The sequence below is a fragment of the Limanda limanda genome, chromosome 7 (assembly GCF_963576545.1).
Source record: "Limanda limanda chromosome 7, fLimLim1.1, whole genome shotgun sequence".
Lineage (NCBI taxonomy): Eukaryota > Metazoa > Chordata > Actinopteri > Pleuronectiformes > Pleuronectidae > Limanda > Limanda limanda.
Window position 1 is genome coordinate 15444675 of NC_083642.1, and position 122988 is coordinate 15567662.

The window sequence follows — 122988 nt, forward strand, 5'->3', positions numbered from 1 at the left end:
GCGAGTGTCAGTCGCAGCCCAGCATGCAGGAGAATGCAGACAGGAGGGGTGGAGTTCCCAGCTCTTACTTTTCCAGCGCTCCTCTGGCTGAAGAGCTCAGTCTTTGCCTGGGAAACAGCGGAGTTGGCGCTGATGCGTCCTGGCATGTGATCCCACCTCAGTCAAATCAGTCTCCTCCGCGCTGCAGCTTCCCCACATGTAACTTTCCATGCAGTTGTTGCCCGTCCAATGGACAGCACATAGGAGCTTCGCCTGGACCGTATCCGCTCCTGCTCGCCCGTGCGCCGCCCCGCTCCGAACCTCTCCACCTCCGGCTCTTCAGAGGGACTCGCCCGGGTCGGGGGTTGTTGTTGGCCCGGCTTCTCCCGCACACATGGAGGGGGACGTTATGGACAAAGTGGAGGCCACGGCGACGGTCCAGGACTTCGACTCCATCAGTGGGAGCATCCCGGCCACCAAAGTGGAGATCACCGTGTCCTGCAGGTGAGTGAGTCCAGTCTTCTGCTGCTGCGTCTGCGTCACGGTCCGGGGAGCTCCGCGCTCTTTGGATGCGGTTGGATGCATTGTAAGGAGCAGGCAAACGAGCAATTACATATTTATATCTAGAAAGAAAGGTTTAATATCTGTGTCTTAAAAAGATGATCTATTTTACAGATTTAAAACTTTAAAAAAAATAGTCGCAGATATTTCGTCTTTGGTACAAAGGACCAAGACAAGACCTCATTGTGATGTGTCAGAATCAGAATCAGAATCAGAAGGTATTTATTGCCAAGTAGTGTTACACCTAACTGAAATTTGCTCTGGTTATTGGTGCCTACAATGAACATAAAAACATAAAAACACAATAAATACAACACACATAAGACAAACAATAAAAAACAATATATCTCATTGTTTTAAATATTAAATTAACACAGTATCCAAATACGATTGCACTAATGTCTATATTATTAATTAATGTCTATATATTCCTCAATAAATCGCTTTAAATGTGAGCATCACTGAACTTTTGAGTCTTTTTGGTTTCACCCAGTTTATTTTTGCCATTTGCGGTTTTACTGTTTATTTAGATAAATCATCATCTGATCCACCGGTGAGTCTCGTGAGTGCGCCACTTTGCGTGCCACAGGAGATATCGACCGTGCGTGGAGTTTGTTGGTGCGTGCGTGCGAGGTCCCCCCCACCCCCCCACCCCCCTGCGGCTGCGTGTCACGCTAAGCGTTGCCACCGCTTTGCCAGCAGTTTGTTGCAGAAACACGAAACACATGATTTGCACCCTCCTCTGCTTGTGCATTGGCGTTTAACTGTATTCCCTCTGCGCCCCCCCCCCTCCCTCCCAAAAAGGGACATTACCTCTGATGTGACTTCAGCTGGATATGGGTGGGGCAGCTCTGGTTGCAGGTCACTGTGTTTGCTGCTGCATCCTATTCAGTGCAGCGGTTAGGTCGATTGGTTGGGTCAGTGTTAATAATGAAAGTTGATTCATGTCTTTTTCTTCCACTTGGCTCTAATCCACAGTGTTTAGCTGTTCTCACCTCCTGGCTACATCAGTCCTATATATGCATGTAAATAATGATAACGATGAAAAACGGATCCTGTAGCCATTTCACTAATGAATGTACACAAAACCACAGGCTGGAGATTAATCAAGCAAACAGTTGCTACATTCTTCTTCTAATCTCTCCTTCACTCGAGTCAATGATGCGGAGGGAGAATCTGTCTTGATTGTTCATTTAGTTTGTGAAAATCTGCTTCATCAGCCACTTTGAAATCTAGCGTCGCTGTTGCCACGTAGGCGACCTTATAATTCACCCTGGATATTGATTCATTATACAGAATATGCATTATGCACATTAATTATGCAGAATACAGAGTGGGCAGGTTGAGAGGACGGCGCAGCGGTGGGGGGTGTGGAGGCAGTTTGAAGAAGATGAACACCATTGTTCCCTCGGTCCACTGTATGAAAAAGGCAAAAGCAAGTGTGTGTGAGGCTGCATGAAGTCCAGGTTGTGTGTGTTTTATCTATTTCGGGGCGTTTGGTGTGAGTTGCAGCTGGACTCTTATTTCCCTCTTGGTACGCAGTGCTGTTATTGTTTTTCATACTTTAAGATGGAATCTCTGTTGATGCCTCCAGGCTTTGTGGATCTGCCGCTCCCTCGTCTGTCATTGACATCTCTCCAAATAAAGACCTGCTCCAGCACACGATTTGATAGCAGAAGAAAAGCTCATTGCGGCTTTCACTTAGCAGCTGTGGCTCAGGAGGTATGGGTGGGTTTTCCACTAACCAGAAGGTCGGTGGTTAGATCTCCAGCTCCCCCCACTCTGCGTGGTGAAGTGTCTTCAGGCAAGATACTGAGGCAAATTGCCTCCAACCGAAGTGTATGATCGATGTATGATAGAGAATGGGCTGCACATAGATGCACAAAATGAATGAGTGTAAATGGGTGAGAGGCAAAACTGTACTGTAAAGCTCTTTAACAGCTCATTAAGATTAGAAAAGCACCTTATCAACACAGACCATTTACCCTCACTTGGCCTTGAAGCATTGGTCTGTTTTACATGGAATGTCTTCAGGACCCGTCTCGTCTTCTTTGTGACTCGTGGGGATCGTTACAGTCGCTCAGTTTTGAGGACTGATTCAGAGATCAAGCCCTGGACAGCTCGAAGGATAAGCAAATATGAAATACACGTCCATGCATGCAGCGATTCCTCCCCCTTAACAGCAACTGTGTCAGTCCAATAGCAGCACATGGAAACAATGGGTGTCGCGGGTGAGCGGCACAGGCTCTACAACTCCGTAATTGATTCAGTGAGCCTGAAAGCCCAGAGACTGCAATGTGCACGAAACTGAATTGTGGCGTGCAGCCCTACAGGCATTGTCCGAACCCTCTGCCAATATGGCAGCACGCCCCATGAAAAACTGGAGGAACTGAGGCAGACAACCTCTTATCAAAACAAGTATGTATCGGCGGGATGGCACATTGTTCCACCGTCTATGGCTGTGATTGGTTTTACTCACAGGTCAGCCAGTGAGCCGAGCCCAGTGCATCTGCTCCTCTGCTGCAGGGGCTGCACTCCAGCTTCGCCATTTGACGGCTCTTCAAAAAATAACGGCCTCTGTTCCGACATCTGCGGAAACCGAACGCATGCCAGTAAATACAGTTCAGTGGGTTAGGGCCGGTGGTCCCCTGCTGATTAAACAGGCGTCGTCCCACCTTTGGTGTAGCAGTAATGAGGTTGTTCATTAGTTAATATTTTAGGAGCTCTGATGAATATTTCAGGAGATGTCTATGTAGTTTGCTACATCAGGCCTAATTTCTGAGCAGAGTAGTAAATATATAAATCCTGGTGGATTGTGGAATGTGCCCTTTCTATATCTCAGTTTACCAGACCGTCTCCGAGTTCCCATGTACAATGACTTCAGGGAAGCTGGGGCTTCAGCTCTGTGAAGCACAGTTTTAGTAATGAACGCTGGGAAAAATGTGCACACTGACAAAAACTCACAAAGCCCTTAAACGCTCGACACATGAGTTTTAATTTTTGGAAAATAATATCCCCCCCCTTTATATTTGATCATCACAGTTCAGACCCATGTCCTAGATTTTTTGGTATTGTACTTGCCTGTGTGACCAGAATCAAGGAGACAAAACTTGCTGATAAGCCTGACAACTCTGACAAAGGTTTACAACCTTTATCAGCAAAAAAGAGCGAAATCATTTCTTTCACCTGACAGATTACATGTTGCCATCTCTTATAGATAGTAACCGTTCAGAGGGGAGGGAGGGGAAAGAAAAGAGCAGGATGATTTGGGCACTGTATCATTTTCTCTTAACATCCCAAAATACCACCAGGGACGAGGATGCAGTTGGAATTTTAATCCTAATTTGAACAAATCAGTGAGGGCGTACTATAAAAAGTTATTGGTCCTTTGCAGCGCATTAAACAGACAACAGAAAAGTGGAATCAGCTGACAAAGCCACCCTCCCTTCCACCGGCTCGGCCTCCCACCTGACAGCTTTATCAACAAACTTTAGCAGCCTTGATTGCTCATTTCATCAGGATGAAGATGTTCGCTCCTTCCTCTGTCTCTGCCGTCGCTCCCGTGCTCACTCTAACCGTTCATTTGCTGTGATAGATTGGTTCGAGGAGCACTGCATCCAATCAATGCATTCCATAGCTCGCGGGTCTAACTCAGGCTGGCCGCTCTGCTCCCGAGGGATTCATTACCTGGCGAAACACACCAGAGGTCACGTGACTGCCACAAACCTGTGACAAACGCTCGCAGGAGAGCGTCCTGGCACACAAGGCCACTGATTGCTCTTCCCCCCGGGGGTCAGTCTGGAAACTCGGGGCATGCTTCTCCATCTAGATCCTCTCCAGGCAATCGTTGCAGCCGAGGAGGAAGTTTAATGAAATCATCAGGACGATTAGCGGCGCGTTGCATCGCTGCCCGATCTGTCAAAAACAATAGCTTGAGCAGCGCGATTGGGATGCAAGCTGCGTAACCAACCTATTGTTTATTCAAGTGTGTTGTTATGGCCTGTAACTCTGCTGCTGTTGTTGTGTTAATAGCTGTTGTTGCTGTTAGTCTCATTCAGTCGTGGCTACACATTCAATCAAAACCCTGTGACCTGGTTTATCTTGTTCAAACATCCTTTTGTTTTTCCCCGGCAGGAAATAGTTGGCATTGTGCAAGAGTTTAAAATATGAATAAAAGATCTCTGTCTGTGTCAGAGAGAATGTTAAAACGTGTTTTTGCTCTGCCGTTGTCTTCATATCGTGTTCTGGGTTAACACTGACCTGAGGCCACCTCGCAGCTCTTGTCTTGTAGGACGGCTCGAGTCTGTGGGTGATGTGTCACATCTGTTTTGGGGATCAAGGCTGAGAGACACTACGGTGCCAACAATTTCTTCTAATTTTGGGGATGTTCAGATTGCAGCGGGTGAGTCTCACAGGTCGATGAAGCGGATGATTATGCATGAACCTCCTGACACAGTGAAAATGAGTTTGGATCCCAGACACTTGGCTTGTGGTGGTGTCAGTGTTATTAATATATTCTCATTTGGGATGTATGACAGCAGAGGGGGGATCCCGCAGAAACACAGTTGTGGTGCCAGTGGTTTCTAACACCCTGCGTGTAGCCTGTGTCATCTGAAAGTGTTGATTAGAGTGACAGGAGAAGTCAAGACCGCGGCGTTGCTAAAATAAATCAAAACGGTCCCTCTTGGCTCGGAGGTATCAAACTGCTTTTGTCCCTATTTCCAGAGAACCTGAAGGGTCAGCGTGTGTGTGTGAGTGGATGTCGTGTCGAGGGATGTTTGACCCAAGATGACAGCGTCTCTGGGAAATATGAGAGCCGGTGGTGGATTTGTACAAAAGAAGACAGGTTGCTCGGTGAAGATTTCCCCACATTATGTTGCATATGCTCAGGATCTCTTACTTGTTGACAGTCTTAGCTTATGGGCTAAACAAGCTACTGATTGTCAGACCACTGTCATGTCTGTAGACCAACCTGAGGTAGGAATCCTTCCTGGCTACAGTCATTGTCGTGTTCATGCGGGTTTCTTCCTTGACCTGCCCAGGGTGTGACCCGCCTCTCACCCAACGTCAGCTGTGATTGGCTCCAGCTCTAACTGCAACCCTCACAGGATGACCGTTTTAGATAATGGATGGATTGTACAGTTTCAGCCTTTGTGGGAGAGAATGAGCGTTTGCCTATGCTCCGAAGCTGAAGAGCCGAACCATCAGATGTGTTTAAAAAAAAGATCCATTTTCGGTTTTGTGCCTTACAGTGTTAAATAGAAAAGTTGTGGAATAAAGCATCGCAAAGTTACAAAAAATCTTTATAAATCCGACAAAATCACATCTTGTAAATATGGAGCTTTCAGAGAATTACCATTTATGAAATCATGAATACCAGATCAGCGGCTTGTTCAACTCAGACGGTAGGAGAAAAAGTATTGTCCATGGCATCTACTCCACTTACTGCTGACTGTCTGACAATGTAAATGCTCCATTTTACTGGAGTGAACATTTACCAGACACTAGAGAGGAGACTTGATATGGAAATTGACAGTGTAAGCAAACCACTGAATCAAACAGACTTGAAAGTATTTGGATTTATTAGTTTGCATGGACAGTGAGAAAATGGACAGTTAGGGTGTGATGAAGTACCATGAAAGAGTGTCCACTCACCAGAAGGTCGGTGGTTCGAATCCCATGGTCCTCCATTCCGCATGTGTCCTTGGCCAAAATACTGATCCACAAAGTGCACCTGAAGGCTTTGTGAGTGAGTGGCCATCACTTAACAAGTGACGCCTCATACTCTTTATGATAGTTTTGCAAATATACCATGTGGCTTTAGAGCAACAATTGAACAATCATAAATATGCAAAATGGAAAATTAATTGGGATTGTTTCCCATAGCCAACTAGCCACCAAGCTACAGCAATGAAAAACAAAGTGTCATCGTCATTGTGCTGCAAAATTGTTAGTTGACTTTTTGTAAACACAAATAAAATCAGAGCCCTTCAAAATAATGGAGAAATACATCCTAAAACAAATGTTAAAAAAGTTTCTCACTAGAGCTCCTACCTCACCAAGGCCCAACAGTTCCCTTAATGTGTCTGAATTTCTTTTTCATCAAGAAAATGTTAAAAAACGTGCCACATCACGATGATAAAGAAAGTTGGTTTTAACGGTTGCTTCCATGATTCACATCAGTCCACCAACTTTTGTGATCCTTCCAGTTGTGTTCGCTTATTCTTGCTTTCAAACAAACAAAAGCATGTGAAAACACAAGCTCCTCGGTTGGGTAAAAAACATACAACACATAAAACATGTTGATAACACATGGACAACTGCAGGGCAATTAATCATCAGCGATTATCAGCAGCAGTGACCCACTAGATAAAGATCTAAAACTCCACTAGTGCAGATTCCATGTCGTGAAGTCAAATAAAGAGGCAGTCCTGTCTGATAATCTGATTATCAGGTCGTCTGTTGAGAGACTTCCTGGAGCATTTACTTACAGTCCAGTGTTTACACATCAAGTCTAGTGTGTGACACAAAGTGATCGACCTCTGACAACACACAGCGCTAGTCAGGGTTCGTCAGTTCGAGCTTCCTACCTGCGTCTGCTGTCACCTGTCAAGACTCATCGAGGCTTTTTATCCCATCAGGTCTGCTCGCAGTCATCTCATCCCTCACTAATCTCATTTAGTGTTACCCTCAGAGAGAATTCCTTCCGTGCTTTATTATCATTATCACTATTTGAAATTGACCCGGTCCCTCCACTCAACACTCCACTGAATCCATGGCTTTTTTTTACGTCTGTATTTAATGATCAGCTACTGTCATTTTAAAGCTAAGACGTCAGTAAGATTAGGTCTGCTTCACTGTGCCTGACTTGTTCCTGTGGTGTACTAGTGCTTTATGTGGCCTGTCTCAGGTACACTGGTTATGTTCCGCCTGCGAAAGCTATTTGCAGCCTGGGGTTTTTTCAGGTGGAACAGAGAGATGAAATTGGCATGAATTCATAGTGGGCTAAGTGCACCACGCACTCCGAGCTGTCACGGTGTGCAATTAGCGGTGATATTATTCCCAGGTCAGACGTTAGTCACACACCGAAAGTCACCGGGAAACAGGGAGTCACATCGTAGTCACATTCACATTTATTCCGCGAGTAGAAGAGCAGTTCTATGACTGAGATTCTGTCAGTACCTGTGAGAGGGCTGCAGGGATCCCAGGTTGGACAGAGACAGAATAATTAAACAGGTGGAGGAGGAGAAGAAGGCACCTGGTGGCATCCCAGTAAAGGTCAGCAGATGGGGTCTGTCACTGGATGTAATGGATTGGATTTCATCTTCTTTTTTTTTTATTTCAAGACACAAGTAACACAACATCATCATCTATCGCCATGAGGGGATTCACTTGTGCAATTCAGATACAGATAATTTCTACTAATGAAATGCGCAAGAGCTTCAGGTTTTTTATCAGTTCTTTATTTCGTTTGTTTTAATTTCAGCTTTTATCTGATGACTTCTCACGAAAAACTAATTGTAAAGTCAATTTTGTAAATTAAAAGGCCCCCCCATGGAAAGCTCCACATTACGGTTTCGATTAGAGAATTCCACCGGTTTCTATCAAAGGCTGGATGAAGCCCTGCAGCAGCGTATGCGTCCTCCTTTTTGTTCTCTGACCTTTTGACCCCTGAGACGCTGCTTAAGGTTGTATTAGTCAAGAAAATGGACCTCCTGACCCTGTGGTGTGTGAGTGGAAATACAAAGGTGTGTTTTCAGAGAAAGAATAGAGAGCCACAGGCAAGGGGGGGAAAGTGAAATGAGAGTGAAACCATTCTTCATTTTCCGCTCCTAGCCATCTCCTATTGTTTCTAACGTGACAAAGAGACTTTCTTTCCTCTAACCCACTCACGGACTCTCAAGGTTCCATTTGCCTTTAAGAGGCAATGAGGCAGCAGTTCATACAGGACCCAGCCGGCCATATTGGTGATTATTGAAAATTGCTTTCCACTGAATTAACTGCTTTTTTCTCCAAGGTGCCATTTATGATTTGACAACTCTTGGGAAAAGGGAGAATTAAAGGAGTGCTGACAATAAGGCACTCCGGGTGCAGGAATTAATTCCCCACATTTATTTAGTTTAATAATCAATCAGATGGAAGACGGAGCTGCTTAAATGTCTCCATGAATCTGATTAAGAGGGAGCACGTATTTCTCATATATCCTTTTAAATTAGATCTTGGTGCCCGGCTGCAATTCTGGAGGTCAAACCCTATTCACTCTTGGCTGGAGATGAAAATATTTCTCAATAGTTTCACCAAGCAAAACACTTGCTCACATTTATTCATCAGCCTGTATTTGATTGCAGAGCACATGCATCCATTTTCCTGGTCCTGGCTTTCTGATTTAATTAAGTATGCATAACCAACAACCTCATGCACAATGCACTCATTAATAAGCATTTTTGTGTTGTGGGTAATAGGGAAAAAAGCAATTAAACCTTAAGTGAAATCATTTTTTGTGTGCAGTGGTTATTAAAAGGTATAAGTAGAGCTGGGCAGTAAAGCAATATCAATAACTATCGCAATATGACTTTCATCAATAGCAGCGTAGGAAAAGTCCAATATAAGTCAATGCTTATGCCTTGTGTAAACACTGTGAGGAGGTATAACTCAGTGTTACATGTCAAAAGGTGTTTGTCATTCTCTGCTTAGAAGGAAGAGTTTATAATCACATCCTCCTTGAGGAGCGAAAATCACACTTAATATAATTAATAATTTGACATTTGTTGTGATTATTTTTAATATTGACTCATTTGAAAAACATAAGCTTGTTACTTGTTGGCCTTATGTGTAAATGTCGATGTAGCCCTAGAATTTCCCACATAATATAAAATATATATGTATGACAAAAGGAGATAATCACACATAGCGATTTAATGAAGGCTGGGACATCAAGAAGAATAAGAAAAGTGGTGTTAGCCAATTTTTTTTCGATTTCCGTGTTTTACTAATGGTCTAAAACCAGGTTGGTACATGAAATGTGAGGATGAAACGTAGCTGGGTCCTCATTACTTTTGTCCTACTTTTTAATGAACGTCATCCTCGTCAACCAACTTTTCTCAGCAGGAGCTTTCGGGATAATGATCTTCTTCTCTTATCCCACTGAGGTTTGTGGAGAGAAGTGGTTACTTTTTGAAACAGGCTGCAGCGTCACCCCTTTGAAAGCAGACAGATTATCTGAGATGTTAATTCTCATCCTGCTGTGGTCTCTGGCCATGTGCACGGTGAGATGGAGGATTAATTTATGTTGGTGAATTGATTTGAATTCTAATCACTTCTTGTCATTCCGGGCATGCGAACTTGAAGGCTTGTTTTCCACAGTAATCTCAGACAAAGTGAAATAGGATGTCATGTTTCCCTATTTTTTTCTATGCATGTGCACTCTCCTCCGAACTGAGCCACAGGATTAGGTGATGGACGAGCTAATTGTCTGAGGGTTCGGATGCCAGACACTAACAGGTGGATATAAAGAGGCAGTTAGTCACGGATGACGTTGTTATCTCCAGCGATAATTACGCTGATAATGTTCCAACTCTTGTCAGGTTAAGCTTAAGGCTAATACCTGCCGAAGCTGCATCTATTATCCCCCCCATTGTACCCCTGTGACAGAAGATTTCATGTCCACGATCGACGTGCACATGAATGATGTCCTGTTGCTTGGATTCGGTCCTGAAATCTAATCTATATTCATTGGAATCTTGGCTGTCCCCTAAAGGGATGAGGATTGTTCTGAACTGCAAGTTATTTATTGACACTGCTCAGCAACCAGAAAGGAGACTTATTTATACTCTTGGCTCTTGCAATACATTGACATGCTAATTGTGTTGTGGCCATCTGGAAAGTGTCATCTAAAATGTTGAATGAAGGTGACTGATGGTGGATTCGTCCTATATATCGAAGGTAATGTCTGTTTGATTAGATCTTCTGCAGTGAGAGGAGGGAAAGGTAAAATGAATGAGCAGAGTTGTTGGGGAAAAAATCGCTGAATTTCCTCCTAAAAAAATTATAAAATCCAGCCTGGAGGAGGCAAAAAAATAAAAATCGATTAAAATATGTTAATGCTGATTACATTTCTTATCTCGAATGAGATAATCAGTGAGAGTCTGGCGGCTTGAAAAGATGTTGGATGATGATTCAGTGTCGGTGAACCGGATATCTCCGCAGTGAGTGAAGTTTGTGCTTTGTTTGATGATGCTGGGGCTGTTGTAGGAATCCTGGCAGGCTGTAGTAGCCTGATTTGACTGTGTTTGTCGTCCAAACCGAGGGAGACGTAACAGGAACTGAATGAGCGTGACTAACATAACTCCACTAGAGCCGGATCCGAGGTGAGAAAACAGTGCGGCACCCGTGAGCACGCTCTGGCCTCCAGTGACTCAAGGACGCTGCAGTGAATATGAAATGAGCTTTTAATTTAGCCCAGGGATGCATAGTGTAGGGCGTGCTCGATGTATTGATAGTCCCATGTTGCGGTGAGCGGTGAAGTCCTCATACAGTATGTAGTGGTGTGCGTTTCTGGCTCGATGCTTTCTGGCCCGAGGTCAGAGCCACCAAAGCACAAACCAGCCCCACTCCTCACCTCTGTGCTGCAGTGATGCTGAGCTTGACATCACACTTCCCTCTGTGTTGTCGTCAGTGCTGATGGATAAACCTTATTTCTGTGAGCGCGATATGATAATGAATATATGAACCCTGCGAAAAAGGCGACCTTAAAAGTGATAAATAAAACAATAAAAAAAATGGAACAGCACCATGCATTTTTTATAGCACCTGAGAAAAACAAATCGGAAAAAAAGATATTCGGAATGTTCCATGGTGTCCTTTGTGGTTCCACTGCGAGCTCTCCTCTCTGACACTGGCATAATGCATTCCCTATCCCCCCATCAATACCAGCACAACCAAGCCATCAGCTAAATGCCTGGTGCGCCGAGATTACTTATAAAGTCAATGCAAACATTGATTAGACGTGAAATTTGCTTATATCGCGGTGCGCCACATGTCTCCAAGATTCAAGTTAAAATATTTCAACTCTGGTGACAGCTAGAGACAACACCCTCAGGCAACGACTGGAGCTTGAGGGAGATTTCAACCCTGGACAGCCTCAGGTAGCACTGGAAACAACATTCATCCAGACACAGGTCCTAGAGGAGCCGATAAAAGTCCCTGACCTGTGTGCTCTTCCGGATCGGCTAGTGGATCCAAACACAACAGCGCTGACTTCTCCGAACGCAGCAACTGTGTTCCTGTCAGACGGAGCAGGTGAATACTCATCTGTTGTGTTTATCCTGAATAAACCGTGCGGTGTGAGCACAGCATAACACTAAATACATCTTTTCCTGACCTTAACCCTCAAACAGGGTCAGAAAGTGAAGGCCGGCCAAAATGTCCTTACTCCGTATGGTCGAGGCTCAAAATGGTTTTCACAAAGATATCTGTACAAGTACACACACGTATGCAAATCACACAGACAGGCGATGATGGAGACCAGAGAGACCACTCCAGTTGACTCTGCTGTAGCTCTAAATGGTAGTAAAACCGTACTAAGTAAAAAGCCGATAATCTCACCACCTGTTCAACGAGCTTTAAACACATAGAGAAGTGATTTTAAACCTCCCCCAAACACCACTGTATATGTTTTACACAACCACAGAGAGGTTGTTAAAGTATGTTACGAATGAACTCAAAGGAAGGCTGTATGTAGACCTCTTGGTTAATGTGCCACATATCTGAAAATATGTGGCACATTTTTGTAAACTTCCAGCTACAAGCTGACAGCAGCCGCCCCCTCACACGCAGCTTCACCTGCAGGGGATGAGTCCACATCAGCACAGAGGAGGAGGAAGAGGAGGAGGAAGAGGAGGAGGAGGAGGGCAGAGGAGAGGATGATCCTGAATGATGTCTGTGTTTGTTCATGCAGCTTCGCTCAGTGTTTTCCTGTCGGGAACATCGTTTAGTTTATTGACATCCTACATTTTTTTTCCAGAGAGATACGATTTAGTTTTTCATTGTGCTTTAAAAAAACGATAACAATCAAAAACCAATAGGAGTAACAATAAAAAAACAGATAAGGTGTGTACTGTATTGGTAAAAAATGAATTTACCCTGATGAGAGAACCCCCCCACTGCATGATAGCTGCAGCCTACATGAGCCCATGCACTCACTCAGCATGCAAACCCCTGACTTATTATGTGTAGCCCCGGAGGATCGGGCCACACATTCACACCATTTGACTAATCACATGAAGCCCGATGCCGCTAGCCGTCAGCTACTGGCTGAGGAAGCGTAGCAATTGAGTTTGCAGGCTTCAATATTTGTTTATCTTATCGTCATTGTAACGTTTAACAATGTTATCGCACATAACATATTTTCCCCATATGGTGCAGGGTTAGTTGTCATGGATGTATGACGAGAAATGTATATTGCGTTCCAAGATAGAGCAAAAGTTATTTTGGTGGATGCTCATGTTTTTTCTTTATCCGTGTCACAATCATTTTCATTATCAAATAATCTAGAATACATTTTCTTGATTTTTCAATACATTTCAGAACCAACGTTCAAAATGCAAATATATGTGGTTTACTATCATAAAATACAAAGAAAAGCAAACAATTCTTATATTTCTCATGAAATATTTTTATTTCGATAAATGATTTATCGCTTTTGTTGCAGCCAAAATATTTTTTTTTATACAAACCTGTTTAATTCATCGTATTTCTGTGCTCAATTCTGTCTGTGTCTAGAAAATCCCGGCACAATCCTGCATCATCTTATACAGTCTTGTTATAATGTGGCCCTGAACCATGTGCATATCATGATTTACCATATTCTCTGTGTGTTTTCTATCAATGCAACTGAAAAACATGTTCCCTCATTATAAAGAGTTGGACTGCGCAGCCTGTGTGTCCTCGGCAGTGTTGGGGAGTAACGGAATACATGTAACGGCGTTACGTATTTAGAATACAAATTATGAGTAACTGTATTCCGTTACAGTTACAAATTAAATAGATGGTATTCAGAATACAGTTACATTGTTGAAATCAGTGGATTACATGACGGTACTTCTCTGTTTCACGAGTTTAATCACTGTCTCGTAAATCCACCGGAGGCAAAGCCCCCAGGAAGCAGCTGGAGACCAGGGCTGCCGTAAGAGCGCCCGGACCCCGGCGGCGTGAAGAAGCCTCACCGCTACCCGCTCGGGACCGTTACAGGCCCCGGGACCTTGGCTCTGAGAGAGTTCCGTCACTACCAGAAATCTACGGAGCTGCTGATCCGCAAGCTGCCCTTCCAGCGCCTGGTGAGAGAAGACCGACCTGCGCTCCCAGAGCTCCGCTGTCATGGCTCTGCAGGAGACCAGCGAGGCACGCAGGGTTCACACCGGACGCTGAAGCGACGCTAAAATAATATCACCCGTTGACCCAGTAGTATAAAAGCATATGGTCACTTGTTGCTCCAACATTAACTGCAACAGCGTCCCAATTTAATGTCATCCATCTTCAAGAACTTCTCCGCTGTTTGCTCCGTTCAATGTCGGGTGTCGAGGGTAAATTACGTATTCTCCGCCCCCCCCCCCCCCCTCTCTTTATTTAAAACTCCAGGACAACATAAGGGGAATACAAACTATGGGATGCATGCTTTATCATTTATATCATATAAAATATGTCATCAATATCGTTTAAAATCCTTTTTCAGTGTGTTTCCTGGAGCGATATGCTCGCGTCAAGCGCAAAAAATAGACCCGACGCCGAAACGATCGCTGCACGGCGCGAGGCAGCCTTGGCGCAGGGGGGGGGGTTCAGCCTCCGGTGAGACCCGCACAGAGGTGGGAGTGGATGGGAGCCGGACATCCAGCGGGCCCGCAGCATCGGTGGAGAGAGAGTTTAAACTGCTGCTGCTCCACTGACTATAACAACGCCGCAATCATACACTTAAAAAATGCAATACGAACCGGAAGTATTCCAAGTATTCAGAATACGTTACTCAAATTAGTTAATGTAATGGAATACGTTACAGATTACATTTTTGTGCATGTATTCTGTATTCTGTAACGGAATACGTTTTGAAAGTATCCTTCCCAACACTGGTCCTCGGTGTCCTTTCCCTGAGCTGCTCGTTGTTCTGCTCTCAAATGAAAACTCAAGGACAGTAAGATTCTAATATGTACTTGTTTCCTCCTCCCACAGGAACCTCTTGGACCGAGACACTTTCACCAAGTCCGACCCATGTAAGTTTTTCGAAGATGATAATTGCAGCTTAGCTCCTAGCTCAGTTTCTTTGACACCGCATCTCCTTTCAGCACAGCTTGACTTTTTTTTTTTTTTTAACCTTTGCTGAGCTTAACTTTGATTAATTTTCAAAGTATTCCTTCAAGATCTGCATATTGTCTGCACAGTAATGTGACAACCTTTGCTCACTCAGAGCTACAGAAAGTGCCTTTATGCTCGCAGGGTATAAACGCCAGCCTTTGAATACAAATGGGTATCTTTTGCTGAGACGCACAGGGGGGGGACCGCCATAAAGGAATTTTCTTAGATCCTTCCTGCATGATAGAGAACGATGGGGCCATTTAACATAATAAGGGGAGAAGGCTCAAGGCCTTTGTATAAACAGGCTACTGTGGAAATATCACACTTGCCCTGTTTTGTATTCATCTGAAGATGAACCTTGGGATATATGATGGGTCACGCAGCCTTAGCGGTGCAAAATCAAATAGGAATCAGGAGAATCCAAGCGTTGGGGCTGTGTTTTGATTGCTGGCCTTAGGGCTTTGTTCTTTGCATGTGGACATCACACTCAGAATATAATGCAGCGCGGCACCATCAAGCTCGGCACTTCATTTATGCTGTCGGGGCGTGGCAGGATGATAAATGACGAATGTCAGTAAAGGAGGGATATAGCAAACAGTGTTTGAATAAGTGGGATATTGATTGAAATTGTTTGGTGACAATATATTTCCCCTGCTCATCCTCTTCTTTTTCTATTTTCCTCCTCCTCCTCCTCCTCCTCCTCCTCCTCCTCCTCCTCCTCCTCCTCCTCCTCCTCCTCCTCCTCCTCCTCCTCCTCTCAGTGGTTGTGTTGTACACCCAGGGCGTGGAGACCAAGCAGTGGAGAGAGGTAAGAGATCACATCGCTTCTGTCAACACAGCTCAATCAGTCTGTCTCCTCACCATGACTGCCTGCTCCCTGTTTACAGACCCTGGCAGCTTCCTCTGAGGGTAAATGCTGTGAGTGCCAATCATTTTCAATTGATTGACCCTGTGAATACCCATGTGCTGGTCAGCACTGTGTTAGCTGTGACTGATTGGACCGATTAAGGTGACAGCTACACGTATCGATAAAGATTTGCCTCTGCGCCTGACTTCCCCCATCGGCCACTGGCAGCTGGGATTAAATTAGATGCAGGTGAAGTGGAGGGAGGAAGAAATTTCTGCGAGACACATGGTTCTACTGGGATTACTATTTGTCCCCATAATCTCAATGGATGGGCGTACAAAGAAATTCCAAATTAAATTACTTCTCAGTGGGAAATCCTCTCTTTTTGTTCAAAGGCAGCCCAATCATACTTTTAACACGAAACACATTAAAAAAACGATATCCAGCAGAGTCAGAAATATGCAACACAGTTAATACCGTGTGTACGTGCCGACAAAGACTTTGTAAGATCAAAATGTTTTGCTTCTGCTTTAAAGCTCAAAATGTTGTTTTGATCGAAAAGGATGTTTTTTTGGACTCCACAAAGACCTCGGTGTCACGCTGCTGCACAAAGTGTCACAACAGATTTCCTCAATTCAAAGTGAAGAATTTTCAGTTCTCACCATTGCGTGGGTTCTTAGAAATAGAGGAAGGTTTTAACATGTTTGAGTGGTGAGACATTTTGTAACCTCAATAGGGCCAAGCATCACACGAATGTTTGACCTGCTGTACATGTGGGGACCATCACTGACATAGTGCAGTGCCTAAACATGAACCACAACATAATATAGGTTCAATGACAATGAAGAGGGGAAACAGCACCTTTAAAACCCACTCATAAACTCAACCTTTTGTTTTATTGTTCTATATTGTCTGTTTGATCCATACGTTAAAACTGACGTGTAGAAAGGTCAAGTCACAGTTTGGCCAGAAGCAATAACATCCAGGATCCAGTTATCTGGTCCACAGTCCTCCAGAGTTGTCTCACTGTTCTCATCTTATCCTCAGCAAGACAGTGGATAAGTGCATTTTCCAAAATGTCAAACTATTGCTTTAACCCTCCAATAATCCTCCTGAATGAGTGAAGAGGGGCTGAGATGTCAAGCAAGTGCGTCTCACAAAGAGAGAGGCGCAACAGCACAGTCAGAACAAGCGCTTCACATACAGACTGAAGTCATGGACGGTTTCACAGCTCAGTGTTGTTAACGTTTACGTCTTCATCTTGACAATCAGTGTCCACTTACTCATTTCTATGGCTACATCCACACTACTACTATTCAGAGTTTTAGAGCCGCCAAACGGGAGATATTTGGAAAAGCTACTGGCCCTGTTTTAGTTTGAAAAGTCCGGCTGAGTGTTTTAGTCTGTAGAGGTAGAAACTAAGAAGTTTGGAAACGATGACGTCACAACGTAGCCTTCCCTGATTCGTCCGGCTCCTGTCACATGACTTCCTTCTGGAAGAAAAACAACCGGCATTATCCTCGGCTACCGGTTTAGAAGGCAACATGGATAATCGATTACAAGCATTGCTGACCCTGCACATCTACTTACATGTGAAGGGGATGAGCTATTATTCAAGCAATTACTGTGTACACTGGCATGTGCATGCCTAGTGCATGTGAGTGGTCATGTGATATGTGTTTTTAGGCGTGTTAGTATGGACAAGGATTCAAACTGATGCCCAGCTAATGGATGGGTATGGATGTAGCCTCAGTTATATTTCATTATAATGTCTATGTCGTAGTTGTGTATTTGTGTTATCTATCTTGGCTCTTGTGTGTAATTAGTCTTTGTCTGTTGTTTCTAACCTCACTGCATTATAAACATCCCAGCAGGGACAATTAAAAACACTGATTGATAATTGATACACTGGTTGATAGTGTGATTGATTGTAACACAGTGCAACACAGTGTTATTCTTCTCCGGCCGGGCGGTACCTTCTGTGATTAACATACAAATGTACTGAAGCATGGTGCATTGCAGTGTTGAGAGGCTCCTACAGCCGTCCCCCCCCCCCCCTCACTGGCCCACCTCGAGCTTCCGGGCCGTTGGTGCAGCCTCAAAGCGTCTCTCTGAAGGAGATAAAGGCCGGTGTTGTTGGAACAGACGACAGACGAGAGCTTTGACAGCACTCCACCCCTGGCGTATTGATAAAGCTAAGCGCCTCTTTTGCGCTGCCATCGTGTAATTTGTTTTTGTCCTCCTGAGAGTAGATATGGTCAGGGCAGCTTTCACTGTGCCACCAAGCGTCTGTTATCCAGTTACAAACCTCCATCGTCCGCTAGTCGCTCACATTCTTCCATTAGGAGAAGAATAGGAAGACAAATCTTATGGATCTATTGGATTTTGATTCTCTGGGGATGTCATCATCTGTTCCCTCTAAGGACCCATGTCCCAGTGAATAATTTGAGTCAGCATCCATGGTCGAATGAATAAAACTGTAGGTGTAACCCATTACTCTGTTACCACATGACACCAAAGTCTTAATCCTCAACTCTCTCATTTGTTATTACTCCTGGAGCGTGACAGGTCCCTCCCCCCCGTGGACCACTTTCACTCAGCTGGGCAGTGGACGCAATATAACCTCCCTGAATTCAAGCAGGTCCTTCCACTTTCTGTCAAAGTCACGGACGTTAATCTTTCACCGAGATGAATTTTCTGACACTCCAGCTCACAATTCATTCTAGTTAGGATTATTGGAGGTGAAGAAGTGCATACTGCCAGTGCATAGCTCTCCACTCACCCCATTTTTTAAAAGTTGACAGTTAATTGCAGTTATTTCGCGACTCTGGCTTTTAAGACAGACTGTGTACTTGCCAAAGTAGGAGTAAAATGTGAAGTGGGAGATCTTTTATTTCTTCGGGTGGCTGTTCTTTGTTCTGGTGCTGATTCATCTTCCTTTGTTAAGTTTGGCCTGTGACCAAAGTGAATATCCCATCCGTCCCCCTGCCGCCACATTCATCTCCTGTCAATGAAATAGGTTCTTGTCGGCTCGGTGGAGATTTCACGTCCTTTGCATCTGCTGGAACGACACTTTCTGACAGGAGGAGTGAGAGAAGAGGCAGCGCCACACAGTCGTTAAACTTTTATAGGCTTAGACACACTTTTATGTTCGTTGGCAGGTCACACTTCAACAAATCCACCCTCACAACCAAGCCTGACTGTCCATCTATTGTACTGGTGTAATGTTTCTCCTGTTGTCTCGTGCTGTGTCACTATTTGCATTCTTCCATCGTCACTTTGTATTTTGTGTGTGTTCAAACTGTCATAGGGAAATACACAGTATGCATATACATTGATATGCACCTATTGGTCAAAAAGTTGAATGTAAAACACCGGCCTTCTCGCTCACTCTCAACCGTCGCCATCAATGTTATCACTCCTTACCGCTGGTTGAAGAAGCCCTCATACATTTTCCATACATTTTATGGAAAGTAAAAGGAAATAAATAGACGTTAAAATACCGCATCAACATTTCTAAGTGCTCAATTTTAAATGCATTAAAAGTGAAAGTACTTGCAGAGTGTAGCCTATTCCCTAATGCTGCCACATCATTAACCAAAGCTACTGTATATTCTCTTTGATCAAAGAAAAGTACAGACTGACATATTCATGAAGAAATATATTAGGTTATTAATTACCAGCTGAGTGTCAGCGTCGACCCCCTCGGAATTCAGTGGTTCTTCTTCAGCAGTGATGCTGCCGCAGCAGGAGGCGGAGTCTAATGTTACCTTCCCGCTCTGATTGGATCAATGGATCGATTCCACTCTAACTATTGATAACATTTAAATAATGTGAACATGTAAGGCAGTGCATTATAAAATCGTGTTGGAGTAAAAAGTATGATATTAGCTGATTGCGGAATAAAAGTGAAAAGTACCTGAAAATAAATGCACTTAAGTAAAGATACATGAAAATAAATGGGTACAGTACTGAAGTAAATGTACTTTGCTACATCCCACCACTGCATAGCTTACACTAGAGAGTATACTGCATGTGAACTGACTGCAGTATCCTATTTGAGACAACCCCCCCCCCCCCCCCCATGGTTTCACCTCCACTGGATGTAATCACGAAGGTGTTAGTCTGTAATCCTGCTGTTTCAACTGTTGATTAAGCCCAGACCAGCGCGATTATACATCCACTGTGTCAGTTTCTGGTAACACTCACTTCTGGGGATATGTTATTTATGCAGGTCCGACTTTGAATTATTCATCCTGGATGGTGTGCTCGTGCGGGGGGGGAAGGGGGTGACACTCTCTGTGTCTGTTGATTTGTTTATCAGCACATCCCCTCATCAGAGAGGATCTGTAACACTGACAAATCCTTTACACCGGTCGCTTGCGCCTGCAGGTTACAATTTCCATCCGGACACCACAGAGCAGGAGACGGTTTTCCATCCTCCCCCCATGTGAGAAGTGTGAAAATGACAGTTTTACTTTGCCTAGTTCCCTTCTCCCTCTGTTCTGAAGTGGATGTGACAGTTGCGTGAATGTGGTGTTAATTAAACGAGCGTAATTAGACTCGTGCTTTCCTCGATCATCCACCAGCACAATGAGAAGAGGGAGGAGCTGTAGAGATCAGTGACTTGTGTTAATCAAATCTGATCTGTGATTTTCACATGGACGTCATGGGTGGGGTGACGTAATAAAGCGATACATGTCACGTCTCTGATTCGATGCATGATGTGTTGTGTGATCTGTGCTGTTGCATCTTCCTCGGCTATATTATTCACCCCCTCCTCTCTCCTGGTTCTCATCTAGTTTGGCAGAACGGAGGTGATAGACAACACCCTCAACCCGGACTTTGTCAGGAAGTACATCCTGGACTACTTCTTTGAGGAGAAGCAGAACCTGCGCTTTGACGTGTAAGTAATATCCTCTGATCTGCTCCTCTGAGGAAACCCCCCCAGATGTGCCGCCCTTTTTCTCACCCAGTCCTCCAGTTCCTCCTTTTGCTTCCACCTCATCCTCTTCCTCACTCTTCCATATCTCATTCCACTCTGCCTCTCATTTTCTCTCCCCCTCTCTCTAAGTCCTTTTTTCAGCTTGGCTCTCTCCTGAGGAATTATTCATCGGTACAGTGTCTCAATAGGCGCTCGTTGAAGGCAGATTGGTATAAGGGTAATAAATATTTCATACAAAGTTTTATCCTTAATCTCCCTGCTGCTCAGAAAAGGGAGCGTCTCAAAACCAAGTCCTGTGAAACTCACCGAGACCCCTTGTCTTTTCCCTCTTTCACATCGAGCCACCTTTTCCCTCTTGAGAAGGTCAGACGAGTGAGAGGGTCAGGAAGGTGCGCTTTCATTTTGAGGATCCCTCAGAACAGACTCAGCGTCATTTCCTCCTCACCCCTCCTCAAGAAAAAGAGATATGCTTTAAAAAAAAAAATTCATCCCTTCAAGCATGAAACCCCCGGTGGACCTGCCGTACGTATCACACTGGGGGTCTCTGAGGATTTTAAGACACTTAATGAATTAATTTAGCGTGTTATCATGGTGCGACCATGGAACAGCAAAGGAGGGAGAGCATCCCCATACAATTAGTGTTACTCATTTACATCTCGCCTTTATCGCAGAGGTGGGAGCCAGTGCATACTGAGGCTTAATTACTTTTACATTAAGTTTGACTGTCAGATGCACAAAACTTTTTTATGCATCGGAAGATTGTTTCAATTCGAATCTCCCTGGCATAGAGCGGAAATTAAATGCATAAACTATACAATGACTTCCCTTAATTAACTGTCACATTATTGCTTGCTTTTGTCCCCCTCGGTTGCTCCATTTTGCTTTCACCCAGTGACCCAGGTGTGTGATTGACAGCCAGACATTGTCCAGGCTGCAGCCAGTGTGTCTCCTGTTTGAGCCGGTCGTCATTCTTGAGCTCCTGTAGTTTTGCCTGATGTGATTCGTTGCCCCTTTTTGATTTCAGGTACGATGTTGACTCTAAAAGTCCAGATCTGGCAAAGCATGTAAGTGAAGATCTTTATTTTCTTTGTGGCCCAGGATTCTTATTTAATATTCTACCTTTGCATCTGTTTGATTCGTGCATGTCTTTAATATTTAGGTTCTGTGCAAACCAACGTTTGTAATGAGAGAATTATGCTTCAACTGCCAAAGAAAATGTTTACTTTTCTTTACCTCCCATCTGCCTCATTTTTGAAAATGAGGTGTTTTATTTCTCCAGAGCAATAACAATCAAACTTTCATTGGCAACCAGCACATACTCATTATCTTTTATTAAATTAGAAATGAAGCATTGCACATTATCAAAGCTTTTCGACACATTTCCCTGCGTGCTCCGTGGTGTGGTTTGCAATTTAGATTTTCATTTCCAAGACAGCATGCAGTCACTTGAATCAATAAACATATATTCTGAAAATTGAAGTCTGAGAGGGGAGAGTGCTTTGTTAATGAACATACATTCAGGTAAACAGCCCATTTAAGGTGAATGTATGTTATTGTCATAAATCATGCTAAAAGCTTTGATAGATAAACTCCTACACATGTTAAACAGACACCTAATGAATGTGTTTACAGCCCTTGGTTTCCACACAACCAAATTCTTTTATCATTAACTCTGCTTCCATCACTGTGATGCTCGTTTGTGATGCTTTCCCATTGTGGTCCATGTGCTGGAGACAAACAGTTTCTACCTTTTTGCTGTTTTCTTTCCCCCTGGTGCTAATTTTCTCTTTCTCTGAGATGCCGTGACTCTTCCTCTCCACTGTGCCTGCTCTGCCTCTCTGCTACTCCACACATCCACTTTTGCTCTTCTTTCGTGCACGTGCTTGATGACAGTCTGGTATTTGAGTGGTGTGCCTTCTGTTCCATGATATGCTCTGTTGTGTCACTTCTTGCTGCTTGGTCTCTCTCTCCTCCTCCCCCTCCTCCTCCTCCTCCTCCTCCTCCTCCTCCTCCTCCTCCTCCTCCTCCTCCTCCTCCTCCTCCTTCTCCACCCTGGAAGCCGACCGACTCTAACGTACGTGTCTTCCTCAGACGTCCCTAATTTACAACCGTACATTGTCTGTAAACAATGCTTAACTCCTCACCGACTCTCCTTGTTATCCTCCCGCGATCCATCTGAATGCCCCCATCCTTTTCCCCCAACCTGTGTCTCTCTTCATCCCATTTTATGTTCTCCCTCCATGGTAGGACTTCCTGGGACAGGTGCACTGTACACTGGGAGAGATTGTGGGCTCACCTGCCAGTCGCCTGGAGAAGCCTCTGGGGTGAGTCTATGTTCTTGTCTGTGTTGGTTTGTTAGTTTTCAACATTACACAGAAACCACTCCACTAATTTCCATAAAATCTCCTGGAGAAGTGATGCACGACCCGTGAAATAACCCATTTAATTTAGTTGTGTGTCTGGATCAGGGGGCGGATGCAGGATTTTTACACACTTTAACATTGTGACATTGTTGAAATAAATCCGACATGTGCTAATTTGGGGCAGATCCATGTTAAAATCAGGATCTAGGGCTATTAATTGTGGTTTCATAAGAAAATTATTTGGCCTATGTGCTCTCTGAGGGCCATCCTAGTTTTATAATTCGCTCAGCACTACTCAACTTGTCCTCTCGACGAGACATGTTTTAACTTTGCAGTTTTCAGACATCATCACGTGATGAAAACTCAGTGGCACCTCTCAGCCCATTCAACTGTGGTGGAGCTCCCCTGCAGTATTTCACACGATCCAGCTAAATTGAGGCAGTGATGAATATGTCTGTCTTCCAGAGCCATCGGTGTCATACATTACACTGCAAGATTAGAACCATGTGCTTGGGCTGAATGGGAACCGGGTAATTGAACACGACTGGGAGCTACCTCAGCGCAATTACTGTCATTAGGTAGGAGATCTACGACGGAGAGAGTGGATCGAAGGCAGCACCCATGGACCCGCCTGTGTAGCTCTTTGAACAACGTCTGTCTGTTTTCAGTGAGAAGGAGGTTTTGACTCTACAGATGTCGTGCTTGTGTGTGAGGATGTGAAGTGCGGTGTGTGCAGGCATCTATGTGAAGTGAGGGGCAGTGCTGGCCCCGGGAGCCGGAGGGTTGGTGTGAACAGCAGGGCTTTGGTGTCGACCATGAACTCTGCCAGGGACTGGTGGCGGTGGATAACAGAGCTCGGTGCCCTTCAGCGCTGAATAAGAGGATGAGCAGGATCAAGAGACAGTGTTCACCAGTGTGCTGTAAACAGGGCTTCACACCGCACATCAGAAACAGGCAGGCGGCTCAGGAGCCCCAGGCAGACATGATGCACAAACGTATTGATCGTGAATCTTCAGCAGGGCACCTTGGTAACCGCAGAGACTCTGCAATCTGCTCTGCTGCAATGGCTAATTTATCTGCAGCTGAGGATAATGGTGATAAAATAGTACTTGTTAGCAGGTAATGCAGATACACAAGAATAAAGCTAAATATTGCTTTAGTTAAATGTTCTCTTCCTAATGACTTCCAGGCACAGTTTTATTCAGCCCCATCCTTTTGGAATAGTTTATCCACGGTGTTGGGCTAATGGAGTTCCCCTCCCCTCCTGTCATAGACGATAGCTCAAAAGTTGTTTAATGGCTCCGTGCTCCATTTCCTTGTCATGCATCCTGATGTGACAGAGCCTCTCTGGACTGCAGCTTTGAGGAACAGCTCCTGCAGAGACCGGGGGGAATCTGTTAGCCATGCTTAAACAAGCCCTCCCAAGGCACACTGCATCCAATGACCTGCTTAAGAAGCACATCAGCACCCCTTTCCCTATTTTCCACACTTCATCTCTCATTTATTCTCTCTCTCCAGCAGATTTCTTTTTTTTTCAAGCTTGACCCATTTCTCCGCATTGTGTTCTCTATTACTTTTTGTTTCCCAAAACCCTCTGTTCTCTTGCTGTCTCCCCCCCCCCCCCAACAAACACAATACAATGAGAACATCTTACTGACTTATCTTAGTTAACATTAACCATCACTGCTGACTGCCTCCCGAACCCCCCAAATACCATACATCACACACACAAAAGAAAGTGAAAAAAGGCCCTTGGTTGTTTTGTATATCATTAGTGGGACCATACGTTTGTCCCTACATTGATAGTGAGTCACTACATGTCAAAAAATTGTCTTTGATGGGAATGAAATTTTGGAATCAATTTAAAGATAAAATATTACAGAATGTGATTGAAACAATAGATTATTAAATCTAATATAATAATATAAAATATGAAGTCTATTGTGTGTTATAACCTATAAAGTTTTTACAGAGTAATGCAGGACCAGTGCCTAAAGAAACCTGACATGAGAAGGAATTAAGCTAAGGAATTAAAAGTAGTAATTAATTTGGGATATTGTATAGGATATTGAAATATTGAAATTTGACATGTTGGAGTATATGTGCACAAAGCATTCACCATTTTCTTTGTACTTTTCCCGTCATATTAGCATAAACTTGAAACTCACACTGAATGATATACCACACTCAATCATTTCTATATTTGTACAAGCATTGCACATGAGGACAGTCGTAATCTTCTGGTGTTTGCTCTTGAGCCGGTTTCCACTCGCTTATTTGTTTTGGGGATAATAACGGGGAAAGATGTAATGTATGGCATTTCCCACGTGACTGCATTAAGATGCGAACGTGTGAACACTGGTACAAATCAGTTCTGTTTATAATGTGGTTTTAATGAGAGCCATGTATCAGAGTTCTCTGTCGCTGAGAAAATGCAAAGCAAAATGATTGAGTGATGCAGGTAAATGGCATCTTTTACTGAAAACACGTCGGCTGTCACGCCACTCTCGTGGTCGCGTTCATTTGATAGCCTGTGGGCAGGAATCATAATATGGCCGTACACGTAACATGATAATAAAGTTCATTTTACAAATAACAGCAACCTTTTCTGTTGGTGTGGTGAATTATGCCACACACTAGAGCATGCGAATGCAGCACAACATTAGCATATTAAACCCATTAGCTGTGAATGTGCCGTCCGCCCTACAATAGAAGCAGGAAATGAACTGTAATCAAAACCACAGTGACTGTCGTGGGTGTGCTGGCGTGGGAGCCAAGGGAGCCAAGGGAGGAAAGGTAAATGTAGAAAATAATAGCAATGTACAGTATGTGACTTCATGATGTCATTGAGCTTGTCTCTTTGCCTATCTCCACTTGCAGTTGTGGGAATAGATGTAAAAAATAAAAAGAAAGCGTTACATAACGTGCGAATATACCCTGGATGTCGAGATAACATGGCAGTTTAATGTAATATTGATTTTATGTCCTCGGGTCTGTTATCAGTGGGACATGTATGATTCAGTATTTTTTTTTCAAGCCTCCATCACAAACTGAAACGGGTCTTTACTCTGTGTTCTTCTTTAATGTCCAAGGCCAAAACAGAAATTTGCTTTAACTGAACCCAGGGATGGATTCAAACCTTTTAAGATGGAAACAGAAATGATGAAAGTGAACTAAAACTAATAGATTTTTTCTTGAATTCTTGATTTGTTTTGATAAAACGTATTAAAACATGACAGATTTGATAACAGCGGAGGAGGTTTGATGTCAATTATTTATTTCTCTGGTGTGAGAAGCCGAGGATTAATATGTGCACTGACCAGTTTGTCGTGCTAGAGTCAACCTGCTTTCTAATTCCATTAATTACTCTAAATCACTTCTGTAAAGAAATATATTTCCTCATATTTTGCTTCTTTATTCCTGTTAAAATCACGTCTAGCTTTTCTGAAGTACTTTCTTTAATTGTGTTTGTCACGCTCTATATAAGCAATGAAAACAATTTTACAGTGAAAGCTTATCTGTCAAAGCCTTCTGCAAGACTCCTTCATGGCGATACACAGTGGGGCCGACTTAGAACAAAAAGAACAGTGCGCATAAGGACCAAAATACTGAATATAGTATAGATTAAAACAATTACAAAATAAATGTAACATACAAAATGGAAAACCTAATTTGCCTAAGTGAACTAAAGATTGGAAGTGCGCCTTCATATAAATCAAATTACATTACAATGAGAACATTTATTAAAAATGGGTAACACAGTTGTTAGGTTCCCAATCCAACATTACCTTCTTTTCAATCACTTGTCTCCTTGCAGTCTGATAGAAAAAGGGATTATTTCCATCCTATACAGTATAAATCTTAAATAAAGTCAATCCATTCAATTCAGTCGCGCTAAGAATCTGAAACAAATTTCCTGCTCTGAAGCCAGGGCGTCCATGTTCACAGTCTCCACTTCCAATGGAATCTCCTCTTGAAACACTTTTTGCAAAACTTTCTGAACTTCATGCCGGAAAGATATCATTAAAGGACGCGAGACCCGAATGTGTGATAGTGATTTGCCTCTGAGGACCCGCACTGTCTTCAGCAGTTATAATATGTGGTATAATGTCTCTTTGTACCAGAGTAATACAGAACTTGATGAGGTTTTTTTCAAACCCTCTAAATATAGAAGTTTCACGTGGCAGCTTGCTAAAATATTCCCAGTCAAACAAGCAATTATAATTAAAGCAGCAGAGTCTGGGGAGAAAAGTCCATAAAAGTCCATCTCACACTGTTGGTGGAGACCTGAGCTTCAAATGGCTCCATAGTGAGTCTCTGTCATATCCGTTTGCGTGACAGAGACTCAGGGAACAAAGTGAGAGCAATCAACAGGGACCTATTAAGATCTCACTTTGATGGCTGGTACCAATGTTAAGTAATGACTGCTCACACCAGTGCAGATGTTGATACACATGTTGAATGATGACTGCTCACACCAGTGCAGATGTTGAATGACAAACAGAGGCCGGCGATGAATGCTAATGTTTTTTTAGAATTAAGTCGTGATAAACATTGAAGCTGCTCTCATGAAATCATTCACGCTCGACTCAACTGAATCATCTCTCTAAAAAAACAAATAGGACATTCTGTAAGACATCTGAAAACCTGTTTGAAGTTCTGAAAAACAAGGTTGCATGAAATGACATCAATCTTGGTATCATCATACAGATGTGAAATATTTTATTACTCTCCCAAAAGACTCTCATCCTTGTGTCTGCACGGTGAACTACTCCTCATTTCAACATTGTATCTGCTCTTATTTATTTCTACAGATCATTTCTAGCACATTTTAGGTTTGCTTGATACAACAATTGCAAAACAAGAAATCTATTATTATTGTGTCATATTATACAAAACAAGCATATTGTATTGCAATACTTTAAATACAGTATATGGCATATATTGTATTTTTATTCAATGTGTTCGCTATATTAAATAATGAAATTCAAAACAACTAAAGCACCATGTTGTTAGCTGACAATGCTGCTTTTGGTAAACTTAAGATTTTTTCCAGCTGACTCACTGACGTGAAATGCATTTGGAAGATAATTCAGTTCAACTTGACGTCCTGACAAGCTGTGAAAACACCAGACAACACAAACAAATGATCAAATTCATAATTTAATATAAATAAATTAACACATTTCAATCAATAAGTTGCATGATAAGATGAACAAGAGTTAAGGTTGTTTGAAATCAGCAGATATTTGATTTAACAAAAGGCGGTTGCAAACAGGAGAGTCCTCTGCATCGACCTGAAGGAATCTCTGGAAGTTTTTTTTCCAGATTTGTGGAGCATAACATTTGAACTGCTTTGCTTCTCTCATGTCTACTTTTGATTCACAGCAGACCCTTCGGTGTGTGGATGGTTCAAAGGGATCAGTAGACCAGAAATGTGTCTTGCCCCTTAACCAGTGTTTTATATACCAACAGCGGTATTTGATGTCAGTTACTTGACAGTTAGGGAGTCAGTGTAAAGATCTGAGAACTGTAAAGATATGATCCACCTTCTTGGGTTAAGTGAGGACTCGAGCAGCAGTGCTTTTAAATCAGCTGCAGCGTCTGATCAATCCTTTTCAGAGAGACTTGTAGATGAGGCATTAGTTATTTAGTTCTTGGTATTTTCTTAAGGTGGCAATAAGTGCAATTGTAATTGGGTTAATGTGGCCAGAGAAATGAATGTCTGGTTTTGTTTGTAGTGGGAGCTGAGCCAATGACTTTTTACCCTGTCTCCAAAACATCTTCAGTTTTATTTCTGTTTAATAAAAAAGAAAAGAGTGTAATAGAATCATCTTCACAAGATGTCAAACTGGGTGTGTCGAGTAGCACGGCTGCGTGACTCCGTACAAGTTCACTCAGGAGAAGCGGAGGGCATCGGTTCACTCATCTCGACTTCAGAGACTTCTTTTAAAGTTGATGGTTAATGCAGTTAGCTCGCGGACTGACTGACGGGAGGCTTCAAAGCAGCCGTTCTTTTGGATTGAACATCTGTGCTCCACATTTAAATGAGTGGAAGAGAGGGAAACTCATCAAACTGATCCAAGTAGCACTGTGAGTAGAGAGACAGACGCAGCGATAGCGTTTATTTGCCCGATTAGCCGCGTGTTTGTCAATAATGCTTAACTGGGAGTCGAGGTGTTTCGAACTGCTTACAGCGATCAGCGTCCTCTGCTTCGGGACATCACACACAATTAGGAGATTCTGCTGGCTCGCTAAATGCCAATTTGGCCTCCGAGACGGAGCATCAACAAGGGCCCCTCTCTCTGTGCGTATTCCTGCTGTCCTGATTGTACAAGAGCCCCTTTTGTCCGATGAAACAAGAACTTAATAGAAACCATTTGGGTTCTACAAGAGGCAAAAACAGAAACACTTGTAGCAAACTGCTTTATTTTTTTTCACCCGGCCTTCACACTGTGAATTGATCTGTTTATGACTCCTCAGGGACAACATCTAAAAATCTCACCTTTTTTCTTCCATGAAAAGAGGCAGTTCATTTAACCACTTGGTAAAGGTCGTCTTTTTTTTTTCTTCAAAGATTTGTACATAATAAGGCAATGGATTTTTAGCTTCACACTATTAATAGAGGCCTCAGGTGCGAGTGCATACAAGGGCAGGTGAGGTTTTTACACAGTAGATAAGCTTAACTAATTTGTTTTTCACTCTGAGCAGAATGCGTTCATTCCTTTCATGGCCATGTGCCGTCTGGAAAGGTGGGAGAGAGCATCCTTGAGGAGTCTGAGCGAGGGCTTCGCTGCCCCACGTTTAACACTACGAGTTGTTAATCTATTTAGCAGCTGAAAAACAATCTGTCGGCACAGAGTTGGCAATCTATAGTCTCAGCAGTAACTACCACAGAGAAGGTCAGGGCGACCAGCGTAACACGATTTGGATTCCATTATTCGCTTCCCGCCACGCCAGGGGGAGGGGGGGGCCAAAGGTGCTGTGGCCTCATGACCCGACAGGTATAAACAGAAAATTGGCTTTGATTCAGTATCATTCACCTGCAGTGGGGAAACGGGATCAAATGCAACTTGCATCATTTGTGTTATAACAAAGAGAAGTGGGCTCTTCTTCTGGCCTCACCGAGAGAGGGATGTTCTGTTCCTGCCGGAGCGGGGGGGGAAATGGGCTCGTCACGTCCTCCAGAGAGAGGTTTTCTCATTGGCAGGAGAAAACACAAGGATGAAAGTACACGGTGGAATTAAAAACAGAGAACATTTCTCGATTGATTGAAAATCTAATCCTCTCTATTATGTCCAAAAAAACAAATTTGTCAATTTATTTTTTTTACTTGAAGGTGGTTGATGAACATCTCATCGATTTGGACTCCACAACAAATCAAACGTTGTCCTACTGATTGAAGCCCCGGCCGTAATTTGTGTAGTAAAAATGTCAACAACGACCTCATTACATCACTACACACTCATAAAAATGGAATACAATCAAAATGTAGCTGTATTTCATATTTATTCTTTGTGTAAGAGCAAAGCTGAATTCACACAACGCATAACAAGACAAGTTTTCTTCCATTGAGGTTGTGATAATGGTCGTCATGCAACAGTGAGAGAATATGTATCCAAACAAGACAAAACTATAGATAACACAACACGACATGAGGGACATAAAAGGATGATATCCAGTGATGAAATGCTCTCCCGACGTTTCCGCTGGAGATAAAGAAGCAAACAAACTCGTTTCCTCTGAACATTTCTCTGCACTGTTTATTGGCTTTGTGCTGTTTCCTAACAAAGCATCAAAGACTCCACTCAGGTTGCCCTTAGCTATACCTGCTTTAAACACAATACTGCAGCACCAGCAGGAAGCAGTTCTCTTTTCCTCGCTGAGAAATACAGTTATGTGCTCTGGTGTCCTTCGGAATCAGACACTACACTTTTAACACTCTACTTTTTTTCCCGAGTCAATGAAGTGTGAACTGTGTATGAAGATCAGTGGGATTAAGGTTATAATCCCATTAATCCCATATAGAGTTTTGGCAGCCTTGTGCTATTCTGTTGAACTATGATCTGCCGACCACCTCTCATGTTTACTGTGGCACAATGCCACGTTATCTGTCTGCCCTCCATCTCTGCTGGTCCGTCACTCAACTGGTTTGGTTCAGTTACTCCAATCAATTACACCAGATCCAATAAAATACACGTGTGTGTGTGTGTATGTCCATATAAGTAACTCAAATACGCCTGCATGTGCTTAGATTTGTTCTGCTTGTGGTGAAACTATATGTACTTACACTCAGGACAGATTTCCTGTGCTCCAGCTTCAGTTTTACTTAAACCCAGTTAAAGTAACTAGTGTTAAGAAGTAACAAACCCACAACCAGGGCAGAACAAATTAAACATGTCAACAATACACCTGGCCTTCTTGGTTTGGGATTTTTGAACGGACTATAGACAGACAAAAAAATCCAATCACAGAGGGGGAAAAAATGAAGGCTTTATTTATATTGCACTTATCTCAACCAGGTTACGAAATGCTGCTTACAAAATCTGTGGCAAAAAATTAATAAATAACAATACAAGGTATTCAATTCAGTTCAATTTTAGCTCAAAATCATAAGAAATGAAGGTCGAGACTTTAACATTTGTAGAGAAACCCAACAGTAACCACAACAAGCGAGCACTTGCAGTATTTGAGTGTGAGAGCTGGGATTTGAGTAAAAACATTACAAAATCGGAACGTGAAAGCAATGAGTCCCGCTCTCAAACTGAAAGATCACACTGTTGAATAAAGATAGAAAATTAACCCCATTCATAACTGTATCCAGGTTTCTTATGACTGCAGGTGTTTCTTCATTTCTTACTATCTCAGCCACTCTGAGATGGTTCAGAAACCCGGATAATCAGTTTAGATGGCACAGTGTCACGGTTTCTACCACTCTGCAAAATAACAGTTTTCTTTAGCACGGTAACACTGCATGCATTTCATCTCATTTGCCCACCCTGCGCTTTTCCCTTTGCTTGAGCTCTCATTCATTTTGCCGAGCAGATAACCTCCCCCCACTTTCATATGCGTGACACGTTGCAGCGTTGTTAAATATCAAGACCATTCCTCATCCTAATGACCTAATGTGAATGGCATCAACAATTGCTTCCTTCCCCCTCTTCGGACTTTAATCTTAAAAGCCTCCGCCCACCTCTGCAGGGAAAGGTAATGAAGAACGTAGACCGTTGTGAATCACCATTTTGCAACAGCTACCGTCCCTAGATAGGAAATTATAGAGCCTATACATTGAGCCTGCATATCTATAATATAATATGTCATGCACAACGACCTTTGATGCTTCTTTTGTGCAGGAATAAACAACTGGCCTCTCCTCTGTTGGGTATTCTCATCGGTTTTCTGCAGAACAGCAATATCTGAAACTTTGGCCCAGCAATTGTAGTGATGCTTAAATATTCTGCTTGATCTCTTTCCATTGACCTGATCAAACAGGAGGATCTGTCAAGACGGCCGTGGCTAACTCTGCTTCAGTGTGAGCTAAAAGGATTGCTTCCTCTCATCCCTGTCGTGGGGAAGGATGACACGGTGCCACAAGGCTATGCTTCAGTTCTGTCTCCACTAAGGGAGCCTCAGTGACAAGATAGTTATCTGACTGTAAATATCGAGGCCTGCAGAGGTTTTCACAGACACATTAGAGCACATCAGAGCGAGGCATCGGATCGGCTACGACCATACGGCACAGTCGAATGCCAAGGGAAGGCTGTAGGTGACTGTATGAATTACTGAGTGTGGTGTAAAGCACATAGCTACTTGGCATGTGGCTCGTGAAGCCACTACTCACCTGGATTGCTGTGATGCTGGATTGCTTTATTATATCACATTAATCATTCACTCTAAGCACAGAAATCTTGTACGACGACAGGAAGTCATCAGTCTCTTCAGAGCAAGACCACCTCATCAAAACTCAATGTCTGCATTTACCTCAGAATTTACACGACATTACTGCTTCTGCAAAATGATCTGCTCTTCGCGACTGTTTCTCTCAACTATAGATTACATTTAATCTTGTAGAAATGAAATAACAGAATAACATAGATCATCCTTTCTTTCTTCAGATACACTCAAGGTTGTGACTGTGCTTATTTAGCCAGTACCACTTCATTTTCCTGCCACAGTGCGGGTCACTTGTTTATTCAAACTTTATTAATATTGTCCCAATCGCACCAAATCCATACTGCACATCCATGGGCCTTTAATAATACATAACTGTGAAACCGATAAGACCAACGGTTCTTGAGATATGCCTTCAACAGACAGATTGACAGAATGGCTGATTTTTGTAATTAATAGATTGATGAAATATGAATACCAATAATGATACAGTTTAGGGTATGATTTGAATAATGCTTGTTATTGATGTGAAACTCATTAGTTGATTATTACTTGACTCGTCCACCTAGAGGTCAGAAGATACAATGATATACACATACAGGACAAAAATAATGAAAAGCACAATACTGAAAAGGGAGAGTTTGTGTTTGTACTGTTGTTGATGTAACATGAAACATTGAAGCTGTCACATGTTGACATGAGTCATTCAGCTGGGGTCTGCCCGAGTGTGAAACATCGCAATATACCCTGTTGTGGTTTGAACGTAGTCATTTGAAGATCCAAGCGTTGGAGCTGCAGCAGGATCAGTGGAGACAAATATGGAACAAATGTTCTCGAGCAGCTGATTAAAGCCAGTCAGTTTCTCGCAGCAGTCAGACTGAAGGCCCTCGCTCACTGCTGATAGCGCGGGAAGGAGGACCCCAGCACCGCATTTCACATGGTTTCATCATCAAAGCCTTTTGCCCCACTGAGGAACTGGCAGCGAATGAGTGCTGAGCGAATGAGGCCTCTTGATGCGGGACATTTCATCCCCAACAGTCACACATCAGTACAGAAGCTGATGGATCGAGCAAGGAAAAAAAAAATAAAAAAATGCAAGCCTGGGCAATAAAAAGAAGCTTGAGCTACAGATAAACGACGAGTGTATTTATCCGTGCAGTGCTTGCTCTTCAAGTTAAGTTAAGTCATTGTCAGAGGAAATGTCGTGCTGAGTTACGCACGCTTCATTTAAAATGCCGTTGCCCTTTTGGTACCTGCTCTGGTCTCCGCAGCAGATAAGAGCCGAGCGGTGCAGCTAATGCATCTGGGAGCTGATTTTTAACCAATCACATGGTATCGTTTCCCAGTTTGAAAGGCGATTTGGTCGTTATTTTGACTTGAGGGAGACCTGTGGGGCGTGCTGGGTTCACTGGCCTCGTCAATGAGAGGTTTACGGCTCTTTGAGGCACCATCAGTCTGCATGGTGTGCAACTCAGACTGAAACATCAATAATTCAAGGACAGTTAATTCACCTTGAGATTGGTCTCCACGGAGCCTGAACATGGAGCCTGAGAAAGAAATGTGTGTGCCCTCTTCATTTAAAATCTGGTCTCATCGAAGACTGTGATAATTCTCTTGCACATGCAGCCGCTGTGGTTGGAGGCTTTGCGCAGAGGATTTATATTAACGCATCGATCGAAATTGATTCATCAGTGGACAGTTGCTTTTATGATGCATTACACTCTGTGTCTTATTGGATTGGAAAACCCAAGAGTGACCAGTAAAGGTTAATGGAAAACATCCCGTGCCATTTATCTTAAAAATGCTGCACAAGGAGATAATAAAGAAAGGAAACAGACTCTGTATCTTATAGAGCTGCTCTCAGACATGCACGGAACTCCTGATATTGTCCTGAAGTTTTCCATAGGAGCTGTATGTGAGAATGTCAGTGGCCCTTACATTCTCCTGAGGTTTCCCTGCCAGCTCCCCAGTAATTGTCCAAATGAGTCCCTGTGAGGATACAGCAGGATATTGTGCGGCGGATTCACTGCTGGCGAGTGGGTGACGTTTATAACATGCAAGAGATGCAAAACAAAAAAGATAAAAACAAACAAAAATAATGGTGTCATATTCGTGGAAGATGAAGATGTAAACTTGGAAAAATTATGGGATTTGAGAGCTTACGTGATGATGACCGACGCTGGTGTTGATGTGCTCTCAACAAAAACGTGATTTTCTCACAGCAATTTCCGCAGCACCAGCCCTCACCCGAACCCGAGAATCTCTTGCTGCATTCTTGATATGTGAAAATCCTTTAACTCTCTGCTAACAGCTGAGGTTTCCTTGTATATCCATTACTGCATGTTCAGCCAGGTAGCAGGTTTGAGCTTTAAATTGTAAATAATGCAAGCATCTGCTCCTCTAGTCAGACGACCTCCAATTAACCGGTATGGAATCCAGTATTACTGCCCGTCAGATATTCTGTCACAGCTTGATGAGGATCAACAGCGAGTCTGACCTTCTCCCGATTGGTCTCCTGCTCAGGCCGCAGCAGGACTCCCGTGTTATTTCCTTCTTTATCGAGAGGGATGACAGCAGTGTCAGCAGCTGGAGCGCTGCTGCACAACCACAAAGGAGACATGTTGTTCTGTGTTGGGTGGAATGGGCTCGCTGCCTCTCAAGGCCTCAGAGGATGCAGAGAGTTGTCGAGATTGAAAATTACAGCCAAATAAAGTTTAGGACTAACTCTGTCGAGACGCAATGTTTTTGTGTTGATGAGAAGCGAGTGAAGAGGTAATGTGCAGAAAAGCAGGGATGTATAAACTCTCTTGATCATCTGCTGCAGCAGGAATCAGCGTAAAGCAGACTTTACGTTCTCTGTGTGGTTTTGGAAAACAGGGATCAGACGAGTTCTGTGTCTCAGCTGTTATGTCGCACATTTGGCTGAAAAAAACATTGGGCAGGATTTATAACTTTTTTATGGTTTTGTTACAAAGGAGAAACAAAATAATGTGCTCATTAGGACTGTAAACGTGTCAGTTACATTCTGTATTGCATTAATGGATTTTTATAGAAAATTCACCTGTACTGTCGGCCTGAAAAGAAAAATTTGGAAAGTAGAAACATTCTTATGACCATTAATCTTTGTCAGTATAATTAATCGCAAGCAGACATTACAATCCTAAGCTACAGAATGATGAAGGGGAAATGTTCCAGGTTGTGATGTGAACGTCTTTTGTTGAAAGAGTGAATCATATCTTTTTTGTTTTCACAGTGGCATACCTGGGAAGAAATGTGGGACCATTGTCTTGTCGGCCGAGGAGCTGGGAAACTGCAGAGTAAGTCCAAAAAACGTTTTGACAAGTATAGAGTATATCTGAGTTCTCGTTCTGTGATGGCCTCAGGGACATTTGACACAACTTTCCATATACAAACTGGTAAATTGGAAAAACATGAATGAAAAATGAAATTTTGGCAAATTGAATTAAATTTACCAATTTTTCATTTGTCATCTAGAAATGCAACAAATAAGCATTACACAGACCGCTTCATAATACATGTTGTCCAATGTTCACTCATCTAATTTGAAATGGGCCCTGCAACAATGGTGCATTAGTCTTTAATTGAGCATATCCGCTATAGGTGATAGATTATAGCATGTCACTGTGAAATTGTATGTGACACACTTGGGGAATTGTGCACTTTGTGTGAGCTCCATAATGCATGTTGAGCAATCTTCTTCACCAGCCTGCTGAAGTGAAGTGGGTTGTTTAATAGCCTTGACTTCAGTTATATCTCTCGTATCATAGCTGTCCCCATTAAACCAGCAGGATACGCCATGTCTCTGTGCTGCAGAGTTTGTCATTTGGAAATTGTGTACATAGTGAATATGCTCTGAGTTTGAATGGCTATTTAATGAGCCCACATTCATTCCAATTACTAAAGCGGGCATTTTCCCCCGGCGTGCGGTGTGTTAATCCCTGAGTCCTCGCTAATAACCTGTGTCCACTAATGTCCATTGGCTTTCTATCTGCCCTGCTAAATGAAGATAGTAAATAACCACAGTACACTGCAGTGCTGCCAGTGGAGCATGAGGAAGTACCAAGACTTATTGGTCGGAACAACTGGCCTCCCTCAGAGGCTGTAAAGCAAATCACTGGGCTACAATGACTGATTCAATATTTTACGACGCTCTTATACATTAATACACGTAATTATCTAAGGTTTCTGAGCTTAGTAATATCCTGTCCTACATGTGGAGTAAAATCCACCTGGTTTATCTTGAAAAAACTTGACTTTGATGCATCAAAGTTTCTCTTACAGCATCATTTTGTGTCCTGACAAAAAAAAAAACAGTCGCCTGACAGAAAAGGCGTGCTGGTAATAAATCTGCAGTGATGGCCGTTACTTGTTCTGTCCTGCAGTATCGAAGCGTCAGTGCTCAGAGTCGTTGAGGGGCTGCTGGGAGTCATCAGGTGCATTGGATCCACGATGATAAGAGTTAGCATTGTCCCCTGAAAGCACCACTTCAAGAGGCGATTTTGTAATATAAATGCAAATGATCATCGCTGGTTCAAATGACCATCTCCTCTCTCCCAGACTCAATTAGAGAGACCCAGACTTGACATGTCACTCCACACCTGCCCTGTTTACAGAGTTTAACCCTGACTGGGAAAAAACTCCGGCTTGAGTAGAGAACAGGATGAAGACATGAAAGAAAAGAGAGATCACTGTCGGTGCCGTTCTCACACTTGTGAATTATAGTGTTTTGGATTTGGTGCCATTCATCCGGATGCTGTTTATCATATAATACATCTGTTGCCAATAAATGAAGGAAGCAGAGGTACTGCATCACCTGAGGCAAACACTGTAACTCATGTTTGGAGGAAACTGTAACCAGCAGAGGGGAAGTTCTGCAGGGAGCGTTATCTGAGAGGCAGGTTGGCCCTCACCTCATGGTGGTGGATTTGCCAGGTATCATTAGACTGAGCCTCTGCATGGATAAAAGTCTGCCTCTTGGCTGCTGTTATCTCTGGCACATGAGACATGCTGAGCAGCGGCTGGCTCCCTCTCTCATCCTCCCCACTCTCTAGCACAATTCTTACTGATTTAAATCTACGTTAACACCATACGTTTAACAGCAGTGAACCACAGAGAGGTTTATTCCTTCTTGTTTATGTATTAGGATGAGTGAAAGTCTTGTTCAGGATATATGAAAATATACATAATCAACTACATGTTATTTATATAATCCAAAATCACAAATGCTCTTCAAACTCAGCTTCTAAATCTGTTGATAGACTGTGTATAAAGATAAAGGACAGGACGGCTGCCCAGAAGTGAAGCGAACGCGTCTTGATCGCCACCTGGTGGCTGGTTGAAGTATAAATTACGCGATGGCAGCATTTGTATCCGTTTATGGATTGTGAGAGGAAATGGAGACATGTCGTCCATTTTTATTGCCCATGGTCAATATATATCGGCCTCTATTCCTTGACTCTTAAAATATAAAATATTTTGTTGCCTCTGCAGAATATGTACAGTATACACACTCACCAGCTTACTATCAGCTTACACTAAGTCCAATTACCACTTATGTATTGGCTTGTATGTTGTGTTTTCCTTGAACATGTATCCTTCATTTTATCGCTGCATTCAGAAAAGGAAGTTGAGCTTATTACAGTTCCCATTATTATGTTTTGTTATATATCTAAAACTGTTATTAGACGGACACAAAATTCCTGCACCTGAGGCTTACAGTCATTACAGACGACTGAATGGAACAAAGCTTGATCCATCCAAAAGGATTGTGTACATTTCTGATTCCAATAATCCTCTTGCTCGCCCCTCGTTTGGTGATTCACTATGTGATCTCAAGGTTGTTATAAGCTCCTGTAACATGGATTCTGTCCCACGTTCTGAAAGGAGTGCATTGCTCTGCCACGTACCCCATGCGGGGATATCTTGCTGGAGCAGAGAGACGGACGGGAGCATGCAGTCTGCTCTCAGTATTCCCCCTCTGCTCCTGAACCTCAGTGGCTGAAATGAATGTTCTGCCTTTTTCCCCACTTAATGAGAGAACACTGCTGGGCACCGAGGCGGGTGTGTGTTATCGGTGTCTAATGAAGGCTTGAGGCGCTGTGTTACCATGATAGTGTAATTGCAGAGGCTGTGTCAGGGCTAAGCAGGACAGTTATAGGGGGGTGCTATTTTAAAAGACGTTGATAAGTGACCTATGCAAACTTCACTTCAATAAAAGCTTACCTTTTCTTAAATCCACAAAACAAGCCCTGCTGGGCAAATGAGATGTTCCGGTGAAAGATATCAAGGGAGAGATTCAGGTACAGAATACAGAGCTGTTTCCTCTATAACGTGGCTGGTACATATCCAACTGCACAAACTGGGGAAAACAATTATCCATTAAAATGCTCCCTTCTTCCTGTACGCTGGTTGGAAACACAGAAAATAACAGTAGGAGATGAAATTAGATATGCAGCAGCAAATGGAGCCTCAAATGACAGTTTAATCAGCCCGTTACTTTGCTTCTGTTCCAATATTTTCACAGTATTAGTTGGCAACAAAGCACAATTACAGACAGCACATAATCAAATTAGCTCAATTTTCAGCAGAATGTGAATAGAATTAATTGATGAGTATAATCACTGTGTATCTGTGCAGCTTCATCCAATCCTCTCTTGTGGCGATTGCCTCAGAAATAGAGGCTGGTCTGTGTCCTAGGCATAAAGTGATATGATGGGGGGTTAGTGCGCGTTAGGTCGGAGGCGGTGCGCACCACACTGATGTGGGTCAAAGCAGTCGATAAAGGCCCTGCCCGGCACCATGCTGATTCCCATCTAATGGCTGCACTTCAATCCCTGAAAGCCCGAGAGCTGTGAATGTCTTCTGATATCACATCTCAGGCTTTAGCATTTGATGATTAACACACTTGACTTGCAGATGCAGCATGTTCCCAGGGGCGACACTTTCTAAAATATCCTGTAATGGCTTCCAGTGACACTTTGCAGAATTTCTCCTGCTTCGTACCTGTCCACTCTGTGGCCACTGTACAGCCTCCCCAATTGATACAGATGCAGAATATTAACTTGACCACAGGGAGTCTATCTGGAACCAAAGGCATTACATGGCATGGCCATTGTCCTTGTAATGGAAGCACACATTGAAATGCTGCCTAAATGAGTATAATTATGCTAATACTAGCCTTTCTAATGTATCATTAGCTGCACTCACACCCTCTACATCCTTTTCGCTAACACACCCCACTTTCTCCCTGTGCAGGGTTTTATAATCCATTACTTTGCCCCTGCACGCTCCCTCATACTATTATTATGATTACATGCAGCACAACAAGGTGTTTTCAATTTGATTTTCCTTATCCCATCCGCTGCTGTTGTGCAGCAGTTGCATAATAAAGAAATGGTAATGAGTGCATTTGTGGGGTTTTGGAAACATAGGGGCCACTGGCTGGATTCGCTCTGCTCTCATCAGGATTTGGTCAGCACTCTGCTTTGATTTGGTGCTCCGGTGCTTTTATATCTTGGCACACAGCCTGTATAAATAAACAACGTCGGCAGGAGCATGGATTTACAATGTCATTTGCGTTTCATTTTTGAGAATTTCTTCCCGCCCTTTGTCTGTAGGATTACTCCACCATGCAATTCTGTGCCAACAAACTGGATAAAAAGGACTTCTTTGGAAAATCGGACCCCTTCATGGTCTTCTACAGAAGCAACGAGGACGGCACGTGAGTTTGCATCTCTTTTCTCCTCCTAAGTGGGTTTTTTATTTTGACTTATCAAAGCCAGGTAGGGGGGTTTTGTGGATTTCAAAGGAGCAGCAACCATGAGAGAGTTAGATTGAGCTCCCTTGAACTCGGCTGCATACAGATATAGATTTATGCAGATGTGCATCCAAAGCAGGCGGCAGTGGGAAGATCTTTATCGCTGGGTATTTTCTTAGAGCTGTGTGTGTTAGGATTTCAAAATTCCTGATGACCTTGAGTCTCCAGGTTCACCATCTGCCACAAGACCGAGGTGATGAAGAACACGCTGAACCCTGTGTGGCAGCCCTTCTCCATCCCCGTCAGAGCGCTCTGCAATGGAGACTACAACAGGTAGGATGAGAGATGATGCACAAGAAAATGTTCTGCTCGCACACACTGGCATGCGGCTTGATTTTTTTTCCAGTGGAAGTTTCAATATGTATGGTACTTACTTCAAAGTGGGAAGGCTGCGTCAAATGTAGACAGTATTGATTTTCTACTTTTATTTTATCTTCTGCTGAAATACAGAATTATTAAAGGCCTAACTCTGTGTACACGCTGCCTGGCCTGGTTGTTCATTGATTTGCCTTCAAGTGGCAAGAGGCGTTGAGAGCGTTTCAAGCTCCTGATGGCATCTCCTATCATATATGAATCTGTTCAGAGCAAAGGAGCCTCGTGGGACACCTGAGGAGCAGAGAGAGCTTTGGCAGGGAAATAAAAAATGAGACGAATGGAAGAAGGATTTTCTGTACTTGTGTGGTTCTATAGATGTTGACAGGTGACTGGGATGGCAGAGTATTTGTGTGGGTGTGTGTTTATGTGTGTGTGTGTGTATGTGTGCGTGTGCGCTGACCCAGGCAGCCATGAGTCTGTGCAACTTATCAAACAACACCTCAAATCTCACCCTCTCACCACGCTCGGTGTCAACCAGAGGTTCTTCGCTTGGATCCCGTCTCTGCTCACCTGCCCGCAGAAGCTAATTGGCTCAGACAGATGGTGCGGAGGCATGAAAGATGCTTGATTCCCTTTGAGAATTTTGATGGCAAGAGAAATCTATAGCAATTTATTGTCTCCCCCGATTTTACAGTTGATATGAGTTGCTGCAAGTTCTAGCTCACTAATTCGCAGCAAATACAAATTCATGAAATCAAAAAGTACAACTGCTTTGGGATAATTAAAACCGCATTGGTTCTGACCCACAGTTGACTCAGGCATTTTGTCAAACGCTCAGCCTTCTCCAGTTTAAAGATAATGCAGATTTCCCCAAATCATCAGTTTAATTTATAAAGTCTAAAATCACCCCCTCACTGGCCTCTATCCTACTTCCATTGAATAAAAGTTCACGTAAGTGGAAAAAAATGTGAAGAATGTGGATCCATCAATGACACAGGCTCTGTTCATGCATCTTGGGTGAGCCGGTCGCAGTTTGACAGCTCTAAGTACGTCAGTTCACACATGGCCTCAGACGGTGTCTCCTCAGGCGTCTCTAATGGACACTTGTGATCCGATTTCACTTCCCTGCTGTAAAGGAAATAAACCGGTACATCATTACTTTTTGCAAAGACAAAATGTGTTATTGTTTGTAGCCAGACCGACTTTGACTGATGAGTCCATTGTCAATGTGTGTATGTGTGTGTGTGTGTGTGTGTATGTGTGTGTGTTTGTTTGTGTTAGAGGGAGACGAAGGAACAGGGTAAGGAGATGCTGAGTGAATCAATTCGCCGTGCTCAGCTTTACAATGAAAAAAAGCTTCCATCCATTTGAAATAGTAACAAAAAATTGAAAATCAATAAGTGGCGCTGAATGTTGATATTTGGGTGGGCTGCCTCAAATAAATCAATATTTGGAAAACAGTGCGAAGAATGAAAATATATGTCTGGCTCATTCTGAAACTTAAGTCTGAGGAGGGGTTTCTTCAGGGTGGCCCAGGAACCACTTACGTTCACAATGAAAAGGAATGTGGCCGGAGAGGTCGGATCTGCATTTTGCTTATTAGTTCTTAGTACTTTGAGTTGCCCAGTAGTGATCATGTGAGACAGAAGTTAATACCAGGTCAGAACGGAGTTAGGATGAGTCTCTGGGAGGATGAAGAACTAGATCCAAGATGTCCAAGGTACAGAAGGAAGGAGATCACAAGATGGCCGGTGCTCCAGCGCAGAAAAGCCTCATGTTATGTGCTTCACATCTCTTTTCCTTGGTATGGTTATCGCTCCTCTACCACAGCTCTGCCTCATGTGAATCAGTCTAATCTCTTGTCAGGGAGAGAAATCGCTCATATTTCCACTGCGAGTTAAGCAAAATTAAATTGATCTGGGGACAAATCTGTTGTATCTTCTGCAGTAGATTGGATCATGTCTTGGTGCGGCATCTAAGATCATTAGCCGTAAAGAAATTACATCAGAGAAGTAGACTGTGACTATCAAATCACCCCAAAAAACATCTGACACAATAGCCCCAAGTGTTGGTCAGTAGTCGGAGGAGGCTTTGATCATTTTCTGTCACTGACTCTGAACATCTGTCTGATTTTTGTTTTGTTGTCAGTTTTATGAAGCACAGAGTGTTTTTAGCACAGATTCACGGTACAGTTCTTGTCTCATCTCTCTCTGCTCGATATTGATCGCACACACGTGTGTTACGTGGGGGAAATAAGTTGAGTGCAGACAGAATGAGTTCAGCTCACAATAACAGGGCAGCCCTCCATCACCCGGCGTCCTCCCGGAGCCATCGACATATGATTGACAGCAGCCCATAGGGAGGGAGAGGGTGGAGTTGGGGGACAAGATACTGATCTTTCCGTCAGATCAGGCAGAAGAGAGAGAGAGAGAGAGAGAGAGAGAAAAAGAGAGAGAGAGAGAGAGAGAGAGAGAGAGAGAGAGAGAGAGAGAGAGAGAGAGAGAGAGAGAGAGAGAGAGAGAGAAGCTCTTTATTCCTTCTCAGTGAATTCTCCCAGGCGTTCCTATTTGATATCCCGCCTTCCAACTTATTTCAGGAACTTGTTAAATAAGCTCCCTCCCTTGAGGTTAGTTCTCTATCTTTGGCTTTGTGCGCAAAAGTTAGCAACACTATCAACCTGCTTGCTCCGCTGTGACAAACACAAAGTCAACAATTCATTAAAATCATTGATGCCAGTTTACCCAGTCTCTTTAAAAAGTTAAACCTTCCTTGATTTTCCTCTTTGATGCCTGACTGACTGAGACAAAAACTGCAGAAGTTCGCAACACAGTCTAGCTTCAAAGATGTAAGAAACTGTCAGCCCCATTATATCATCAGAACCATTATATTATTACTTCTTTGCGCGAGACGGAGCAGACTCGCTTCGTTTGATTTGATTCAACCTTCACCAACAATGAGCTTCATAACCGTGTTTTTGAGACTTGGTCATTTCAGAAGTGTTTTCTGTAAAGTTTACCCTCAAGGACTTCAGGTACCGGCTGTCAAATGTGTTCATTGTCAAAGGTGGTCACACAAACCTTGTCCTCTGTTTGATTTGTTTCACAGGACGATCAAAGTGGAAGTGTATGACTGGGACAGAGACGGGAGGTAACGCACTCACACAAACTTTTATAGTTAAAAAGCCATTTGTGGTGTTTTTCTCATGTTGGTGAGTTTCTCCGTTAACTGGGATTTTCATTGAATTTTTTTAGAAACGATAAAAACCCTGCCCACAATCACGATATTTACTTTTTTAATTGCTGTTAGTTTTCATTCAAACTGATCATTACAGCACTTCAGTGGTTGTGGTGTTTCTCTTGTCAGTATTGTATTTTATTGGACAGTATTGTGACTGTTTCTGAATGAGCAGCATGTGAGGCAGTTTCTTTTCCTCCCCTTCCTGCAGCCACGACTTCATCGGGGAGTTAACCACCAGCTACAAAGACCTGTGCCGAGGTCAGAGCCAGTTAAATGTCTATGAGGTGAGTGAAGAGAAACAACAGTCTCTCAGTTTTCTCTCAGAACCTATGAAATGTGAAACAGTGATTGATGTTGCACGTTTCGTTTTTGCTGTTGTTTGTTGTTTTTATGTATCTGTGCCAGCGACAACCGGTGGCTGGAGGCAATTTGTTCTCTCTGCCCGTACATCCCATTCTCGTAAAGGGAATATCTTAAGAATGCCTAGAGGGAATTTCTTCAAAATTGGTACAAATATTCACCTCGACTCAAGGATGAACTGATTAGATTTTGGTGGTCATAGGTCAAAGGTCCAAATTCACAGTGGCCTCACAAAGCCATTTTTTTTGCCGTGTGAACACTATATCTCTGGAATGCCATCAAGGAATCCTTTCACATTTGGCACAAACATTCACTTGGACTTGGATTTGGTTTTAGAAGCCAAAGGTCAAAGTAAAGGTCACAGTGGCCTCAGAAAGTATTTTTTTCAGGACTGCTTATAGGATATTGTATTACATGTCCACTTGGACTCACTGATGAACTGATTACATTCAGTGCTCAAAGGTCACTCTAGCTTTATTTGAATTTAGGAAAAAATGTATGTCGATGGAAACTGCACTGGTTTGGTGCTCACATATCTTGAGAACCATTCATCTTATCAGCTTCACACTTGGAATGCATATTGTTTAAGAAGAAAGGGCAGGGTCAAGTTTGGTGCGATCTGGACAAGCGAGTTGTCCGATATTAGACAACTGGCACTCTGTAGTAGTAGCAGCTAGGACTCATCAACATAAGTGACGTTGATCACAACAACTGCAATGACAATTTATTCTGCAGTTCAGGGTTCTGAATACTGAGTCAAGCTTCACTGAATAAACAGTTGAACAGCTCTTTGTGCAGCAGCGGTTGCGCGTCCTCAAGATTCTTCTGTCCTGCAGCCGGTTTTTACTTGACTCATCTCAATTACTGCATATCTCTTACACAGTTTCAGAAAGAAAGCAGCAACCAGCACTACAGGCCAAGAAAACAGGTTTAAGAAAACGGGCACTGCATTTTTTAATGAACCAACTTGCACCTTTGGAACAAGTTCTGCAAGGGCACAAAACCACCTGAAGCTCAACTTTCCGTGTGCCAGTGTGAGAAAACTACTTCCACTTTAGACCAAATCAGTTTGCCCTTTGGCTCGGCAAGGTCTTGTTACCCAAAGTTTAATGATGGGAAACTCTCCGGGCCTTGGTCATTTGAGCCTCGTTGTGCCTATTTGAAATTAGCAGCGAGCCTCTTCTGTCTCTCCTTGTCCTACCCGACATTAAGCGTTAAGTGTCGCAGTACACCAGATGAGGAAGGATGTGTTGCCGTGGTGAGAATACAAATGGGAATGCAACAGAACTGTACTGCTGATTAGAGTTTTTTGGGATGGTCCTTCCAGGGTCATATTGGGGATTACTGTTAAGCGCTGGGAGGCTGATGTCGCTCCCTGCTCATTAAAACACTTGCCATGTTACATTAGCCTCTGAATTAGTCATGGCGCTGGCTTGAGAAAAGGGCAGTGAATAGAGTGAGTTGGGGAAAAGATGGTGGGTACAGAGGGACAGACGGAGAGGAAGGCGGAATGACTGAGTGCCCCGCTAGGAGGTCAGAAGAAGGTGCATCCATTACCCTTCAACAGGCCTGTCTGTATTTTAATCAGAAAATGAAACACAGCCGTTTCTCCGTGCACTCTGAGCCAGGTCTTTGGCCTCGAAGCAGTTTCCGGATGTGGCCTACGACTACATGAAGCCACCTTTTCACAGCTGACAAATAAAGACTTTGAATAGGTCACAGGCCGTGATGTTCGCCTCTCTGCAGATCCCTGTGTACCCAGCCTGACATGCACGAGCCCTGCAAACATTAGCTATGTGAGTCGATACGACAAGGGACTAATGCTTACCGAGGCTGGTTTAATTTGGGGTGATGCCTGTGTGACATTATGCAAACCTGGTTGTGACTGAGCGGCGGCCGCGGTGCTGAGAGCCATCATCACAGAGGCAGAGTGGGGGGGTAGAGCCTGCAGATAGGAGGATTTTACACTGTTTCTATATTATATATTACACTTTCCTTCCGACTTGTGTGCAGACCCACAGAATGAATGAGGAGTAGAGATATTTGACCCTGATAGCTAACTGTCACATCATTAAGTCAAATTGCAGATGGCGCTTTTATCAGCTCATCTTATATTCGTGCATGTTTCTGCACCGTTACACTTTATTGCACACCTGTGAATTTGCACATTTACACCTAAAATTCAGTCTGTGTGCGTTTGTCATTTTGTTCATGACAAATAAATGGTTTGGGGAAAGATATGGGACATTTGATCCACCACCTCCAAGCTTGATAATATGCATGTAAAAATGTACAGCTCAATACAGGTGCTTATAATAATAACCTCCCAGAAAAATCTGCTGCTGGCCATGATCAATGCTATCTCATTCTCACCCGGTGCAGTTATTGGATTCAGTCCATATGCTCCATTACCCTCACAGACGTGGAGTAAGAGGACAAAGATTATTTTATTACTTGCCCAAGGGCGGATGAAAAGAATTGTGCTGCAAGTTTACATTCCCCTTAACCTTTTTTGTTTTTGTTCATTCTTCCTTCACGCCAGGTGATGAATGCCAAGAAGAAAATAAAGAAAAAGAGATACATCAACTCTGGGACGGTGAGACTTCTAAGATAAGAGCAAACTCCCTGTTCCACTCACAGCCCGGCTCTCCTCAGCTGGATGTTTCCTCTGAGTTGAGGCATGAGGCAGTTCAGCTCTGTTGAATGTTTTTGTTCCCTCCCCAGTCTCGGAGCTTTTTGATCCGGACAGTGAATCTAAGTAGATGAAAAAACATTGTCATGACCCGAGACGGGGTGAGAACCAACTCCGCAGTAATGCCTAAAGGGACATTCGTCTGGGTTGTATCAATGAAGAGTAGTGAGGGATTTTTTTTTTTGTATATATTAGCCACAGCTTTGTCACTGCTTTAATGTTTGGCTGACTCTGTAATTAAAATCTGTGGCTAGTTATCCGTCACGCCGATCATCCATCAGTACGCAGTCACACTGATGTTCTCAGTGATTGCGACGCTAATACGCGGCTCAGGAGTCAGAATCATTCCGCGTGGGCGAGTCATTTTGCGGGTTGTTTGCTCTGAGGTCAGTGTCAATGTGTGGATGGTAGATTCTGATATTTCTTAATCACCGAGCACGACATAATCTGTTTGGACTTTCTCTCTCTCTCAGGTGTCCTTGTTGTCGTTCAGCGTGGAGTCGGAGCACACCTTCCTGGATTACATTAAAGGAGGGTGAGTCTAGTTCGTCTGTTTACATGAGGACACTCTATGTTAATGTTGTCTACCTTTGAGGCAGGCTCCCTAATTTGAGCAATAACTCAAAGTCTGACATCATATAATTTGATTTTCCGCTCTAAAATTTGTTTTTCTTATAGTTACCCATGCCTCACTGTGCAAAATGATTTATGTCAGACCCTAGGAGTCTGTTCTCACCTTCATCTGCTGCTGGAGGAATTTTCTCTGCATGCACACTTTTTAATCTGAGATTCTTTTGCATGGCATCACAACAAGTTTGGAAACCAACCGTGGTTCTATAATCAACTTCAACAACTTCAACACAACTTCCAGTGGACGCACACTGAGAAACTCATTACCTGAAAGAAGAGTAGATGTCATTTAAAGAACCGTTAACTTTTTTATTGGAAAAAGATGCAAATGTTGGCCACATACACGTTTGCAGATTATCTTCAATCACTTTTCAACATATTTATGTCTTAATACATTAAAGTGTGTCATGCTGTTTTTGAAATGTTAATAACAAGTAGATCACAAAAACATCAGTAGTTGCATCAGAGAACAGGAATTACTGAACTTTATCTGTTGTTCATGAAAGATACATTTAGCTGCTGTGCTAGTACCATCTGTTGTCTGTCAAAACACTTCAGCATCATGTATTTCTGGTTATTCAGGAAACGATGCCATGCTTACACGTCTCATTCACATTAACATCCAAAATGTAATTAGGACTGTGAAACTGATTTTTGGGAAAGCTCTGATATAGTTGACTTCACTGTGACCACTATTGATGTGCCTGAAATCCAATAAATATGGATGCATCTCATATAGCTGTACAACTAGTTATCCTGATGACATTATTAACGTCTCTACCACCAGTGTCATATGACATGATCGCAGCATTACACTATCCCAAAGTAATAATGGGTGTTTTCATCAAAACTCTAAAAGCTAAAGTAACATTTGGGGTTGCCTGTCAAACACAGCAGAAACTGACTGTTACAACAAAGGCCACTTTTGTTGAAGAGGAGCATATAAATGATTTAGCAGATAAATTCTGCTCAGCAGTTACTTTATAGTAACCAACAGGCCTCCTGTCCCTGTTGGCACGGCCTGTTTATCTTGAAAGAGGAAGTGCCACGTTTCCTCACATAGCAGAAACCCATCTGCACTGTCTTCTGCAGCACAACCCAGATGTAAAATAAATCATTGTCACATATATATTAGCTCCTACGTGCAAGTGTAAGGAAGATGCTGACATAGCTTTTTTAATAATGTGCACGGTGCATCACACTGGCCTGGGCTTCTAAAGTCTACAGAGTTCCTGCAGACTTTCTGCAGCCAGTTCCCTGGTGTACAGTCTGCAGAAAATCCGGAGGAGGAAGCGCTGTGAGAAACGAGCATGAGAAAACAAAAAGGAGGAAATAGCGGTGCCATACACATAATGAGGACACCGACAAAAGTGTCAAGAGAGCTTCTGCTGATACCGTCTGACACTGGTGTCGATGTGCTGTAACCAAAAACATGTGATGTCCACAGTGGAATACAATCTGTTGCATCCTGCCTCTGCCTGCTGCACCTCCCCTCACTTGAACGCTGCAGAGATTTCTGTGTTACTGGGAAAGTGTCTGACTGGAGAACCTGCTGTGTCATGCATGTGTGAAAGTCTGGAGCCGATTCTCATTGACATCCTGTAGAGGTCGTGTATGGCCTGCTACGTAAATATATACCTGGAGAAATTTGAAAGATGTCATTCCCTTATCGGTTTCTCAACTGTTGACTTTAGACTATTGGAAGAAAAGAAATGAATAGAAAGAATATTCTATCGTTTTCTTTGTTTTGTTTGGTCGAGTACAAACTTTTCTAGCAGAACATTACTCACAGACATTGAGGTCACTTTGCTGAACTCTGTCTGAAGTTTCACTGTTTCACAGATGCAGCATTACAAAACGGTCAATAGTGGGAGTAAACCAGCAGCACAGAGAACATTAGTGAATGTTGTGGGCATTGTAGAAATGCTCTGTCTGTGACTAATACGTGAAAATAAGGTAGAAAATCAATGCAGTGAGATTTAATACATGCATTACGTTTGGCTCCTCTGATTTATACTCTCCTGCAGCACAAGCGCTTCAGTGTTGTTGCCTGTAGCTACTGAGATGCCTGGGATGTTTAACGTGTGAGTTCAGTGTGGCCCCAGAGGAGACCATCCTGTCCGGAGCCACAACTGCAGTGCGAATGAATATGGATGCCATTGATAAAATATTGAAAAGATCTGAGAGCTTAATTAAGGGAGGACAACCTGTCTCGTATGGAAATGTTCCTCGGTGGATCAGCGGCTGCCCTGGTTTAGTTTGCTTTGCTGCTGATGCTGGCGCGTCCCAGATCTGTCCGGTTGGTCCGTTCCCGGCTCACACACATGGACACACATACTGTAACAGCACATACACTTAAAGTAACAGCAGTTTTGACACTGTATGAAGATTCACACTACACTGAGTATTATTCCACTACAGGTCAAAGTCCAAATGTATACATATAACACTACATGTAGTTTTTGGTGAGATGTTTGCATTATTTCATATTCACAAAACCCTGGATTAACACTTACCTTAAAATGAGGGCCAGGATTAGTTTATTCCAGGACACGGATTTTAAATTTAATTTGGTGCACGCATATTTCTACATGACATTTGGAGGAACCGAAACTTAGCAGCGTGAAGTGAGCGATAACATACTTACAAATTTGTGTTATTATTAATGTCTGGAATGCGTCTTTGACATGTCAGACTTGAAAATTAGATAAACAACATGCCTGCAAAGGTTTTAAGTGCACATCGTACCATTTTATTGGATTGTGCTGGCATGTGGCAAATTATTTATCTGAGCAGATACAAAGGTTTTGTTAGGAAAATATCTAAAGAGATATAGCAACACAAAGGAGAGTAAGAATGAGAAAATAAAACAATGAAAGCCGTTTTTTTCCAAATGATTAAAAAGTCTAAATTTTTAAAAAAAATCTAAAATATAGGAACAAAAAATCCACTACTTAACTGTTGACAGAGGTGTTACAAAGGGTGGGCAGAGCAGGTAATTGTCTGGGCCCCAAGCAGAAAGGGGGCCCCCGAGAACGACTGATTCCAAACTGAAATTTTGCGAGAATCCCCGGGAACACATCCTCCTCTCTGAAATGTCTCATATTTTAGATGCAGTGGTAAAATTCACAAACACATGACCACAAATGGTAAAATGCAATTTAACACGTGAGAAAAAAATGCCAGCTAAATTAAACACAACTGCTCAGACTCACGTACAAACCACCACTGTGCATTGTGGTGTAACATAAGACCCTCTTAAGTGGCATAATAAGATGTGATGTGAAAAAAAGCATTTGTAGGAGCTTTGATGAAATTTGCCTCTCTTCACTCTGTAATTTCCCCCTTAAGTCTTGTAGAACATAAAAAAAAACCTGAATTAACTTTTTAAATGAGAGTTTTCAGACAAGGTAAAAACTTCATAACATGCAACATGGTGCTCCTTAAATTCTCTGGTGGGCAATGTACAGGAAACTGCTTCAACACCATGGAAGAAATCCCCTAACGAGCCCCCATCCCACTGGATTTCTGCCAGAAGGATTGTGTTGGTTTAAGACCCTGAATGCCCATCATTTATCATGTATATCTTTGTGGTGGTGGGGGGTCAGTGTGGTTTGATGAAGTCCCCCCCCCCCCCCGTGTGCCTTTTGCCTAAGGCCCCCAAAGTCCCTTGAAACCCTCCTGATCAAATATGTCCCCATCAATTCTCCTCCCTGAATTTCTGCCGGAAGGTATTACACATATCTGACAACTCCTATTGCACCTGTTGTGTGTTGTCCTCCTTGTAATCACTGCTGCTGGAGTAACAGAACATAAGGTGTGCCTTCTGTTTATCTGTAGACTAGTAAATATTATGTTCTCATCGATGTTTCCCCGGAGAAAGTCTTCTCCCCGAAGTGCCTGTATGATGAATGATGCTTTATTCTAAGCGAGGTATTAGGATGATTGTCATTGTGCTGTAACTGTGATTAAAGGCTGAATAAAGTCAAGTGCAGCTTGTGTCAAAGTGATTTCACCTCAATATGTAGTTAAAGGCCAATCCTTTGTTATTTAATCTCCGTACTCCAAGATCAGAATTGATTTGAACTCTGAATAAAGGCGACGTTTTCAAGAGTGAAATAGCTTCTTATCCGTCGTGTTAAATGAGAAGTGGTAATCATCACATGAAACTGTTTAGAGAGAAATGAGAGACAGATAACACCATTCATTATTAGGACCCAGCAGGGGGGGGGGGTGTGAAGAATTATGCAGTGGTATACTTCATATCTTTTTGTTCCAGACATTTAAAGATGTTAAAAGCTCATCACGTCTTTTGTACGAATGCAGTAATGCGCCCGGTAGAGGGAGTGATGACAGAGGCTTTTGCTTTGTGAAAAAAATCTTGTATCATGCCAGCTTTTTTAAGAAATATGAATCCCCTGAAAGAAATTGCTCCAGCATCAGATGTTCTGATATTTTTTCTCAAGGTCTTTTGACTCGCTGCAGCCTTTGTGCCTTCTGCTGTCAGTGTCTAACTAATGTTATCTGTGAGAAGTGCTCTCAACAATGGAAACCTTTGTGTATTAAAATCCTCACACAGAGCAGCAGAGATACCATCAAAAACAAGACAGTTGGGGACATTATATCTCTGCGTTTCTCTTTCTGTTTTGATTGAGGCTCTATCTTTTTCCCCGCCAGCTGTCGTGGTGGTTTTTGTGCCAAATTATCTCTGGAGCCAGAGAGCTCAGCATAGACCTACATTTAGTCATGCAGCCACAAATGAAGACATTGATTTAAATATACTAAAAGTCTAAGACACAACAAGAAGTTATTCTCATCATCTCCACCCACACAACCATTTACTTTTAAATTTAACGCATAGTTTTTACTTTGTTTGGGTGCATGTCTTTTGTTTGAAGGCTCAAATTATAAGGTCGGTTTTGCTTCAGTTATGACAGAGAATCAATTTCCACTTGGTGAGATGTTGTGGATTTCCCCATATTTTCGTTGCCATAGCAATGTGTGTTCATCAGCTTGGGGGGTGGTTGGAGCTTCCGAGGGATCACTGCAAGTGTATTTTGTTGTTGTGTGTTTTGTTGTGGACTTCAAACATCAGCTAACAACATTTAGGTTAATACAAATACATTTCACAAAAAACAATATTACAGAATATTACTGCTAATCCCACCTTCAGGTTGGAGATTGGTTCTCATTTCGAACACAAGTTGCAAACACAAGTGTGTTTATGAGTGAGATTTAGATTTTACTTTATTCTAGTTTAAATCCTATGTCTTCACATCCACACATGGTGATGCAAGAGTTATGGCAAAGTGCACAGACACCTCCATGGATCACATTTAGATTTTGGCCTCTGTACTGTAGCTTAGTGAATAATTAGAGTTTTGTTCAGTTCATGTAAATGTAAAACAACTGAGAAAACTAGAAGCTGAACCTGAATAACTGCCATTCAGTGGCATGATGAGAAATATGAGCAAGAGCCTGAAAGGCAGTGTCTGTGAATCTGATAACATTTCTATTGATTCTTATTTCTTATGTGAGTTTACTTTACTCTTCCCTTTTTTTTTTAAACATGAAGACTAACTTCAGATGGTTTCAACAGAGAGTAAGAAAATGAATTTCTTTTCCAGATACACCATCTCACCCTGAGTGGATTCACAGTGAATTAGCTTTTCATTAACGATTCAACTGGGGCACAGATATGATCAAATAGAGGTAATTAAAGTCCAGAAGCCACATACTGTCCTGACTCAGAGAGCCTAATGAAATATTTATATTCTTTTCATCAGATGTTGAAACGTTTATTTTAAAATTAATTCTCTAGCGAGATGGGCCGTGTGGTGGCTTGTATTGTGTGGAGATCTTATTAAGGTTTAATAGTTTAATACCAAAATAGTGTGTTGTCCTGAAATGAGATTTTTCATTTCCTCAAAAATCGAAGCTATTTCTCAGCTGTGACATTCCTTTTTTTTTTTTTTTACATTCTTTTATTCTAATGCATCTGTAGTGGTTTATTTTTTGCACAAAAACACATTTTGTTTTATTGATGTTAAATTATTTCAGATATGTTTGCTGTACTGCTCGGCCGCCGTAGTACAGAGGAGAGAGGTGATAAGATCCAGTACATTTATGATAAATCTGAGTGGGGACTCAAGATGTTACCATGAGCTCACAGCAGTTCAGCCTAATGAGCAGCTCAGCAGGTGGTCTTCTCTACTGGTTGTGAGGGTTTAATAAGATCATTTGTTCTGTATTTTTGTCAAAGACAGGCTTCAAAGCACATAGTGTTCTTCTTCACTCTTTGTAGTGAAGAAGAACATCATAGGGTTTCAGGTCCGTATTTGAGGAATCTCGGAGTCAGGTTAGCTCATTGATAATTCAGTAGCACTACCCTTCATGTTAGCAGGGCTTCGTTCTATGTATACTATTCGAATGAAGATATACAGGTAATGTGGGTGAGCTGAGGAATACGTGGAGGGATTAATGGTTAGATTCTGCTTTGAAAATACACATTTAATAAGATACACTAGATAGCATTGAAAAATATAAAGGAAGTTCCCATGGAATTATTGCTGGGTAGAGGATTTTCAGAATTATTATCATCATTGATTTGTTTGAAAAAACGGAGCTTCTTTGTTTTCTGCAAATAATTGCACAGCTGATTGAGATATATATATTTATCTTAAAGACTTGGCATTAAGAACAGCATGGGGGACTACATCTGTAAAACGTATTTAAATGTATAAAGTTTCACAGAGATGGAGGTTTATATTGATAATCTACCAGATAAATATCTGAAGTTTTCTGTATCGTTATCTTGTTTGTTTTATTTGTAAGATCGTTAATTCCCAAAGTATCATTTGAATGATTTATAAAGACCATACCCAAATCTCCAACATATGATCTAAGAGTTTCGATTTACATGGTAGCAGTCTTTTTAATTGTAATGATAAACTATCTGTACTTTTCCTAACGATAGACTGAAACATTATTTTGTAGAGTGTAGTTTGTGGTGCTGTTACGCTACTGCTTTATACATAGAGGTGTTTCTGGTATTTACCCATATAGATGTGATGGACAAAATAATAGAAACACCTGTAAATATCCGTATTTAAATCCACTCAATACAAGCTACACTCGTTTGTATGTGAGTCTGTATTTGATTGAAGAAAGAAAAAACGTCTGTTCATTGTTGTGCTCTGCGTGCAGGCGAACACAGCAGAGTTCCTTGTCACAATGTTCTACATCACAAACAATATCCCACCAAACCCAGTTTGCCAAGACTGTGCAGGAATTTCACATTAAAGACGCCTGACATCTGGTGTTTGTGTAACTGGGAGGAGAAAGTCGATATGATACTGATACATTTGTGCCTGATTTAAACTCTTGCTGTAACTCAAGGTGACACACACACTGGTTGAGGAGCTGTTACTTTAGCTGAGAAGATGGTAAACTGAGGAAGGTAGTGGTGATATTTGGGACAAATTACTGGTCTGAAGGATCTGAACAGACTCCGGTTGTTAAAGGTCATTTCAAGGCTGGTGTCAGATTTATGAAGTTGTAATCAAGTGAAGGAAATGAATATGCCTCATTAATTTGTCCATAGAGCAATACATCAAGGCAGTGAAGAAAGCTGACTGTTTTCAAGGACTATAGAGGACTTTTGGAGGATTGCAGGGATAAAAATAGGATCTACAGACTACACCAACTATTGGTTGCTTGCAAGAAGACCTACAGAAAGACAATACTGCAGCATAAGTCAACATCAATCCATAATGATTTTTTTCCTTAAGTTGCAACATAGAAGAAGCCGGTTGTGAAACTTGTTACACAGACATACATGTATGTATGTTCCTCCTTCTGCACCAAGCCACAGACAGACAGCAGCAAATACTGCTCCCCAGAGGGCAGAGTGTTCTCATGGTCGGCTGGCTTGTTTTTTGTCTCTAATAGAAAGTGGCATCACTGAGATCGCTCTAATTCCTGGACCTGTTCACCAAGTGAATCCTGAGGGAAACCTGTAAAGTTTAATGCCATAGTTACTGCATTGGAAATATCATGGTAGAGGCAAATAAACTATGCAATGTATTGGGTTGGTTAGGTCACTAGAGAACGCCTTGTTTTAGTAAGGAAAATGTTTATGACTATGAAGGAGAAAAAGTCAGACATGCAACATCTTCATCCAGCACCTTTTCTCTGAATCTGTGGAATCCAACATGAACATTTTTAACTAACTAGAATACCAGGCTGAAAACGTTTTGTTTTTTTTACCTTTTTCTGAAAAACTTCCAACTTGTCTACAATAGCCGACCTTGTGAAAACTGCTGCTCATGCTGCATTTATGGGGATTTGTACTTGGCTCTTGTGTGAATCTCTTTTTCTGTGACTTCTCCAGTGAACTGACACTGCATCATAACTTTGATCATTTTATATCCAAAGTGAGCAATTTTAAAAAGCAATCAGTCGTTTCGAGAGATTAAAAACCCTGCGTTTTTAAGACGGTCTTTATTGTTCATCAGTGTATGAAAATATAGCAAAAAATATATATCTATTATAATATGAAACATAATAAAGCAAAAGAATAGTTACTTTCGATAACATAACTCTGCACAGTGCTGTGTACTGTGTACTAACCCTAACCCTAACCCTTTAAAATCTAAGATTACTAGAAGAGAACTCGGATTGCACACCTCTGCCAATGCCCAGAAGCCCCCTTATAAAACCATGGACCATGAATTATTCTCTGAGACACAACAGAAATGTTGAAAAACCTCTCACCCACATTGCATCATTCCACCAAGTTTCCTGACAATCAGTTCTGTATTGTTTTACACCATTACCTTCTTGTTGTTGGTTGTTTAACTGACCGTAGTTGAGTGGCGACGGTGCGAGGATGAACTTCTCGGTTCATCCTTACACAGCAGCTGTCTAATTGGCGGTTTGACAGGCAGTTCCCATGTGACTGTTTCTACGGTCCTGCACTCAAACTCACCACCTTGATTTCCGAACCAAACATTCAAAACCAACCACAGAAACCCGCAGAGTCTTTCAAATTGAGGCAGTGTGCCACTGTAGCAATTCCCCTTTGTCAGCCGAGCCGTCCAGCTCAATGCTGATTAATGAGCCCGGGTCAGCCTCTCCTCGAGAGAAAGCCGCTATCATCTCGGATACTGCGCTCCTGGTAATTTCACAATGGAGGTGAAGTCGGAGAAGACAATCAGTGTTAATCGCAATGAAAGAGCATAGACTTTGATCTCGGCTCACCTTCCCATCGCTCCACGCTTGTCTCTCTAGGGAAACGAGTAAATCCGGTGTAGACTAGTTTTTGCCGTGTTTAGCTTATATACATGGTTTTGGGTATCATTACGAGCTCATGAATAAAACACATCAAGTTATTCCTGCATGGTCTTCTTCTTCGGTTGCTTTCTCACCCTGACGCATTGAATAATACAATCCCTCATTTATTTCACTGATCTCACACAAAAGCAGGAAAGTGAAAAGAAGACAACAATGGTGGTTATGATGATGACAGTGATGATGCTGGTGACTGTAATGGATGTGGTGGTGCAAAGTGTTATTGTTCACATATCTTGAAAAACAAGGTAATGAAGGTGAGAGTGATTGTGATTATTTTCATTTTTGCAGCGCAGATGCCTTTTAAATAATCACATCCCTCCCGGCTGTGAGGTTGAGTCGAATGCACTAAGCCGGATAATAACTCATTATTTATCTGAAGAAACCATTTGGGGGAATTACTGTGCTTTCATCAGTGTCTCTAGGTTTTGTGGGATGTGTTTCTGGTTGTGAATTTTTCCACTGTGCTGTTTAATCTTTAAAACCATTTGTTTTGAAAAGATCAGAAGTCTGGTCTGGATGCTGTTTGGCCATAATTAAATGTTAGCTCCCTCTGTGTCACAAACTGAAACTGAACTATAAGCTTTAAACTATTGTAGTTTGAACACAGTTTGGGTTTATTTTGCCCCCCCCCCCTTCCCCTCCTCATGTCAGATAGATGGAGAGAGAGAGAGAGAGCACAGAGCACTGTGAAACAGGGAGAGCCTCATTAAACTGCACAATGTGGTTTTCCTGCCTCTCTTTTGTTCACAGCATCTTTTCCCCTATTCATCTGTTTCAGGACTCAGATTCACTTCACAGTGGCCATTGATTTCACTGCATCAAATGGTGAGTGTTTCGACTACCATCCCCCTGCTCTGACTCCATTTGTCACCTGATGTATGACTATGGAGTTTCTTATGTATCAAAGAGGGAACTGAATTTTGCTCTGCATGTAATATTTGGTATTTTTCCTTTTAAATTGACGCGTTAACATGAACGATACGTAGAGAGAGAGTGAGAACAGGGAAGGTGTTTACAAACTGAGTTTATAAAATGTATAATACAATGCTGTATGTGGTGGTATTTTTGTATTCAATGTGTTGAGGCATTGCCCTAAGCTTTAGAGCTAACAGTAAAGAAGGAATGATTTGAATAAACACCTTACTGAATCAGGAGTTGTTCATTGATGAAGGATGTATAATTCCCCCTGCTGTGTTCAAGTACAAATATACAAGGAATATGTTTAGAAGGTCAAACATATACATCTGCTCCCTCTTAAATTTTTCCCTGGCTGACTTTCATTAACTCTGAAACAAAACAGTGAATGACTGAGGAGGTCAGAGTTGTCCTACAGCTCGGTGCTTCACTGTGTGAACAGGCCTTAAAATCAATCCATGCATATCGAATTTGGACTATTCCCCCTTCAAAATGTCATTGCAACTTCAAAATCATGAACCTCCCCCTACCACCGTAGCACTGCTCATTTCCACAATCGCTCAGAAGCCAGACAGTCCCACCAGGCCCCACCTCGGATTCAGAACATCCAATTTAGACTTGGTTCTCTCTTGTGTCTCCGACTGCAGCTGTCAGTTCAGTCCCACTCCTCTGGTTTGCATCACTGACTCTGACTTCTCTCGTCTTTAAAGGAAATCCATCCCAGTCCACTTCCCTGCACTACATGAACCCCTACCAGATGAATGCCTATGCCATGGCCCTGAAGGCCGTGGGAGAGATCATCCAGGACTATGACAGTGATAAGATGTTCCCTGCCTTGGGATTCGGTGCTAAGCTGCCCCCCGATGGGAGGGTCTCCCACGAGTTTCCTCTGGTGAGTGAATTAGAGAGTTATTTCAGGTATTATTCCAGCATCAAAATTCTTGATCTGATTTATACCCTCGTAGCGGGGCTTACATTAGAGTGTGAACACTTATTTGTGCGTTTCGGCTCTTTCCTGCACGCAGGGGTGAGCATGTTTGCATCTGCAATATGGATGTGAGCATTTTGAGGTGAATGCTGCTACACCTCTGACATGCATAATTCAGAGTGAATTCCATTTACCTTTTATAGTGCAAATTAGCCTCTGTAAGGCTGAAGGATTCTTAAATCAATTTGGCTTCTCTCAGGCAGCTAATGTGCGTTGGCTGCTGCATAGTGCAGCCTAATGAGGAGTCTGTCTACAGGGGAAAGTCTGCATCGCTCCATATTTCCAATGGAATTTGCAAATTGAGATTCATCTCACCATATACTTGAAGCCTCATTCTCTAACGCACTAGTCTTGTAGGTGAGTTCGAAGGTAAAGTTACAGTCTAGTGTGAAATATTTGTCATACTATGTTTAGTTAAGAATTTGCCCTGAAGGATAAGGAAGCTAACCTTATGAAGCAAAGTTTGACAAGCAGATCAGGGAGCGAAGGATTTCAAAATGTCATTCTGACCTTACAGAGAAGCGTTTGTGGCACCAGTCAACGCATGCCGCTGCATCCTCACTGCTGCGGGGGTGTGGAAGGAGCAGGCTATCAAGTCATCTCAGCCTGGCTTTCATTAAAAGCCTAACTTTTTTAAAGGGCAACTCCAAAACACACTATTATTCATGCACTTTGAGCATTGTGTTGTATATTTGTATATAAAAATACACAACAGCGACATTGTTATAACTTTCAACTGGTAGACGTCAATGTTTTTACATTTTTGCATGCATGATGCAGTACTCCTGTCAGTAAGTGACCATTAACAACACACATGTACAGAGATGACATTAACATCACTCTATTTCAAAACGGGAATAAGAATATAAAAGTAACTTTGCACCTTGCTCCAGTGATGTAGAGGTGGATGAAGGAGTGTGTGCGTGCAATGTAACATCCAAGTCAAAGGCTGTATATAAAGATGGTTGACGTGTCTCATCTTCCTCCCACTATCCAGAAATGAAGCTAAATATCACAGTTATCTGAGAGCTGCACAGTAGCAATCAGGGGAGGCGAGGTCCAATCAATACACTTCCTGGATGGATCATGAGTCAGTCTCAGCTGTCACTCATAATGTTTCACCATATTTTTATTGCATCAAATCATAACTAATTAAAAACCCACACCACCAGAAACAACAACAAAACATCAGTGTGATAAGAATACCTCAAATGTTTCAGGGATCCATTTTCAAAAATGTCTTCTGCCTGACGTGACTTTTTAGTTTGATCCATGTCCCATCCACTAACATAGAACAGGGGATTTATGACATGTACTGCAGCCAACCACCAGGGGGCGATCAAGAGTCCATAAAAGTTACTGCAAGTTTTGAGTCCCAAACCCTTCTGATTCTTGTTTTCCTCAGAACGGCAACATAGAGAACCCGTACTGTAACGGCATGGAGGGGATTCTTGAAGCTTACCACCAAAGCCTTAAGACGGTTCAGCTGTACGGACCCACCAACTTCGCCCCCGTTGTCAATCACGTGGCCAGGTACAAACACTCTGTGCACCTAGCGTCTTTTCTGTGAAATCCATCCATCAATAATCTTCACCGTGTGCTGCTGGAGGTATTAAGACAGTGAGTGATGGTTTCTCTATGAATTGAGCCGAACTGTTGAAGGATGACAAATCCATCAAGCTACATAGTAGAAAGCTGCTACTCATTTCTTTTCAGACATAGTGTTTGGAGAGAGAGGTTCGGTAAACTAAGTATTCATGTCACGTGTGGATGAGTCACATTATTCAATAAATATGTTACTGCAAATTGAAAACTGTAGGAGAAGATTCTGTGTTTCATGGGTTTCCGTTTTTCAAATTTAAAAAGTCAGAAGTTGAAATTTAAAATTGACATTTTAACTTTACTGACTTAAAATGATATTGAATAATGGACGGACTGATGTCTCACTTGAAATGGGGAATAATTTAGCACCCTGTTCAAAACTTGAGGCTACTACACCCTTGTATGTTAATTTGACATTTAGCAGCAACAGCAGGAAAAAACCCTCCTCCAAAATAAGATACACCCACTTACGTTATCTAGTCCTGTTACACACAGACTCACAGATATAATGAGTAAAAAACTGAAAAAATAAATGAGTCCCCTTCTGCCGTCTTTGTGTGTTTTCAAGAAAAAAAAATGTTAAGTAGTAAAAAATCTTAGAAACATTTTGTACCTAATTAAAACCTTCTGTCTGTGACTAGCTTGAGTAAAATGCAATTGGAGACTTCAGTTCTATTTAAACACTGTCTAAAGTCTCTGCCTACCTGAAGGACGCACTACAACTCAAGTACTACAAATTGATCACAAAGATGTTGCAGACCTTGAGAGATTCAAGAACAAGTGCAAAAGGTTATCTAGTAAAGCAGTGAAGAAAGGATTTTAATGAGTCATCACATGACCTGAAACAAACCTTGACATTACAACAGTTTGAGTTTGAAGGTTACTCTCGTTTTATGCCTTGCCAGCGTCACAAAGATGAGGCTGATTAATTAATGGCAGCAGGCAGTGCTCTTTAAAGGGCGAAAGGTGTTGATGCACTGTGCATACCTCGATGTAGACCTGCAGTATAATTTATATCGTGTGATTCTTTACTCTCATCTGTGAAGAAATCCTAAGGTTAAAAAATATCGATTATCTATGATGTTTGGTGGCGGTGCTGAACGCCTCCCTGGCGGCCTGTCCAGGGTGCACCCCACCTCTCGCCCAGTGTCAGCTGGGATTGGCTCCAGCTCCCCCTGCGACTCTCAAAGAAGAGAGGGGGGGGGGATAATGGATGGATGGATGTTTGATGCTGCAGTTAGCTTCCTACTATCACCGTCAAATGTCAAGTTGCCCACGTTGTTGTACGACAGATGTGAAACATGTCAAACGTCTCTTTACTCATCTAAATTCCAGTCATCGCTCTTTTCCATTCTAGCTGACCTTGATAGAAACGTTGGCAATTAACATTTAAAATGACCAAACAGAACGCGGGTAGCGAGGGCTCACCTCCGACCTGCCCTTGGCTCCCAAGATGAACCGAAAACGTCTTTTCCCCCCCCCCTTCCATCTCACGTCTGGTCGATTGAGCTCTGGGCAATCAATAGTGTTCTGTAGCAAAAAGACTGCAGCACTTGCATAAACAGTTAAATAAATTATTCATAGGGCAGCCAGCGATGGGCCATTGAAACTAGGCCACACTCGCTGTGGTGTCTCTGATGGGTTTCGTAATAGTGTCTGGATAGACCTCTGAGACGTGAAAGGCCTATATTAAGCTGTTGTGTGTCACATGCTGGGCGGAGGGGAAGTTTGTTTCCACAGAACATGTTTTTTTTATCGTATTTTTTTTCTTCCTGCATAGTGGTTGCTGCTCTCAGACTTTCTCTGTGGTTGTTCTCAGAGTTCTATGCAAATCATGAACATTTAACGTCTGTTTTTTAAGCTTTCACATTGTCTACGTGCTCCTGTCTTAAACCACTGTGTGCCGACCATCTCTCTGTTTCAGCTACGCAGCTGCAGTTCAAGACGGATCTCAGTACTTTGTTCTGCTCATCATCACTGATGGCGTCATATCAGACATGGCGCAGACCAAGGAGGCCATAGTGAATGTAAGTGCATCTCTCACATGAGCTGCAGGACGTTAACCTCCCTCTCTCTCTCTCTCTCTCTCTCTCTCTCTCTCTCTCTCTCTCTCTCTCTCTCTCTCTCTCTCTCTCTCTCTCTCTCTCTCTCTCTCTCTCTCTCTCTCTCTCTCTCTGCAGGACATTGGCATTGCAGGTGCTTTTACTGCCGTGGCACAGCTCTCAGGCTCTCTGCTACTTTGAGGGCTTCATAAGCCAGTCGCAGCAGATATGAGGATTTATGGGTTGTTTTCTGCACCACTTCTCTCACTCCCTGTGCTTGGGTGCTCTGTTTGCCCAATATTTTTCTTCCCTTATTAAGCCCCTCGGGAGGCTGAGGGGGCTCAGCTGAGATCCGGTCTAAGGTCGACAGGTTCACTTAATCAGAGGCAGGGGTCTCATCCATTGGCCCATCTCAAGCACCTGTCTGTGCGAATTTTTCAAGCGTTAATCATGATTGTCTCACCTATGCTGCCTGTGTGTCTCCAAATATTCAGATTTTAGTATGTCGACAGTGGTAACGCTCAGCGAGTCTTCGTCGTCCAGGTGCTCTGACCCCCAGCAGACTGGGTTTAAAGGGAATTTGCGACTGTTAATCAAACCATTCGAACAGCCACACCTTCCTTTTAAGATCTTGTCTGCTGCTCTGCGCTGCTCCGGCTCGACCTGCTGCATCCTCCTGCCGACTCTCGCTTCTCAGTCTGGATCCTGCCTCCTCTTTTTTTTTCTCAAAAGGAAAGAGTTCATACAACGCTCATCCCTGCACTTTTGCTTTCTCATTTTTTCTCCCTGATGCAGATATCCGATTTCTGTTGGTAATGTTTCTGCCACTGGCCAAACTGCACCAAAATGTTTATTCCACTTTTTCTTGTTTCCCAAATCAGCAGAGCTTCAGCTTAGCCCTCGGTGACTAATATGTCCACGCATCTAACAGGACGGCCTCTGGGGTGAATACAAACTCCCACTTCTCGCTTTGATATTTTTCCTTTAAGCCCCAAATTAGATTTAAGGATCATAAATTATGGAAGAGGGCCTCTCTCCCTCTCTCTTTCTGACCTGCTGTACCAAAAATAAACAAATTTGTGCTCATGAATTCGATTATGTCTGCGGTTGTCAGTTTGTTGCTGGTGCAGCTCGGCCAGTTTATCGCAAAACCCATGAATGTTTTCAAATGAAACCACTGTAAAAGGATCGTGTTGGGCAGAGTTCATGTACCTCGTTTGAATGCAGAGAGCAAAGCTTTCACATATACGCTAGAATCTGGAAACTCAGCTGACAACAAAAAATTAAATTAAAATGAATTATTAATAGTGGCAATAATGATATAGACAATTCAAATGATTGATGATTTGTCTCAAGAACATTTTTGTGTCACATTATTGTGACATTAGATTTTGTGAGGTTTTATTTCTTATTTTTAACCTAATCAAGACAGTGAGTTTTTGTGTATTTAATTAAATCTCACAAATAACATCTTCACTCCCTCGATAAAAATTTGTGCCGCGCAACCAAACTGTTTAAACCCACTGATCTTTGAGTTTACAACCATACAATATATATCAGGATATATATATATATTGATTTTGTGGAAATGTGCTTAAAATAATTCATGACACATCTAAAATATTTCACCTTGATGGAGCAGTGCTGCCATAGGAAACAGTGTCTTGATTGATAATATTTCACCCAGCATGAACATCCCATAGCTGCAGGGACGAGCTGATGCAGAAGATTTTAAGAGTTAAATTACATGAACAATTCTGAACATGCAGGATATAAAAGTGTTGGCATGTGTACTGGAAATGCACAGCGATTATTCTAGTGCCAATCCTCCTTAAAGTTATTATGGTCCTTAATTGTAAAAAAAAATTGTGTCCCCATGAGTTCAGTCATCTGCCGTCAGCCTTTGTATGTTTGTTGTGGTTCTGTGCAGTGACAGGGCGAAGTATGTGTTCAGACAGGTTGATGAAGCAAGATCCCCTGAGTGACTTTACTTACAGGCAAAGTAATAAATGATGTAGACTGAATAATTCAGTTCTGGATACAGAATCTGATCTGGCAATCATCGCTATGTACCTATGGGGGGTTGTGTTGCTGCAGTAGGGCATGTATTCTTGTGTGAAGAGCAAAAATGTAAGGTTGTGACGAATGAGCCCAGTGGAGGGAAAGAGGGAATGGGATGGAGGGAGAATAATGATGGAGAGCATGGAGAGGGTGGTCCTCCTCAGTGTGTTTACTCCTATCTGTGTCAGGCCTCCCCCCTCTGGAGTTTTTTCCAGGAAAGCTGACCCACTTTTACCCGTGGTAATTCATCTCCACCACCAGCACATATCATTCATTCATGCCTGAGCTTCCAAATTCTCCACATCAGGACTGTGGTCAGACTCATGCAGCGGAGGAACCTCCTCAGATCAACTGTAATATGTCACTTTGGGTTTTCTTTTTTAGATCAGAGGTAATGAGGACACACAGATCTCTTGTTCTGACTGTGGCAGCATTTGAAGGATTTCTATATGCAAACACAATTAATTAATAATGTAAATGCCTGATGCAAGTGTGTAGGATGAAGGAATCCTGTTTTATGAAAACAGCATATGAGTCTATATGTATGTACGTGTTATCTTAACTGTTTAGAACATCATGTACAAGAAGACTGTGGAAGCTTGTGCACTTTAACTCTTTGGTATTCTGCACTGTCAAAGAAGCATTTACACTGTGTAGTAGTAAGGTGAACCATTGTGTAGTGTGCTGGCTGTTGTAAAATGTATTTTGTATTGTCTCTCCGTCTTTAGGAAACCTTAACTGTGCAACACAATGGGATGTGAAACACAATCCAGTAATGATGCTCTGCTCTGTAGCACTTATTTTTATCTTATTTTGTTTTGTTCATTATTGCTTTAATCTCCGGAGAAATGTGCTTGCTGATTAATCCTGACACTGCGGGATAAAATTGAAATGGTGGAACAACACAAATAATTGGAATTGTAACCCATCAATGCTCTGAGTAAAAAACTCCTAGAAAATAAAGTTTGTGTTCTTCCAGGTGTCTGAATGACAACGGACTGTTTTCTTGTTCATAACAGGCAGCTAAACTCCCCATGTCTATCATCATAGTCGGAGTCGGTCACGCGGAGTTTGATGGTGAGAAAAATAAGTTCTCTGGGGAAAATTGCCTGATGAAAAATGTAGTTTATTCATTATACACACAGCTTCTGTGACAATTATTCAATTGACAGTATGAGAGAAATGTTAATGTGCACCCTTGTATGATATGATATGAAGACACAACGGAGATAACTCTTTCAAAAAACATCTCTTGCCTGTAGCCATGGTTGAGCTGGACGGGGACGACATCAGGATCTCCTCAAGAGGGAAGTTGGCAGAAAGAGACATTGTACAGGTGAGACGTTTTCTAATCTTTGGTTTTTAAGGTGAATGAAAGGTTTGTTTGTGTCAACATTTGTGATCATTACTGGAATTTTTTGTTTGTAGAAGTGTTGTTTGTTTGAAAATGCATCGTCTTTAAAATGTTGTGGTACTAAGGTAATTAATTCAACTTATTTTTGCCGACCCCCTGATCTTTGATCCAGTGTCAACTCTAATTGTACACATGTATTATTAAATACCAGTTATGATGACATTTCCCAAACCGTACCCCAAAGAATTAACTCCTTCCAAACTGGACTCTCATCAGTTTTTCCTTCCACTGCCCATCAGAAAAGAATGGATCAACACTCCATGTCCTTTTTGCTTCTTTGCTCTTATTTTGCATCTTCTTTTCCTCTGCCTCGCTTACCGAGGCTAAAATGTAAAACCTTTCCCAACTTAAATACTCACAGTCAAATGTAGAACATTTATGCAAACTTGCATTGACACGTTCACGCTCAAATGAGAGTAAACCTCAGATTTTAGTGACTTACCCGTTTGTCCTCTACTGCCAACAAAACACAACATACTTAGAAACATCTACATTCATTTACATTTGAGGCTCCACTACTGGTGATATTCCAAAGCTTGATTTACGGTTGTCAGTTAAGGGGTTATGGAATAATTATAATTATGGAGCGTTAATATCCCCTAGTAAGCCTCTCCTCAAATATTGAACTACGTGTCGGGCGGCAGTGACTACAGAGCAACCATGTAGTGACTGCAAATACTGTGAGTCATCAACTCGGGGTGTTTGTTTGAGGTTTTGTTGAGGGTGGAGATGACATTGAGAAAGTTGAAGACTCAAATGGTGCTGAGTCATTTACACTGCAAACCTTCAATTTACTGGAGAAAGACAACATGCACACTGCAGCTGTGCGGTTTTTGTCTCATATATGTAATGATGGGTATAAAGGTCACATTGAAGATATTTAGATGTTACTTAGGTTATTTAAGTAGGTCTGTAGCCCACAGCATTGTATATAAGTAAGTTAATGAAAGAATGAAAGCACAGAAATGTGTTGAATATAATAACGGAACAACAACATGTTAGGGAAGCGTAGAGTTACAGTATTATAGGTTATTAAAGTCAAAACTTAGAATTAAGGCGTTTTGTCCAGACAAATGTCTAAACCAAGGTCATTGTTACAGTGTTTACTTCTTTGATTTAGTCGCCACTGTAGCATCATTATGGTATTGCCATCATTATGATATCATGATAATAATAGGATCATTTTATTAATATCAAACTATATGTGGTCTGAGGTGAAGGTGCAATCCTGCGGGCCGCAATCTGCCTATTTTTCTTCTTCTACTGTTTAATGCTGTCTCAGCTGCCTGCAATTGGTCCAAACGTCAAAACCAGGAACCTTTAATCCCATCACACAACTGCTGACACGCTACTTTTCCTGAAGTCACGCCTTTCTCTCTCGTGTCACCACAGTTTGTCCCGTTCAGAGACTACATGGACCGCACAGGCAACCACGTGCTGAGCATGGCCAGGCTGGCTAAAGACGTGCTGGCTGAGATCCCCGACCAGCTCATCTCCTACATGAAGAGCAGGGGCATCAAACCCAACACCGTCCCTCCAGTTTACCCCCCTGACGACAACTCCCAGACAAACCCTGTCTGAGCCCCTCTCCCCACACACACTTTACAGTCGTGTTGTTGGGGTTTAGGGTGTGATCGGGATCGATTGGAACCCGCAACCACCAACCGTCCTTTTAAGGGGGAAGATGGAAACGCTTTCGTAGATATTGACATTAACAGCTAAACAAAAAGACGCGATGAGACTCCATTTTGATCTGGAGCAAAGAGAGAGTTCTAGGGGGAACCGGCTGATGATTGGGGAGGTTTCGCTTCTCTCTCGGTGCTTGAGGATGAGAGCACTGGGGGGGAGGGGGGGGTCCGGTGAAACAAGGAGGTTTTAGTCGTTCGCTGTCAAACCTGTCAAAGTGGTGATGTAATGGATAGAGAGTAAACCCGTAGAGAGGGCCTGTTTGAGGGCATAAATATATTAGAATGTGCCAGTGTGTATCATGTTTGTGATACCTTTTGGAGTTGATGTGTGTGAAACTAGGAGATTGTGTGTGTACTAATGAATTTATTTATTGCAGAAATAATTTATTCCTTTGGGGGGGGGGGGTTTTGAAGTGCGGGCATTAGAGTCTTATTTCCATCGTAGTTTTTCATCAAAAAATTCAACCCATTTCTACTTTGATAAAGACTGTAATATAAAAGCATGAGATGAAACCTATTCAGCAGTTTATGGACCATTTTCACTGATGGATGATTTTTGATTGCAAGCTGTAATGTAGAGGACCCGCTGTGATCTGCTGCCACACTAATTTCCCAGCGCCATGTCTTATATGTATTTCTAATGTTTATACAAACAGAATGCACTAGTTACTGTCCAAATAAAAAGCACAAAGGTTGTAAAGTTAATAAGCTGATAAAACCACTATTTTAGCAGCTACCACAATGAAAATAATGGAAAGGACCCCACGTTGAGTTTTCAATGAAGCTTTCACATAGTCTTCCACTATCATTTTAACACATTTTAAAGTATATTCATAATAACACTATTATACAGATGTATTTAGATGAGCTCATATTTATCCCAGAAACAGTATTTTTACAGAAAACTTGATGCAGAATTCAGAGCACTCACTTTCTCTCCTTGTAAGTGTGCACAGTCTTAATTTACACAGCTTAAGTCATGCCGCCAAATCTAATTTGTTGCATCTCTATTTGTGTTTCTTTCACTTATATTTGTTGTGGTCTATTGTCTGGGAATTTGCTCTGTATTTTCGAAAGACACAACAAACAAACTTTTGGAAGACTGATGACCAACTAATACCCACTTTTTCTCCCCCGATGAAAAATGATCAGTCACAACTCTCACAACAAAGTTTGAGATAGTCTGGCGTTGAATGTTTTTTTTAATTGGATCTAAAGTGATTGCACAAAAACAAGAACAGTCACGAGTCCATCTTTTGTGATTCAGTCGGCGTCTCACGTTTTTCGAATTACCTTTGAATGTTCCCGGATAATATTGTTTTACACTAATGCTCACAAGCCCATTTAATAGCGAAACACTGGGATACCATCTCAATACCTACGACACAATGTCACTGTTTTATTTTACGACCTAATTCAAGTCGATATTCTCACGTTCGTTCACTGCATTTCTTTTAACTGACTGTACGTAAATATTACCAAGACAGTTAAAGCCATTGTGTACGTGTCTGTTATCTCTAATGGCCATTATATTCACTATGACTCTCTGTCACTCAATAACTCGATCCAAATGTGCCTATTATATGGAAACATATCCAAATTCACTGACCCAGGTGTCATTTTGCCGGCAGCAGCAGGTCTCATGTTCAAGATGTGCACACAGAAAATGTCAGCGACAATAAAACTGTTGTGAAATTAAGAGGATTACAGCCTCAGTGACTGACACACACTGTCTCCACCAGTGTCGTGGGCTTTTTGTATTTACAGCTCTTCGCTAATGATCTTTGAAGTGATGAAAACTAACAGTGTCGCTGGGCCGTGTACAATATTCAAAGTCAAGACTTGTTTACAATTGAACTGTGGCTATTTACATTTGCCTCGAGGAGAAAGTAAACATTCATGGCAAGAAATGAGTTTATTTTTGATTTGTTGGGTTTATTCCGTTTTTACAGACCTATAAAGAGTTTTCTTGAATGATGCTGGAGAACTAAGGTTTACAAAGATTTGTTCTCTGAGAATGTGGAGCTCTTACTTATACGTCACAGCTGTTGTACTTTTGTGTTTCTGTAATTCATGTTGCTTTATGAGCTTTGTGAGCCATTTAACATCCTCTGACTGCTTTACAATCCGGTGGCAATGAACTTCTCTGCCACAGGCCCGGCTCCATATTTCTTCTTTTTTAATTGTTTTCAATTTTTTATTACTGATGACATTTCCCCCCTCAAAACACAAAGCAGCGTTTAATCTGCTGCCAAATGAGGCCATTAAGTTTCGTGACACGACACTCATAAATACCAGTATACCTCTACGGAAAGCCATTCAAGCCAAAAAGAAATAATTATTATACTTTGAATATGTTTGTAATTAAATATAGTTAAATAATAATTACGAATTATACTAGCTTAAATATCATTCAAATATATATATATATATATATATATATATATATATATATGTGATGTATTTACTTCGCAAGTACTCTCTTTAGATTCTACTTTTCAAAGTGATTTAAATTATATTCAATTATTTTCATTACTCAGAAAAACCTGTTAAAGTTTATCATTCGGCAGGCGTGATGGCCATTAAGTCCGAGTCAGCATGCAGCTCATGAGCTGAGTGAGATTGAAAATGACTGTGAGAAAAGAGAAAATGAAACATATGAAGCGGGTGGGGTGGGGGGGGGGGGGTATGTTGTGTGCACACATAGTTGTGAAATTAATGCTAATTAAAAATAACTTAAAGTAGGACAGAATAGCTTTTTTGGGCTGTTCTGCTCAGATTACAACAAGCTATGGTCTTTTTAATCCCTGAGGCCTGTTACATTAAAATACTAGCACCCTAAAAAATCTGCTTCCCTCAATAGAAAAATAATAAATATGAAATGAGCACAGCAAGGACACTTATGCAATTGTGAAGCATTAAATTATTATGTTTTTAGTCAAAAATAAGTTTTTTCCAACAATACAATTTTTTATTTTCTCTCCTTGGAAAAGGTTTTGAATATCCCTGCATTTTGAATTTTCTTTGAGGCTGAATACTAATTATGTACATAAGCCCCCTATGAAGACTATTCAGTGCCAAATCTGTTTGGATGAACTTTGCCTCCTTAGACAATGTGCATGTTTGTGCCAAAACGGCATGAAGTGTGGTAGTCCGCCTTCATTTCACCCGATTAGTGCATCTGCCATGTGCTTGGTTTGTTAATTAGAGATGTCAGCCACTTCTCGCATGTTGTATCTCTGGGTTCTCTCCATTCTGTTCCTATGAGACACATACAGTACTGTATGGGTTGTTCTTGCCACTACTCCTGTTTTATCCCAGGTTGTTTACATACCTCTCTTGGTCTCTGACGTGCATGCTGAATAATTTCCAAACCAGGTGTTGGACATGATATTGTCGTCATACTGTGGTTTGTGAAAATGCTTTGTAATGGATTGCCTTAACTGACGATTAATAAAATATTGACAACTTTGGCAGAATGCAAAATGGATTTTTTGTGAGTGTGTTTGATCACAAGTAAGATGGAAGAGTCATTTCTTTCAAAAGAAAAACTCCTGACAAATCATCACAGGGAACATTATAGATTCAAGGTGTTCAGGGATAATGTCAGAGGAAACATTCGCATTTAAAAAAAAAAAACTATACTTTTTTTAAGCCAAATGCTGAATGTGTTAGCAATCAGTTGCTTATTTACACCTGCATCTTTTTTCTGGCCGCCTAATGAATATAAGTAGAATATTCACTCTCTTTTACCTCTGTTTTTTGTCTCCACCAACTCTTAAGGAAAAATGGAAATATAAACTGTGTGCTGTGTGCTGCTAAGCCGGCAGCGTAAACTGGGTTTTTAGATAATTTCTTTCCTTGCTGCAGGCGAGGACAACACTATGAGACCAGGGAGAGTCAACTAAAACAATAAAGATTTGTGCCGGGCAAGTAAATAATGAGTTGGAATTCATTCTAAAGCTCCATAGCGCCATGGGGAGCAGCAGATTGAAGGTTATAATCCATCTCCACACCAACTGACTGTTCAAATACCACTGAATTTGTTGTGCTGCACAAAACCTTAAACACATTCATATTGAAAAAGAGCAACTTTGAACATTTGGCACATGGTTTTTGAAGTTGCACAGCTTGAAATTGACTATTGAGGATTTAGCTAAATAAAATTTAGTGTATTAGAATTAATGCAATTTCAACACCAGTTATTTACATTGAACAATTTTAGTTTTAATCTCAGCTGCTACTATACAGTATTTTAATGTTATGGAAATGATTAGCTTCCATACAAAACCACACATATTACTTTTGAATCTATTCAGTGTGATTTCATTTCCTGCTCTGTAAAGCCTGATGCCCATATTACCCACAATGCAGTCTGATAGCCTGGAGTCTGGTCAGTTATTCTGGTGTTATGCCAGTTGTGGCTGGTTTTGCCTTAATCCAGTGCAGCCTCAGGCAAAAAAACCCAACAGACTGGTAAACTCACTCCAACCCCACACCCCCAATTTTCTTTTTGTATTCTTCTTGTAGTGTTCGCTCTCGACCACTTAGCAGCAACATGCAGCTCCCTCTGGAGCCACGAAGAGCTGTATACAGAACTTGATGTGAAAAACCAACGGAGTTCCTCTTTAAATCCAGCTTTCTGCTCTACATTTCCCTTTTTTTCCTCATTTTCATACATCATACATTAGAAATGCTGCTAACTTGAGATTGTTATCTCATTTTTATTCCCTTTTTTTTTAACAAGATGGTTTGTATCTACACAACAGATCCCCAGAGAGGCTGGTGTCCAATCAGCAGTGAGTGCTACATCCTCTCACAGAATGCATTCCGCTTAGAAACTGTTTTTTCTCCCTATAATAAGATGCACTGCTGAAAAATCAAGCTGTCCACCTGGGGAGAGGGAGACAGCAGCTGGAGCCATAAATTACCAGCTTAAGACGGAGCCATCAACTCCCCAGCCCACCCACCCACTGCCCGAACAATAACCAGTGACTGGAAACCAGGAAGAAAATCAACAGCTAATGACATAGAATTATACCTTACTTATATATATAACGTTTCACATGTGTAATATGCATAGAAAGGAAAAGAAAACATTCACGAGAAAATGCGGCTCAGAACGAATTACACCAATTTTCTCCGGAGCTCTGGCAGGCAATATTTTATGAACCGAAATAGAAAGTGAGAAAAAACACCCTCAGTTTGGTTTGTACTAAACAGCAGAGATACTACAAGTACTAGAACAATACTTGTTCACTCTACCTGTATCTGTATAATCAATAAAACCAGTGGAAACAAAGGGAACAGCAGATTTATCCTGGTTCTGTCTATATGTAACAAAGTCCACCTCCTCACAAATCTTTCATTATATGTGCTTCATGTGCGTTATTACTTTTATTATTTCATTAACCATATCCTTACTTCCATTCTTTTCATGTACAGAATTATATTTATATCAAGTGCAAAGTTTAATTTAAAATCAGGTGCAATACATTTGTCCTGTACAATACTACTTCTTCTATTCCTATTATAGTCTAGATTTTAGTTTATTCTTTTACACTTTTATTCTTTTATAACTAGTCTTACTTGTATTATTAAATATTTAGCCACTAGTCCTCTCTTACTCCTCATTAAACTTGATAATTTTATACCCTACCTATTATACTATTATATCATTCTTTGTTATTGTACCTTTGGAGCGAGATACGGCACAATAATTTCTTTCAGGGTTAATGAAAATCTATCTCTTATCTATAAAGCTGAATGATTAACATGTTACATTGTGTGTGCTTCATTTCAACAAAAAGATGAATGATTAAAAAGCACAAATTATGGTTTTACAAGAGATTATGTGACTGTTTCTTGTCCAGCTGACATTACCTCCTGCCGTACTGTCATCACTATCAGAGACTCCTCTCTCTCTCTCTCTCTCTCTCTCTCTCTCTCTCTCTCTCTCTCTCTCTCTCTCTCTCTCTCTCTCTCTCTCTCTGTTTGTGTTCATGCTGAGCAAAACTAACCAAGCTTCCTAATTATCCACCAGACATAAGGGTGGTGTCAGTCTTATCCAGTGTTGGTCAAGTTACTTCTAAAAAGTAATTAGTTACAGTTACAAATTACTTCTCCCAAAAAGTAATTGAGTTAGTAACTCAGTTACCACATTGTTAGAGTAATTAGTTACTCAGCAAAGTAACTGTGGCGTTATTTTTCATGTTTTATAACGCTGTTCCGTTCTGTAACATCTTTAACGTCAAAGATGTTTATATTAACTGATTGAAGAATAAAAACACTATATACAGTATTTTAGAACATTTGGTATTTATTTGAACTCAATAGATTGCAGCCTGCCATATGATGCATAGAATTAAAACATATAAAAATAAATATTGAAAATAAAATTCAAGTGCAAATGTAAACTTGGGTAAAAAGAAACAAAGGAAAATCTGGCCATTAAGTAGTGTGAGAAGTAGTGCCGGTACTTCCAGTTATTGAACGCTACTTTTGAATTTCCCTGGCTCGTCGCCATTGTCGCTGTCTTGAGCTGTAGTCAGAGCGTGCAGTGAGACAGCTCTCTCCACGCAGCTGGGGTGTAATATTGTAACGGATCGAGAGACCCCCCCCCCCCCCACCCCCCACCAGAGTGTTGTTTGACAGCCGTCGCCGGATGATGACGTAGCGAGCGACGTCAAGCCTATTTATTGGTGGAGAAGGAGTCGCAAGGGACAGGAGAAAGCGGAAGTGCGGAGGAAGCCGGCAAAACAGCGTGACCACTATAGCGGAGGAAGTGAAAGAGAGGCAGTGGAAACCCTCGAAACTAAGGAGCGGACCTCTGAGAGAGACTGAGTAAGCCCTGGCCGGTCGGCGACTGCGGAGTCGCTGCCGGTTGAGATCGCCGACTGACCGCTTCATTCAACCAAATTGTAGTAACGCGCCACTTTACATTATCAATAACGATAACGGCGTTGTAACGATGACAAAAGTAATTAATTAGATTACTCCGTTACTGAAAAAGAACTCCGTTAGTAACGCCGTTATACTTAAACGCCGTTACTCCCAACACTGGTCTTATCATCTACAACTCTGTGGAAACAGTCTTTTAATTCTGAATTTTCAAATTGCTTGAATATATTTGATCATTCACAATGTTAATTGAACACATTAGTTGGCAGTTTGGTAATGCTTCTGCTTATTTCAATATCTAGACTGCATAAAAAACACATGTAAACTAAACACAATTTGCGGCTGCTTGTAAATTTAAATTGGAAGAACAATAATGACCATGCATTTTTTTTTTATTTCTAACATAAACACAATACTGAACATGAAGCACCAAACAAATCAAGAGTAAAAAAAAAAGACCAGCACCCCCAAGACCAGTCTGAAAATGCCAGTAAACAAAGATAGTGACATAATGGGAAACTAACCCTTCCACCAAGAGAGTCAATGGTATGAAACCAACAAAAACAGAAGTGGGAAGGTTTTGCACAGAATTAAGATACAACATAGCAGCGGAGCTCATAAGCTGTTGAGTTGGGTCTCAATTCAATTTTCTGTGCAGTTTTGAAATCTAAACAAACGAAGCTTGTGTTTGCGAGTTACTGAGGTCAGCAGTCAGTGTGATCAACAGTTACAAATGTCTGAGGAAGAGCCTTGTGCTCGAAAAATCATTATGACAAATAAAACCTGAATCTGGAGCTTCAACGTAGATTTTTTTTCTTTTCTCAAATATGTTTTTGATTCCACACTTAGAACCAACCTGAACCAGATCTCTCCCTGGTGTGTCAGTTCCAGCTTCGCCCTCCACCAGACTCCAGGTTCTCCAGCAGGGAGCTGAGCTGCTTCATGTCTGATGGTGGGCGGGACAACATCCACCAATTTGCAGAGCTCAGGTCAATGGAAAACATGCATTCTTTTTTTTCACATTTGGATTTTGAGCTAGTGGGAGGCATCGTTACAGCTCCTCCTCCACACCACTAATACTAATGGTGGAGCTCTCTTCGGCAACCTTTCCGCTCTGCTGCTCACAATGAACTCACCTCGGGGCCCTTACAGCACAGGTCTTACTCAACAGCAGAAATGGACTCACCACTACCGCTCTCTGGACATCCTTGCATAGGCTATAAATCATCATTAGTTTACCATAAAGGATGATATGATATGAATGAATGTGTTTTCAGCACACTGTAATGGTTCCAGAGTGGAGCAGTGGGCGGTTGCCCATTACAGCCCATATGAAATAATGGGCCGGAGATTCGCCATCCCCATAGAAAGTAATCGTGATGAATTATCGTAATCAATGTGTCACATTCGAGAAGAGGTGCCATATGTTTGTTGACATGTTAATTTTCTATTTAAAATGAAGAAAACTTAATAATATTTTATTAGATGTTCTTTAGATGTATTAAGTTTGGACTCACATCAGGTGAATCCCATCACAAAGTTCACATCTTCTGATTTTAAATAATGAAAATTGACATTAAAGAAATTTAAAAACAGGAGATAATGATTGACCACATTATTAACATCAACAAATAGGAAGAAAAGGGGAAAAAATACCAAAGAGCTGAGTATCCACAGTCTGAGGATGCTGAGAATCCAATGTGCTGAATGACATTACTTCCTGGAGACTTGTTTACTGTTTGCTCCTCCCTGGAACAGCCTGTTCCCAATAAAATGCATTCCCATTATGGGCAGAAACAACAGTGAAATTGAAAATGTCAGGGCATAGTTTAGTGATTTTATTTAATTGTACTTGCCAGTGCAAAACAGCACAGCACAAGAAGAAGGTAAATAGCTCAGTCTGCAACAAATAAACTGAATAACAATACAGGTTTAATTGACTGCAGAGATTAAACAAGTAGTTGAATAAATTATTCAGACGACAGAAAAGTTATTTGCAACAATCCTGACAATCAAATAATTGTTCATGTAGGTAAATAACCCACAAATATTGTGTATAAAAATCATTTAAAAATATTAGCTGGTTTTATTATCGTTGACAATAACCTGAATGTCTGCGTTAGACATGGATATTTTCTACAGTTTTTTGATAATGATCAAACCGGTGAATTAAATGTTGTATTTATACAATTTATTACCATATTTGAGAGTTAAAGAGAAAGAAGTTGGTTGTTGCCTCACACAAGCGTCTCATAATAATCATAGTATACTTACTGAACTGAATGTTTTCACAATGTGTACAATCAGAGGTGAAATTATCAGTTGCACTCTTATGATGAACAAATGATACATTGTATTAACTTGATTTCCCAGCCACTCTCTATGAAACAATAGTAACTGCAGTGCTTGTCAGGGTACACAAAATGGCAAACATGAACCCTTAAGCACAACACTTGAGCAGTTTTGATGTAGCAAGAGTTCAGCTTTAATGAACGAGCAGGGGTCAAAACCAGGACAGTCAACTAGGGCAAATAAATCCAATAGGACGCAGGCAAAAAGGGAATCCAGGGTCCGATAAGGCAGTTCAGAACAGGAATCAGGCAGAGCAGAGAAACGAGAAACAACACTGGAAAGCTAGTAAAACACACCAGACAATCTAGAACAGAAAATGGGAAATGGGTCGGTATATGTATATATATTGACTGAGTGATTGACTGATGGAAAGCAGGTGAGTTTGGATGTGGGGCAGGCCAAGTAATTGGAATCTGTGCTACCTTTGACCTGGTTGCTTTGGCTGAGGGTTTTCAAAATGGAGACAAGAAATTGTCCGGGACCCATATATGTTCGTCTTGCAGCTATAGAAATAATAAGGGGAGTGTCAGAAGAAGAAGATGATGTAGTTGTAGTGTGACAAAGTTCACATGAGGAAGTGATTTGGATGTATGGTGAATAAAACATTGGACTTGAACACAGGAGGCAGCTTTTCATTTCCCTTTTAAGTAACAACGATTGTTACGTAACATACACCGTGTGTTTATTATTGTCAAAATGAAAACGAAGCTCTGCTAAGTTATTCAGTCAATTTATTCCAAAGCACAGTATTTCTATAAACACACACAAACATTAACATTACAAATTTTACAATTGTGACGTCAGATAAGAAAATGCCTTTGTCTGTCATTCTAGGTATGGACATCTTTTATCATTGATTTGACGTGTGGTCAAATTGGCCATGCACTTACAATATACCCATATCATTATAAATAATAAAATAAACTCTTGCACAAAAAACTGACATGCTCTTATATTTAGATCTTTTGTCATATAATTTTACCAGGCAAGGGTGGATTTAAGGTAAAGGTGTGGAATTATTGAAATGAAATCTTACTATGCTCCCTTCAGTAAAATAAAATATGTAATACCCTCCAGCTTTAATCATTTCACTACAGCCCCTCAGACCTGTGAGATATCCACACTGACTCCATCTCACGCAAATCAAACGGCTGTTCCATCTCAGAGTGCTGATGCTGCCAGCAGCTATAAACCATCTCAGCGCTGAGAACTGTTCCCTGGTTGATCTGTGCCATTTAGCAGCAGACTGAAAAGTGCACACAATGCCTGGTTTGACCGGCCCTGTCATGCAGTAAAAGGCGTTGGAGATCCCTATTGAAAAAGAAAAAAAAAGCAGAGGGAGGTTGGTAGTTTCACACATAGGCCTTTAGATATCACATCCAGCTCTCTCGGCTGTGCCCTTGTGTTTACTGTACACCTTAGATTACCTTCCCTCGACTCTCAGCCAGGTCTCTAATCTTTGTGGCTGGAGGAGGAGGAGAAGGAGGAGAAGAGGCAGTTAAAGAGAAAAATACACGGGAGGCACAGGAGGCGATGAAGGGGAAAGAGGCGAGGGGAGACTTTAAAGATGAGAGAGAAGAGGGAAGGGAAGCTGGCAGGTGGAGAGGGGACAGAAGGAGGGGGCGGGAGGCTGGAGCGAGGGAGAAAAGGGGATTAGAGGGAGCACAGGAGGGGAGGAAGAGTGTGGCAAGGAGGAGGAGGAGGAGCATCAGCAAGAGAGAGCATGAGGACTACAGTAGGAATGAGGGGGAGCCCCCCCATATGGAATCAATGTCCCGTCAGTCATCCACAAGTATAGCTGGATGTCGGCCTGTGTAAACCAGAGACTCCCTCCCAGGGTCTTATGGGATCTTAACAAAGAGGGAGTGATGAATGACTGCTCCTTGGATGAAGAGAAAATAGAGAATTCACGGCTGCCTGATTGCGGCTCTTTTCATGTGAATGATTGTGATGAATGGCTTCGACTGTTGTAAGGCTGCGCCGCTGTTGTTTTCCACTGACAATCAAAAACCTGGTTCTATGCGGAAAATCCCAGAACGATATTTAACGATGAGGTGACAACCCTTCTCAACTGATACGTCTCCGGTCGACGGTTAAGAGTTGAAAAATCTGTTTTTAATGATGGATTGTGGGAAATGGAAATGCCCCTTTTTTTTTTACCCTATGCTCTCAAAATCCATCTTTTCTATCTTCTCTCCAGTCAACAGCGATGTTTTGTGACTGCTGTGATAACTCCCCTCCCTCTCACTCCTGCTCAGCCTTGTGTTACCCCCTCTGAGGACACACAATTACACATTACATTGCCATATGTGTGTGTGTGTGTGTGTGCGTGTGTGTGCACGCCCACACACCAAAACATTGGCAGAAATAGCAGTTGACTGCGAGCAAAAAGATAACAGCCTCTGCTGCTGTGTGGGTTTGACACAGTTCAGCTCTGTCGTTCCAAGTCTCTACGACAGACCAGGCAAAAGGGGGACTGAGAGAAATCCCCACAAAGTGCAGAAACCAATTGCTTTATTACTGTCTGCCGCAGCTGGCTGAAGGACTCACACTGCTCCTGTGCTATCACCCATGCTAAGCTCCGAGCCGCCTCTCGTCTCCCACACAGCGCTGTCAGGAAGGTGTTGTCTTTGAAGCGCCGCGCCGGAAAAAAACGTCAAACTCAGTGTTTTGAGACTTTAAAGTGCAAAGGAAATAAGGAATCAGGTTTTCTCAGGGGCCTGAGTTAAAAGGCTGAAACGTTGCTCATTGGTTTTTGCCTCGAGGTGAGTTCTTGTTTCAGCTGTGTCAAGACAAGCAGTCTGTCAAGTTGATGCATTTAGTTTAACAGCACAGATGTGGTTATTCACTGGGGGGGGGGGGGGGACACGAACGACTCCTTCTGCATCATGGATGAACTTTTCTTTCATACATACAAAATATAACATTGTGAAAAATACATTCATCGGAGGTATTTTCCATCCTAGCTTACTCCCCAGAGTATGAAGGAGGAATGGAATGACACAAGTATAAATACATACATAAATAAATGAAAAATGTATATGTTTTCAATGAAAAAGGCTGTTTCTGTATTTCTACATTTATTTATGTGTTTGGAAGACGAATTGGTTAGAATAGTTTTAGGTTGATTTTTAGTTCAGGGAAGATTCACGGTATTAGATTTCACTTGGTGCTGTCCATGGTGCTGAAATGAAACAAATACTAGGCATGTACTGTGTATGGTGAAGTTGTATTTGTACTTCAGTGGTACTTCTGCAGTTGGCAAAAGTGAATCAGTTAGAACAGTGGTAAAGTGGTCTGCACTGTCAGTTGAAAGACAAAAAAAGGGTTCTGGTTTCGAACACCAGTTTAGCTCGGTCCTTTCTGTGTGGTGTTTGCATGTTCTCCCTGCAAACAGTGCCTCAGGTTTCCTCCACAATCCAAAGTAAAAGGACCATAGATGAATGAGAGTGTAAATCTCCCTTTGATAAGCTGGGGACACCTCTCGCCCAAGGTCAGCTGGGATTCTAACGCCCACACTGATTGCTCACTTGCATGAAAACATTTTTGCAATTATTCATTTTGATCTAATATTTGAGAAGATTCTACTCACCAGCAGTACATGCACCCCCTGGGGACTTGGAGAGATTAGCCGAACTAAGAATAGATATATGAGTTTATGTAAAGTAGCCCTTAAATTCAATCAAGCTGCACCAAATACCACACACTCATCAGTTCCCTAAATATATCTGATTTATTTCATCAAGATTCACGAATTCCCTGGGAAATCAGTATAAATCTAATCAGAAAATATGAAATCTTGCAATGTTAAGAAAAGTGATAAAAAATTCCTGGCTCCTACGCCTGATCGGATAGATTTAATGGGTTCTTCCCTGATGTATACCACTTCCTCCCACCAAGCCATGTGTTGACCCTCCAGTAGTTTTTGTGTGTTGCTCACAAACAAATATTCAAGAAAACATAACTTCCTGGAGGTTATACAATATTTGCATATAAATATAATTGCATTAGGGGTAAATAAACACAAAATTAGATTATACATTTGTTGGTGCAGATCTTAATATGATAAATTCTTTACGTTTTGTATCATGTTACTGCAAGCACATTTTTGTAAATATAATTGTACACTTAATTCATTTTAATAAGACCTTGCTGTTGGGTTTTAGCAAGCTATTTTTTTATTGCACATTTTCGGTCTATCCTGGTATGTAAAACTACAATTATTTTTTCAAAATAAGCAATAACCTTCCAGCAAGTTCACACAAAGAGATCCTTCGCTTTCACCTTGACCGTGAGTCAGCCTTGAGTCAGTCAACATGGATGGCTCAAAGTAATAAATGCTTGAAAAACCCAATGGCAAAAGCTGTGCGTGGTCTGTGGTGAAACACTATTGACGGATTCTTCGAAGGCCATGCATCTATCAGTGGTGAGGTATTTGAGTCCGTCTAGACCTGTTGAGAGGGTACGTCGGACAAAAAAACATTTTAACTCTGTGAGGTTAAAGTGCAGACTGAATCCGAATGAGGTTACATGAAAAGAAACATGAAAATCAGGACACTCAGCTGTTTTTATTCACGAGCATCTCAAGTCAGATCACATCTTAAATGACTTAGTCACACAAAAGCAAAAATAACATCCATCCATCTATTATCAAAAGCTTATCCTTTGAGGCCTGCAGGGATTAGCTGGAGTCAATCCCAACTGACATTGTGGACAGGTGGGGTATAGACCCTGGACAGGTCGCCAGTGTATCACAGGGACATCAAACAACCATTTACACCCAGTGTTGGGAGTAACGGCGTTTAAGTATAACGGCGTTACTAACGGAGTTCTTTTTCAGTAACGGAGTAATCTAATTAATTACTTTTGTCATCGTTACAACGCCGTTATCGTTATTGATAATGTAAAGTGGCGCGTTACTACAATTTGGTTGAATGAAGCGGTCAGTCGGCGATCTCAACCGGCAGCGACTCCGCAGACGCCGACCGGCCAGGGCTTACTCAGTCTCTCTCAGAGGTCCGCTCCTTAGTTTCGAGGGTTTCCACTGCCTCTCTTTCACTTCCTCCGCTATAGTGGTCACGCTGTTTTGCCGGCTTCCTCCGCACTTCCGCTTTCTCCTGTCCCTTGCGACTCCTTCTCCACCAATAAATAGGCTTGACGTCGCTCGCTACGTCATCATCCGGCGACGGCTGTCAAACAACACTCTGGTGGGGGGGGGGGGGGTGGGGGTGTATGTGTGTGTGTGGGGGGGGGGGCTCTCGATCCGTTACAATATTACACCCCAGCTGCGTGGAGATAGCTGTCTCACTGCACGCTCTGACTACAGCTCAAGACAGCGACAATGGCGACGAGCCAGGGAAATTCAAAAGTAGCGTTCAATAACGTAAGTTATGACCATAACTATGGATCTATGAGACCGACCGATGACCGTCACCACGGTCTTAACACGAATGATGTCCTCATCTCCCTATCCTCGAGACCAAATATCAACAATGTCACGTGAGTGACCTTAAGGGGGCTGGGCTCACCGCCCATAAAGCTCCCCGGTGAGCGCGGCCGCCTCCTCCTTGTCTGAACGCCTCAGCCCGTTCTGAGTGACAAAAGAGGGTGACGGTCATCGGTCGGTCTCATAGATCCATAGTTATGGTCATAACTTACGATCTATTTCGACCTCCCTCAGACCGTCACCACGGTCTTAACACGGATGACTAGTATCATCAGGGTCGCGAAGAACGGAGGACTCTATCGCCTCACATCCTCGCCCAGCAGCTGAGAGCAGCACTGCGGAAGCCAATGGTGTGGGAAGCCACATTGACCCTGTAGAATCTAGAGAATGTGCAGGGGGCACTCCATGTTGCTGCTGCACATATTTCTGAAAGAGGGACCCCCTTTAAAGCAGCCCAGGAAGTGGCCATACTCCTGGTGGAATGAGCTACCAAGGAATCTGGGACTGGTATGTTCTGTCCAGAATAGGCCTCAGCGATAGTATTAACGATCCAATGGGACAAACACTGTTTAGACACAGGGTGGCCGACTTTTTTACCCCCAAAACAGACAAATAACTGAGAGTATGAGCCCCTCAGAGACTTTGTGCGTGCAATATAAGCCTTCAGTGCCCTTACTGGGCACAACATAGGCAGGTCGGCTTCCTCCTGTAGTAGAGCCGGATCAGGTTGAAAAGTGCTGATCTCGATCACCTGATTTACCGTCTGATGGTTTATGACCTTAGGCAAAAACGAGGGGTTTGGCCAGAGAGACACACCTGAGTCACCTGCATGGAGCATATAGCCAGGAGGAAAGCTGTTTTGTAAGATAGAGACTTAAGGCTGGATTGCCCTATGGGTTCAAAGGGAGACTGCATCAGGGACCGTAATACCAAGGGGAGTTGCCATGATGGAGCCCTGCTTGGTCGCAGGCGGTGTGCTCCCTTAATGAACTGAGACACTAGAGGGTGTCTACCAACTGTAACATCTCCCACTGTCTCATGGAAGAAAGAGATTGCGGCAGTGTATACCTTAATGGTGCTAGGTGCCCTGTTAGAGTCCAAAAGTGACTGAAGGAAACGGAGAATCAGCTCAATAGGACAAGCGGCTGGATTTTCCTGTCTGTTGCGACACCATGTAGAAAACACACTCCATTTATGGCCATAGTTAGCCCGAGTGGAGGGAGCCCGGGCATTGTCTATGGTCCTCAGGACAGCCTCATCTAACCTTTGAGAGAGGTACTGAGAAGGGGCCAAGCCCAAAGCTGCAGGATGTCTGATCTGGGGTGCCATATCTGAGCTTCTGCCTGTGAGAGGAGGTCTGCCCTGACTGGCAGGGCCCATGGTTGACCGTGAACCAGGCGAAGGAGCGTTGGGAACCAATGCCTCCCTGGCCACCTGGGGGCTATTAACAGCACCTCGTAGTGGCCCGAGGTAACCCGGTTGAGTACCTAGGGAATCAGAGGGAATGGAGGAAAAGCGTACAACAACCCTTCCGGCCATTCTTGAGATAGTTCATCTAGGCCTAGGGGACCTCCCTGGTTTTCCAGAGAGAACCACATCCTGCAGTGGGTTGTCTCTGCTGATGCAAATAGATCGGCCTGAGCCGTGCCAAACCGACTCCATAGGAGGGATACAACCTCTGGATGAAGTCTCCATTCTCCTGGGAGAGGACCAGTCCTGGACAAGAGGTCTGCTGCTCGATTTACAATCCCTGGGATAAAGATTGCTTTGAGTGAAGCCAGATGCTGAAAAGCCCAAAACAGAAGTTTCTGTTCCACCTGGAGGCAACGCAGGGACCTTGTGCCTCCCTGGTGATTTATATGATACACAGTTGAAGTGCTGTCTGTCCTTATCAAGACATGCCTGCCCTGGATGGAGGAAAGGAGAGCCTTCAGAGCAAGGTGAACCGCTCTCAACTCCAGAACATTGATGTGTTCGCCACCCCAAGGGGGTATCCACGGCCACGCACCATTCTGCCTTCCCAGACTGCTCCCCAACCTGTGAGGGAAGCATCTGTCGTCACCACTGTCCTCCTCGAGGGAATGTTCCCAAGGGGGACTCCTTGGAGCAAGAGCACCCGGTCTGCCCATGGGCGTAAGGCTTGGAGACATGTGCGTGTCACACGAAGTTTCACGTGTCTGTCCAGCTTCGGGTTGAGCTTGAAGGCATTCAGCCACCTCTGAATTGGCCTGGCCCTGAGGAGGCCCAGAGGAACAACAGCTGCTGCGGCTGAAATCATCCCCAGCATCCTCTGAAAGCTGATAAATTGTAGCTGCCTGCCGAGACGGAATCGTTTCCGGAAGACTAGAATCTTCCTCACCCTCTGAGATGTGAGGGATGCAGACATTGTAAGGGAATTCAAGCAAAGTCCCAGAAAAATCACCTGCTGCCTTGGCTCGAGGTTGCTTTTCGTCACATTTACCTTGAAACCCAAGGACCGTACATGCGACAACACCCTCTGGGTATCCTCTACAACTTGGCCAAGAGATGGAGCACAAATCAGCCAGTCGTCCAGGTAGGGAAGGATTTTTACTCCTGACAACTGGAGAGGAGACAAGGCCGCCCCAACCACTCTGGTGAACACCCTTGGTGAGAGGGAAAGGCCAAATGGCAGGACCTTGAACTGATAGGCTTGCCCCTGGAATGCAAACCGAAGAAAAGGTCTGTGGTTTGGACAGATGGGCACATGGAAGTACGCGTCTTCCAGGTCTATCGAGGTGAACCACTCTCCTCTTTCGATAGATTCTAAGATCTGACCCGTGGTCAGCATCTTGAAAGGAAGTACCTTTATGAAGGCGTTTAATCGCCTTAGGTCCAAGATGGGACGTATTCCGCCATCTTTTTTCGGCACGAGGAAATACGTGGAGTAGAAGCCAGTGAGCTGTTCGTCTGGATCTACTTTCATAATTGCATCCTTCTGCAGAAGGGTTAAAATTTCCTGTGCCAGGATTTGAGCCTGGACTGGGTCCGTGACAATCGTCATGCGGATCCTGGAGTAAGGGGGGGGCCGCCGCCGAAACTGAATTCTGTACCCCTTTGATACTGTAGCAAGCACCCATGGGTCTGACACAGTTTCTTCCCAGCTGTCCAGGCATAGCCGAGAATGAAGTTCGGCGGGTGTCCCCCCACCCCTAGGCTCTACCGCCCCGAGGTCCTTGACCTCTGGGGGGGCGCCTCCTCTGGGGAGCACCTCTAGTCGAAAAACGGGGATAGAACCCACGTCGACTTTGTGAAGGCTGTTTGGAGTCACCAGAGGCTGTGAATCCTGTAGCCTGTCGCCTGTCATTCACCGTTGGCTCCTTACGGGCCCAGGATGATGATCGGTGGGGAGGCTGGGAGCCCCTAAGTTTATACCTGGTAGACGCAGCCCCTCTGAAAGTGCGCTGTACTGACTCTCTGGTACGCCGAGACTGTTCAGCCTTATCTAACACACCCTGGGAGTCAGGATGAAAAACATGTGCCGGCACGACTGGCATATTGGTCAGTTCTTTCCTGATATTCTCGGGAAGAGTTGTCTGTGCCAACCAGATCTGCCTCCGAGCTACCATGGCAGATGACATAGCTGCACCAATGTCCCTTGTTAACTGGGAATGAGTGACCAGGGCAGAGTCTATCAGGCTCATGGTGTCCTGGTCCTCTGGGTTGGCTGTTCTCCTAAGAGCTGCCAATAAAATGGCGAGTGCATTGCCCGAGCGGGCTGCTCGTGTGGCTGCATTATAAGTCCGAGACACCAGTCGGTCTGACTTATCACACTCTTTCAGGGGACAGCGTGGATTGGTGGTTACCCGCTCTGGACCCAGAGATGTTAAGGCTGCCATCTCCCGCTCAACTGGAGGCATATCCCCCATACCTGTTTCAGGAGCATACTGATTCTTAGTCAGTCTCCGGCAACCTGCATTGAACTGAGGTGCCCCACTTGGGATGTTCCATGCTTTCCTGAGCATGTGCAAATAGTCACCAGCCACAGGTACAGTAACTGATTGCTGGGTCTGAGTGATGCCGGCCCAAATCCCATCCATTGGAGCAGGAGCCTCAGTTGGAACATTGAGCCCCACAATTTTTGCCGCACTTGAAACCCTTGAGATGACGTCCATGGGTGAAGGCTCACTTTCACCCATGTTGCTGAGGTTGGACGCCCCCTCACATTGTGTGGATTTAGGCTGTTTTAGCCCAGCAGCACCCTCAGACTGCCCATCACTTTCAAAAAGGGAATTTTGAGCATAGAGAGAGAGAATGTCAGGGTGAACCACATTCTCCTCCTCGATGCCCTAGCTGTTGTGGCCGGGTACTGGGCCTCAACTCTACCCAACCTGTCTGACAGACCACGTATGGCCGCTAGGATTTGCAGCTGAGTGTCATCATGCTGACCAGCTGGGTTCTGTGAAGGTTTTGGAGCCTGTGTCTCGCTTGAGTCCCGCCTGCGAACAGGGGTGTGCTCATGCCCACGTTTTCGGGGGGCTTTCCTTGAGGTGTGTCCCCTTTCATTTAGTTTGTCTGGTAGAGGCTGCACGGCCCCAGCACGAACAGACTGCTCCACCCATCTGGCTCTTTTAACACGCTCCTCCACAGGCAGTTCCACTGCTGCCACACAGGGGTTCTCAATATCATCCATTAAATGTGCCATGCCCAAACAAGTCGGGCATTCACGGTGGCCATCTCGGGGATCCATGATACCCCGGCAATAATGGCACAAATGTAAGGACATTTATGTGTTACTTTTGTGATTTAAGAATAAATATATAAACAATAGCGCCCAGCAGCTACGGATAGCTGGTAAAGGGGATCTTATAAACAGGCTAATCACAGCTGGCCAATATCACATAAAACGAAGGAAGGGGTGAAATAACTAATTCACCTGAAAATGCCCACTGTATGCCTGCAATGGCAGAAAACAAGGGGGGTGGGGGGGTGGAGAGAGAACAACATCCCAGCCACTGCGAACAGGGCTTTAAGGGAAACAAAATAGCACCTACAAAGGGTGATAACCAATAACCAACTGTATTTTATACAGGGAACACAGGCAAACAATCCCACCTGCTGCGCACAGAGGCGAAAAGGGGACACTACCTGGCCTCAAACACGGTTTATTTATTCATTTTTGAAAGGCAAATAAACGTGAAAAGGTTGGCTTTAACTCACCTCCACTCATTGTGCGCGAACGCACGAGGGGGAGTTGGAGAAACCCCACTCCCTGCGGACAGCGAGTTACGGGGTGCCTTTTTCAAGGGGGGTGGGGGGGTGGAGAGAGAACAACATCCCTGCCACTGCGAACAGGGCTTTAAGGGAAACAAAATAGCACCTACAAAGGGTGATAACCAATAACCAACTGTATTTTATACAGGGAACACAGGCAAACAATCCCACCTGCTGCGCACAGAGGTGAAAAGGGGACACTACCTGGCCTCAAACACGGTTTATTTATTCATTTTTGAAAGGCAAATAAACGTGAAAAGGTTGGCTTTAACTCACCTCCACTCACTGTGCGCGAACGCACGAGGGGGAGTTGGAGAAACCCCACTCCCTGCGGACAGCGAGTTACCGGGTGAGGAGGGGGGGGCACCCCCGATCCAAATCAGTTTTAAGGGATATATTATTTATTGATTAAGCTTCCCAACTTTTCTACTCACTCCTGTAAGAGAACAAACTCTGTATGGACACAAACAGCACGAGATAAACAATACTTACCCAAAGCTGTGAACATGAGTAGTTAGTGCCAGGTGCAGCTAATTAAGCTGCCTGAAACAAAGAGCAGAGCTTAACACATGCAGTGTAGCCCTCTGCCTCACTTTTAGAGAAGGAGAAAACCACAAACAATCCTCAGGGACACAAGGCGCCTGCACAAAAGTGTCGGATTGATAAAAGTGGAGTCCCAAAATATCTTACTTACCTGTCGGTCTCGGATGAGGCGAGTGAAGAAAAGAGGAGGCGGCCGCGCTCACCGGGGAGCTTTATGGGCGGTGAGCCCAGCCCCCTTAAGGTCACTCACGTGACATTGTTGATATTTGGTCTCGAGGATAGGGAGATGAGGACATCATTCGTGTTAAGACCGTGGTGACGGTCTGAGGGAGGTCGAAATAGATCTGGAAGTACCGGCACTACTTCTCACACTACTTAATGGCCAGATTTTCCTTTGTTTCTTTTTACCCAAGTTTACATTTGCACTTGAATTTTATTTTCAATATTTATTTTTATATGTTTTAATTCTATGCATCATATGGCAGGCTGCAATCTATTGAGTTCAAATAAATACCAAATGTTCTAAAATACTGTATATAGTGTTTTTATTCTTCAATCAGTTAATATAAACATCTTTGACGTTAAAGATGTTACAGAACGGAACAGCGTTATAAAACATGAAAAATAACGCCACAGTTACTTTGCTGAGTAACTAATTACTCTAACAATGTGGTAACTGAGTTACTAACTCAATTACTTTTTGGGAGAAGTAATTTGTAACTGTAACTAATTACTTTTTAGAAGTAACTTGACCAACACTGTTTACACCTACAGTCAGTTTAGTGTCTTCAATGTGCCGCCATGTCTTTGGTCTGTGAGGAAAGAAGTCAGAGAACCCAGAGAAAACCCATGCAAACACGAGGAGAACATGCAAACTTCACACAGGACAAACTGGGATTCAAACCAAGAACCTTCTTGCTGTGAAACGACAACGCTAACGACTGTATATCGTGATTTATACTAGTATATTCATTAGAACAATGAGTAATTTATATATCCAATACAGAATCAACCACAATACAGTCATTTTAACATCTTGCCTCTTGACAAATCCTGCTGTTGCGCGACTGCCACAGCAGCAGCGAATCTGCAATAAAAAAATATCCAGTCTGCAATAACAATCTGGGACTCCATGTGATTTAGTGCTTTGGTACTCAGAACAGAAGTTTGGTGTGCCAGCCTGTCTTGTGCATTAACTTTTTCTTATTTGTGGGTCTTGAGGGAAACTGAATTTGTTTTTTGTCTCCAGCAACAGTTGAAGAATTTATTGAGAGCTTGTGCTGCGACAGAGCTATAAATTACACAGCTGGATCCTTCGCTCCTGTCTTTTTTACAGCACACACGAAGAAAAGAGATATATCCAAAGACTCACAGGGGCTGCCTGGAGGCATTTTGTTCTCTTACACTTTGCCCAGTTTTTCTTTGTATGTGTACAATTGTATCTGCGTGATGAGATAATTAATGTCCACATTAATCAGATCAACATTCCCAATAGAAATTGAAGAGAGAGTTTTTTCCATAGGCAGTTTTAGTGTAGGTAACAGGGCTTGGCCTTGCAGGTAGCAGCATCCTCATGATTTCCACTTTGAGGTAATGGTGTATGTGAGGAATCCATTACCTCAGCCCTTATATCCTGCTGTGAAGCTTGTAGGGGTATGTGACACTCCATTTCCTTTAATTTCCTAGCCTCACTCCCAGGGCTTTGTATTCAATCCAAGTGTAACAAAGGGGGGAAAAAGGGACAATGCAGTCTTTTCTCCCAGATTATTATTTTCATCCCAAACATGTTTTTCTGCTTTTGCAATGCAAGTGCACTGCTTAAAATAGCATCGGAGCTGGGATGCAGAGGGGGGAAATACGCAGGCTTGTGTAAAATATGCAGGAATCTTAATGCAAATCCAGTCTCGGGTGTTGTTTTCTCTCGATTACCATTCAGCAAGGCTCAGTGCTACAAGAGTTCGTCCCCCAGTGCTTTCAAGAAAGATTACGACTGACTTTAATGTAAACCGCAAAATAGGCAAGCCAAAACAATCCATCAACGCGAAACTGATTATCTGGAGACACTACTGAGCAGGATACGTCCTGGTCATGTATAAGAATGAGCATCTAACAGGCCTTAACTTCAACCCTGTGGCGCTCCTCTGCTTTGGCAGTGGAGTCATTAGTAGTTGTGGAATGTTGACGCAGTGAGCAAATACTTCTTACTCAGGCTCCACAACACTGTGCATTCAGCTTCACAATTTAGGTCCCATGTAACAAATACCAAAACAACTCTCCAGTGAACATCATTCAACAACAGTATAAATGCCTAGGACTAACGTGGGTATCTCATAAACATTTATAGATCGCAACTGGCCTTCAGACAACAGATGGGCTTGTGGTGGGTTATCTTATTAAGTGTGTCCTTGTGGCATTACAGAAAAGTGGCAGTGGAGTGGGTGAGCGATGTTCTAGGCTATTGAGGTTGCAATGGTTTGCAAGAGTGATGGCAACTGGGCTTACTATTTTTACTTTACATGAATACTTCTTTCTTTATACTTCTAGACCAAAAACATTAAATGGACTTTGGACTCCAATACGTGGCTCTTTGCATATAAAAACTACAATAACACTCCAAGGCCCCTCATTAAAACCACATTTAAATTCCCTACATCTAGGTTTTTATTTGGATCTACACTGCATACAGGAATGCATAAATATTAGTTTCCTGAACATTAAGATCCATAAATTATTCTCTGAAAATTGACGAAAATGTTATAAATTTCTCTCACATTGTGAAAGACAAAAGACATTATCTGATCTTTACTCTGATCTGTATACGCACCAAAGTTTAAAGGGATATTTCCTGACTTATACTACTTTATTGCGTTATACTGTTTACAAACAAACAAAGAGAGCTAAATGTGACGTTATTAAATAGCATAATTATCTGAAACGTGAGGATTATATACACGATAATAATTTAATTCTACTCTATGTCATCAGGTTTGGACTAATGGGAGGACAAAAGGAAAACTGTAATGGTGTAAACAAACAATAGCTTGATTTATTGAGAAGATGCTGCCCTTTAATCATCAATAGTAAAATGCTAATTATACATGAATACAGCAGTTATTATTTAATTATTCACCAATTAAGAGCATCACAGCCGGAGGGAAAAAATTGTCTACATTGAGTACTTTTACTTTTATTGCCTTATTGTATTGAAGTATTTAGTTGTGCTTGGTCCACTGGTCTTCATCAGTATTCGGCTGCACACAGTTGACTCTGGGCCTGTAGCTGATTGCTAATCCCAGATCTGCCTCCTCCTACATTCAGCAGCCAATCATTCATCCTTTATGAGCACAAGAGGAGACTCCTGTTGGCAGCTCGTGTCAATCTGACGGAGACTATAGGATGTCTCAGCACGACACTACTGAGGTTTCTCAACAGTCTAATGGGACGTGCTAGGATCAGAGCCAACTAAAGATGACTTTATACGACCGTGCTGTCTACAGCGATTACACTGCTCAAGGCAAAGGCTGTTTTGTAGAAGTGGTGAAGAGGAGATGTTGTAATACAGTAAATGAGTTTCCTATTCAGACATAACAAGGCCATTAAAGCTGTGAGAACACTGAGGAGGACTTTAGAAGTACAGTTCCTGCTTCATGGTGAGAGTTCAGTTGAGAGCTGAGTCATTGCAGTGCAACATGTCGTCGGCTCTTGAATATACGTGAGGGTTTTGATTTCTACAAAAATCTGACATTCTGCAGAAACCTGCAAGACTAATTAAATGAGAAGTAAGGCTTCAAGTAAAAGGTGACATCTGCAATAAACTACTGCCATCTTGTGGAAAACGACGACACTGCAACAACAGAAAGCTGTGATTCTCCATTGCATCTCTGTCCTGCAGCGTGTGTTGTTCTTTCAATACCAGGAGATAATTTGAACACCAGACCAGATCAGTGTACCAATAATCTGTTATTTAATGAAGAAACAATTGGCACATTGTCAGTCAACATACATATTACAGCAACATGTATTACATTAAAAAAATAAGCCACAAAGTTGTGAGGACACTGTGGAGGAAATTAAGTCAGAAGAAATAATGCAATTTAATACAAATATATCCATTCATTTCTTACAATTCTAATTCAACTGTTTTTTGTAGTTGCACCACTTCACTGAGATAATGGCTACTAATAATACTGAAGTATTTTGACGATTAATATTTCTCTCTTTTCTCTTGTAGTTCTCACATAAACTACAAGAGAATTAAAGAACCAAGGATTCACGTATACATAATTTTCTTTAAGTCTCTCAAGCTAGTGGAATTAAGTGACTTGGCCAAATGAAATACAGTCACCGTGTGCACCTCTTGAATCACATCAACCAATCAAATTTTACTTGTAGAGCTCATATTCACAAATCACAATTTGTCTCATAGGGTCAAAGTAAATGAATCTTATTTCAAACAGCATTACATTTTAAAACATTTCATAAAAAAAAAAAAAAAAATACTTTTAATAAATGTCCTATCTATATTTTCAGCAACAGTATGAACGCAAATGTTTACGAATGTATGACAAAATAAATTATTAAATTATCTCTGACAGTTTTCTTAAAGTAAAAAAATAAAATGAGTGAAAGTGTTTTTCTGAACAGTGTTTCACTCTAGTTTTTCATAATTGGCTGACTAATACAGTAAGCAACACTGCTGTTAAATCATACATTTTTATTTTTTACAGTATGGAAGCATTTGTTTTTCTTTTCTACTATAAAGTATTCACTCATTTGCAGTAAAAGAATTAAGTGTAAGTTAAAAAGGTTGATCTGGAAATATGGCTGAACTGAAGTCAGATTTTGGCTCATAACTCATGGCTCTTGACATGTGTCATCACGAGTTGACTTAACCCCCTGTCACACCCCAAATATAAAAAAAGCATCACCAAATTTCCTCACTAAATTCCAAATGGTTTCTGAGTTGTGCTCCACAAACAAAATTATAAAAGACGAACAGAGGCACTGAAATACTGATGACCAGTGGGATGACAGAAACAGGTAAATCTACATTTATAAATTTCTATTACAGACCCAAACCTTTAGTCCAGACCACCCACAAAAAGGAAGCACCACAAGGAAAGTCATATATAGGACAGAAAATAGTCAGTTTTAAAGTATATATGTTTACAAACAGAGAAAACAAGGTAAACAAAGTTAGCTCATATTATTTACTGAGATGTCATTATGAATCATATAGTGGAGAGGGGAAAGTCCGCACAAAGCTGTGCTGCAGGAGGCCCCAAGTCTTATAATCCTCCTCCATGAAGGGGAGATTCTTTAAAACACTGTTTTCAAACTCCTCTAAATACTTCTCCTTCAGCTCCGTGGAGGAGCGACAGGAAGTACAGGAAATGTTACTGGAGCTGTTCTGAAATAGTGTCAGGCTGTCCAAATCACTTCCACATCCACTGTGCTGACTCATGCTGTCCTCGTCTGACGGTTTGTGGTTGTTCTCAACATTTCTGTGTCCCCTTGGTTGACTGTTGTAACTTCCACTTGATGCTGTGTTCCTTGTTTTGGCATTAGTTTCAAAAGGCCTTCTGTCTGTAACACTCTCCACTGGAGCCTGGTTACTCTGGGTATGTTGACTGAGTGGCAGAGATTCTTCCATTAGCATGTCTTCTGAGACTGTCTGGACAATGTTGAGGCTCCACCTGTCTCCAGCTCCGCCCCTGTTTTTGTTATGGGTAACTTTCTTGCTAATGTCGATAAGGATACTCTCAGAGTCCTTTTCACTACTTTCCTTGTCCATCTCCTCCTCAGAAGCCTCCTGCTCAAGACACTCTGGTCCGCAGACATCTTCTTCACATGGTGTTGTGGACCCCTTTGGAGGAGACTCAAATATCACCCCCTTGGGAGCAACCGGTCTGAGGGGCCCGCTGCGAAGGCGGGTAGATGCTGATGATCTGATCTGGATCTCAGGCTGTCTCAGCATGTACTGTCGGACTGACTCGGGCACGAGGATTTCAGGGCGCTTTTTGCTGGGCAGTAAGGCAGAGAGATTTCCAGGTGGGTGAGTTCCCACGATGGGTACAAGGGAGGTAGGTTTAAGCGCAGAGACAAAATCCTCCAGCTCTTGATAAGAGGAGTGGTCGGAGTAGGGCACCACATGGATATTGGGGTGGAAGGAGACCAGGGGCCTGCTGGTGGGCAAGATGGCCAAGGTGGGATGTTGTATGTTCCACTGGTTCAAAGTGGCAAAACGGATCTCTGACTGATTTACGGCTCGGATGCGACCGGCCCCCCGGTCAGTGGTGAAAACGTCAGGCAGCTCCAGAGCTTTGAGGGTCTCCATCCTCTCAAAACTCACCTCAATCCAGGTTTTGAACTCCATTGCCAGGTCCAGCAGCAGGGACTCCTTCCCCAGTGCATACAAACCTGTAATGCATCCCAAAGTCAGCAAATATAACAATGCAAAATTGGATAACAGGATAACTAACAGCATATTTTTTAAAAGATCACATTAGGCTGTAATTATATATTGGCTCTTTTACAGTAATACTTTATTGTTGTAAAATCATCCCAACGAAGAACTCTATACAAAATTACCTATGACAACATTGTGGCTGGGATGGCTGCGGATGATCTCTTTGATTTGTTGAGTGGCTTGCTTCCTGGAGGGGAGGGTGCGGTTGGGGTCACAGTTGGTGTTGTCCAGGTACAGGATGTCAATAGTGATGTTTGTCCTCAGACATGGCTCACGCAGCATTGAGGGAGCATATCTGAAGTCACCTAAAATAAAGAGGGAGACAATTCATTCCTGCGATGCTCAACACAATATAGAACCTGTGCATGTGTTTTCATCATTTGAAACTAATTTTCCAGTGGCTTCAGACACTGACCAGTGTACAGTATAGAACCAAAATAGCCTTCGAAGAGAAACATCACCGCCCCTGGACAGTGGTTTGCCTCTATCAGGGTGACTGTCAGCCTCTCCTTGCCAATGTCATCCAGCGGCAGCAGGTGTGGGTCCCCCAGCTCTAATGGATGGATCCACTGTTCCTTTACCTGAGCAGAAACAGAAATGATCAGCAGCAGGTTAATGTAAAGAACTGCACACACACACAACCATTGTTACCCCTACGATTAAAACTTTTTTTTTAAAACAATCAAAAGTTTCCCACATTATGCACCTGATGTGAAGGTTTATTCATATCTGCTTGTTCTAACTCCTCAGTGAAGCAACACATAAGTGAAAAATCTAAGGAAAACCTTGAGTAAATGATTTTAGATATTTCTATACACACATGAAGGATGTGTTTATATAATGTGATCCCCGGTCATTAGATAGAAGCACTCTCTACCACCATCAAAACAACAGATAAAAAAAAAATCAAATCTGTTTCTTCAACTCTCTGTGGTCAGGCCACACAAGTTACTCTGACACTTAATTTCCACAGTACCTTACTGGACATGTCACATCAAACCAAAACACAAATTTGTAGTGTTTGTCAAATTAAAAAAGCTGTTCTTCCGAGTGGACTGTTGAACATGACATGCTTTTAGAAGGATTTGTTCAATGCTGATCTGATTTTTTGTGTTCACATCCTATTGGACAGTTAAGCCTAAAGTATGCATTCCTAAATCACATTTTGTCCGTATGTCTTATGGATTTGAAAGTCCCAAAGCATAGACACGACAATGCATTGTTTGTTGGTCCTTTATCTATAACCTGACCTTATGCAGTAATATGTGAAGATGGTCAAAAATGTCTCAACAGTTTCCTGAACTTAGAAACCAGAGTGGCTTTTTAGACCCAGACAAATGGGCACAAACATCACACAAGTTAAGTAAGTAACCAAGTTTATATGTAGCACATCTCTCGTAGATTCCAAAAGATTAAGATTAAGATACATTTATTTGTCCCAAACACATGCACAGACATGCACAAGCACACTCATGCAATTGTAGGGAAATTTAACCTCTGCTTTTAACCCATCTGGTCCACGACACACAGAGCAGTGAGCAGCCATGTACGGCGCCCGGGGAGCAGATGTTGGGGGAGTAAGGTGCCTTGCTCAGGGGCACTAGACAGGGTAGGGAGAATCCTATGGATTTTTGGACAGATCAATCAAGGTTCGTCGTTTTGTTGTTTCTCCGTGGAGTCGAACCAGAGACCTTTTCTGCCCATAGTTCAAGTTTCTGCCACTAGTCCACCGCCTCTCAAAACCAGTCCATCCAATTAACAAGCCACAAAAGCTATATATTACAGATGTGTAGAAATCTTTAAAACACATCTGGATGCAAAAACAGTGCATTATGTCCCTTCATCCCTCAGTACACTGTCCTGGAGGAGGCAGAGGAATGACCGGTGGAGCTCGTGTGACCATCCTTACCTGCAGCTTCAGCCGGAGCAGGGTGGCGGTGGTGGGGGAGCAGTAGATGGGCCTGTTGCTCCACGTCGAGGTCAAACCCACCGTGTGGTCGCTGTGCATGTGGGTCAGGAAAAACAGCCGAGCACCCGGACACTTCCGAACCTGCCAGAAGTCGACGGCCAGCGGCGTGTGCGGGATGACTTTCCCATTGACGGCCATGGTCTGTGGTCACACTGGAAATCCAACAATCAGCGACGAGCTTCTCACCAGTACAACGAGTGGAAAAGTTCACTGTTCCTGAGTCCACGACAAATAGGAGACAGCAATGGAAGCTAACTCTAGCTAGCATTGAGAGGCGAGCAAGTATGTTCTCTGTACCCTGCAGCAACACACACACACAGCTCCTCTTCTGTGTTCATTGGCGGGTTGGCCTGCTGACACACACAGCTGCTCCGCCATTTGTGTTTACAATTTGGCCCGCGTTTTCTTCTTCTTCCTCGGTCTCAAATTCGTTGTGGAATTACACTGCCATCTGTAGGTCATTGCGTGTATGGCACAGAGCAGTCCTGCTGGACGCATTACATATCCCCCGCTGAGTCGGTGGCAATAACAGCTGGACTGTTTTAGTATTTATGTCATATCCTCCAGTAAAAGTCAAGAAGGTCCCGACATGTTTGTTTTATGTAGCACATCTAAAACAAACAGAGTTGTAGTTCTTTAAAGTGATGTACAGTCACTTAGAGATGATTTAGATTTAGATCAGTGATGAGGCCAGAAACCAGTGCCAGATGCCAGTAGTCTTTGATTCAGACCTGAAGTTCTCAAATATTTGTAGCAATTTCATTCTGTTATCAGTTTGTTGCTTTACTGCGAGTCAATTATTTTTTTCATGAATGCAAACAAAATAAATCACAAGCAGGAAGAAAAGCAGCATATAGCACCAATCGATACTGAGGAACTGCTGAGTGAAATTTATTCAGGTGCATACAAAATGTGGATGTTTATTTAGCTATTGGTAGAACTTTAAAATTGTTTCTGACACCATTGGAACAAGTCTTTTATTTGTACGATTAATCGAGACCAGTAATAAATCTGTTATCATTTAAATAGTTTCAAAGTCCTTTTCTTAAAATACCAAAAGCCCAAATCAAGAAATGACGACCCAATACATCTCACTGAAACTGAATTTCTTGCTGATTTCCACTAGATGGCGCCAAGACAAAGGAAACAGTTATTTTATGACACTTTGATCTCAGAGGAAAGCAAAATGAGTCTGTGGAGGACTTTTAATTTGAAACATTTTATGATTGATTCTTTAATTTGTCTTTTTCAACAGAATCAGGAAAAAGTACACATTTCTTCTTCAATTCGATTCAATTACGTACTTGTAAAAATATAAATTTACTTTCAGCCATAAAGCCCAACATTATTATTTTTTTTCTTGACAAGGTGACATAAAGAAGTCTTCATGGCTTCACTACCAAAATATAAACAAAACGTGGTACAATGTGTGAAATAGTGTTTATCTGATTGTGATATATTAGATGATGGATTGATTTAAGAAAGGGTGTGTGTGTTTGGATATTTAAAAAAATGGGGTCGTTGCTATGGAGACAGCGACCCCATTGTAGCCCCCTCCCCCTCTCCCCTTTGCACACTGCTCACTTTTCAGGATTATACCTGGGACTACTGCACATTCCTCTTATCACACAGTGAGCTTCCTCTCCACGTACCCACAACCACATTAATCATACTCTGATTTACACTTAATTAGCTGTCTCTTCTCAGCACACACTACACACTTCACGCTACACACACTCACACACAGACATAAACTTGTATCTCCATAGGGGTAATGTGCTCCTAAGCCCTTCAGAAGTTTGCACCTGTGGGGACCTTCTTTTTTGTCCCGGCGCAGACATTCCTATAAGTTAGTTTGTGTTTGTACAAACACACGTGCACACACACACAAACAAACACACACGCCCTTTGAAACCTTTTGCTGGAGATGAAATACATTGTGCTGTGATTAACTGAAGAGGAGTGGGTTGAGTTCAGTCAGGGAAATCAGTGGACCCCCTGTTACTATTCACATCTTTATGTTAACTTACACAGCTGAGTGCCCTGTGGATTGCTGCACAGTTGGGTGACTTTATGCCGTCAAGCTGGGAGGTAATTACATCAAATATTTTTCATCTGGCTCATATTCCTAGAATTAATCCACAAGACTCGGTAGTAATACACAGGTGAAAAAATGTAATATTTATATGTATTATACCACGGATAATGTATTCAACAAATTAACTTTTAGTGCCCTCATTAATACAGTCCCAGCTCATGTTTTACCACATTATAAACTAGAATTGCACATATAGAGCACACATCTCATCAGTTCCTTAAACATGCCTGATTATTTAAACTCCATATCAATTAAATATTCACTGAGAAACAGAAAAACACCATACCTCACAATGACAATGGAAAGAAAATCCTGGATCTACTCCCTCATCTTGATCCACACAAAAAAGGAAAGAGGTCTACCCTGACCCATACCACATCTCTCCACCAAGTTTTGTAGAAATCCATTTGATTTTATTTGTGTAAACTTTCTTGGAAACAAACAAACTGACAGGCTGGAAACATGACAACCTTGGTGGAAGAGAAAAATCCAGGTGCCCTTCTTCATTCTCCAGAATAATAAGAATATGAGCAAGGCTATGGGAATAGAAAACAGCAGCTCTGTTTACATGTCAAACCAAAGGTTGCCGAGGTCGGGGGGGGGTGAGTTGTCTTATCTGTCATGTTGTTATGCAGAGGCAAACAAAAGTGCTGTCAGACAGCAGCACTGATGCTTGGGAAGCAGATGGGTGCACAGCCTGTGACCCCCCTCTGCTTTTAGTTTACTTCTGCTGTCCTCAGTAGAGCAGAGTGGCCTGTTCTGTATTTCGTTCTATGTTATAGGAATCTGGTTATAAGCTTTTAGAAAATGTTGTGATGTTGAAACTCAATGAAATGAAAAATGTAATTAAATCGGAGAACTTTGCCTCAATATTTATCAATCTCACATGAACAATAGAACGATAAATCTCCATTGGGTCCCATTCATATGTGAGTCAACAAATTTGTACAGACCCAATAACAACCAGCCTCCTCACCCCCTCTCAAAGCCTCCTGTCCCCAGGGATGCTGCAGCGGCACAGTACACACTCCCCTGCAGAGACATTTATGGACGTGTGTGAGAAGTCAAAGTTGTCCCTCGAGGACAAAGGGCAAGTTGTTGGCTGTAACGAGCTTGTGAGAAGTAACACATATTTTTTTATTTTGGCATTTGAGCTCTCTTATTTCATCTGTCTTTCTCTGTTTATCTCTCTGTCACTCTCTGGTTTCATCCCTCGCACGCTCTCTCTCTCCTCTGCACTGATGTGTCTGGGCTTTGTTTTCTTGATGTTATCCATTTCCACTCTGTCATCCCCAGTAGGGTTTTCATGATGTCTCTTTTTTGCACTCTCTCTCTGGCACAAACACACATTACCACAGCACAGCAGCACGGTCACTGTCTAAACCCCTTTTCTGCCAGCTTTGGTGACCAACCTCTATTTCCAGCCAGGTTGCCAGCCATGGCATGTCACAGTACACAGTGGGTTACGAGAGCACTCATCTGATTTGATTAGCTCGGTTCATTAGAAATTCAGAAGTTGGGCTGCGTGGTGTGGCACGCAGCGTGAGCCTGCTGAAGATCCTCCGAGGACCCGCGAAGGGTGCAGGTTTAAGGGCTGCATAATGCATAGCAATGTGCCCGTCGCTTGCTGTCACGGCAACGATGCATACTGGGAGAGAGACGACTCTAATTGTCTTCCTGGAGGGCTCCAAGTCTTTTAGAATTTTTCTTGATTGGACTCGGGCGAGTGCATCATGGCTGAGTAGAGAGAGCTCAGATGGAGCCGTCTCAATAAGCTTCATAGGAGGCTGGAGACATGAATTTTTTCTTATATGCTGAAGCTGAGGCCCGGTCCATTTATGCAACCCATGCTTTTTGAAGGAGAAAGGATTCCTCTGCCTCACAGGAATTTGCCACAGTATCATTGATTTGAAAATTGCACAAGAAGAATGATGGAATATTTTTGCGGTTTATTTTTATTCAGGTGGTGTCTGGGCTTAAATGTTTAAAAAATATGAAAAATTACGCTTTTTTCATGCATATATTTTTGCACTTTGTCCTCACATGCACTGGACCAGAGGGCTTGAAGGTCCAAGTGGGTTACTCAAGCAGTTTCCTATGTTGTATTGATTTTGTTTGATGTTCTGTGTAATATAGTCCATTTCTCTCCGTTGCAGCCATTACCAATACTCCTGTGCCCTGAGCTTTAGACAAAAGCTTTTGTGCAAAAAAAAACGTTTTGTTGACGCACAAGATTTGTTGCATTTGGCTGAAGCTAGCAGATGCAACTATACCTCAACACCTCACAAATGTACCGTCAACAACAACAAGAACGTCCAGCTGTGTATCATTTATTTTTCCGCATCAGCAAAGGGGAGCGATACAGTGAACAGATTTATATACGTTCCCTCAGTCTATCCATGTAAAAATACAGTATTGTGCATGAATGGTTGGCTGCTGTGAAGTGATGAGGGATTTTCAATTGCTCACGTGTCACTTCGTTTGACTCTGTGCCATTACTCTTCTAATGTGGATCAGGATGTGATTACACAAATTGAAATTGTTTTGTGGCATTTAGAATAAAACAAATAAGGAATCGCATTTTAACACCTCCACCTAGAAACCCCTCTGTCTACAACAGGAGAAGTGATGTAAGACGTACATTACATTACGAGATTGCATGATGGTCAGAGGAATGGAAGTCTTGTAGATAGAAGAAGAGCACTTCTGTTCTCTTGTGGAAAAATTGTTTTTCAAGTAGTTTCAAATCTTCAGGCTTCAGGCTCCGCTGGAAGCACAAGATGGCTGAGCAGAGTACAGCAAAGGGCCTTATTAGCGTGAAGCAGGATTTCACTGCACATGCGTCAAGTCTTCATGTGGGATGGTTACAGAAGGTCTGAGAAAATCAATATCCAAGCTGTGTTGAAGATTCCACTTCTTCAGATGTGACGACTGTAATTTTGCTTTACAGATGTTACAGATCTAAAGAAGTGATTATTCGTGCCAATAGTACCCAGAACACTAAGTCGTAATAAAAGATTGGCTAAATAATTTATCATAAAGGCCCCAAAGAAACTGTGCTCGCATGGCTGCAATGTGCTTTACTCTATCAATGTGCATTACTCTTTCTTTTGTTTGCTCATCATTAAGCAAAGTGCCCCCCCATATACATAATGCGTATATATGGAACAGGTTCCTCAGCTGCATTTACTGCAGAGGAACTGTTGGATTGTTTTCCAAAGACCCAAGAGGCTACAGGGGCTGCTTCTCCTCTCGCTGCAAACATTCCCTGTAATAGCGCCCAAAGGGAATAGACAGGAGAAATGCTCTGTTGTTATTGTGGGTGACTGTGGAGGTGTGGTGCGTTTTGTTGGATTCTTGCTGACAGCAGCCTTGAAGGGGTTGACACTGAGCAGCAGCAGGCAAAAAGGGGGTAACCTTGGTTGGGCTTATTACAGTCTCGCTGGAACAGCAGACACATGTTGGAACCACACATTGCACAGCTGCTAATGAGGCACACACACACACACAAACACAAACATTTGCGCATCTATCTTTATTAGGACTTTGCACTTACTTAAATTCATTGTGACAGCCTAGAGAACATAACCATAAATGACATCTTACCTCAAACCCTGAACCAGGACCTCAGAAATGCCTCATTAGGAGGTCCCCATAAGGTCTACTGGTCCATAGAAGGTCCTAAAAAGGTAACAAAAACGAGACACACACACACACACAGCCCGAGTGTATTAAGTTTCCCCCGGTAAGCTTATAGCCAATAGGGAAAACAGCAGGTTAGTGAAAATGCAGGTACCAGCGTGTCAATATGTAAAAAGGCAATGGGTAACAACTCCTCATTAGCCGCCTCATTATCAGCACTATGTGGCAGTACATCCATTCTGCTGAATACCATGTATCCGTGACTCTGGATTGATTATCAGTAAATTAAACAGCAGCTGTATTCTCACCGGAAGACAATCAATGCACTGTCTCTGCAGTTTTAATTTCCTGTATAGAAGAAGGAACAAAATAATTTTTATTTCTCAGAAAATCAATGAAAGAACATTTTTCTGCCACGATTAGCAGTGAGGCTGCGTGATGATTCATTTGTCAAGAGGCCTTTTATGCTGTGGAGATTCAGCCTTTATTAAATGTTCTGCTCCAGTGATTATCTGCACGACCTTTACAATCTCTAAAGAGGAAAAGTTCATTCAGTAAATAACAAATATGAGATGAGCAGCACTCACTTTGATGGCAGCTTGACTCAACCCCCCCCCTGCAGGATTAGGCAGCTGAGTATATTTGCAGAGAAAGTCAGAAAGAGAACAAAAACGAGAGAAAGATTAAACGATGTTAAGTTCCACGTCCTCTGTCTCAGTTGGACACTGCATTTTAATATTAGTTAGTTAAATAGTGTCTTCAAGGTATAAATGATGGAGGCTGTCACCACATTGGTGCTGCAGCTCCATCAGCCTCGGAGGATGTGTTTTGTTGGGGCTGATAAAGGATGGCTAAGCTGAAAGGAGTAACAGCAATGTTTTCGGTACAAAAATAACAAGATGAAAACCTCTGGATTTTCCATTATTTGGCTTTCCTGGTAACCCACTTTATGTGATGCTTTTGCTATCATTTACAAAATGTTGGATTCAGATAGTGGAATAGAAAATGGCTGAAATTATTCATGCAGCTCCAGTTGGGCTGACATAAAAGACACTTTTATGGCATCTCTGCCTGTTGTTTTTTTTCCCCAGGTTGCTTCTGTTCTTGCCCTCGTTCTTTTTGGGATACGTGTGTAGTTTTTTCAAACAGCAACCTTTTTCATCTAACTTTAGTTTTCTCAGTTCTTGAACCAATTTAGTTTTAATATCCCCACTGCTTAATACATACATTGACCCTCAATGTCAGCATGATAGCGATGGAAGTAATTGATAAGATGAAAGCACAAAGCTAAATATTATGCTGTATTTTATTTCACAGGCTCTGAGGGTTTGTTGCTTTGTGTGTTTGCCACAGTGGAATAAATTAAAGAAAAACTCAAAAATCTGTCTATCTACACTACAGTAAAAGATGTTTAAATCTTAGGAGCTGCATGCATTTACATTTTACATTCAAGTATCTGTTGATAGGTTTGATTTCTTCCCTGTTAATTCTGCTTGAAAATGATGGTAACCCTCAAACTAAACTCTAGATATTTGACAACATTTTAATTTTTAAATGAGCAGATGTGCTCACACAAAAAATTGAAACATGTTCAGGTAAACATCCTCGAGTGTTTCTACCACAGAGACACGAGTGAATGAAAAATGCTCTTTTATCTCATCTCGCTCCCTCTTCAGTGCCCCAGCCCAGATGCCAATATTTAATGCTCACGGATGGCCTGCTCAGCATCAGCGTAAAGTCATTCTGATCAGTGCACGTGGCCTCGCAGAAGATCGAGTTAGCTGATGCAGTGGCTTTAAAGGTGATGTAGGGATGTTTCATTTGACTTTTACCTCAGTCTGAAGCGCCATTAAGCCACTGCTGCTGCACAAAGAGCTGTTCACCGGTTAATGACGAATTCAGAGATCACAACGTCACTTAAGGTCCCAGCAGCGGCTACTGCCGACTGCTGGTCATCTGTTTATTCAAAGAATATTAATACTGAATGTCCTCAGATAATCAGTAAAAGTGCAAAGCAACTAACAAACCAACAACAGACCCCAACAACCAAAGTGTGGGTGAGAGTCAATGGGAACAGAAATCCAGGGCATCTGGCATGGGTGTCCAATGAGGGGCAAGTACAAAAACCACAATCCCAAAAAGGAACTTTGACCAAAAGTGAAAATGTCACAACATAATAATAGTACTAATAATACGTTTATTTGTAAAGCATTTTTCAATACAAGTAATAAAGTGCTTTAGTTAGTCGTAATGGTAATGCAGCCTGCTACAAGGAAGTGAACCAAAACGAGCAGTGGAATCTTTGTGGTCATAATTAGTGTCTGGAGCTCCAGAATAAACACTTCATTTGGTACATCTGTGTGATTGATGCGATTATGTAATATCTGTGTCAAGGATAACATGTTCAGACTTTATTACCACTGTGCGTAGAGATGTGATGATTCACCTTTATGGTCATTTTTACAGCTCTAGTTAGTGGTATCGTTGGGCTCAGCTGCGCTGTTCTGAAAGGTGTTTTCATCTCACTCAATGTTTATGGACGATGACCAATGCCTCACACACACATGCCACAGCATTTATAGCATAAGCCTTTTTGCAACGCCTGTCTACTGTCCGCCTTCTCCCCCCCTATATAAAATAATAAAAACATCACATCACCAAATTAATGAATCAAGCTGTATTGGATAACGTTTTTATTGCAGGGTTGTTGCATTGTAATGCATTTGACTGTTTATCCAATTAGCTGTGGTATCAGTGTGCACTGTTCAGACAAACTGAAATTACAGATGTGACTCAGTCATGAAGCAAATTGCTGCATCCTGGACGGACCAGATGACTACAGCTGTTCCCTTCCGATGTCTAAATGCACAGAGCATTTATTCACAAGATAGATTTTCCATAATGAGCCCGAACAGCGAGCGTTCATTTGTCTTCATTACCTCTTGTCTGGTGTTTAACGGAGTTTAAAGAGAACAAAAATGAAGTAATCCACTAAAGCAGTGCAACATTTAGCTGTGTGATCCCATGTCAGCAGACCACACAGTTCCATCAGAGGGAGGCTGTAATGGACTCTGCTTCCACTGCCATGCTGATGACATCCAGCTCTCCACAAAATCCATCATCACTGCCTCATCACTTACTCCACTCACACCAACTGCTTCAAGGAAATTAAGTCACCAACAAATCAACTTCCTCATACTCAACTGTGACAAATCACAGATGATCATCGTCGGTTCCAAATCCTTCACCGACCACCGATACTCTCCTCTCTCTCCCTTACCACACATCCACAAACCGTGGAGTTGTTTTCGACAGCGACCTCTTTTCCTTTAGACATCAAATCAACCAAATCACCAGAACTGACTATTTCCATCTCAAAAATATGGCTCGCCTCAGCCCGTCTCTCTCCTTCTCTGCTGCTGAAACTCTAATCCATGCCTTCAGAAAATCCAGAACTCTGCTGCTCGCCTGCTCACCCGCGCCGGCTCCCGTGACCGAATCACCCCCCTGTCCTTCAGCTCCAATTTAAAGTCTTTCTTCTCACTCTCAGTCCTCCATAACCTGGCCCTGTCCGACCTCGCCAACATGCTCCACCGCCACATGGCATCCGCTCTTCTCTAACCCCCTGTCACCTCCACTCAGGACCAAGCAACGCACCTGGAGCGATAGAGCCCTCTCCAAAGCTGCGTGCCTCCTCCATCTAGGAGTTTCTCCCCCAAAAACTGCACCAACCAATCCACCTTCAAAATATTACTCTTCAGAACGGCTTTTAATGTGTGATTAAGGATGTGTATTTTAAATGTCAAGTTGTTTGCTTTTATTTGCTTTACTGTGTCTTTGAACATTGTTAAAATTGCTACATAAATAAATCAACGATTCACACAACAATCGTTGATAATCATTCAACCTACAAACAGCTCTTGCTATTTGAGGAGAATCAGAAAGGTGCTACCATATGAACATCAAAGTTCTTGTAATTTTACAGATACAGCAGACGTCTGCATTAATTTGGAGGGGTCACCTGATACGTTCAATATTTACTTTCCTGTTCACTCTGCTTTGGTCGCCACCATCACCCAAAGTAATTATCTGTCTCTTAAGCTGTTAAATAAACCATAACAGCATGTTCACAATCTAGTTTCTAATTGTGTCTGTCTTCTGTTTGGTGCTGGGCAGGAAAACTGTCAATTATCAAAGCTAATTTAGCTCAACGTGATGATGTTAATGGAGAGTGAACCAAAATAATAAAGTTTGGTCAAATATGTGAGCTAAAAGAGGCAGTAAAGATTAGTAGGCCTCAGGGAAAATGTTGTCTTCTACGGTTTATGACTTCAAGTGAACCCTTTTATATGCGATCCCCTGTTAATGCCAGTTAAAAATATTGATTATCTTAAAAAAAAATATTGACAGAGTTGCTTTATTATTTATTTAACAGAACAATCTCTGGTCAGGAAGGAATGAAGCAGTTCTATGAGTTTCCTCTCCTTCTACATGGAAGAGCATCTTGAGTGTTGTTAGCACAGTGGGCGGGGACTTAATCATTTGCATCTTGCTGCACAAGGAGCAAAGACAGATTTCCATCCTCTCCTCCTCTGAGATCGAAAAGGTTTGGATCCACATCTTTCTCCATCTGTTGTGTCACCTGACCCTTTAGATAAGCGCTCTGCAGTTTGATGGTCTTTCAAGTTTCATCCTATGTATAGGGAGTGAAATATTCATACCTTCAGCAGCCCCCAGGAGAGTTGGGGTCTTACACCCGGCCGGGCTCGTAGTGTTAACAAAAGATGTTTGCTACTCACTAGGGACTGCAGCAAAGAGCAGCAAGATTAAAGAAATAGCAGCCAGAGTGCTCTGGAGCTCTCCTCATCGGAGCCAATGGAGCACTTGCGCATGTGCTATTCCTAAACAGACAATTAAAGTACTGCTATTTTTCTTTTTGCTACTGTCAAATATATAATATTCTCGGAAGCAACCGCGGTAGAAGTAGGACGCTTGAAACACTCTCCAAACCAAAGCTCTAGGTGTCGGTGAAAAGAAAAAGCTCTTTGCATTTTTTGACTATGAGCCAGCAAGACAAACGATCCAAAAAATATTCCAAGACGATTCTCTTTTCCAGCGTTCAGCATTTTCCAAATGGTGAAATAAGCAGCCAATCTCGATCTGCTGCCAGGCCATTTGTGTTGTCTGCATCTATCTCATTGTCAGCAGACGGCAGCGCTCTCATTACCATTTTATCAGGCCCAGTTGGAAGGGAGTTATTGGCAGAGTGCTATTTGCCTAGGAACTCAGTTGAATAAGTCTAAAACAGGATTCAGACTTTTGCCCGAGATATTTTTAGTATCTCTCTCAGGCGGTGGCTGCAGGGACAGCGTGTCCAGAGCTCAGACAGTACATTCAAGATCTGTGCTGAACCTCTCCTGCAGAGCTGATAACAGCTCAGGACTGAGAAGTTTGAGTCTGTGGATCAGTTGACTTTTACTTTATTGCTCTTCTCCTCCCTGTTACAGAGACAAAACTTCAGGATCTAAATTCACAACATCTGGCTTTTGGATCGGCGAGATATTAAGTTTAAAAAGACCACATAACCACTATTGATTGCAGCAGGAAAAATCAATACCTGTGTGACACTTAAGTCCAGTATTTCTCTCCCTTTTTAAAATGAAATCACTTAGAACAATAATTTTAATAAAATAAGTTAAAAGTCCTGGAGATGCTGCTGTCCAGTATAATCGTGTTCATTATCCTTGGAAGCTTAGTCTTTATAAGACTTGAATGAACTACTCCCACCACTAAGACAAATCATTCCAGTGATATACTTTACAAATCAGCTGCAGCCTACACGGGGACACATCCATAAGCACACATCCTATACGGGGATGTGTGCTTATCCTGCTGAACAAGATAAGCCCACTCGAACAGAGAGGGAAATGCCATTACTGCTGTAAAACTCAGCACCTCAGCACTTTATAAAGGGTCTGTTGATCTTTTCCCTGTGTCCAAAAAATATAGTCGGATTGTGTGAAACTCCCTGAGTTCCTTATTGTGCAGATAGGCAGAGCTGTGTGCAAACAGGAGTAACGGAAATAGTTTTTGGGAGGGGTTATGAAGTGCAAAGTCATGCACAGGAAACATTTTTCATATATGACACGGACTTTAAGACAGTTCTCTGAGTTATATATTAAAGTGAGTGAGCAGAAAACAAGAAGAAGAAAGAAAAAGATCCCCACAGTCCCAGATCTTCCTTCACTCCATTTGACTCATTAAGGAGCGCTTGGGCAATTAATGGTCAGAGAAAAGCGAGCCTGCAGTCTCACTTTATCAGGAATCTGCCTTTGCTCTAATGTTTTTCTTTAGGCCACATATTCTCACTGAGAGTTATGTACAGTCGAGCATTGAAACAGCAGAAGCACTTATGTCTGAAAAAATGATGCTTTGTTCCTTTTTTCATCAAATTGGTGAGTGATTGAGTTCAGAAAGGCCGTTGAGTTTCTCTTCGTGCTGGGCCGGAGTTGGAAGGTGGACTCCAGCCTTTCTATAACCTTGAATATCCTCTTTCCTTTGGTGTGTCAGATACTGTCTGAACATTGACCTACCAGCTATTGATTACAGCAACGAGAGATGCAATCCAATATTCAACATCCTTCTGCTGTCATGCCAGGCTGGCATGTTGACAGCAGACTATTTTAAGAGCAGCATGAGCGGACATTCATTATTCATGAGGATATAGAGCACTTACTGTATGTATGCATCTTATGTATACAGATGTTTCATTTGTAGCTGCACAGCTCGTGTTGGATTTTGTATCAAAAATGATTGAAATATAACAAATATTACACTTGAACTGAAGCTAATCCTAAGTCTGCTTGTTATTCTACTTTTTTAAATACAGAAACTCTTCAAACAATCCTGGACACCTCATCCGCCAATGGACAACCTGCAAAGGGGAAAAGAGTTGCAGAATGAGGCGCTGACATCTCATCAGCCCTGATATGTCTACCTGCCTCGAGGGGGAGAGACATTTATTTTGAAAAGCAAGGTTCCTCCAGGTGAGTGAGAGAAGCGCTGCTCAGAGAAAGCCAGACAACTCTCCGAGCTGTTAGTGATGGAGTCTCTCCGAGGAATTCTGCTGTTCATTACAACTGCCACCACGTCAAGGTTGACGATGTTAGCGTGTGTCATCCGATACCTATTAGCAAGTGACATGACATGATGTATGCGTGCAAGGAGAAAATTAAAACACACACACACACACATTCACATTCACATAATAATGAAATAAACAATATGGCAATCTCAAATGGAGAAAGACACAGGGAGTAAATTCCACCATCCCCATAAGTAGGCAATTCTCTGAGGACATGTCAGGGATCAGCCGTCAGTTGAGTGTCGTCCATGATTGTATTCTGATTGAAATGGCACTTAGCCTCCTGCTGAGAGCCACCCAGAGTTCTACAGTACAGCCCTCCTCAAATTGACAATGCGTGTGACAGCGTGAGCGTAATGCTTACACTGCATGGCACCAGCGGTTGAAACACAAAAACACAGGGCTAACACACGAGTGCATCATTACTGTGTTTTGTGAGTGTGGGAGGTGGGGCTTGCTGTGCAAGTGCAGGAATCGTATGATGGAGAGCTGAAAGAAATGATGAAAGGGGCCGGTGAAGTGGAGATCTCAGGCTGAAAAGAAAAATCATTTGACAGCTGGAGAAAAGGTGAAAGACAGAAGAGAAAAAGGACCAAGAGAAAACATCAAGAGGAAAGGAAATGTAGGTGTGGTGATTATAAAGAGAACAGTTTGACGAAATGGCAAGAAAAACCTCTTAGACTCAACTGAGTGTCAGCACAGGGCGGCCGTAAGCTGAAGGCAGGTGTGACTGGAGCGAGGGGCTGAGATTGAGGCCAGGGTCACGAAATATCTCAGGAAAAGACAGAGACTCTGCTCAGGCAGAATCATCTTGTCTTGAACAGATACAGAAAGATAGACTGAGTGGATCTGGAGGGAGGGAAGAATGAAATATTTATCTCTAACCAACCTCTCTACTGAAATACAGAGCTTCTGATTTTTCTTTTAAAAGAGCTCAACTCTCTCCCGCTCTCCACATCGCGCTGTGTTACTTAAAATGTTTTCCATTAAGAGTAACTGCCTTTCCAGTTGTCCAGGTCATGTATAATTTAGCAGACTTGTACCCGTGGAGTTGCTTAGTTTAGACCATGTGCGTGTGCTCTTCTTCTTCTCTCAGTCTGTGGTACAACCAGAGTGGCCCTCGCCAAGTGCTCCTGATTTGATTTTAGATCCAGTGTTGCCTCAAGTGCTCTCAGGGTGAGGAGTCTAATTAACTCAATTTGACCTACGGGTATTGAAGACAAACCTTTGTCTTAGTCTAACACAGAAATCTTTTCCCTGGCAATATGTGAAATGGACATAAAATAATAATTCATGGCGACTGTGCTTAATTGGAAAGGCTTCTGTCAAATTGTGAAATATATATTTCTGCCTTCCCCAATGAACCAACAAGCAAATCCATGTTTAACCTTTGTGTTAATGGGCCAATGCAGGTTAACAAAGCCAGATTCACAGCTGTGGTCATAATAAGGATTTAACAAGGACTCAATTCTGCTCGTCTATGGTCTTAAAAGCTGAACACGGCTTCTTTTATCCTGAATGAGCTGACATCTTGCCCTTTAGCCATGTTCTGCACTGTTTGCCGCTGTAACTAATTCAGCCATATCAACAAAATACTAATCAACCTTCAGGATTACACATATTTGGTTCATCTAATCTGATGTCCCTATTGGATATATATATATATATATTTCAAGCTGGGTTTTATTTGAACTATAACCCATTATCCAAACAATCTCATGTGAGTGTTGAAACACGGAGTTAAACCTGTGCTCAGTGTCTCATGTGTGCCAGAGGTTGTGCACTGTAATGCTGGTTCGTGATCAGTATGCGCAGAGGCAAGGTGTCCTGCCCTTGGGTAAGGACCCCTCGGTATATCCTTTAGAGAGAATTAATAGGGGGACTTGACCTTGGCATGTATTATTCATGTGCATTTATTGTGAACACCTCTAGAGCTGTTTACAATTGCAACCTGGGAGCACAGATTTATCAACAGCTCCAGCCTACAGGGAAGCGAAGGGATTTTCATTGTGTTGTAGAAGTCTGTACTGCAGAGTGTAAGGGCTGAGACAGACTTGACCAGATTAAAGAGTATCTCAGCAGATGTCTTAACAACACTGGGATTATCCGGATCCCACCATCATGGCATGGCATGGGTTAGTGTGTGTGTGTGTGTGTGTGTGTGTGTGTGTGTGTGTGTGTGTGTGTGTGTGTGTGTGTGTGTGTGTGTGTGTGTGTGTGTGTGTGTGTGTGTGTGTGTGTGTGTGTGTGTGTGTGTGTGTGTGTGTGTGTGTGTGTGTGTGTGTGTGTGTGTGTGTGCATGCCTGCCTGTTTAATCTGTGCCCTCGTTTGTCAGTAAACCACACAACATGATTCCAGCCGAGACAATCTCATCCCCCCTTAAAAGGAAGTGCTCAGTGTGCAATGTCACTGATGTTTTTTTCCGATTTATAACGAAACGTTTGAAGCCAATATAACATAACTGGTCCATACCCTGTCAATGAGACGAATGGGCATCTATAAAACTGGGATCATTTTTATCTTTCTGTGTGGCAGAAATATGGCTAAAAAATGCCCAAGAAAAACGAATCAAACAAACACAACAAATAATGGAATAGAGTTGACCCTCTGCATCATGGCTTATCAAAGACATCAACAAAGTGCTGTACAATCAACTGGAGGAGACCCGAGGAATAAAACTCCACTGGTGGCTCCTACACGCTGAAATATTTATAACATCCTTTTATGTAAAAATGTACACACCAAACGATTGAAGTGGAGCCATAACTATGAATAAAATGCTGAATGGATAACAGTATACTCCATTAATATTGCACCTTTTGAATAGACATTAAATATTTTACATGGAGGGATCAATATTAATTTAATTCAACTGCCCATCATCCAGCAAATACATGGCAATATGATAATGAAAGGCTTTTAAGGTTTTAGGAAATGTCTTAAAAATTGCCAGATGCCAGAGAAAATCCATATCACTACTATTAAATAAATAGGCAAGGTAATAGTTTCATCAACATAGTTCAGCAATATGACCAACGCTGACCTGAGGGTATGGGTTGTTTGTTTGTTTTCTGCCAACAAAATATCCATATGACTGCAGAAATTTGGTTGGTTATAACGCCTTTTCTATAATAACAGTATACAGATAGTATATCATACCTAGACATCATTTCAATGCCTTTGAGATAGAATTCATCATGTGAACTAATACATTCTCTCAGTTTTCAAACAGTGACCTTTATGTTACATGTCGTGATAATCAAGCTCATATCTTCAGTCATGTTTCAGCCACTGTCTCCTTGTGAAAATTCCTGTTTTTTAAAAAGTTAATTAATCTCTGTCAGTGTTCATGTAATCCCCTGAAACTCATTTCTGATGAAATAGTAAAACTCAGTCTAATGAGACAGAACCAAGGGAAAGTGAAGGAACAAGAAAAGGAATGACAGTCTGTGCAATGAATATTTATCAGTGCACATGATACACACGTGGACATTACTGTTTGCAGGAATACTGGCCGTGCCCTCTTGAACCTTGAAAGTGCCCCATCCTATGTGAATGGAAATGTAATTATGAAATATTCATATTGGCAAATTTTCATCTTGTGTGCACTCTTATCCTGACTTATCCTGATTTAAAATGCCTGTAGGGACAGAAGATGATGACACAAGTGTGAAAATGTAACTCTGGCAAACTCTTGTTTTGGTTACTGCTCTGAATTTGTGGGTGTAGGGTGCAAACTACACTCTGCTGTTGTATTTTTAATGTCATTGCAACAATACAGATATTTGTTATGTAATTGTGAATGTTGTTCTGGATGAAAATATCAACTCTTCTTTATTCTGACATTTAGTTAGTTTAGAATGGAGACAGGTTAAATTGACAAACTTGTGGTCTCCAGGAGTAAAATAACATCACAGCAAATCAAACCTTGTAAATCCTTGCACTATTTAATTGATATGTCTCTGTGGAAAAAATTATATAATTTCAGATGCACGGATACAGATTTTCTGGTGAATCCAAAGCTGTACAGTGAAGCCAAATGCACTAAAAAATTTAGAATTTGGGCCCATATAGACCATGCGGTTAATAATGTATTTCCTTTGATGATGTTGTTTGTTTACCTTGTACTTTTCTGGCTGAAGGAATTTGTAATATTAGTTTAGCACGATGCTTGAAATAGCTTTATAAGTAGCAATATTATAAATATAGTGTCTGGATTTAATGAGACAGGGGAAAGGTCCTCCAAGGCAGTCAATCACTCTCATCTCAGGTATAATTAATGTGTGTCAGCCCGGTTCCTCTGTGATTGAGGGCTTCAGTTCAAGCCAGCAGAGTCTTTATCTTGATGAAATTGCATTGCCGTAAGTGGTGATGCACTAATGTGAAGAAGGTATTTTACATCGGCTAAGTGGGTCTAAACACAAATATCAAGACAAACGGAAGGGAATGGAAAAATTAATGTTTTGTAAAGGTGTTATTCAGAACTTCTGTGGCCAGAGAATATAACACAAGCCCCTGTTAATTAATTTAATATATCACATAATGCAGCACAGAGTCTCAGGTTGCAGCTGCAGTGTGCGTGCGTGTGTGCGTGCGTGCGTGCGTGTGTTTGTGTGTGTGTGTGTGTGTGTGCGTGTGTGTGCGTGTGTGTGTGTGTGTGTGTGTGTGTGTGTTCATGCATCTGTGTGTCTGTTGTGTCAGACAGAATCAATTCCTGCGCATGAATATGCAAATAGGGAAGGAATATGCCACTGGCTGGTTTCACAGCCTTGTAACACATCTGCTGTAGGAACAGTGAGTCCGTCAGCAGTTTGTCTGCTGCCAGCGTTAACACTGATCGGTTTTGAGGCATGGAGTGTCCTTAATGCATTCCAGCGGCTCTTTGTGGTGACCGATAAACTCTGTCTCTGTCTCTCTCTCTCTGTGTAATGAGGCACGGGCACTCCAATAGCCACTGGAAACTCAGCTGTCATTTAAAGTAAATACCAATGTGGTTTTCTTCCCAGTGACAGGTTCTGCTTTTTTTGTATCCCACCAGGCAGCAGTCCTCGTATTTGGCCTGGTTTCTTATTTCAACTGTTACGCCCCCTGGTGGCTCGTAGCTGGACATAACATAAATGCAACAGGTCTGAATAAGTGAGGGTGCAATCACACAAAACACAAGACCAGATATAAGATAAAGACAGTATTTATTTAGACAAAGCAACACAGGGATCAACAAGGACTAACAGTGGCACCAAAGAAAAAGAACACAAAGAAATCCCCCCCCCCCCTTTACAGGTGCTTAGCACCCAAAAGTACAGCGGGTGGTGCTCACTCTAACCTGAGGTATTAACAAACAGTAAACCTACGTGAGTGTGATATGTAAACCCCGGAGTATCTTACCTATCCTTGTAGTCCCTGTGCGCACAACAACCAAAGTAAACAAAGACAAAAGACAAAACAAAAGTAGGCTGCTACAACTTAAACAACTACTTGTAAAAACTAAAGACACCAGCAAACATCAGGACCAAACAAAACAATCAGCGCTCTGACACAGCTCACCACAAAAGCCTCCTCTCGCCAACAAAACAAACACAGGACTATTTAAAGGGGAAGGGTTGACGAGAGATCTGTCACAGGTGGGGTGATTGGAAGATTGGATGCAGGTGAGATGAGCGGCCATGATACTTCTTCTTCTGGCCACTTCACTGGCACGTCCTGCCCGAGAGCTCCCCCTTCCAGTCACTGGAGGCATCACCAGTCTATAAGGACTTGGGAACAAAACAACAACACAAGACAGAACACAACACATGTATACATACAGGACATACAGAACACTGTCCGTAACACTCCCCCCCATAAAGAGTCAGCCCAGGGCTGACGATACCTTAAACCATCCCGTAAACCCCAAAATCAATATCAATTTCCCACAGAGGTTTTGAGGACTACTGACCAACAATATTTACACGCGAGACAGAGCGTCTGCAAACACATTCTCGGTGCCCTTTTTGTGGTGGATCACCAGGTTGTAATTCTCAATAAACAAAGACCAACGCATCAGTCGTTGGTTGTGGTTGTGCATGCGATGCAGAAACACTAGCGGATTGTGGTCCGTGTAAATCACCACAGGCTCCGCACTAGACCCAACATACACCTCAAAAAATTGAAGCGCAAGCAGCAAAGCCAACGTCTCCTGTTCTATGGTAGAGTAGTGCATTTGGCTACTATTAAACTTCTTCGAAAAGAATCCTACAGGGTGGACCAAACCCTCAGAATCCATCTGAGTTAAAACTGCACCAGCACCAATACCGCTCGCATCGACTTCCATGGAAAACGGTTTACTAAAATCAGGAGCACTGAGTACTGGCGCATTACACAAGAGTGCTTTACAACACTCAAAGGCAGTTTGACACCTGTCTGACCAGACAAACTTTACCAATGGACTGATCAAGTCAGTCATTGGGGCTGCAACAGAAGAGAAGTTCCTACAGAACCCTCGGTAGTAACCAGTCATTCCGAGGAATCGGCGTAACTCTCGCCGAGTGGTGGGCACTGGGAAAGATGTGATTGCTGCGATTTTGGCCTCCAAGGGACGCACTTGGCCTCCGCCCACCTGTTTACCCAAGTAGGTCACAGTTGCCTTCCCAAACTCACACTTTGCCAGGTTCAGTGTCAGGGATGCATCAGCCAGTCGCTGAAACACAGTTCTTAGCGAGTCCACATGAGCAGTCCACTCTGATGAGTGTATTACCACATCATCCAAATATGCAGTACAGTTAGGTACACCACTAAACACAATATTCACCAACCTTTGGAAAGTGGCCGGAGCGTTTCTCATTCCGAAAGCCATCACGGAATATTGTAAAAAATTGTCAGGAGTCACAAAAGCACTGATAGCAGAAGCCCGTGGTGAAAGGGGCACTTGCCAATAACCTTTCAATAGATCTAACTTTGTGACATATCGAGCTGACCCTATGGTATCCACGCAATCATCTACTCGGGGCATAGGAAACGAGTCAGGCACAGTAACATGGTTTACCTTTCGATAATCTGTACAGAATCTGACAGTAGCGTCAGGCTTTGGAACCAATAAGCACGGAGAACTCCATGGACTGGAACTGGGCTGAGCTAAATTATGTTCAAGTAAATAGTCAACCTCTTTTCTCATCAAAGCTCTCTTATGTGCATTTACCCTGTATGGGTGCTGTTTAATAGGCCGGGACTCACCCACCTCTATGTCGTGCTCTAACACCGTAGTGCGGGTAGGCACATCTCCAAACAGACAGGGGAACTCTGAGATAAGGCAGAGTAGGTCAGCTTCCTGCTCCCTGCTTAAATGATGCATCAAGGATGGAAGTTTCACCAACATCTCTGAATTGGACAACCGAGGGGTCTGTTGCTGGGCATTGCGTAAACTCAGGCCATCCTCATCACTCACTGCATTAGGGCTCACTGCTAGTGACACCGCAGCCGCAACAGTGGCTACAAGAGGTGCACTGCGTGTCTCCGGCTGGACCTCGTCTCTGTTGTAATAATTTTTCAACATATTTATATGACACACTCTGGTTTTCCGTCTTCTATCAGGGGTCCTGACCACATAGTCAGTGGCACTCAACCTCCTGTCAATAGTATAAGGTCCTGAAAACCGAGCACTCATTGAATTACTCAGAATGGGCAGTAACACTAAAACCAAGTCACCTGGCTGTAGAGAACGTGGAAGTGCTTTTTTATCAAACTGCCGCTTCATACCCTGTTGTGCAGCAGAGAGACTCTCCCTAGCGATACTACAAGCCTCGTGCAGTCGTTCTCGGAAGCAACTCACGTAGGTCAGCACGTTTCGCTGGGTGGACGAACTGTTGTCTGTTAGCTGATCCTTTAACACCTGTAAAGGGCCTCTCACGGTGTGACCAAATACCAGCTCTGCTGGACTAAAACCTAGTGACTCTTGCACTATTTCCCTAACGGCAAATAGAGCCAAAGGGACGCCTTCATCCCATTCCCTACCGGTCTCCATGATATATTTGCGCAACACTGACTTAAACGTCTGATGCCATCTTTCGAGTGCCCCCTGCGACTCAGGGTGATAAGCACTCGAGATCCGATGTGATATCGAGAGGGATGTTAACACCTGTTCAAAAATACCCGAAAGGAAGTTGGTACCCTGATCGGTTTGCACGATCTTAGGAAGGCCGAAAGTAGAAAAGAACTTGATCAGGGCCCTTACTACTGACTGAGCTGTTATACTCCTAAGAGGGATAGCCTCCGGATACCGGGTAGCTACACACATGATTGTTAACAGGAACTGGTTACCGGATTTTGTTTTTGGCAGAGGACCAACACAATCAACCAACACGTGCTCAAAGGGTTCCCCTATAGCCGGGATCGGGTGAAGAGGAGCAGGCTTGATAACCTGATTAGGCTTCCCCGTAATCTGACATACGTGGCACGTACGGCAAAACGAAGACACATCTCGCTTCAAACCTGGCCAGAAGAAATGTCGCAACACTCGGTCATAGGTTTTCGTAACACCTAGATGACCAGACCAGAGATGTTCATGAGCCAGAGATAACACGGACTGTCTGTACTGTGTAGGCACAACAATCTGAAAAACATTACTCCACTCATTATCAAAATCAGCGCGAGATTTCCATCTCCGCATCAGTAGATCATTTTCCATAAAATAATCAATTTCTTTATTTTTAGCGATCTCTGGAGCAAGAGCCGCAGCAAAACACTTTGCTAAAGTAACGTCCTCCTTCTGAGCAGCAATAAGACTGCTTCGTACCATAGGCAACCTAGTTGTCTCTGTGGTGGAAGTATCGCCCTGAACCTTAAGCTGGACACTCGGCTCAGCAGTAGACTGAATAATCACAGATGGGGAAAGAGTCGGGCCAGACACCTCAGTAGCGAACAGGGTATCCGACAAATCAACTGCTTCACCCAGACTACGTGCTTGAGCACGGGTGACCACACACACAGGGAACACTTCAGGGAAGTCCTGAGCCAACACATCAGGCTGCAAAATCTCAGGTCTTTCTAGAACTTCTAAAAGTGGCATAATTTTGCCACCAGCGATGTCATTCCCTAGCAGAAATGTGACGCCTCTAACGGGCAAAGACGGGCGCACGCCCACTTTAAACACTCCATTTGCTAGGTCACAGGATAAATGTATCTTATGGAGAGGCACAGACACAAAGCCCATTTCAATGCCTTGCACAAGCACACTGGAGCCACTTAAAGTGTCATTGCAAAAAGGTAACACATCTGACAATATAAAAGACTGTGCTGCGCCAGTATCTCTTAATATGCGCACTGGATGCTGGTTCAACGCATTCGCACTAAGGGAAACCAGGCCGTCCAACACAAATGGTGTGTAACAGGGTTCCAGAGTATTGTCCTCCATCTCCGGGACTAGTGACACTGGACCCAACAATGTTTGCACCAAACCAACCTCTTTTGGTCGTTTGCTTGGCTGTGACTGCTTGCGTTTTAACCTAAAACAGTCAGCCTTTATGTGACCTGTTTCGTGACAATAGTAACACTCCCGTTCCTCGTTAGAGCGGAGAGGCAAGGGACGTGGCGGACTAGACTGCATTCTAGCCGAGGCAGAAGGAGTAAAAGACCTACTCTCATATCGGGGAATCCCAAATGTTTGCTTGTGCGATAACACAAACTCATCAGCAAGCACCGCAGCTTGCCCTACTGTCCCAACCTTTTGCTCATTGAGATACGTTACTATTCGATCAGGCAGACAATTCTTGAACTCTTCGATGAGAACCAATTGAGATAGGGTGTCAAAATCCGTCGCGTTGCTTGCCTTGCACCAGCGATTAAACAAAGTCTCTTTCTCACGGGCGAACTCCACGAAAGTTTTACTTGACAATTTCTTAAATGTCCTGAACTTTTGTCTATACGCCTCCGGCACGAGTTCGTATGCACGAAGCACAGCTGCCTTGATAGTGTCATATGACAAACTGTCTTCTAGAGAGAGGGAAGCTAAAATCTCCTGGGCTTTACCTGTGAGTTTACATTGAAGCATTATAGACCATACCTCTTTTGGCCATTGCAGGGAGGTAGCCACTCGCTCAAAGGCAGTAAAATATGAGTCTACTTCCGCCTCACGAAACTGAGGTACTAGCACGATATTTCGGCTCACTTCAAAACCTCTCGCCGGCGCGGAGGATTCAGCAGATACAGACCGAGTTTGAGCTGAACTCGCAGCAGCAGCTTCTATTTCTAGGCGCTTTAACTTCACCTCTTTATCTGCGGTTATTTCTATTCTGCGGTAATCCGCCTCTATTTCTAATTCCATTTTACGAATAGCCAACTTGTGACTATACTCTGCTTCTTTCTCTTTCTCCTGCGCCTCCATCTGCAAGCGCGCTAAGCGTAGCCTATAGCGGGCATCATCACTTGCTCTAGGTGAGGAAAATGGAGAGAGTCGGGGCAGAGTTAGCGGAGGCTTAATCTCCAGATCAGAGGCCGCAGCTACCTCTTCCTCCCTGATGTCCTTCTCTGAGTTAGAAGACAAAGATGAGGATGGAATAGTGGGCGCACGAGTAGCGGCACTGCTGCCCGTACCAAGCACTTTATTGTGAACCAACATACATACGACCGCTTCTTTCAATTCAGCTTTTAGCTGATTTGGGGGGACTGAAAATTCAAAATGTGCCGCAATGGCATACAAATCTTTTTTTTTACAGCGATCAATCTGTTCCACAGAAGGATCACTAAGAAAACACGCAAGATCAAACGTGTCCATGATGTTTCAACCAGCCTTAACACAAACCTTAACTAACCTAACCAAAAGTAACAGCCTACTTGACGTGTACACTGCACACCAACACTTAACAAACCTGTTGCTTAATTAGGATCAAAGATCCCGGACGAGCCCCCAATTTATGTTACGCCCCCTGGTGGCTCGTAGCTGGACATAACATAAATGCAACAGGTCTGAATAAGTGAGGGTGCAATCACACAAAACACAAGACCAGATATAAGATAAAGACAGTATTTATTTAGACAAAGCAACACAGGGATCAACAAGGACTAACAGTGGCACCAAAGAAAAAGAACACAAAGAAATCCCCCCCCCCCCTTTACAGGTGCTTAGCACCCAAAAGTACAGCGGGTGGTGCTCACTCTAACCTGAGGTATTAACAAACAGTAAACCTACGTGAGTGTGATATGTAAACCCCGGAGTATCTTACCTATCCTTGTAGTCCCTGTGCGCACAACAACCAAAGTAAACAAAGACAAAAGACAAAACAAAAGTAGGCTGCTACAACTTAAACAACTACTTGTAAAAACTAAAGACACCAGCAAACATCAGGACCAAACAAAACAATCAGCGCTCTGACACAGCTCACCACAAAAGCCTCCTCTCGCCAACAAAACAAACACAGGACTATTTAAAGGGGAAGGGTTGACGAGAGATCTGTCACAGGTGGGGTGATTGGAAGATTGGATGCAGGTGAGATGAGCGGCCATGATACTTCTTCTTCTGGCCACTTCACTGGCACGTCCTGCCCGAGAGCTCCCCCTTCCAGTCACTGGAGGCATCACCAGTCTATAAGGACTTGGGAACAAAACAACAACACAAGACAGAACACAACACATGTATACATACAGGACATACAGAACACTGTCCGTAACAAACACCCACCGTCTATGTGATTCTTTATGGACCCGTACACACCTGCAAATATGAGGTCTTGATCCCTGAAGACCACCTCACCTTCTCACTTTATTTCTTTTCACAGGCCTTACCCAGTCTCTCCAGGACTGTGTGAATAGACTGGGATTGCTCAGGCATAAAACATTTAAGTTGTTTGCAGCCACGCTCCACATGCCTGGGTTAAAAGTTTTGGGGCAAATGAGGGACAAAATGCAAACTGAGTGGTTTTGGAAATGCTGTCCCTGCTCCTTTCCACAGAAAACCTCCAGCTTGACTTCACTGCAGTTAATAAGAACTGAGTGTGACTTCAGTCTGTTTGAGTGATTGTATCACTAAACACTGCAAATGTTTTCTCCACTGAGAATGTTTAGTATGCATTCGTTCCCATATTTATATCTGTTGCCATAGAAACACACAAATTCCAATATCGAGGGTGGAAGATGATGGAGGATGCATGCACCAGTGCATAAGGAATGCATTTCACTCTGAACAAACCATTTAATCAAGAGCTTTTGCATGGCTGTCACAAGCACTGTGGGTCAAGAAGTAATCAGAGAGAATTTCTTATGAACATGCAAAGCCATGTAGCAATCTGCAAGTATGTATACTGTAACCTCTGAGTGGGGAGCAGTCACATCAATCAACACTCAATGTGTGGCAACGTGTCTGTGAATATTCATCGGTGACTTAGGAGCAATAGCTCACAGAACTACCAATGAGAAGCTCGCAAATTGTACACAAATCATCCAGAATCCATTTAAATCAATGGTCGGATGCATTGATGGATGGCTTGAACATCAGTGGAAACTAAATCAAGTGAAATGATGACCAGCTACATCATTGTTTACATCCTAATCTCCAGGAGCTGCACTCGGGTGCCTTGATGCTAAAACTCCTCAATTTAAACTGTTAATGAAGCTAATGAAAACCTGCTCACATTAAATCCATCAAAGCGGAAGCCGGTGAAGTCAATCTCGGTTCAAAGATGCAGGGCAGAGTGCACCACATGATTGCCTTGATAATTTAATCACCACAGTTCAACTGACAGACTTAAATGATGCCTGTACTCACTCCTCTCTGCAAGTTAATAATGCATCCTCGTATTTCACTGGGATTTTATCTGTGACACAAGCGCTCACATTGCAGAACTTTTATTGCCTGATGTTTCCCACATCCACACACATAAGTGAGAATTAATGCATTTCACATTGCTGTAATTATTTCCTGCTGTGCCTCCAATATTTAGCGCTCCCATCTGTGTCAACTAGTGGTTCTCCAAAATGGTGCTTTATAATCCTAGAACCAACAATTTCCTTAATTTGCAATATTGCACTTGAATGGAAATGGCAAATGGCCCCTGCAGTGCAGGGATTTATCACATTAATAAACTATCTGGCTCCACTCAGGCCTCAGATGATTGAGAGGAACTCAGGTTGGCAGAAGGCAAAGACAACCACTAGAATACATTTC

General features: G+C 42.5%; 2 protein-coding genes across 2 annotated transcripts; one reads left to right on the forward strand and one right to left on the reverse strand.

Moving 5' to 3' along the window:
• Positions 1-227: 227 nt before the first annotated feature.
• On the forward strand, positions 228-67957 carry cpne5a (copine Va). Its single transcript, XM_061075097.1, has 21 exons — positions 228-483; positions 14761-14801; positions 15645-15691; positions 20533-20636; positions 21700-21739; positions 22735-22749; positions 22923-22999; positions 36183-36246; positions 40567-40670; positions 40935-41039; positions 44187-44228; positions 44527-44602; positions 47221-47274; positions 47844-47905; positions 58133-58179; positions 58980-59161; positions 60663-60790; positions 62784-62886; positions 65982-66039; positions 66225-66298; positions 67769-67957. Exons 1-21 carry the CDS (start codon positions 374-376, stop codon positions 67955-67957), a joined length of 1722 nt encoding a protein of 573 aa, XP_060931080.1. The 5' UTR covers positions 228-373.
• Positions 67958-93113: 25156 nt separating this feature from the next.
• dclre1b (DNA cross-link repair 1B) lies at positions 93114-97338 on the reverse strand. Its single transcript, XM_061075255.1, has 4 exons — positions 96916-97338; positions 95422-95587; positions 95129-95311; positions 93114-94957 (listed from the first exon to the last, which is right to left on the reverse strand). The coding sequence occupies exons 1-4, from the start codon at positions 97111-97113 to the stop codon at positions 93762-93764; spliced, it is 1743 nt and encodes a 580-aa protein (XP_060931238.1). The 5' UTR covers positions 97114-97338; the 3' UTR covers positions 93114-93761.
• Positions 97339-122988: the final 25650 nt, after the last annotated feature.

Excerpts from the sequence above, each read along its gene's own strand:
- cpne5a (XM_061075097.1), top strand. The coding sequence starts at position 374 with ATGGAGGGGGACGTTATGGACAAAGTGGAGGCCACGGCGACGGTCCAG. Across the intron at positions 20,637-21,699 it reads CAGAACCTGCGCTTTGACGT|GTACGATGTTGACTCTAAAA; the intron begins GTAAGTAATATC and ends TTTTGATTTCAG. Across the intron at positions 41,040-44,186 it reads TGCAATGGAGACTACAACAG|GACGATCAAAGTGGAAGTGT; the intron begins GTAGGATGAGAG and ends TTTGTTTCACAG.
- dclre1b (XM_061075255.1), bottom strand. The coding sequence starts at position 97,113 with ATGGCCGTCAATGGGAAAGTCATCCCGCACACGCCGCTGGCCGTCGAC. Across the intron at positions 95,588-96,915 it reads TGCTCCGGCTGAAGCTGCAG|GTAAAGGAACAGTGGATCCA; the intron begins GTAAGGATGGTC and ends GTTTCTGCTCAG. Across the intron at positions 94,958-95,128 it reads CAGCCACAATGTTGTCATAG|GTTTGTATGCACTGGGGAAG; the intron begins GTAATTTTGTAT and ends GATGCATTACAG.